General features: G+C 40.9%; 3 protein-coding genes across 6 annotated transcripts; 2 read left to right on the top strand and 1 right to left on the bottom strand.

The window, feature by feature from the left end:
* The first annotated feature begins 79,766 nt into the window (after positions 1 to 79,766).
* Positions 79,767 to 91,574, top strand: E2F8 (E2F transcription factor 8). Of its 2 annotated transcripts, none has more exons than XM_040560480.1 (13): positions 79,767 to 79,975; positions 80,109 to 80,384; positions 80,713 to 80,869; positions 81,955 to 82,260; positions 82,916 to 83,077; positions 84,533 to 84,670; positions 85,046 to 85,207; positions 85,944 to 86,031; positions 86,311 to 86,830; positions 87,775 to 87,993; positions 88,821 to 88,953; positions 89,091 to 89,410; positions 90,102 to 91,574. In XM_040560480.1, the coding sequence occupies exons 1-13, from the start codon at positions 79,934 to 79,936 to the stop codon at positions 90,273 to 90,275; spliced, it is 2,697 nt and encodes an 898-aa protein (XP_040416414.1). In that variant the 5' UTR covers positions 79,767 to 79,933; the 3' UTR covers positions 90,276 to 91,574. The 2 variants fall into 2 exon arrangements, with proteins under 2 accessions (XP_040416414.1, XP_040416413.1); XM_040560479.1 differs by having other exon boundaries at positions 84,998 to 85,207; positions 90,102 to 91,573.
* Positions 91,575 to 94,433: 2,859 nt separating this feature from the next.
* Positions 94,434 to 110,212, top strand: CSRP3 (cysteine and glycine rich protein 3). The gene is made up of 6 exons (XM_040560482.1): positions 94,434 to 94,552; positions 101,183 to 101,314; positions 105,901 to 106,069; positions 107,511 to 107,646; positions 108,394 to 108,487; positions 109,562 to 110,212. Exons 2-6 carry the CDS (start codon positions 101,203 to 101,205, stop codon positions 109,639 to 109,641), a joined length of 591 nt encoding a protein of 196 aa, XP_040416416.1. The 5' UTR covers positions 94,434 to 94,552; positions 101,183 to 101,202; the 3' UTR covers positions 109,642 to 110,212.
* A 14,048-nt stretch (positions 110,213 to 124,260) lies between these two features.
* On the bottom strand, positions 124,261 to 142,875 carry FADS1 (fatty acid desaturase 1). 3 transcript variants are annotated; one of them, XM_040558276.1, is made up of 13 exons: positions 142,746 to 142,875; positions 137,859 to 137,951; positions 133,943 to 134,053; positions 133,200 to 133,397; positions 132,262 to 132,363; positions 131,960 to 132,088; positions 130,094 to 130,154; positions 129,889 to 129,965; positions 128,965 to 129,062; positions 128,552 to 128,648; positions 127,872 to 127,951; positions 127,313 to 127,438; positions 124,261 to 126,363 (listed from the first exon to the last, which is right to left on the bottom strand). In XM_040558276.1, exons 3-13 carry the CDS (start codon positions 134,003 to 134,005, stop codon positions 126,312 to 126,314), a joined length of 1,083 nt encoding a protein of 360 aa, XP_040414210.1. In that variant the 5' UTR covers positions 134,006 to 134,053; positions 137,859 to 137,951; positions 142,746 to 142,875; the 3' UTR covers positions 124,261 to 126,311. The 3 variants fall into 3 exon arrangements, with proteins under 3 accessions (XP_040414210.1, XP_040414208.1, XP_040414209.1); XM_040558274.1 differs by lacking the exons at positions 137,859 to 137,951; positions 142,746 to 142,875 and adding an exon at positions 136,920 to 137,197; XM_040558275.1 differs by lacking the exons at positions 131,960 to 132,088; positions 137,859 to 137,951; positions 142,746 to 142,875 and adding an exon at positions 136,920 to 137,200.
* Positions 142,876 to 144,179: the final 1,304 nt, after the last annotated feature.

Below are 144,179 nucleotides of genomic sequence, written 5' to 3'. Positions count from 1 at the left end.
CTTTGCATCATATACTTCAGGCTATGATTTGATGGTGTTTTTTGCAGCAACGACAGCTCAAAGAATTCTGAAGCCGTGCAATTTGTTTTCAGTGCCCACCACACCAAATCACCTCCCCAGTTTTGTAGATACCATTGCTTGAAAGTCATGCAGTGAATCAGAAGTGGGAACCACCTGGATTAACAACTCACACAGACTCCTGAATTTGGCATTGCAGCTGGAGCTCCTATGCTAAGAAAGGCCTAGCAGAAATGAAATGTTCACGCCGCCCCAAAAACATCCACAGGGTGGAACCTGGGATTTGGATCCAGACATGTTTAGAACCATTTTCAGATCCTCATTTGTTTTCCTCTCAGAGAATTCCTCATAAGCTCAACCGAGTCAGCAGAACAAGGTTAACACAAAGCTGGAAGCGTCCCCTGTGTGAAAGCCTCCAGCTACTTTTTTTTCCTGATTTCAGGATGTTCAGCTGGTAAGAACTTGTTTAGGTCCCAAAGTCTTGAGGCCAAGTTTTTCCACCCACTAACATGATGTGTCCCACCTCCAGAGCATCATTTATTATACCCCAGTTTTATAAAATTTTATTATACCGCAGTCGCTACTGTTGTTTTCATTGTGGTATCGCAAACTTTCACCTGCTTCCTCATCATGATTAGATACGGAGGGGTTTTTTCCTACCTGATTTTACTTCACTGATCTTAGGACTTCTATTCAGTAAAAACAGGGTTTGGTTGGTTTGTCTTTTAATATATTTTGTGTCCCTCACTCATCATATGCTACAGAACCACAGCTTCTACAGCATCCAAGGATATCCTCACCCTAGGTAATTCCTTATCTAAAGGAGAGCAAAAACAAAACCACACGGTAAATAACACTACAGCACGGAGTAAAATTAGCAAAAGCCAGAATAGTGACTCAAGTTTGTGTGATGTTTAGTGCTGTACCAAACTTAACACCCAAGTATAAACCCATCTGCAACTTAAACACTGCATCCTTCCTTACATACTCCGTCACGTAAGCATCACCAAAGGAAACTAGGCTTATCTACTCAAGTCGTTCCTCTCCCTTGTAATACCTTTCCTAACAACAGCATATGGTACCCGCCGATAGTGACACCCCGCTCCCAGCGATAGCACTGCCCCTGCCCCTTGAAGCTGCCCTCAGCTGGTGAATCAGCCTCTGCCAGCCACGTTACTGCTGCTCCCTTGGCAGCCAGCGTGCTCCTGTGCTGCATGCTGCCAAGCGAGGATGCCAGTCTTTGGACACCAGCCTTTGGGATGGAGCCAGATGGATGCTTTCTGCTGCTCCTCTGCTATATGAACTTGAATAACAAGAAAGTACAGACTGTAAGAAAACAATATTGTTTTTAACTGAACAAACATCGGCCTGCCATACAGCAGTAAAACAGCCTCAGACGAGAAATTAGAGATTTGAGAAAAGAGACACACGAGAGAAAAGTGAATTCACCAACAGGAAATCAAATTATAAAACTAACATGGAGAAATAAACATCCAATAAAGTTTGGAGACATTACCACCCAATACGTACACTTGCAGCAAATGAAGACAGCATGCTGCAGCATTTTAAAGAACACAAGTTATTGCTTCTGCCTCACATTTGAGGGACTCGTAGTTGGAGCAGCTCTTCCAGCAGCTGGGAAGTTGCTGCCCACAACCTGGAGAAGCGGTGACATCTGTAGTTCCAGCCTTTCCAAAGGTGGCCACAGAAGCAGCTGTCCCTCCCGAACCGAAACGTCTCCCCCTGCTTCCTGTACGCACACACAGTCAGGGCTGGGAGCGCTCCCCCAGACCCACCTCACCCGTCTGGATGCTGTTACTCGGCTTCACGGAGCACTGACCTAGGGCAAAGCAGGCAGCCCGAGGGGGATCCCCTCGCTTCCCAGGGAAGGCAGGCACGGAAACAAAGGGAACGGTAACCCCCAGGGACAAGCAACGCATCAACCGTCGTACAGCCTGCCGGCCTGCGATGCTATCCCGTGTGCAAATAACAACAGTCTGTGCGTGTCTGACACGTTTACCCAGAGAAATCTGGCATATGTTTTACTGTGAATAATTAGGACCAACATCCCAAACTCTGTTAGTTCAAGGTAGCTCTTATTAGGGCTCCATTGCTCCAGGCTTTGAAAGCTAGAGTAAAACGACAAGACGCAAGGCTTTCCAAACATAATACTGCCCTGCACTGGGGAAATAGATCATCAGGTAGGACTTGGAATAAAGACAGCCTCCACACAAGCTTAAAAACAAGAAACGAACCTGCACTTTGGAAAGCTGCTCATCAGTGGAACAATTACCATTTCACGGTTTCTCCCTGCCTTCTTCCAAAGTGAAAACAAAAGCTCTGTAATGCAACCTGAATCCAGTTTAGATATTACCTATGTAAAGACCTGATTTTTGAGATCTGTATCAATTTTCTTTTTTAACAACACGTTTTTAATTATAGGAGGAAGTATGTGTCAGTGCATCAACTCTCCTGGCTTTAAATACAAGTCCTGCCACAGTTAGAGGTTTCACAAGCTCCCGGCTCTACAAATCCTGAAAACACATGAGAATCCAAACAATGGCAGAGCTGGGAACTGGGCATATGGGCTCCTGGCACCGGCTCCATCCTTCAAGTCACAACCCATGCTCCCGCGATCCAGAAATCAGAAGGTAATTAGGAAGGCCTTTGCACACTTCTTTTATTTTTATTTTTGAAACAGAAACATTTCAGTACCATGTGGCAGCCCAGAAAATAATGAGATGTATCACATGCTGCGAGCTGTCATTTCCCACAAACCTGGCACCGGCGGTACTTTTTTTGGCACGAGGTACCCAGAGGGCACAGAAAGAAGCCAGAAGAAGTCACAGAAGCCCTCAGCTGCTCTTTCGTGCTCCTGCGGACAGGCAGAGAACAAAGACTGGTTCTCCATATGTCCCCAAAGGATGGCTTTGCCTGCACAAGGGAGATGGCAGCCAGCCCAGCCTCCAACAGGAATGGCCCAGAAGCAGGACGCAGCAGCAGGGCTTCCCCCTGCTCGGAAATTTAGGATCATTTTCAAGAAGGACGTTACATGGCCTCACGTTGAAAAATACCTCCATGCAGAGGCCAGGCAAAAAAAAATATCCTATTTGCCCAAGAGGGCTTGCAAGTGTCATTCTTGTACTGAGTTTCAAAACCAACTTAAGGCAACAAATATCAAAAACTGACCACGATGAATCACCATAACTAAACAGGTAAGAAGAAAAGGGTTGATTTAACTGGTCTACTGGTCTACCCAAGAAAAGCAGTCGTATGAGAGGCACAACACTCTGGAAAAGGAAATACAGGGGACTCTTGCATGCTATGGCTTTCCACCCTGAAAATACAGTGCTCCAGGCAGCTCTCAACGCAGATCCTGCAGCACTGGAGTTACTCCCGCAGCTTGTTCCAGCTGGGTCTGGAGCGGGTTTAATCATCCCGTTCCGGACAGCTATGATGGAAGTGATGAGTTACGTGAGTCAGGGCTGGTGTCTAATCAGCATAATTCATCTAATTCGATGATTAACCTAAGAGGGAAAAGTTCCTTTAGGCACAGGTAAAATAGCGCATGAATCACTTCTTGGCAATGATAGTAATTAATCTGAAAAGGGAAGTTGTGGCTTGTCGGAAGGCACGGACCAAGTTTAAAAAGGAAATACACCAAAAATTAGGGGCTAGGACACAAACTGCAGGCAGTCTTATCTCTGCCCACCACAAACCGCAACATTACTGTCACCAAAAATACGTGTTCGTGTGCCAAACACTAAGAAATGCACTGGGACACAATACCTACGTTACAACCGTGCACCAGACACTGCTCTTGTGTAGCAGGGCAATTCTGCTGCAAGTAGCAACGGTGAAGCCTCTGCAGACAGTGTTTTACACATTTTGTAACATTTCAAACCTTTTTAGCATTGCCTCCCCTTCCCATCCTCCTCATAGCGCTCCCCATAGCACCCACACGACAGACACAGCTTCCACAGCACAGGATGCATTTTGCAAGGGGCTGATGCCCAACACCTCCTAAGCGGTGCTTCCAGTTTCTTCCTGCAGCTTTGAAGATTGAACAATTTCCAGAATTTCCTTATGTATCTCCTACAGTCCAATGTCAGCACAAAACAACAAGCTGTTTGGGTACTGTCACGCGTTCCTGTAAGTTTAAGGCAGCAAAAGCCAGCACAGCCAGAGGAGGCAGCCTGCCTGGGCTCAGTTGCTGCTACCCTCACGCCATTTCCTCGGCCATGTCATTAAGAATTTACACGACTCAACAGAAAATTGGATGGGTGAACTCACCAAGGGATAAAAAATAAATCAATAAGTAAACCAAACCAAACAAAAACTTTTCCAGGGTAAGGAAGGTTATTTTTAAGTTCATCCAAGTTTAGACTGCAGAGCTACCTCTCTCTCTATATGAAATGTCACAGTTCCTTTCAGAAGCATAAGAAGAAACCAAGTAATGTCACATCTGACTACTGAAAGTTGTCCAGCCCTGATTTCAAGTGACTGTTTGCCAAGTAAGCCAATTGCTGCAGCACTGGAAATGCACATTAGCTAGTGAAAGGTTTCCAGCATATCCTAGCAGTGTGACTACACAGATTTTGCAGCCTGCCTGTACACTTAACAGCCATGAAAATAATTGCTGCAGAAGTGATTTATCCCCTTCAACCTGATCTAAAGCCAACGGAGATCAGTGAACTCTGAATAAAAGTATTTACAGCTATCCCAAGCTTGTGTTATTGCCAATAGAAAAAATATCTTTTGCTTCATATTCAGACAGCTAATGTGCAGCACATTTCATTTTTATTTCTTAGCTTCCAGTAGGAAAGATGCAAATGTTGAAACTCTTCAATAATCTGCCATCACATAACATACAGCTAAGGAGGAAACTGTCTCCATTTTATTAAAATCTAAACCAATTACTGCTCCTGTTACGAAATAAATCGCTGCTTATGTTTTTATCAACTACTAATTCAGGAATGCAGTTACTAAGTTGTTAGGACTTCTCTACAGAGGTGGAGAATCACAACTGCTCAAAGCGGTATTGAGAGAAGGAAGGAAGGAAAAGGATCTATTGAAGGGTTGTGTTGGCCATTACCATAGGTCATGACAGCTGTAGAGACCCCTGTTAGATATCTCACAACACATCATTAAGAACAGATGCAGATGTAGGCACACCTTCCCCCTCTACGCACACAAACCCCAAGATGGTCAGATTTTCAGTGCAAGTTTTTATACATCTAACAGTTTTCCTGTAAGGTCACACAAAAGTTCTTAGCACATCTCTAAGAACAAACTCATCCTAGAGCCACAGCAACACACATCTCAAGTAAGTGCTCTGCGGCACAACTGGGCCTATTACTCAGAGGAATATATATTAACTGTAAGATAACCTATGCTCAAAATGACATTTTGGAAGCATTTGTCTTTTAAGCAGCACGATCACTCCCAGCAGCTGACATCCCTGCCAACACCACCCGTCCTGCTGTGCCTGCCCCTGCAAGGGATCTCGGCTGGAGCTGGACCACGACGACAGCCTCACGAGTGCTCAAAATGTAACCGGGAACGACAACTTGAATGAACCTACAGCTTGCAAACCCTCAAGAGGATTTTTAAAACAACAGCCAAGGGAGAAGCAAAGCAGCAGGACCAGCTGTGGGGGACAAGTGTGAAGGAAGATGATTATTCCAGCTTGAATAACAACTAACTGTCAAAGAGGTAAAAATAGTTTGCCAGTAACAACCCACGCAAGGCCGTGTCAGAGCATACAAAGTCATTTAAGGTGCTCCCAGCTTCAGCTGACAGACCCCAGCCAAACCAGGCACCATGATATAGCCAGGCTCCAAAGCTGAAGGGCTGATGATGGTGAAATTATCAATGCTCAGCCACCCCAGTGCAGCTTTTTCTTTTTTTAATAGAGCCTTGTCTTTCATTGCAGCACAAGACCCCACCAAACGCAACCTGACTGCCACTTGTTTTTGCAATTATATCAAAAAATAAAATAAACCCACAAAGGTACAACTCAGGTCAGCTAATGAGAATGCCTGTGATGTTCTGGAAATGCTGCCTCTAAGTCCTGAAAAGTTATTTTAAATTGAATTGAGCAATTAGCTTATGAATGGGTGCCTCACAACAAGTACAAGCAATAACAGTAACAGCAATTACCGCTGTGAGATGAAGCACATGAATGCCAGAAAAATGCATTTTAATTTGTCATAGCTAATATTTACCCAAAGTAACTGCCAATTTACTGTGCTGATTGCAAACTTCTGGTCAGGTTAAATCCATTTGTTCCATAAAGCTCCCATCAAGTGAATCTTTGGTGGCAACCAAGGAACAAGAGGCAATTCAGAAGTGGACGAAAGGGTCTGAGCAAGAAAGTTAAACAGTTGTTCTGCATCACACACATACTACAGGGCTTTGTTCCTCCTCCATACCAATTCTGAGTGCTCTCTACAGTTATCAGAACAATTAAAAAATAAATAAATCAACAAGCCTTTCTTCTAAGCAGATACAAGTTTCTGATTAAGTTTGACCATAAGCAATCAAGAGACTATCGATACTGAATTCAGCTTGCACTGCTGAGAGCATTTGCACACAAACCCCACTTCTGGTTGCTGTTTCACGGGCACAACGCTTTGGCTAGTACTTCAAATAAATCCAGACATGAAAATCCCAAGGTTCTATCACTGATTCTTAAAATCATATCATTTGCCTTTTCTAGTGGACATTTACTCATCTATAAAATACGTATTACGCATATACCTTCTTTTTAGAGCAAGAATATTACAACAGTTACTTATTTTTCTATAACTACCCCTGACTTCTCTAGGCTCACTGAATGCCGTTACCTGATGCATTTGTGTAGAACACGACTGAGTTCTGTCATCGAAACACCAACCAAATAGCTGCGGCCACGATAACAAGGGCTTAAACCCCTCAGTGCCAATTTTCCCCTTCGCTGCATTCGATACCACAAGCCAGCAACAACCCTCCAAAGGCCACATTGAGTAAAACAGGCAGAAGGCACACAAGTTGTCTGATTCCTTTTCAATTTGAGCACAAGCTCTTCTGCTACTCCTTGTCCATAATTTTTAAAAGTGGATACCTTTGATTGCTGCCAAGTCTTGAACAATTTCAATTCAGAATAAGCACATCTAAGCAAATGCTTAACTTAAGCATGCCTTTAGAGGCATTAAAAGAGGCATATCGTAGTTTGAAGACAACATCATATGCAGCATGTGTGTTACAGGCATGTACAGATACCACGTCCTATTGCATTTGCTTCACAAGAAGCTTAATCATGCAGTACATCTTCTCAGGTCCAATTGTTGACTTTACCGCAATCACTACGTCCTCAAAACAAAACAGCTCGTATGAAAATTCCCCTTCCCTCCCTTTAAAGTTGCATTCAGGTCATTATCCTGATATTGAAACAGGTGTATCAAGTTAGGCTTTTTTTTTTTTTTCCAAATGTATTCAAATGACAACCTTTACAAGTCTATGAAATACAATTTTTCAGGTATCTTCAGGTTGTCTTAAAAACCCATCTTATAAAGCAATTTCATAAAGAAAAATCCCTACTCACACTTGCACCACAAAATGTCACGGGTTCAGTAGTTCAACTGATTTCTTCGGTGTCTGCTTGGTTTTAAGACTGTTACACGCACATGCACACCATATAATTGTAGGTACAATACTTCCCCTTATTATTTAATCCCCTGGAGCTATAACTGAAAAATGCTAATATTACCTTGCATGCTTGAAGCAGCTTGTTAAAGAAAGGCAATTTTCTCATGTGTCAAAAGATTCCAGTCTCATGAGATCCTCTGGTTAATTCATAAAGTAATGTAATCATAATTAAAGCAAAATCGCATCTTACCCAACCATGTTTTGCAAGACAGATTTAGCTAAAACCCAAAAATCCACGCTGCCAGCAGTAACTGAGTAAAATCGCATTGCAGGTGAAGGAAAAGGGGGAACGGGAGGCTCGAGGCTGGAGGTGATGCAGGGCTCGGGCAGCCCCAGGCTCTCAGCAAATGCAGGGTGGACGGGCCATACACCTCTCTACCAGACAGGTTACTCTTTTTTTTTTTTTTTTTTTTTAAATGTTTTTCCTCCTGAAAATTGTTACTGCAACAAGTCCCTCACTCTGTAACCACTCAGGGCAATACAGAAGCGCAGCTTTTGCTGTTTGCCCCCACAGAACCGCGCTTTCGCAGAAACCCCAGAGCAGACGACATGGACATTTTGTTTCCTCCTGGGTTATACGCAGCCACAGAAGGAACCACATTCACAATAACAACAGCAAAATCAAGACAACCAGAATCATACCCTGCACCTAATATTGGTTTCCTTGACAGGCTGAATTAACAATAAATACAGCATGCAGTGCAGCAAAGATCTGCCTCTGAGTTAGACTACGTAACTCTGGGAAGGAAAACAGAACAACTCTCTTGACTTTTTTTTTTATTATTGAAAACAGATGTATAATCAAATACAATAACAAGCTGTAATCTAGCTTTTAGAAGTTACTAAGAGTCAGCAAAACCGCATACAAAACACTATGTTACTCAAAACGATGACATGTTCCTTGCCAGTAGCTACACAAAAATTTAAGGCATCAAGACCACGTTAGACTCCAATAAAAGTAGGTTCAGTCCACGTGCTCGAGAAAATAAGGGATAGATAGGAAAGCTCTGCCTACTTCTGCCAAATATGTTGCAGGTTGGGGGGGGAACCAACAGGAAAACACACTTGAAAAAAAATCACTATCTTACTGCAGGAGAAGGCAGCGTGCCTGAAAAACCTCAGTTTGGTAACCACTCTTACTGCACTTTGTCAGTAAGTTGATGGGTTTGTAAGGGCATGGAAAGTGCCTCGGCCAGCAACAGGAGAGCTGAATAGTGAAAACGTCAAGGAAAGGAGTATAACAAACACACAACACTCCACAGCTCTGAGTAAACCATAAAGACAGATAACCAGCTTGTATTTAAGACTTTCCGACCCATCAAGAACATCCAAAGTGAACACGTAGCTACAGGGTGACAGGCAGACTAGGACACAAGACCAACCCTGCTTGCTTGATCTCTCCTACTAAGGGCACAAGGCTGCTGATCAGACACCTTGACTGCTGTTCCTGGCTTTGCTAAAGCCTTTTTAAACAAAGGTTTCCCCTTTTTAGTGCTTCAGCCTCCTTCCTCTTACTCATTTCAATGCTGTTGTGTTACAAAGAGAGTGGGGAGTATCTAACAACTCCCACCAGAGGACCCTACTCTCAGCTGAAGCTCCTAACCCCCCCAGTGAATTAAGCATATGATTTATAAAAGGGGGTACTGCAGGGCGCAGAGATAAGACACCAGTAATCCAACTGGGAGTGCAGATAGGGAAATCATTAGACATACACTCACGTTGTACTCTACAATACACAGTGCATGTGTGTGTGTAAAGGACATGTTTAACTCCATTTCATGTTTCTTCTCCCTCTTGAGGAATGCTGATGTCCTATCTTTATTCCTCACTTGTTATTTGTAAGGAGTTATCAAGTTTAAGTGCTGTCTTTTTCTCTCTTGTAAGAAGAGAGTGCTTGAGCCTGTCAATTAAACACATCCCTTGCTTTTCCCTGTTCAGGCACAAATTTCCAGACTCAGGCTCTGAATGTAATTTCTGTTCCTCCCACACCATGAGCGTGTTGCAGAATTTTACCGTCATGTTCCAAACATGCAGCAAAAATTTTTCCAAGTTATTAATAGTCATGATGGGTACTTCAAAAGGCTAAAGCAGTCAAAACTGAATTGGCCTGTTTTGTTTTTGTTGGCGTTGTTTTCTTTTAGAGATCTTAACCCTTGGAGACCTGGAGAAAAACGGGTTGAGGCACGACCGTATGGAGCAGCCTTTCTTTCTGGCAAGCCAAATGACACAGGGGAGCCAGCCCCAGACAAGGGGACCTCAGCCCCCCCAACTCTCCTCCTTGTCCGTGTGAGGCCGTCTTCCAGCCCGCTCCCAACACAGCTGCCTTTGGCCACCTGTGGGCCACAAGAGAGGCTTGCTGAGGTCACAGTGGCCACCACTGCCCCGCCTGTTCTGCGGGCCCTATAAAACAGGACCCCTGCAGCTGGCCTGCCACTCGCTGAGCTTCAAGGCCCTCTGACAGCCAGCTTGTGCGGCAGGAGGTAGAGCAGAAGCAGGGAGGTGAGAGGCAGCCCTTCTTGGTGTGCGAGGACAGCAATGCAGTCCAAGGAAGCACCAAGGAAGGCAGCTAACGATAAGGAGAAGTGTCACGGGCAGAGGGGTAGCGCTGGTGGCACAAGAAACACCTGTGCCTGAGAGACCTCTGGCACGCAGCCCACAGACACTTACCGGCAGTACCACTGGCACCGCAACAACACGGGAAACGGGCCGCCCCCTCAGCCATACAGCGACAGGGGGCCTGGGCCTTCCCCGTGTCACAGTGGTGGCCTGGAGCGAAAGCAGGAGCACCAGGCAGACAGCCGTGTGGAGCAGAGGCATGCCTGTCGTCCAGAATACAGCGTGGGACCCAGCCATGGCTGTAAAACAGACGGCAGCATCGAAACCATGCATGGAAATGAAACAGACAGTGGCATGGGACCTAGGCACGGAACTGGACAACCCCCTGGTTCGGCACCCTGGCCTGAAAACATTCCTGATGGAAGGCATCCCGTTTGGGCAGTCCTGGGCAAGGACTGGCTTGTCCTTCTGCCAAACACCGTGGAGCCCATGGAGCTCGGTTCACCAGAAGAGGCAGAGGAACCAATGGAAGTGGATCCACCTGGGCCAGATCAGACCTGGGACTACCCCGGCATGTCTTCGCTCTCTGCCATCAGATCACACCAACAGTGTCACAGGAGTGCCCGGCGAGCTCCCTACTCGTTGCTCAGGCCCCATCCCAAGCATTAGCTTGGAGCCACCAAACACCATGGACATCCCGCAGGCTCACCTGCGAGATGTCCCGGCAATAAACAACTCTGTTGCCGATCCTCAGGGGTTGTGTGAGTGCTTCTTTCCCATCCCCCAGCCCTTGTGCGAGAGGTGGCATCTCCTGCGCAGTGCCTTGGGGAAGAGCACAAGAGAAGACCCAGCTTCCTTCAGGCTGCTGCACTGGAGTTACAGGAGGAATCCCCGTGGGCCACTATGCACCTTTAACACTTGTGAAAATAGACTGAGGGGTGAAAATATTAGTGTGTAAGCGATTATAGGTGGTTCATTTCTTATATTAGGAGTGAGTTTCTATATCTGAGTAATTGGAGAAGGCTGAGGTACTCAGCAACTTCTTTACCTCCGTCTGCACTGGTAGACGGGCTTCCCAAGTCTTTCATTTCCCTGGACCCGTAGATGGAGGCTGGGGGAGCAAAGTCCCACCCACTGTAAGTGAAGAGCAGGTTCAAGACCACCTGATGAATCTAAGCAGGTACAAGTCTATGGGACATGAATCTCAGGGTCCTGAGGGAACTGGCTGATGTAGTTGCCTAGCCTTTCTCCATCGTAGCTGAAAAGCCCTGGCATTTGGGCGATGTCCCTGGTGAGTGGAAAAATGGAAACTTCACGCCCCTACTCTTCAACAATTAAAACAAAGAATTGAACAAAGAGCACTACACTTCAACAATTAAAACAATTAGGAGACATTTCTTCTCAGAATGAGCGGTCAGGCATTGGGATGGGTTGCCCAGGGAAGTGGTGAAGTCACCATCCCTGGGGGTGTTCAAGAAAAAGTTGGACCTGGCGCATAGGGACATGGGTTAGTGGGTGATATTGGTGGTAGGGGGATGGTTAGACAAGATGATCTTGAAGGTCTTTTCCAACCTTAATTTTTCTATGATTCTATGATTCTATAACTCGAGAAGGCCTTTTCCTAGTCCAACATATCACACTATATGCAACCAACATAACAGACCTGTTGAGTATTTCTGGACAAAGACACATACACAGAAATGTGATCGTAGTATGCCTCCAGCCACTACAATTAGCATAGGATTCAATTTTTTTTTTTCCAAATTTCAAGAAAAAACAATGCCTACTTTTCAAGCTTTGTAAAATCCAAATTACTCTAAACTCCTCCTTGAAAACAATTTTGACAAAGTTTCTGCTGTCATCTGTTCTAACAGAAGAACTGAAAGTTTTAAATTCGTGCTTGGAGTATCGTGGAAAATTAAGATGGCCCAGGAAATTCATTTTTCATACAGTAAGCCTCATCATCAGAAAACTGTAACTCTGGACTGAGAAACAGGTACATTATTAATATAGTAAAGTACATAATAAAATCATTCCATGGGATTTTTGTTTTTATCAAATTCAACACTAATGCTAGTTACTCTCTTTCAAACTACAAAAGGGTCCTGCTGATATCAAGAAAAGTCAAGGATTTGGGGGCAGGTTGGATGAGATGATCTATAGAGGTCCCGTCCAACTTCAACCATTTTGTGACTCTGTGATATGAAGAATATATCGTGGCTTCTTCAGGAATGGTCCATACTTCTCACCCTGCTTCTGACAGCCCAAAAGTTGCATTCCATAGACTCCAAGATCCTGAAAGGTTTACTCCATGAAGATGCAGCTACCATGGAAAACTAACACCCAAACAGACTCTTGTGCTTATGCAGACTTGTGTTTATGACATGGAACATTGTGAAAACACACCTCTTTTTTTTTCCCTTAAAAAAATAATAACAGTTAATATTTAATAACAAAACAAAGATCTGTCACAGTTATCGTTTTGAAGCATTATTACCATCCAAACCACATCTCCTCCTCTTTAAGGATTTCCGTATAAATCATGACTTGTAAGTTCTTAAAGAACATGGCAGTAAGAATTAATGTGAACGCACCGTGTAGATGTTAAAATTCCAATTCGCCTCATTTTTATTGTGTGCTTCAGAGCACGCTTTAAGCATCCTTTAGATCTCTTCAAGACACAGATGTACTGTGGTTAGCACCTGCGGCACCTGCAGGGCCACTTTCCCTTGGATTACAACATTTATGAACAAATAGCTAAAACATTTCGTATTATTGCCACACTTAACACCAAGACAATGCGCATAGCAAGGGCACACTGGAGGCAGACACAAAGAATGTGAGGTCCCCAGCATGTCTGCTGCTGCTCTCTATATATACGCACATATATAAATAGATACTACCAGCAAGCCTAATTTTGACCTAATTTTTGACCATGGCATGCTTTACAGGGCTCCTGTAACTCTTATTTCTCACATTTTATTTTGTAGAGAACACAGGGCTTAAGTCCTGCACTCATCCCCGTTCCTTTGAAGGTATTTTAGCTGAACTTTGTTTTCTGTATCACTGAGCGAGGGCAGAAGCAAGCTCCGTTTACCTTAGGGAAAAGGAAAAGCATAGCCTTCGTCTGGTAGACACAAAAATGTTTTATTTTAATTTAAATGGTCTCTTTGAGATAAAGGCCACTAATTAGAAGTTAGAGATCCTGATTTGCCTGACCAATAGATGCGTCAAATCAATTGATAATTTATTAACATGGATTTTTGGCCCTGGCATGCTTTCCAGGGCACTGAGCAACCCTTACTTCTCACGATGCATCCCAGCACCGAAATCCACACACACCACAGACCTACCTAGCTGTGTGCCTGCAGAGGAGAAATTTAATGCAAAATCCCGGGAATAGCTCGGGGTTTTCTCAGTGATATACTGCATGAAAAGGCGAGATGTCAGTTCCATTCTGACATGCTGTTCAGCCTATAGATACAGCATTCTTATTTCCAGGTCATAGTAGGATAGCATAATTCATCTTCATTTACTCGAGGGCAAGTTCCAGATTTTCACCTGCTTCCAGTCCGTAGGACAGTTGCCTCTTTCCCTTCAGGAGAGGAAACTTCTAAGTTTAACCATGACTTTATAATACCGTGTTAACACGATAGCCCCTTCTCACTTCACGTACCAATCCCACCACATTCAATAGCAAAGCCACCAGGTTATTATTGCTGTAATAACAGGTTATAACAATAAACTGGGATCATCTCAGTCACAATCAAGCTCAGCAAATGAAATTATGGCTCAGCGGTGGCCTCCTCACAGCCTCCGATACAGCCAGGGCTGAGCCGGCTCTTTCCCCGCTGCAGAGGGAACCTGGGGGCAGCCAGCAGGTGATGACCAGAGCTCATATTCAGCAACTCCCTCAGAAATAACAACGCACCTTTGCCTGAACTTAATGCCAGATCAACTCCTAAAGGACAAAGCTATGTTAAGTATCTTTATTCTTCTAGCCACAGATATGTGGTTTCAGAAGTAGAGATGTTCTTCTGCCTTTACCCTCGACACAACTTAATTGTAAGGCTCTGCTTTCCTGACACGGAGGCTCTTCTATTGCTGTACCGATCTCATTATTTCTCTGGGTGGCAGGAGCAAACACCAAAACCTTTGGCCCACTGTGCTTCTCGGGAGCTGCAGTAACAACTACTAAAAGGACCAAACAACAGCTAAAAATTGATGCGAGTGCCAGCAGTAGATAACAGCCGACCTAGATGGGCTTTCAAATTAAGGCTGTTCAATATGTTAATCTGGAAATCTACCACCAAACACATACGAGATCGCTATTACCAAGCGGATACTCCGAAAAAGCAATGTTCAACTTTCTCTTCTACATTACGAGCCAGAACTGTGTCAAAACCCAAAGACAGATTGTGTTATCAGCATCAAACGGGTAAAAGCAATGGTGAAAAAAAATGCATCTTTTCATTTGGAAACAGATGTGATGAGTAACAAACTACTTCACAGATAGAGCACATAAGCATCAGGAACAGCCAACCCTGAGCATTTTGGACACTGCTGAAAAGCAGCTGAAGATTTCAAATCTGTGGTGTTGTTGTTATGTTTCCTACTCCTGGTTGGAGTGATATAGTTGTCATGTTTAATTTGCTATGAGGCAATGTTAAACGCCGTTAGGTGTACTTTCTGCTTTAAGTTGTGGTCGCTAAAATCCCAAGCAGCAGTGCTTGGCACGGCCAGCTCGGCCAAACGGGAACTCAGGGCTCAGGATACGTTAAAAAACCTGCATCACTTCACATCCTGAAACTTATGCTGCCATTAAAGGCTCATTACAGTATGCCCGCAGAAATGTGATTTTCCTGTTAGAAAAAAAAATATGACAAATGGTACAGGAATCCTATAAACAACTCCTGAGTGCCTGAGACATCACTGTGATTCCTGAGCATCAGGGTCAGCCACCGCAGGCTCAAGAAGCAGCCTGTATTACTCTCATTTACAAAAACGCCTTTTCTGATCAAAAATATTACAGGAAGGAGGTCAGCTATTAGCACTGTAATGGTTCATGAACACCACATCTCGTAAATGAGAACATTTGGGATGCATTTAGGACACGTGTGGCGGCACGGTGCTGGACAGCCCCCTCAGCACCACCACGGGCAGCTCTTGAAACTGTTGTGTCGTGGTGAGAGGTGAGCCAGTGCTTCTCAAAATGACCTTTCCACAGGAATTGGGAAGATGTGACTTCTGGGAATCAAGATTTAGAGGAGTCACAGCAACGTTGTGTCTTGATTAACCCCTATCTAGACTCCTGTGACCAAGGCTGGCCTTTGGTCAGTCCTCTACATTTGCGAAGCATCAGCATGTCCTGGGGGGGATAGCAGCCACAGGGACTGAATATCCTGGGACAACTCCTGTGACTTGGGTCTTCACACAGCACGGCTAAGATTAATCTTCATGTTCACACATACAGGAAACCGATGGCATCTGGATAATAAATCAGTACCTACCACTGACTTCAGCATTTCGGCTGCCAAAGCACTTCATCCAAATTAAAGCATACAAGCAGGAGCCTGCAGAACAAGCGAGTGGCTGAGCCTCCAATTTATAATTGGAACAAGCAAGAGAGATACAGAACACGGGCTTGCAAAAAGCCAGAGATCAACATCTCCTTCTGATCAGCTTCAGGATACAAGGCCATGAAGTACTGCAGCCCAAAATGCCTATGCTACAAAGACAGTTGACCTCGGGGACAGAATTAAGACCCCAAAATTCTATCATCAAATTTCCTTGAATGTTGCACCCTCTTGCACACAGAACTACTTTTGCAATCTAGGCCCAAATCACTGCTCGATGGTACAAACGGCTTCTTAAGCGCACGCCCCTTCCTGCAAGTAAAAGGCTATTTCTCCAGGTTCTCATCCTAAATGCTTTTATTATTAGTTTTATGTAACAGTACATCCGTACAACAATTATTTCCCAGCTCTCATTATTTCTGCTCAAACCTGCAGACACTTATATCTCCATTAGTAGTTATTCAGGCAAGCAAAATTGATAAGTTAATAACTGCTGCTATAATGCAATCCAGTATTTATTCCTGCACCGAGACATTTCCTTCCTAACCAAGTAAAACATTGCTGATCTCAGCCTGCCACTGAGAAATCCTGGTGCTGGTATCTACAGCTCCCAGCCTTCCCCAGATAGCAGCACAAAAATTTGTGGGATTGAACTTCCGTTCCTGACAAAAAAAAAACGCACAAACAAAAGCACCAATAAGAAAATATGCATTTGCATGAGCATGCAGTTCTCCAGAGCTGATTTATACTTTAAAAACATTAAGTCATTTCTTTAAGACAACACCTGGAGATTTAAAAATCCTTTTCTTTACTGCTTGCAGTATACCGAGAGGCATAGATTACATTTTGGGGGGTAAAATTCTTCACAAGAAATACTCCTGTACCAGTTGAAACTTTTCCAAGTGATTCTGTAATTATCCCTGCACTAACCTTTGCTGCAATCTTATTTTCTGTAGGTTGGCTCGCGCTGGTGCTGCTGCTGACAATAGAAAAGCAATTGAGTTTTCAGAAGTGAAACAGAGAACCTAATTTAGCCCCAAAGACTTTTATTACTGGTTACGATGTGCAAAAATGAGAAAACGCAGCTTGACTTTCAGAACATATTGCAGTTTTGCTCAACTGGCAGGATTTGAAACAGGGTTTTTTTTCTCTCATTTGCAACCACAGATGTCCTCTTCAGTAGAATTCCAGTGGTATTTTTCTAAATAAGTTCCAATTATTACTAAAATAATTGTCCTCTGTAAAGGGCTTTCTTCAAAAACCCCCTGATAGCCAGCTTTTGCCTGGTCTCCGTGTACAAAGGAGCCATAATACCAGTGACACAGAACAGAGGTCACCGAGACCAGCTCCAAATTCAGAATTATTCCAAATTCTCCAGATGGAAACCAGGCTAGGCTAAGTAGAATGGTAGAAAATACAATAACTAGCACTTCTCGCTTACCTTTTAAACATACGATAATGGCTTTTCTTTAAAATAAAAGAAAGACGGACTCTTACAAAAATATTTCTTAGATTTAATTTTGAGCGCACAGCCAAAAATAGCTTATCAAAGCATGGCCATGTTACTGCAGGGATACAAACCCCAGCGTAGCCACACGCCTTTGGGCTCAGTGGCCCAAAGCAGTTTTGGGAGCCCTCATCCCTCACAGCTGCTTATTTCAGCTGAGCAGCACACAAGGATGGGGGCACTGAGCATCCCTGGCCGTGTGGTTAAGTGGATCAGGACCTGCTCTGGGTAACAGGCAAGCAAGTCCCTACTCCCAAGGAAAGGTTTTTAAACAAATGAAGGAGCGGGCTCCTTTTCAGCTGGTGTTTTCCAACATTTCCTTCCAACATTTCCCAATATAGATTCTCCAAACAGCTGCAAGAACGCATCTGCTGCTGGTGGAGGAGGCTGGGAGGGAGCGAGATGGGCGGCTGCAGGCTGAGCTCCAGCTCGTGCCCCACTGCCACAAATGTCAGAGCACAGCCTGAAACAGAAGCCAGGACTCCTGTTTTCCATGACTTCTCCAGGATGTCTCCTACTGACATTCACAGACGTTTCTTCCAAGCGCAATAAGCCATCCAGCTGGTAGCTGTGGATGCCCAGGTAATGTTTTCACCTGAAAACGATCCATGTGAGCATGTTTCATTTCAAAAGCTATCCCTCGCTATTTGGATGAGACGTGCTTGCAGCAAAAAGGTGCCGAAATGATCCTTTTTAGTATGCTGCTGAGTATTTTGTTACGGACCACACCATCTGTCCAAGCTAGGGAATGCAAATGAATCTATCAATTTTTAAAATATAAACTTAAAATGATGCATGTGATATTAAAAAACCCCATTCAAGCACCTTTGGCTGCATGCTTATTATTTGAAATCTGCTATTGAAAAAGCAGGATTATTCTTACTGCCTGTTCCAATTTCATAAAAGAGCTCCCCATTATTTATAGCTTCACTGGTCTTTGTATGAAAACAATACTTCCGCCTTTATCTTCTGAGTATTAACAGATACAATACGAAGTATTTTGTTGATATTAATGTGCTTACAGCTTATTACACAGAGTTAATTAAAATTTGAATAAGGCAAAATCTGGAAATTCTGCATGTCTAATTTGTCCACGAAAGCAGCTTGCCATACAAATAGCTCTGTAAGAGCATTACGCTATCGCAAGGCAGCACACGATTCCGCTCCGGCTCCATTCGTTTCCAGGAGAGCTAGGAAAAACCGCACGGCTCTGCGGACAAGCCATTAGCTTGTCATCTCCAGGGAAATGGGTCGGCATTTAAGCCCCAGCCAGATGAGATCTCAGCCTATTTCTCCTTGAGCAGTACCTGCTGCCACACAACAGGACTGTGGCACAGCTCAGGTGGGACGGCTGCAGCCACCCCACAGCCCGAGCCTGAATTTTTGAGGCACTGCAAACCGAAGACCTTGGAATACCTCCTCTGGGGCTGCACAGGCTGAAACTGCCAGGCTTCACGCCTCGCACACGTGTGTGCATGAACACACCGAGCCATACTTCTCCTCTGAAGGTTTTACAGCCACAAGGCCGCATCGTCAGCTGGGTACAGCCTGACATCCCTCACTTGCACTAATGAAGCTGTGGTAATTCGTACCAGCTGAGGATTTATCCCCTGGGAACATATATTGGCATAAGTTATGTCAGCTGCCTGCCTACTCTTATGTGCTGCTCTGTCATCCAGCACAAGCTCTAGCTGCTTCCACACCAGCCTCAGACAGGGATTTTGCTGAAAACGTGTGAATAAAGCAAAAGGAAAGATTCAAATCAACATCGAGATCATGCTCATTTGCACTGGTACAGTGGTCACCTGAAAACAAGTTCTGTGGCATTTCGTACACAACTTCTCCCCAAAGTCCATAGTTTTATTTAAGAAGTACTTGACCTCTCTCTCAAAATTCATTTCTAATCTCCTACAACTATGAGAAAGTTTTAAAATTTCACTTCAAGCACAACAGAAGAAAATAAGTCTTCACATTGACTGTCATAACTGGAGGAAAAGAATATTTCACCAGGGCTCCAAAATCCAAAGTTCAATAAAATTAATTAAAAAAATACTAGGGATTATTAATGATCGAATCGTAGTTTTGATTTATGAAAACGTGGAGGAGAAAAAGTCAAGTAATCAAAAAAAGGAGAAAAAGGTTAAAGAGACTACGATTAAATGGCGTCTAAGCTGAAGCACACTTACTGCATTTAATGCATTTTATTTTCCTCCAAATTTCACTCCAGAACACTCCTGGAGAAATAATTCTGCTGGATCATTTTGGGAAATCTGGGTGAGAGCTGTTCAGGATTATTCAGAAGAGCGTCCACAACAATAGCAGGTACCTTTGCCATCAGAAAGGATCGCCAACAGCTCTGCCGCTTTCTGCCAAGTCTCCAGTCTGTCAAAACCTTTTTTTTTTTTTTTTTTTTATAAACATTGGTGAAATCCCAAAAATGTAAAATAAGTAATGCAAGTAAGGGGCTACAAGACAGAAGCATAAACACTCACACACACTGGTATTTAGTTTCCCACCTCCCCTATTTCTTGCACCAGCTTAGGACAGCAAGTCCTGATATGACAGCTCTAGAGAGTTACGGTACACGGTTTTTCAAATGTGTATTCCACTACGCATAAAAATGATGAGAAAAAGCTTATTCTAGTATTGGCTTCTAGAAAGTGTATATATCTCAGCGAGACAGAACTTGACGGATTGCTCTTTAAGAAAGCTGCACTGGACTTTTTAAACACCAGCCAACCCACAGCCTCAGTGGAGAGCAACCTAGGATCCATAAGGTGCTTTTTGTTTACATTATTATCATGTTCACACTGTTTTTAACTTATTAGCTTTAACGAATTTAAGCATTCCCTTACATTAAAAAAATAATCCACGGATTCAGTCTACCAAAAGACATAGTAAAGTAGGCATACAAGAATAGAACGGATGTCCACAAGGCTTTAAGAGTCCCAAGTTAGCATCAGAAAAATTGAGCAACATTCCACGGGGAAATAAATGAAGGTCCAACAGCAAGTGTGCAAACACTGCAGTGACTTTTACAGTTTGAGAATAATGAATGATGTTCATATTCATACCATTTAACAGACTGCAAGATTAAGATTGTAACAGTGCCATTTTTCACTTTCATTCATTTATAATACATTTTCCATGGATATACCATCATAAATATATGCCCAGCAAAACGCAGTACACCTTCCCCAGAAGTTCATATATTTAGGCTCAAGAGTGCAACATGAAGTGTGCTAGGGAAGGCATCACTAGGTTACTCACCCAAAGCATGGGACAAAATCTCCCCTCGCCAAGAACAGGAGCACCTTAACAGCTTCACCAGAGACTGAGCATTTGGGATTCGTTCTCTAGCTACAATTCAAAGTGAGAAGTGAAGTCACCACAAATGAACAGCACAGAAAGAGAAATCAAGGATCAGCTTGTACATTATCTGTTTGTTCTCAGGGCAATTTCTGCTAGCATCCAGATTTTATCTTCTGTGTAGGGCGGCATGAAGAACTCTGACAGACTAAGGAGTATAGCCCTCCTCTGCAGCCACGTTTCAGTTCTTCACCAGAGGAACCAGGAAAGCACCCAAAGAGAAATAAGGAGACTGATATTGCAAGTTTCCCGTGTCATTCGGCAAGTTGCCCATTGCCTAGCTCACCAGTCCTACTGCCCACTCTTGCCTTTGGCAATTAAAGCTTTGAGGATCCTTCAGACTCAGAGTCCCGAACCGTTTTTTGATGGGAACGCTGCAGTGAGGGCAGAGCAGTGAAATCCATGGGAGCCTCCTGCTGGTAACTCAGGGCCTCCTGTCACCTCGTCCCACAGCCAGCACGCTGCTAAGAGCCTTCTCCTTTGGACGCATAAGCTGCAGGTGTGCGTCTGAAGAAAGCTACATCGGTGAATACTTGGCTGTTCCTTTCTCCCTGAATCGTATCCAACCTTTCCGATACAACCTCACAGTCATGGAAGCAAGGACAAGACGTGCTGAATGCATTTTGTTGATACATAAATCAATAACAGGCCTGAAGGACATCAAAGAAGCCCTGCAGAGCCTCTTTTTTTTTTTAACCAGTACAAATATTTCTACCTAGAGTTTCTATTTTAAAAAATCATTATTATTATTTTTTTTAAAAGCTCCCTTTAAAGGAGATTATATAAAAACCTTTTAGGCTAACAGGATACTGAAAGATTCCTGGAGTGCCTTAAACTGGTATTTGCTGAAATATTTATATCCAGCTGAGACATTATGCTTCTGGTTGGCCATGGTACAAAATACTGGCTTGATATGCTATTAAACCTAAATCTTGAGCACCCCTAGTTTAACAACAAGCACTGCAAAGCCAGTTGTCATCTGAGTAGTAAATAAAGTAAAGAAACCCCCAACTCAAGGTGGTATACTCGAGCCTCCTTCAGGTGTCTTTAGCTGCAATTATGGTCCTTTTGCATTTTGGAACTGACTGCCAACATGTATATTGCATTTCTATAAGAGATGCAGGCTTTTGCTACAAGCATTTCTAACTCACCATTTGAATATCTAATCAGACACAGGAGAGGTAGGTAGAACATATAGAATATGACATTCACACTTTGTCACTGTATCTGTATTATGATCATACCCCGCAATCAATAACATATTGTAAACCTAATGGTGCACGACGCAGAGCAAGGAAAATGCAGGTACAAAAAATGAACCACCTTATTTTCTCAGTATATGATCTGTCACGTCTTCTATCCTAGTGTTGAGAGGGGGTGCTGATCCCATATTACTTGCAAAATGAAGCAGAAAGCCCTAACAATGCTTTTTGGAAGCCAGGATAAGCGACACGCTCACAGGGCAAGCTTTGGCACCCAGGGGTGAGCCCAGCTGTGTGCTCAAGTGCCCTCTCTGCTGCCCAACGGGGTCAGCAGCACAGCATCCCTGGACTCTTCTGAGATAAGATTTCACCAGTTACAAGCCGGAGCTCCAGCTGCTCAGCTTGGACATTTATTTAAAGCTGGGAAAGCTAAAGCATAAGTGACGAGCGTGGTTGGTTGATGCATATTGTTTAGCTGAAGCCATTTCAGCCTGGGAACGGGGAGGAAATTCTGCATCAACCTAGCCCAGGTAGGAATTGATGCATGGTGACAGTAATCCTTTCAGACACAATTAATTAGGAGTGATGACCTGGACTTGAGAAGAACAAGCAGAAGCTGTCTAGGCGGTACACAGTATCACGGCAGTTCTTAGTCGCATCCATCCTTGCCTGTGTACATGATGACCGGCTGCAAGCTGTCCATCACAGCAGACAGAAAGGACATTTTCTCTCGCTGCAGGTATTTTCCACAGGGACCTATCTTTCACAGGCTCTGTCTCACTGCTTCCAAGCAATCAAGGCAAATTCGGGGCCCCTGTTCCTTACGTGGTGTTACAGGGGTGAGGAAATCATTTTATGTTCAAGATACAGCACACGTTTATCTCACAACACAAAGAATTCATGTGACTTCTCTGCTTAGGTAAGGATAGCTAGGTAAAGGTGAGGAAAAATAAGCAGTAAACTAAACTAAAGATTCTGCAGTTTATTAATGCCTACTTCTTCTTTGTACAGAGACTATTTTTTTTCCTCCCCTATTTGCACTATAGTACTTCCTAAGATTAACCTTTATGGCCAAGCTGACTTCTGACATTTAAGAAGATGTGGTGTTATTTATTTTGACATCAAGTTCACACCGGGTAAAATTAAAATTACCAACACAATCCAAATGCATAGGAATAAACAAAACCAAAGCAGGACTTTAACATTCATACCGTGCTCCCCACAATTAGGTTTGTTTTCCGTCAGTGTAGTCTATTTATATTCCGTGTCTTCTCTGTGCTATTCCAATTTAAACAACATTTTAACTACCCTTTTTCCATGGGGATGTCTGGTTTAAATTCTATTCACAACAGCTATTTCTCTAAATTGCACCGATGTACGGTTGTACCAATCTTATCAGGATCACTGGACTAGCATCACATTTAATACGAGATTTTTTCATCGCTTTTACTGTGACATGACTTACATCAAGCCTATTTACAAACACTAAAGCGGTCTGAAGGAAATTCTCATCAGCCAGACAGGCTAGCAGAAAGATTTGACAGCAGAGCTGAGACTCAAGCAACTGCCTATATATCTGCCTTAGAAAATACACCAAGAAAAGCAGTGTAAGTGAAATATACAGCACTATCGAGAAAAGCTAAAGTGGTCAAAAAAATACACGAAGAATGGACAATTGGGTACGTACAGTTACATTCATCTAAACCACAGGATTTAAATACTAAGTATTTAAGTAAGACAGAAAAGCCAAGCATTTTGCATGGACCCTCCTAAGAGGCAGGGTTTTGCCAGCAGAACAGATAAGTCCTCCACTGAATGTTACTTAACATCCTTACAGGTATACACAGGCAAATGACAATTTAGCAGCAAGAACAGCTACGAAGGAAGAAATCTCCTAAAATAGGAGGCAAAGGGATCCATTTTGTAATTTTCATAGAAGCGCTGCTCTTGGCACAAGCAAAACGGATTGCAGCGCTTCCTCCTGCCTCCCAAAAATGATGCTTTCGCTGCATGTCAGTCAGAAACTAATACACAAGAAAGGACATCTCTTAGAGGCTTTATTTGATCTACTTCTCTCCTGTAACATACAGGACTGCTTTTTTGCCTTGTTAAGGGCTGAGGGTGGTGAGAGAGGACAAGCAAGCAGGAACTGACTGAAAAAGTCTCCTAGGAGCAATTGCTCAGGAGCAACCTTGCCTAAATACTGCTGCACAGCCACACGATGATGATTTAAAACATCACGCTACCATTCAAAATCCACCACCCTCAAAAGATGGATGGGACAGCCTCTTAGCTCCCCTACCCCATTCTTCCCATCCAAGTGAAATTCAACATAAATAATATTATGGGATTGCTAAAGAGGAAAAATAAGTTAAGCTTTAAAGGTGTATCAGACATCAGTACAAATCTACCGCTAAAAAAAACAATTCGACCTGTGTGCAGGTGACATTTGAAAGACAGGTGCTCACTAGATATGCAAGTTAGAGCTTTCTTCCAAAATTTCTATTTTTGGCAGACACTGACTTATGCCATCTGACCATTTCTATGCTTAAGACATCCAGATCAGCATCGTTTTCATATCATGTGCTCCAAGCTAAGGTCTTACAGTACTCCAGCAGTCAAGCCATCACTGGTGGGAGCTATGCATTTATCTCATGTTTCCAAATCACCAGTTCCACCTTGAAAGCACTTGAATATCAATGAAACCAAAATATCATAATCACTTTCATTTACTGGGCTTGAGGATGAAGATTGAGAAGCCGTTAAATAAAAACTGCCGGTGAGACCCAAATAGTTGCTGTAGCAGTGCAGCAAGCTGACCAGATAGCAACACCTGGCTCTCTCAATCAATAGCAATTTCCTCTTGAATCTTTATCCGTGTAGGAAAGAAAAAAAGGAAAGAAAAAGCCTGCTTCTTTAAGATTTCGGTCTCCACTAGAGACAATGAAGACTGTTCTACTTCAGCATGGTGTGGACAGCCTCGTTTATTAGACACGGGGTGCTAAAAGGCAATTTGAAACTGTTTGTGGTTATGGTAGTAAGATCTAAGAGTCCAGCCCGATCCCTTGGCTCTGCAAGAAATCAAGGGAAAATGCACACACACCCCTCACAACCCCAAGTCCTCACTTTCTGTGCACAAGAAGCCCCTGTTTGCCTTCCCCAAAGGCACAGCAAACACAGACCTGTTTGGGCTGCTGGCAGCAGCTGCTGGCACCTGCTCACCCTCGTATTTGAAGGCCTTAGTCTAACAAAGCCCCTACCAGTTACCTTTTCAATAAGGGAAGAAAAAAAAAAACTGCTGATAGACAGAAAAGTTTAAAGCAAGGAGCTTATTGACTATTTTTTATTGTGCTTAGAAACTTAATACCAGCTTAAGATTCAATCAAGAATAGGATTTTATAAGTGTATTACTCTCCAGGGAGAGGGCCAACAAAAGCATAAAAGCTATTCTTTTGAAAATAATGCTTTTCATACAGCTCTGCAGTGCTGATGTCAACACTTTGTCATAGAACCAAAGCCACCTAGTTAAAATAAAGGCTCTGCTATTCCTAGGCCCGCAGCCTCCTCTCCTCCAACTTGGCTGCCCTTGCTCTGCTGCAGCCCAAAGAGAATTTGTCCCAGGGCTACCCATGCGCAGCGTTTTTCTGAAGGACAGGAACTTACAACAATAAAATTAGGAGAGTCCTAAGTGGAAGGAAAAGGAAGAACACAGGCTACAAAGGACAGCAAATTTACTATTCCCAATAGCTGTAACCAAGAAGCAGCAAAGGCAGGCTTGGTCAGCTGCCCGCCAGCAGTAAATTCCTGCAAGGGCACCAAGGTCCTACAACGCAGCCATCGCTTTTCCTGGCATCAACAGGGTAGGCACAGCCTCCCTTCAAATTCCTGCTTCTACTGAAACGCTTGATAGCTGAAACACGGCATTAATTCAGAGCTGCTGGGGGATTTCGGAAGCGTACCCTGACATCCGTCAACCTACCTTCTGGCTGATGCCCCTCTTCCTGCCCAGCTCTCGGTGCCTCAACCAGCTCCCAGAGGGCATGCGCCTCACTCCTGCCCCCAGATCAAACAAAACCGAGTTGCACAGATGCTGTTCCATGAACATGTCCAGTAAGTGTGCTCGAGACATTTTTAGGAGAGAAATATTATGTAGCTTAAAATATAAGAACTCAAGGAAAATGCCATTTTTTTTTTCCAAGATGTACTTTGCCACCCTGCAGGAAAATGAGCCTGTCAGCAAATCACAGTCTACAGCAAGCTTCAAAGTAACTATGTACTTCAACAGAATGGAAATAGCATTTATTTGCATCAATACATAAAACAAACATCTTGTACTTGTTGTAAGCATCTTAACATCATTTAATAGAAGCACTTTGCAAACTTAGCACTTTACAATGTGTTAACAATCTGAGTAGATCCTTAAAAGACAAATATAAACTATGAATATTTCATGTACAAAGATCTTCAGAAGTCTTTGGGACTATTGATTACTTAAACCCATTAAGCGCTATTTTGATCTTAAATAGCTGGAGATGTCTGCCAAGAGATTCAAGCCAAGTGGTAATAGTTATTTTGAGAGCAAGCAATTTTCAGCAGTTATCATTACTGATAATGAAGTTTGCATTTTAGATGCAACTACTCAGTAAACATGAGCTGCTAGGAGTTTTGTCCAAAATAGTTTATCTTATATTTCCTTTTTCCCCTGATTGAAGCATGCTTGAGCATCCAGTTCTTACCAGGAATAAGAACCAGAAGACAACTACAAAATTCATGGCATGAGTTTTCTTACCACATTATTTCTGCTTGCTTTCATTCAGAAATTGCTGAAGAGAGGCTTTCAAGTATACTTGAAAATACACAGAAGTGGAAACTGATCATAGCATTAACTGTGATCAACAAACTGGCAGTAGCTCGCTTGTCTATATACTTTTCTCCCAATTCTCCAATATTTACTTTCAATACAATAACTGTATTTGTACCTAATGAACAAAGAATTATAAACATCCAAGTTCTTCCAAAAAGTAAAGTGCCATTCTTTAATGAAAAATAGTGCCGAGTATCTGTCATCTACATCCTCTCCTTTATATTCACCGCAATGTTCAAATCAAGAAGCTATATTATATACGTAAACTCATCCTTTGAAATACCCTGAAAGCAAAAACAACTTGTCTGAGTTCCGTGCCTTGGCAAAAATGAAGGCAGCAATTGCTGTCCATGTTTTGATGTTGAGAGTGCTTAGTCCTACAAGTCACACGAAAAAACTTTACATGGCTAAAACTAAGTGCTTGAAGAGTGAATGGAGATTCATATGTTTTGTTCTTAAATGGCACATGAAAAACAAATAAACATAGGAGTGCAAACAAAATCATTCTGAAAGAACAGGAAGTTTGCCACCTGCCTTATGGAAAGTCAAATGAAGTGCGTTTACCACCAGTGCTTAGCTCCATCTAGCCTTCAGGGTGGGCACCTCTGTAACTAATGCCTTTGAAGGTCCTGCCTTATTTATGGAATCATAGAATGACTTGGCTTGGAAGGGACCTTAAAGATCTGCTGGTTCCAACCCCCCTTCCATACAGTGTTTCTCTTTAATGCCTTGTAAAGAGAAATGTTAATTATTAATGTTTCTCTTTATAAGGCATGAAAGTAGCCACATTTATCTGAGGAGCTAGGTATTTTCTGTATACAGACTTTTCTTCTTATCCATGAAAGGTTGTATATTTTACATGGAACTACATCAAAACAGTATATTTCCCAAAATAATGGTTCAAAGGGAAAAAAAAAAATCTAATGCCAATATACTGATTTCAAATATATTGCAGTTAAAAAATACAACAAAATAAAAAATATACCCTTTCTTACAGTGACATAACGTTATTCTGGAGGTAAAGGACTGCTACAAAGCAACCGGAAAAAAGTACAATCCAATTCCTCTGAGCAGGACAGTTGGTGTGCCCTTACTGCCACGTATCTGAGCCACAGCTACATGGCTGCTGGTTATTACTACAGAGCACCTGCAATCTCCTGCTTTTACCAACATGGAGAACGGGGATCAGCGATCTCACTACAAATAGACAGCCTGAAAAAAAAAAATCATTTAACGAAATCAGCCTAGGACAGGAAAAAAGCCAAGATACATCAACAACCTAAGAAATATTTTGATCTGAAGGATCTCACCTAGAGATGCCCTGATTGTCTCATTGTCTCACTGAAATCAGAGGAAGTGCTAAGCAAGAGGAAGGAGACAAGTTTGGGTTTTATTTTTCTTAAAAGCATGCATATCATTATTAATAATAAATGAGGATTTATATTTAAACACACACGTAGAAGATTAAATTAAGCAGTCAAGGCTTACAAACCACAGGCACGTTCATCATTGGTCTAACCTCCATCCCCATGTAAACTCAGATATAATTGGTACTTCTTCAAACCACCAGACTTGCCCAGCTCTTCATTCATTTCTTCCTCCAGAAGGACAAGGTGCTGTTTTTGCACTAGCGCGTATGAGGGAAGCTTGAGACAACTGAAATATTATGGGAAACTATGAAGGTGACATAGTCACTTCATAGGTGACTACGAAGCGTTCTGAAAGTGCAAAGCGTTATTTTCTACAGAATAGCTGAAAGAGGGGGGGAAAAAATCATAAATTCATTCCAAACATTAGCAAGAGCCACACACTTTTCATCAGATCAGTAAGCACCTAGGGAGAAATATGAGAACGGAACCAGGGAAGGGAACCACTTCTTGGTCAAAGCCAGGATTAGCTGCTTCGGTTGACCCACAGGAAGCAGGGAGCGTAGAGAGCACTTAGTAAGCCAACAGGAGAGGGAAAATATCCTTGAAGCCAGGTAGCATTGCCATTTCCATTTCTATTAACACAGCAGCCATAAATTTGAGATGTAGTGAATCACGAGACGTGAGAAAGGAGGCAGGATACTGCTTCCCCGGAGCTTGTGCCAAGCTGTTAGGGAGCAGTGAATGTAAGTGCTTTATAAATATTTCTGCAGGGCTGTAAATACCAGTTCAGTGGGGAATACCTGCAACACATCTGAATACAGAAGCTAACACAGCCGTAAATAGGAGGAAGAGCTCTTTGTGTCACCCAGAAGCACCACTGCCTCAAATGCTAGCTGAGGTGTCCATTAGGCACCTACTGTGAACAGTAAGCTGCTAGCTCCAGGTAGAAGCTAGCACTAACAATTCACACAGAGGATGCCAGTGTAAAGTCCAGCTTCTGGCCGCATAAAAAACATGGCATCAATTTCAAATGCCTCCGCTTCTTACTTATTTAAATGCTGAGATGTTCTAGGATCCCATCTTTGCCAACTGCCAGGCAAGAACGAGGGGCCAGGATAGGGAGGCTTGTGGTAAAGGCCAGGGAGAAGCATTAGCATTTGGGGAACTCACACCCAACCCTTTACCTGCCTCATCAAAGCCAAGACAGGACCGAGCAGAACACAAAAAAGGTGTTAAGAAACGTGCTTCCTTACGTGATTTTTTTTTTTTAATGTCTTTTCTAAAACACGTGTTCTAAGGTTATTTGGAAAGAGGCAAGAGGAAAGACAGAAAAGAGATAGGTAAAAGCTGTCCCATGTTAGGAAAGGAGTCCTTTCGTTCAGATTTTTCACCTTGCAAGACCACGTCCCCTTGAACGCCATCTCACAACCACGACTAGCTACCCCCCTCCTTGACTGCTACAGTGCCCCATTAGCCTCTTTAGTCATAAGCTGTTGCTAACATCTTCGACTTTCTTCCGCTTTAATCTGTCATTCTGGATTTCAGATGCAACTCACTAAATGAAAATAGCTGTAGTAAGTGATAAAATTTTATCTGTTTGTGTTTACACAAAGGATTATTCATTTCACATTCAGGATCTAACATACAGATAAGCATTACTGCACAGGCATAACTGGGAAAGCTAGCTAAATAAAAGACCTCAGGGTGCCAAACCAATTATATTGCTCTTGCTCACAGTTTTTTCTACCAGCAAAGCTATTTTAAACTCCTGTGAGGAGAAATAATTATTTTAACTCGACAGCTGGAGCGACTACAGTTGCAAAGTTTAAGAGCAACTGCAGAGGTTTTGTGAATTTATGCATTTGATCTTCAAGTCCACAGTTATGCCAAACAGAAGCACACTTTGTCATAAATAAGGATAAAAAGACAAAAGTAAGTAGGGCGCTTACCCTACTTAAAATCACTGTTGTGCAGAGGCAAACACTCGAAGTGTTTCAAATTCACAATTCAGCCTTTGTTAGAATGAGGAAGAAGGAAAAAAATGCACAAATGCACCCATCCAGTTCTGACAGCCTCTCTCTCTCTCAGATGAAACATATCAGTAGATAAAACTTGGTTCTTTTAATTACCTTCAAGGCCCAGCCCTGTTCCACAATCAGATTAATAGGGTTTGTTACCAAAGGAGTGGAAGTTTCATCTGAAGAGCCACCCAGGAAGGAATGGATGCGTTATTTTCCCCATTAAGAACAGGAAATTCTTCGCAGGGGAAAGGAAGTCTTACTCCTTGAAGTGGGGTGAAATAAGTGTAAGTTACTATAGGATTTTATGACAAACCATTAAAAAGAAAGAGCAAATCAACAATCACAATCAACAGAACAAAATGGAATGTGAAAGTTACGTACCGTTCTTATTTCTGCTTCAGCTGACAGCATGGACACATTCATTATGTGCTTGACGTGATGCTTTCTTAATGAGAAGAAAAGCCTACTGCCAGCAAATAGTGGCTGGATCAGGCCGACTCTGGCCCTGGACAAGGGCTCCTCAAAGCCCCAGGCCGTAGCAGCTGGAGACGTGACATTGTGATCAAGGACAAGGTCAACACCAACCATCAACGTCATCATACGGCAAGGCACTCACAAATACGCTTCACGTGAAGTTAGTTCTAGCTGTTATCAGGAACCAACTAGACAACTGTAACACATTACATAAACACCAGCAATGACATAGCCTTTTTTGTTTGTTTGTTAAACACCACTGCTTTCTTTCTGCAGCTAATAAATTTGCATGCAGCAGTTCACAGGCTCACGCTGAAAATGGAAGACCAAGGGATCCAGCCAGCCCTCATACTTCCATTAATACAAGCAAGGAAAATACTAGGGAAAAGAACAACCCAGAGAACTCTCAACACCAGCAACAAAAACCAGTATCAGCAGGAGGACACACATAATTACTTGAAAATAAGAAGTTACTGAAATAGTATTCTTTACCTTGAATTGCCTATACCAAGACAGACCTACTGTAGAGAGACTTCTCCAGCTTGGTCACTTAAACTAAGCACATTTATATAAACCAACTTCACAATTTGATTATATATCTACGAATACTGTAATGAGACTCATTTTAACCTTTTAAGCTTAGAGTTTTCTTGGTCACTGAGAACATGACTGAACTTCATTTGAAGCTTGGAAAAGTGAGTATTAACCCTATGCTTCCAATTATGCTCATCATGTTCTCAAATGAATACTAGTACAGCTGGGGCTAACATTTAAAATAAAGAGTTAATTTAGTATGGAAGGAAGTTTCAAAAAGCCACAAACACGCAGGAAACCACAACCAAAACACCATATTCTCTAAATTACAAGTACGAATCAAGAAGAGGTCATAGCACACCAGCGCTGCATTTCATCACAAAAGTGGGCTCTGTTGTACGTTCTCTTTTAGGATCAATCCTTAAATTTTAAATAAAATTAATGGAAACACACAGCCTCAAGAAATGGACTGCACAGCAGAAACTTATGAAAGCTATCATTAACAACACTAGATTTTATAATTTTTGGGGTGAGAGTGGCTATCTGAGCATTTTTCTACTTCTAAACATATTATTTGCCTTACCTGTAAATGGGGTTTACATGACCGGAGATAACTGTCTCTGCTCAACAAGAGAGAGGAGACAGACTCTGACGTAGTAGCTAAAGTGGCAAACGCATTATATTCGCTGCAGCTATAACCTTTCAAATAAGTAGGCAGCTAATTACAGAGCAACTGTCCAAATCTTTCAGTGGCATTCAAGTGAGGAAACAGGCTATGATTTTATTTATTTTAAATGTAAAGCTCTTTCAGTAGTGGGAACAGCTGGTAAAAGTAATCACTTGGCAAGGTCTGCCAAGGTCTAAAAACATATTCGCCGTGGTAGATTACATAGTTTAAACCAAAATGATAGGCTGAAACATACAAATATTTATAGAAGAATAGGGCGCTTTATACACACGTATTGCACAATTTGGAAGTGTATGCATTTATACACACACCAGTTTAGTGTGCTCTAAACATAACCTCTTCATCTCATACTTCACTATTTAATTCTTTTCACTGATCCATCCTCATGAATCATGCATGTTTCCGTTGATATGCACAGAAATAGATGCATTTCAGCATACAGATTGCCAGCCACATCTGCAGGTAATTGCACTGACCACACAGCTCTGCATTCACTCAGCATAGCACCAAGGCTAACTTGGAGGTTTATGAGAATTATTATGCCTTAGATATGACAATGCATTTCTGTGAAATATACATGTTGGTTGATTATTATTTTCCTGTGTCAACAGAGCACACATTACCACTTAGAAGATCTCAGTAAGTAACATATCAATCTCATGTGTATGAGCCAGCCCTGATATACACATCACATACCACCTGCTTACATTGTCATGCTCATATGTTCAGGCAGATACACACAGCCTTCAAGGTTTTTGTTTGTTTGTTTTGAAATGCTTTGTGCATAAATAAATGTAAATAATGTAAAAATACAGTTTGTTTTGTTTTTCCTTCTAGAAAGCTACCATTTTAATCTGGGAAATCAATTTATGTAGGCCAAACAACTTATGGTGCACTGGTGTAATACACTGCTATGTAATAAGAGGGAAAAGATAACAGAAGTTTTACCAGAAGTCATTAATAGCTACGGAAGACAGTTTAAGCCACATGCAGAAGGAATTAACTGGTGGTACAACCGCACTAGGAGACACAGATGAAACAGGCCCCTCGGAGCTAAGCATCACCAACATATTAGCACGGTGATCACCACATTGAGTTTTCCTCAGCTTCCTCAAGCCGTGACTGAGCAATGGAGACTCTTGCTGGAGCCAGCATCAGAAAAACATCACCCAAGGCTGACAGTTGTTTGGTGAAGACCTCTACGCAGTCAGGCAGGGAAGCTGAGTTTAGTCGTGCTGGTACCACCCCATTCGGCCTTACGCCATAGCCGTGATAGTCACCCGTTCAGCTCCTGAACTATGCCCAACGTCAAAAACGCTGAAAGGCGTCTGGGAATGCTGAAGCCTTCAGTTCTTGGTGACATTGTTCCAGAGAAGCATTTTCAATCACCTCCAACCAGGATGGAAAAGGGGCCGCATCTCACATTGAGAATGAGGAGTTCCAGCTCAGAATCAATTTTTCTGTCTAGACATCTGTTACCATCCTCTAAAAATCAGCACAATTAAAGCCTTCACACCACACCAAAGTTTTAACTCAAGCTTCTGTTTTTCATCTTGTTCCGCACAAGTGAACATGGGACACAGCATACACGAACTCTGAACTCCAGGCCTTATGTTCAGCTACACGCTAATACTATTTTGCATTGAGCAACCTTTCTTCCATGGACGACCTGGAGTCTGGAAATCCAGACCATGTGCCTGCCAACTCTAGCTCTGGATTCACGTCATGAATAATAAAAAATAAATAAATAAAGGGAGATTTGGTAGCAATCACAGGACAGAAAGTCTTTGTACTCTTAACATATTGCTCTTGGAGAACATGAAGAGATTTACAGAGTACAACTCTTCAAAATATTTAGTCAGATGTTTTCTTTACCATCAAAGGCCTAGAATGGGGATCCAACAAAAATAACACACACTCTACACAGAATTTGAAAATAAGCTGCTTGATGCAAAACTCAGATGGCCCAGAAACAACTTTTGCTGGCTATCTGCTAGCAGCCCGCAACGCCTTGCCTGTTGTCTGGCCCTACTTCAATGCCAGACCTTCTCAATAAACAACGGAGGTACAAGGACTGTATGTTAAAGCCAGAGAGCGTAGCCACAAGAATCTGGTGGGAAACCTGATGACAACACATGACCAAAGCATGCATTTATTAATTGATTCAGTTTTGAGTCTAAATTTCAAGATGCGCATTCAAGGACAAGTCACACAGGTTGTTCTTGCCTAAGACAGGTATTTCAGCTACCAAACATACAAGTCAAGCAAGCAGAGAACACTTATAACAAGATTTCTTCCTCTCCAGCTACTGTCTTGTCCATTACTCTCTTACCAGTGTGCATTTCAAATGAACTCACAGTACTAAAAAGGGATTTCTTGATGTGGTGCCATAATACAAACAACACCACACATAATTATGAGTAAAGTTGCCTCTAGCGCAACACAGTGAATGGTCAAATTAGTGATAGGCAGTGCTCATTGATAATTCGCTAAACATATAGAATATATATTTTATTTTTTTTTTAAACTGTGAGAATCAGTATCACAAATTGGCAGTTCCTTATCAGATAAGGAATCCTTTCAACTGAATGTGAGTTTTGGTATTTGCCTCGTAAATTGGTACCAAACTTGCTAAGTTTCGGTAATTTGAGGAGGAACTGCAAGCCTCATCGTATTCAAAGCAGCATGACCATAGAGCTATCTGCTTCCACAGTATGCTAGGCCAGTTCTGGTTTCTAAATCACTTCCAGATTTGTTCCTGTACACATCTCTAAGCAATGTCATGAAAATCTGAACATTCCTGATGGAAAAGCATTGTGGTGTATTGTGGCTGAGAATCATAGGACTTTTCACATCATGCTGAGCCTCAGTCCTTGCCTCTAAGCTCTTAATTGCAAGTGACTATACTGCTGAGGAAGGACATCTTTAGAAACACAGTACTGGAAAACCCTCGTGCTCTCCGACAAGTATTTTTCTTCTTTGCTTACACGCAAGTCTTCAGCAACCATGTGCACAGACCACTGCACATCGCTCTTCTGAGTATCATCTACATACATCATAGGATCTTAAAAAGGGTCTGGAGTGGCAAGGATACTTCAAGTCTGGAAGAAAAAAGGGGCAAAATCAAGCCCCTTATGCAAGGCCTCTAATGAGATAACCTAGTTTTTCTTCAGAGTTTATCAACATAATCACAAGAGCTTAAACTGAAAATTATTCAATGGATCACAAACTGAAATTCACAGCAGAAAAGGACCGGCCTAACTCATACCTGTGAATTCCAAGTACTTGGGAAAATAACACAGGCTTTAAAGCACCACTGGTAGTCTCCAGCAAAATACAAGCTAGATTGTGAAAAAAAGACTATAAATCCCTCCCCCCCACAGAAAACCAACTATGAAAGCAATTCTTCAGCTTTTTCCATTTCTTCCTCTAGTTACTGTGCTTCATTTCTCAGTCTTGGATGGACCACGGAGGTAATGCAGTATGAACACATCCAGAAAGATGGAAAGAGTACACCCAGAAACAGCGTAAACCATCACAGAGGTGTTCCATGCCTAGTTTCTTGCTTCTCCATTTTCATCACCTCACTGGAGAAGGAAGGATTGAGACAGTTACAGTTATAAAAACATGAGTGCATCTTTATGGAAAGACCCTGGCAAAAAACGCTGCCTCTTATTTATGGTACAAGTTTGTCGCATGCCTTTCCACAGAGAGATGATGGAGTTCTCATCCCAGAGATCTTGCAAACTATTTAGGCAAAACAGAAGGATGAAGGCTGGGGATAAACCAGCATGCAAAGATGCAAGCTGTGTGTTTGACTGTTCAGCGGTTTAATACAGCTCGTCATTCTCCTTGTGTGAATGCACTTGAAATACAGGTCACAGCCAAATCCTTGATGTAATAGTAAATAATACTTTGTATTATTTTTAATGAGACACACATATTACTTCTCTGCCAAACTAACTTGTTACAACTGTGTTTCTTCTCCACACAACACAAGATTTGTTATTTAAGAACCTTTCCTTTAAGGCTGCAGTGAGCAAAGGGAGCAAATTTGCACCACTCTCCTTTGCTCTTTGCACAAAGATTTCCAACCTGGTGTGAATTTTGTTTAAACTCATTTTCAAAAAACATGTTCCTGTTCTCGTAGCTTTACTTGAGGATATATCCTAGCAAACTGCTAGGACAGCATTTAGAAAATGTCAGCTTAGTACAGTTTTCCAAGTAGGCTCAAAATTCTTGAGAGGAAGGTGCAAAGTAGTCTTGACTGTCTTCTGCTCAGCCACAGTCCTGTTTCATTGCACTTACATCTCTTCCATCTTCATCCCCCATCCTTCAGCTTTACTGAAATACTCTTGTATTTTCTCTGTTGGTCCCTGCTCTAATCCAGAGATTTTCTGGGTAGAAAAATCTCCCGTTCAGAAGTGAACGCATATCCCCCTTTCACCTAACCAGCATATCACCAAAGGAATCATCCCCTTGATTGCCCCAACAGTACATTAGCAGATACATATGGAATATATACACACACATTTTCTACCACTTAAGTTTGCCTGCCTGAAATCACAGCTGATGCCCACTCAAGCAGCTTTCAACACTCAGAACCCCTACCAATTTTAATGCAAATTCCCCGCTGAGAACTACAAGGTCTGGGGTCCTGCAAACATTTACAGCATAATGAAGTAACCATGACACAAACCAGAAAGAATATCAGTTAAATACATCAGACATTAGCCACGTGAATAGAAATTAATATATACATATTTTCTAATCCATGAAACAACTACAGGTTCTGCATTAGTAAATAGTGCAAATGTAACAGCACTAAAAACCCCTTGAATCCTTTACAGCCTTCTGTAAAGAAGCTTAACAATTACACCAACAGTAGAAAAGCTAACGGTAACAATTTCAGGAAAAATCTGGTGTGGAAATCCATCACAGATGACCTCTCTTACAGCTCAGTTCGTTTACATCCTAGATATTGCTTATCTTGCTGGGATATCCTGAGGTGCAATCTGCTTCAGTACCTTCAGAAAGGAAAAGAATTAAGCTTCAGGTTACGTGACATCAATAGAAGAAATACTATAGCAACTGAATGAGGTGTAATTACATGAAAGGTACCCAACTATGAGAACACTATGCATCTCAACTTCCAATCATCAGTTTTACATTTTCTACACAATGCCTAGAAGATAAGCATCTGGTATCGTGTGCTTATCAGCACACACTACCAATTTCATGCAGTTTTGCCTACACAAACAAGATTTCTGAATTGTAGTCGTCTTGTTTTTACAAGCATTTGCTATCTATCATTACGATTTATCATTTAAAAGGGTATACAAAGCATCTAGTGATTTAAAAGATTTTCTTCCTCAGAGTATTTTTTCAGATATGCTTGTGTTCATACGATCCCGTTTCAGTCACTATAATAGGAAGCTGATATCAACCAAATTAACAACCTAGTACTCCTGTAACTACATCATAAAATCATACTGCACACTACTCATTACTCTTTTCCAAAAGCAATACCCAAATTACAGTGTGTGAAATGAATTACATTAGTTCCCTAATTAGATATTCTTTTCCTATTACCAAAAAATTGGTATTTGATGCAACGCAAGCGTGCGCAACACATTAATAACCACAGTCAACAATGTGAAAGGTCGCAAAGATAACTACTCATCACTGTAAAATCTGGGCAGGTAGCCAAAAACAACAAAAACATGGATATTAAGCTACCATCAGTAGTTATGAATAGTTGTTGGCTTCCCAAGTTCAACACTAGGCAGCATGTCAGATGTTTGAGGTCTGCCTCATGAAAGCCTTCATTTCCAAAGGGTTTGTAGCTGTACGAAGTTCTGGGTTAACGTAGCATATGCTGTGGTGCAATATGACTGACAACGTGCATAAGTTGTAGACACACAATAGTTAAGATACTCAAGTCTAAAACTTAATACCGAGCAATTTGCTGAAGGGCACAGACATGTTTTCCTCTCAAGTGATAAGGATGAAAAGTACCCTAATTCAACAGTCATTATTTTATTTTACCTTTGACACTGTCTGCGTAAAAAGATACCATAGTACAAAAAAAAAAAAGTCTTCCTCCAATCATTAAATAGAAATCAAAACAGACTGTTTTCATTACTTAAATGGCACTAAAATCCTACCTGGGAACCCACACTCTATGAAGAATGGCTGTGATGATAGAAATCAATGTAATGATGTAGAAAGCATTCTAGATTATTAATCTGAATTGGCAACAAAAGGTGTCGTTGAATTTCATCACAGGAATTGACTTGCAACAAAAAATTCAGCACGCTATTATCTTACAGAAGAAAGTCCGTCGTTCCAAATTCCCAAAAGAATTTGAACACGATATCCAGGCATCTTTAAATTTTGCTGAAAACCCAGGCAAGCTGTAAGGACGCATAATGCCATCCTGTTGTATCCTCCAAGGACCACGCTAATGGTCTCTGTATCACCACCCCCAGCTGGTCGGCTAGCGCAGCACTTACGGGGCACTCCGGAGCGAGCACTCCGTCCGGTATGAGGTTGGTAATAGCACGCCTCGAGGTTCATTGGGGACCAGGGAGGTCTGGGAATTCTGCATGTGTTGTGGCACAAAGACAGGGACTGTCCTCTCTTGTCCTCTGTGTAGGGAAATTGTTGAATCTAGACCAGTTTCCCAGGACTCCAGGAATAGATGCAAGCAAATGAATTAATTATCAGAGTTATAACTGTGGAGCACACAGGCCTTGTGAGGGCTGAGAGAGAAGAGGCCCCGACCTCCTCTAACCATCCTGCTAGCTTAGACTCTCCCACTCAGACAAGGTTTCCTGAAAAAAAAAAAATAATAATAATTTTGCTCTGCTTTGAATATTTGAAGTACACCTACCGAAAAGGCTTACTATGTGAATTGCAATCTTAACCACTAGTGTAGATCATAGAAGCGGGATGCATGAGACCTTTACACTACTGTCCCCACCCATCCAAAATCATAGTACTTGTGAAATAAATTAGAAGTTTACTTTGAGGACACAGTGTAAAAGTTAATCAGCATGTTCAATTGGTTTCTACATGCACCTCGATCGTAAAGAAGTCATCCTGCACCGTGCAGCCACCAGCCTTTATTGAACAGCATATGCAGTCATCATACGTCACCTTAAGGCAGAAGAAATGAAAACAGGCAGAGGGAGAGGGGAGAAGCCTCTATTTCATCATCTCTGGCAACACGTACAACTGATGCAGGTTATATGGAGCTACTTGGCTGTCTTTACACCCTAGCAGCATGAGGAATGGCTCGCTGCCACTTCCACACACTCCTCTGATGCCACAGCCCATTTATGAATGCATACGTCTTCTGGTCACTATCTGCAGAACACATCAGAATTTTGTACAGGTAGGAACTGCCTGTACTTCAATAGAAAAATGAGAAGCCACACCTATGGAACAGCCACTTACAGAACGTATATTTGTGTTAGCATGTATAGCAATAAGGACAAGCATATGTTTTAACATTTAAGATGATTTCCTTATATGAGGTGAACACCTGCATTATTTTTGCCTTCATGTTGCCCGCTTTGTGTTTTAGCTGTGGCAGACTAGAACAAGTATTTCTTGTCATTCATAAAGACTACCCACTACAATTTCCATTTTTTTTATTTGTGGCAACAAATAAACACACAGAAAAAACAGAACTGCAAGAACTTGCAGGAGCAGGAGGAAAAGCACGAGCCAGCCACAGCTCTCCTCCACCACCCTCCCACTCCCCCTGATCCGGAGATCAGCCAAGGATCTCGGACCCACATTGCCTAAACGCCACCAAGGGCTATGCTACCAGCCAGATTCATTTGATCTACCAGAACTAATATTCTGCTCTTTACAGAGGTGCTCATATGCACAAAAAAACTGAATAGCTACCACTAGGAGCTGAAGATATCTGTAGGTCAAATAAAGACAGAACAGTTCCACAAGACCATCATAAAGATATTGCATTTATGCTGTTATTGGCTACAATGCATGTTAGGAAACCTGGATTTTTTTTGCTAGCATCACTCAGCCCTGTCATTTGGAGGTTCCAAGATGCTTTGCAAACTGAATTTTATCCCATGTTACAGATAGAAGAGCCCAGCAGGCAGATACCTTTTACACCATCTTATGAACTTTCCCATAAAAAGATGTTGTGGGCCAGGAAATCCAGGAGAACCCTGCAGGATTTGTAGTTTATACCTTATCAATCAACAGTATAGCCTCCTAAATCACACAGTCAACAGTTAGGACACTGTCACAATGCAGTATGTATATTCAGGCTCATTTTGATTCTGTCACAGCATTAAACATCTTCACTTCAGATTCAGCTACTGCAGATGATACTAGGCCACCCACTATCAAGATTTAATGTTCCAGGCTCATCCTAAAGCTGCGGTCTATCTGCACAGACCCTAGTCTGTACACTCATCCACCCATTTCAGCGTTTCAACATGCTGAACTACACCCAAAGTTCATATGGAGACTCTGCAAAGTGAAAAATGTCCCCTATGCTCAACTTTGATCCTCTGCCAGCTGATTATTATGACACATTATTTGACTTTAAAAAGCATGCATCCATGTATTTGCTTTCCCACTTGATAAATATTTATGAAGATTTTATTCCAGTCCTAAAACATACATAGTATAACTAATCTTCCTTTTATTTAGTCAAGGTAAAGAGGTTAAAGGAAAACGAGTTTAAAGACAGGCTGCTCCTATTGCTGAGCACAAGCTCCAGAAGTCAGCATTTTGAATGAAACGATGAAGGTTTGGAACGCAAATTCAAAGGCAAAAAAATAATTTCAAAGAAACCAAACATTCCAGGATTCAAGCACCTAGGTCATGTCACAAACAGCTTTGCAGCACTGAGACAGCATGCAAGATTAACATGAGTTTCACAACAATGAAGCGTAGTAGGAACCTAAAATTACAAAAACTAAGTATGTTTGAAAGAAAGATTTCTTCTGGTGTTTAGCGATGATTTTCTCCATTTACTAGCACATGAGCTGTAAGCCTAGGTAACATTAAAGCACTATTTTAAGCAACTAACATAAACTGATGCAACTTCTACTTACTTTAATATTTTATATTGACTTTGATCAAGTCATCAGTTCTGGCCGATATGGAAAGAACACACTTCTTTCAATAATTCAACTATTACCATCTCATTTTTATGCTGTGGACCAATGGAAAAAAAAAGGAAGTGAAGCCCAGTTCCTGTCAGTCTTGCAGCAAATTAACTACAATCCAAGTTATCTTATCCAAAATCTAGCCGTTTATCCAAAATCTAGCCGTTTTGTGCACCAGTTTCTAACCTCTCTTATTTCTGTGTTCACAAGCTGTGCTTAGAAATTTTGAATACCACAGCACTAAATCCAAGACATTTAAAAAATCATTACCTTGTTTGACGTGATACAGCAAAACCACTGATGAAAACAGTAGATGCTTGAATTGGAAAATTTCAGAGAAATACACACAAATAACACAGGCAATTCCATCTGCCTTGTTACATTTTTGGAGTAGTCATATCAGATGTATGTTGTTTATTCAAAACAAATCCTCCGAGTCACTGAAGATCTGATAGTCGCTGCTGTCATCACAAGGAAGATCTGAAGACTTCAGAAAATAAACACAGTGCAAGCTAAATGTTTATAGCGCACAGATTTCTAGTTTTCCACCTATAAATGAGTGTTTTTTTCTCTGTAACAAGCTTACCTCGTCTCTATTGATTTCTCAACTTACTCTATCATCAAATCTTGGAAGCTACTCCCCTACCCCTCAGCTCCCTTGAACGCATCTCCTTTTTCAAGAGCAGAACACTGAAAAAACAGCTAGACAAGTCTGAGTACATATTTATTACCATCAATGTGTGATAGCCTCAAGAGACATCCATGCATCATATTCAGTTAGCAAGAAAAGGAATCACAGTCTTCGATACCATGCTATTTTTTCCCTAATGGTGTAACGACAGGCTAATTTGTAAGGCAGTTGATTCCTTTCTAATGGATGAATGACAGCCTTCTGCAAAATGAAGAAGAAAGGCTGTTCTCTCACCAAGTTTTACTGCCATTGGAATGTGCCAGGAGCCTCTTCCTGCCAGCCTCAGACTCCCAAAGACAGGTCTGCTTCCTATCAGAAGCTGCAGCAAGCTTCTGAGGAATACCAGGAAGGTCTAGATATCTCCACTGGCTCGGTCTCTCCTATAATACTACACATTTGCCATTTCCACCTAAGACCGTGGCTTGCTGTCTTGTCCTACCTCTGAGTCACTTTGCATCACCAGAAAAAAAGAGAATGAACTGGTCAAGGGGAAAAGTGCCACAGAAACAGAAAAAAAAGCCTCATAGATATACTATTCCTTCCAGTTTTCATCTGCAAAGAAAAAGGAAATTTTGACTTATCTGGAAAACTTGAAGACCAGTAAGATACCGCTCTGAAAGCAGGTTGCAGGTGAGAAGTTCAGATAACTTAGTCTAGCAGTTTACTACCAGTTACTTTCAAGTTAGGCCAATGTAACTTTGAACAATGTTAGAAAAAAGAAATATCAGCTTTCACCTCTAATACAGCTATTTTACTACTAGGTTGTATTATGTTCTAGATACTTCTTTCAGCAGTCCTTTGAAAATTATACATGAACTTAAATTCAGACACAGACATACAATGCTTTCCAAAGAGAAATGCATAGCCAAGAAATGCATCTGTCTCACACTTGCAAAAAAAATCTCCTTCATCTGCACTAACACAGAGTCACAAACACACATCAATATGTTTTAAGATGTAGATACAGTACGACAACCCAAATTTAATTTCTTTGTCAAAGAATACATTATAGCTTTATTGCTACTTGAAGTCATTACTAATATTTTTCTTAAATATCTGAGAACTGCTGCAATATGCAAGCATAAATAACCTTATGCCACATCTGTCAAACTAGACTATAAGCCATCAGAAAACAAACAACAAAACAATAACAAAACCCTAACATTCAGTGCCTGAAAACAAATACTGAGCAAATGCATGTGTCTCTCTCTCTAATGCCTGCCTTTCCGACAGACCCCTGAGGTAAGCTTAGCCTTGTGATAAGGCCTGAAATTAGTAAATAAGTCAGTATTATCACAGAGTCTATTCCCTTTGCACTCCTGCCTCTCCTTCTTCCCACTGTCTTTGCCTTTCTTACCACTCTCTTCACCAGGGATATCAAAAAAGATAGCTGAGCTTTGGTGTATCAGACTCGCTTCCAGGCACAGACACTGTGACAGGCAATATCTGGCCACTATGAGGTTCCCAGCTATTTAGGTTTTAAAGAATTTAATATCACGGCCCACACATTATTCCCTACAACAATTACTGTAAAGCCAGAGGCTACCCATTTGCATAATAATGAACATTTTTCTAAAGAGGTGTGTGGCAAACTACACACTAATGAGTTCTAGTGCATGTTATCTAAAAGTCACACTTGCTGTATAAAAATACTTTAATTAAAAACACAACCTCTAATTTTTACCTACTCGTACCTTTTAAATAACAGACTGAGACAGACACCTGCTCTATTAAACAAACAAAAACATAGGGCTCACTTTCACAACACTGACTAACCTGAAGAAATGCACTAATTTATTTACATTGCACTACTCACATGTGTAAGGACTGCAGGAGCAGGCTGGCTACGTACGCTGTGCATCAGTAGAAAGGCATCCTGTAGCACAGAAGAGATGGTTTTGCTACATTTCAAACAGAAAAAACATGGGTAACACAGACATTTCTGCTAAATCTCAGCAGCAGATTCATCAGCACTGTAAAAGAAGGGAGGAACAGATGAGCGCATTTCGCTGCTGGAGAAACACTTCCAAGGACACTCTGGAACCTGATCATTCCAGAATAAGTTTTGACAATCTAACCAAAACCAGAAGTTTTATTAGGCAGCAAGTTCTCTGTAGAATCCTATAATCCATGCTTGATACGAGTGCAGCAGGCTTTCCCTTTTCAGCATTAGATATGTATTTTATTTTGAAATGAGTGCTCTTTATGCTATAATATATATCTATAATGTATTCTTTGTACTATAAAGACTACTTAGACTACATAGTACTTACATTTACTGCTAAAACATTTGGCTTCGATATCTTTGAAATTAGACTGATGGAGCTGTTAGGGTCCTAGCAATCAAATCCTCGTTTCTACAGCAGGACGTGCAGAGTTAGAGCAACAGGGTCGCTCACACTTAGCACCTTGGGCAGCACAGACCAGGATGGCACTGTGAAAAGCCCCAATGCAAAAGCTGCATGGCATGCGCAAAAAAACGAGAAAACAAAAAATCGAACACCTCAAAAGCTTGGGGAGGGCTGCACCGAGAGCTGCACCACTGAGTCCAACTTCAGAGCTTTGGCTCTGGAGCTGTCCCCTCCATTCCCCAGGCCCCAACCAGGAGCTGGGCAGATGGAGAAGACAGCACTCAGCACTGAGTACAGCCCACCTGCACAGCCCACCGCTGACTGGAGACGCCCCCCGAACCAAGCTGCCTGGCTGAATTTTAAAATGTCCTGGCTAATTAATGCCCATTAGAGCCCGTGGCCATTCGAGATCAGGCGAATGGCGTCTCACGCCTCAGGGTGTGAAGACCCTGTCAGCGGGGGCCTGAGGCCGGCCTGGCTCGCCCCGCCAGCCTGACACAGCAGCTATCGATCAGTGCCGTGGGCGCACGGCTCACCGCACAGGCCGCTATGGATCTGTCCCCACAGATCACACCAGTGTACTCCTAATCTGTCATCACCAAAGAGGAAAAAAGGCCAGTGTAAAACGAGATGCTACAGAGATGCATACACATGCAAGCGGGGACATTCTTGCAGGTGAAGGCAGCAGCTTGGGTGTCTTGTCAGCATCAGCCCTCACCCCTTTGGGAGTGGAAATTATCAGCACTCCTGTGTGGCTCAGTGCAGAGTTTCAGCACACAGAGATCTCTACCTAATTTTGTGTGGTTCCATTTAAATGGCCCTGTGTAAATGCTCTTCCATACAATCATTTCCAGAGGCTTTCCAGAATTTGGGAATAAAACCACTTGCTTTGGCAGAGAGGCAGGCTCAGCTCCGATGAACATCATCTAATCTATCCCCCTGCTGTACCCTGGGTTAAGATGAAGACCCAGAGCTGGGCATTCCACTAGAACAGCGCCATCAGGAAGTTTGCAAAAGGCACTGTAAACATTTTTAACAGATTTCCAGAGTCCTCTCCTCAGCAGCGTAACGTTTCACACAACCGGTCCATCAGTACAGAGCCACAACAAGCAGCAGCTCTTTGTCAGTCTTGTCTCTCAGCTGGCTTCATCTCCTCATCAACTTTACTCTCTCTAACAGAGGCTTTAAGATGCATTAACGTGGAAAGCCAATACTGCCCTTCGTCACTTAACCCATCCATAAAATCAGGATATTCAAAGCACACCCAAATGATTGAGAAAGGTAAAATACACTGTTGTGCAACAACGCTGTGCTTATAATTGGATGCTTTTCATATCCTTAGAACTTCAGATGAACTCCTAAGTCAAGGCAAAGTTATTTTAAGCTAATAAGCTTCACTTGAGGTGAGGAAAAGAAGGGTCCCAGTGAGCACAGGATTTTTTGTTCATTATTTTATTCTCGCTCAATGTAAGAAGTATCCTTTTGCATCAAGCAAATGCCTTTGAGAATTTAATTTAGCATTGTCAGGCAAGAAGAGCATGGAAGCATGCCAATGCACATACCCCAAAACACTCCAACACACAGGGATTCCTTAAAGACAGATTTAATCTGATGCACTTGTCTCTTAACACAAACTGCATAATGTAGCAACACGAACAGCTTGGCAGATACGAGATAGCCATTGCACGTCAGGCAGAAGTCATTATTTGGATTTAGTTATCTATTCTTGAGGTATCCCCTTTCCTCTTTACAATATCACAGAATTAACATCTCGAATACCTTGGGAGGGACCCCTTCAGGGATAATTGTTTGGAAGGAGGCTCCAGAACATTAACAACTGAAAATGAAAATCATGCCTAATATAGAAGACTGAAGTGGTTCTGACACTGTCACAACTATAGCTTCATTCTTGGGGAGAGAAAGACCAATTTGATACAAGGTACTTACCAAGAAACTTAATTTCAATCAGAGAGAAAAAAAAAAAGTTGACATGAAAGAGGTTTGTGTGCCATGTTAGCAACTAAATCATTAGGACATAAATGGGAATTGCTGTTGTTCTCTTCTCTCCAGTTTTGCCGTAGTTGTAAACTTTTTTTCATTTTCAGGCTCTGCATGCCAACATTAGTCCTTGAATGTGAACAGATCTGCTTCAGTTCAACCTAAAACGAAGGTGGATTTTGATCTTTCACTTGGATCACTGAACACCACATAAAACGCTACCCGCATAGCCACAGAAACACTGAACTTCTTACGAGTCTCAATAGTAAGGTGATCACCAAGAGGAACAGAAATAAATAACCCAGCACACCTCCCTTACAGAGCCCACCCGTACATGCTCCATCTGTTTTAGGAGCTGTCTGTACCTGTGTTAACACCTTACAGCATACGTACATATGTTGCATATCGTTCACTCACTTTCACACAACAAAACAGAGGTAAAGACCTGTAATTTGCACAAGTATTGGTAAGACCTCAAGAAATCACACGTGAGCTTTTTTCATTTTACAGGAACACAGAAGACTTGGGGGAAGAGGACAGTGCAAAGAGACTACCAGCCGCCGGCACCACACCTGAGCCAGCTCTGGATGAGACGAGATTCCACCGCCCTCTCAAGTGCAAGCAGCTCACTGCTCGCAGTCTTATCTTTGACAGGTCTAAATCAGCACAGCTCCTTTGGGCCACATCTTAATGTAAACTGACACATGTTGGAAAAAGTCACCCTCAATTTTAAAAAACTTGCGCAAGTGCAATTCCTTTTACCAGCCAGATATTACAACAGGCATCAGCTCAACAGACAAGATTCACTGTTTACCTTATATAAATACATTTGACAGTCATAGTTGGCACTGTTTCTTCATCCAAGAAATTTCGTTAAGACTCTAGCCTGATTAGGAAAGGACTTGCAATAAGGAAATCACACTTACTCCTACAGCTTCCTCATTAAAATCACTATAGAAACAACTACGAGGAAAAAAAAAAGAGAAGAAAAATAAGAGCAGAGTACCCTGTAACAATCATGAAGATTCAATTTTACATCACCAATATGAGCAGAACCACCTACTTCTTTGAGCCAATTTGTTAAGAAAGAGTAGCTTGAAATAGTCACACACAGCACATCCACAAAATGTGTTTCAGGAACATCTTAAATACATCAAACTCATGACCTGCATGCAGAAGCTGAGAACGAGACAGATCACCAAGATTTATCCATGCAACCAAGTCCCAAATCGGACTTATCGATATTAAGTTTAAAGTAGATATTTCAATTATCTTAATTACAAGAAAAAACATACATACTCCACAATTAAGAAATAAAATCTTACATAGATTGTTGTGCTTATAGAAGGCTTTCAGCATTTGTTAGATGAAGGCATAACCATGACTTTTTCCTCAGTTCTTTCACTCAGTGAATTTTTATTGCATTTCTTTTTCCAAAGGAGCCCAATTAGCGACGTTCTCTAAGCACCACACAGCAGCTTGCTGTTAACTCCATAAGCTAAGGCTTGCTGCAGTTTATAGGGGTTATACTTGAGTACTTTCACACTGGCTTGACATCTCAGTAGCAATCAACCGCTTTAATGTCTCGGCACAAACACCCACCAACAAAACGGTACTCAGCCTACGTTACCCCACCTTAAACACTACTTGTTCTTTGTAACAGAAGGTCAATACACGCGAGACCACTTATGCTCTTTAAGATGACTTTGATAGAAGGGAGCAGCAAAGTACCCTGAAGCAACTCCAAAGTACATCAATATAACCTAAGGAAACGCAACATAAACCGAAGAGAAAAATACGGCATATGGCTTCAGTCATACCCATCATGAAGATAGTTTCAACAAAAACCAAACAGAAGACCCACCCTATGAAAAAGCTTTAGCCAGGTACAGTGTCAGACCTCGCACGCATCTGTGGCAGCATCTCTGGGCAATTTGGACTGGCGCTTCCAAGTGCCGGGTGACCCCTTCTTGCTGATGATACTGCCACCCGTGGGTGCCTACAACACCCGCCCACGAGCTGTGATCCCTGCATGCTGCCTTCTGTGCCACAGGCCTGAGGATGGACCTGTCTAAAAACTGCCAGTCCAGGAAAGCAGATTTAAATCTTTGCTTATATTGCCTTTTTTTGTTCATTTTTACATTAGATCCCAAGGTGTAGTTGGACAACAGAACACAAACATAAACACAAGCGTATAAAATGCACATTTAGGTCATTCCTAAGCACAAGTTCATTTCACAATTATACTTTCCCCATTGTTCAATCACAGAGTGTTCACCAAATGACAGCAGAAGACACTTCAGTCACCACTACATGAACAGATTTCTTTACTGTGTCCCGCTAACCTAACACGAGTGTAGCAGAGCTACTAATCCAAACAGGCAATCAGAAAGGCTGGGAATGAAGGCTGGAAGTCAACTGAAGAAATATTTCCTCTTGTTCCTCAACAGAAAGTGCATTTAAATCAGAACACAGGGAAGAAAAGTCTTCCATGATCTAGGACAGCTGAAATATGACAAGATTACTGTAGCCATGTCTTTCACCTGCTTTACAGTGATGCCCTCAAGTCTCTTCTGCAAAGAAAAACCTAACTGTCAAGTTACTGACTGTCCGTTTTTGCTAACATTAAATAACGTACACACAAATTCAACAAGCCTCTAGTATCAGCTATGTCATCTCTTGCATTGAAAGACTTTGTTGCCAAGGTCACATATTGGCGTAAAAACCGCTTGCTTCATTCACATTAGTAATCCGACTACCTTCAGTTGGACCACTTACACGGTTGTTTAACCCGATCATATTTTTTAGGGCTATATTACAAGTTCCAAGCAATCTGGCTTTGTAGTTCTCACTATAGCCAACCTAAGTTGCGCTGCTAGATGCCATGCTACCCTGAACATCATAGTAGAGTACTTTTAAAGTCTGGCTGGAAAGCTAATACAGAGAGAAGTGAAAAGAACCTGCCTCTACTGATTTCTGTGGTGCCATACCAGCTCTATTTCTAGTTCTTGCAGACCAGCCAAACTGCAAAAAGCCAAGCCTCGTACCACTAAACAATAAACACAAATACTAAACCTTGCCTCGCTTTGATCAATAGAGGTATGAAGTAGATACCTAGAAATATGTTTACAGGAAGAAAAAAGCAAATCAAGCAATGCCTTTCTTTCTATACCATAAATGCAAATCTAGCACTTTACTTGGGGAAGATATGACAGATGCATCATTGATTGGCATATATACACACACTGATTGCTTACCGCTTCAGAAACACTGAAGAAAGGCTGACTTTATAGCCATAAAATACACCATTAATAAAAAAAAAAAATATGCATTTGTCTGATTTAAAATGAGCTTGGTCTTATTTCTTCCAGTACTAGTCTCATTTTTCAGTAACAGAATTCATCATCAGTAGACACTTCTAATGGCCCTGGATCACATACGCATTTTTTTCCAATAAGAAATCAAAGAATTTTAAGCTTAAGAACATCACAGTTTATATTATTATTCAACTTCACCATAACAACTGCGTCATGTCAACACTTTTATTCCAAAATTATTTTTCCCAGTAAACACAAGTCTAAGTGAAGCTCTCTTCAGTAACCTTTCCCTGGAAAATTCAATAGGAAATGAAATGTAATACTCTATTAAGACTTGTTTTGCAAACAGAAGTGAGAGAGATCACCCAAGCATGAAGAGTCATTAAAATGGATCTTACATATATCATTATAAATTTAATAATCTCCATGACGGCTAGAGTTCAAGTTAAAATGAATGTCAGCAAAGCATGACCAATTGATGTTATCCCAGCTGCCACTGAGCCTCACTTGGGGTTATATTATACTTTCAGAGACCCCATACTACATGTGCACCAAATACCCTGAGCCAGGAGCAGATGGGAGATGTAGGCTTCTATACCTATCAGCAAGGAGAGGCAGACATCACGGCATATTAATTTTGGTGCATCCAAACAGTCAGAGTCTACTTTGGTGTCTCAGGTCCCAAATGTTTTTCCCATCTACTTGATAAACAGTACGCTACTGTATGCCTGAAGAAAAAATAAAATATGAGTGGCCTCCAGAAATAAAGTCAATAGAAGGATTTTATTGCTGCCCTTATTGATTTTCTTCAGCTTCAAAAGGCTTCCTTGAAAAAGCAGAAGGAAGACCATGTCAGCTTATCAGGTAACAGATCGTGCTTGATGCAATTAAAATATCTATTTTGGACTTCTAGTTGGTTGCCCAAATAAGTATTCCCTAAACGTTATTCTTCTGAGGAAACAGCTATGTTTTATCTGATTTCTGAAAGTTTTCCAAGCTGCTTTGATTTCTAATGGGGTGACAGAGAATCCACTCTGACTCTTCAGTAGACTCGATGAATTTGTGACACATGCCTTCTCCTCTCCAAAATTAGAGAGCACTGTTGAACAGCAAAATAATATTTGTTGGTCCCTCTTACCCCCCACCCCAACTTATTTCAAGTGAAATACAAATCACGTACAAAAGCTACAGGAAAAGGGAGCTCTTCACACAAAGCCAAGTAACAGCGCTGGTTTCTGTTGTTGTTCTTTTCATTGTTTTAAACCAACAAACAAATCCGCATGGAAAACAATACAAATGATACACATACAGTAGAAGCATGTCAAGTATTACAGTCTGTTTGACTGACTGGTGCCAAGAAAACAACTTTGAAGCCCCAGTTGTTTGCAAGCTACCGTTTTTCCGAGATGGCAACTTCATTTAGGTCAACTTAATACACAGAACCAATCAATTATCATTAAATAATACAATGCCACCTTGACACACCAGGCTTCCACAAAGCACTTCCGCAAAATGGGATCTGTCAGCTGACATTAAGTATGTTCCACTGTGCATTTTGTGTTGTTTCAAGTTGGTCACGTCTGGAAACTACACAAAAATGATACCATTATCATCAAGACAATGAGGACGCCGACAACTATGCCACATTTTCAGCAAATTTACTGGCCAAATCCCAAGAAAGCAATTTTTTAGTCTCTCTAGTGATACCAGTAAGAGTTAAAGCTACAAGAAATCAACAATCTAAGCAGACTTAGCAAGAGTCAATGTACATCATTTACACCACAGTTCTCTTCATCAGCAACTATCCAACATTCTGGAGATATCTCCCTCACTTTACTCATATTGCCATTTCCATTCCCCTCAGCTCCTTGCTCCATACATTGCAAAAAGTCTGAACAGAAAGACAACTTTTTTTTTTTTTTAAATATATAATGAGAAGAGATCTGCTGCGGGCTAGGCATAGTGAACAGCAACTGCAGTTGACAGAAGAGTTATAAGGAGCTCTTCCGCCACTTGCATCTCATCCAACAATTTAAGCAGAAAGGCCTTTTGTCACTTACCCTTTTTTGATCTTCCAGTCCATGTGTCACGGGCTTTCTTTTCTGATGTTGGCTGGATTCAGAGCCAGGTTCCATTTCCCAGCTACACATACTCCTCCGGCCTCTCTCAGCTTTCCCTAAAAATCCATAGCATGAACAACAACAAAAATCTAAAAGTAACTAAAAAAAAAATAGCAAGCGGACTCCTTCAGACCTCGTCCATGCTTTTTGTCATCCTTCTCAGCTCCTGTTTGCCATCAGTGCTCATTATCTGACCGGGCAGCCCCCCTGCGAGCCTCTATCTTCTATTTCAGCTCAGACATGGGGTTCCATTTCCATGCCTTACAGAAGGATGACGGAGCTGAATCCGAACCCAGTACTTTGTGCCACATTATTGCTCCATCAGCAGCCTTTTCAGTGCATTGCTGGCACGGATAATTTATACGTCAATAAAGGTGTAAATGTGCATTTAATCCACTGCGTTGAGATTATCAGCATCCCTCTCCTGGGCCGCCTTCCTCCCATAAATCAATGTAAACACTTCCCGGCGATAATTGCCTTTTGCCAATCTAGCAGGTGCTAATTATGTAAAACCAGCCGCGCACGCCTGTCATCCTCTTCTCGTACGCATCCAAACCAACACCTAAGAGGAGGGGGAAAGAAAAAAAACAAATAAATAAGCGGTTTGTGAGCAGGCTGATCGGGCACGTAGCGGCTGATACTCCCTGCCCACCCATCCAAGCCCCCCAAACGTCCCTCAGCGCCTCCCTCGGGGCTCTTCACAGACCGCCCGCGGGGCTCCTGCACCCCCCGGTACCCCCCGCTCCCCCCCGGTACCCCGGAGCCCCGCGGCCGCCGGGACAAAGTTTCGCTCCGGTGCCGGTACCTGGGGCTGGGGCTGGGCGGTGCCGGCGCGGGGCAGCGCAGGGCGAGGGCCGCCCGGCTCCGCTCGGCTCGGCTGGGCTCCGCCGCCCGGCGCTGCCGCTGCCGCCGCCGCTACTCGCCCTGCCGTTACCCGGGCAACCGGCCTCCCGCCCCTTCGCCCCCCACGTGGGGCCGCCGGGCCAATGGCAGGCGGGGGCTGCGGCCGCACGAGTCAATGAGAGCCGCGCTACGGGCGGGAGGCGCGCACCGGGCGAGGTGGCTCCGCCCCCGCGCCGAGGAGGCCCCGCCCCCGCCCCGCAGCGCCGCCCTGCGGCACAAAATGGCGCTGTAGGGCTGGGCCGGGGTGGGAGCGCAGCACGTCTGTGAGGGGTCACCCACCGAGCACTTGTTCCTGTGGAGGCCCCAGGAACAAGAAATTAAGCCAAATCATGAAATTCCGGTGGCGTTTTAGTACAGGAGATGTTTTATAACGCATTAGGAACTCCACTTCTGCACAAGATTGCTGCTTTTAGAACATATTTTAACATATGTGGAGAAAAGGAGATTGTAGTAGGCTAGTCCATGATAAAGGAAAATTTCACTTCAGCAGGACTTCTGTAAAGGCCCTTATTTATTTTTCTCGGCAGTTTTATTTTGCCTTTCGCTTGCTTGCCTGCAGCTTTGGTTGCTGCGGAGGGTTTCTTCTGTGAATTCTTCAAAGTGATGGATTTTCTCTTTGAAAGAATCCTTGAGTGTCGAGAACTACAGAAGTATAACCCTCTTTATTTTCTTCCTCTGCACGCATGATGTGTTGAGCGCTGAAAAGGCAGGTGTGCCACCACCTCGTCTGTCGATTTGCATGCCAAGAAACTGAACATTTGCATTACTGGTTTTGTACTCCTCAACTGAAAAGCAAGTACAGTGATCTTCCATGCTTTCCAGTTAAAGGTCATCTGCAAATATATGTTCCTTTCTGGCTCAGATTAGTGAGACATTCAGCGTTTTATGAATCAAAGGAGCACAAGGCATGTTTGTATTGATTAAATGTTGCAGCTGCACAAGAAGCAGTAACACACAAGATGTTGCACATATGTACTCTCACCAACGCTTACAACCTAGACAGGCAAAGACAAGAGGAAAAAGAAAAAACACATTTTAATCTCTATTTTAGAAGCAGAAAGCTGTGGCGCAGAACTGATGAAAGGAGTTTGCCAAAATCGGCTCTCTAAACTAACATCAGCATCTTAACCACAGGCTATTCCCCTTCTTGTTGGTGCTTACCCTTCTGATGTGTTGCAGCCTGCTAGATAGGTGAAAGTAATCTTGTTAAATTACAGACTTGGACTCTAAAAAGATAGTGATCAAAGCCCAAGTTCTCATGTCAGGGATGAGAACTGAAACCCGGAGCAATTTCATGACTTCACTGGGCATTAACAAAGTAGTCATTTCCTTATTTAAGAATCCTTATAAAACAACAGCTAACAGTCATTGTCCTGTATAAATCAGTAACAACACTTTTTAAATGCACACCTTTGGTTCAGACAGAGTGCCATTCAAATCCCAATTGCCGTTAAGAAGCCAACTAGTATGTTCACAGAAATGAAATGTTGCTGTGGTAGGAGTGCCAGCCTGAGACTTGGGGCTCCCAAGTCTGTCAGATTTCTGTCTCCTAAACCCACACCAGTTACTGGTGAAGAACACTGGGTCCCACAGGATAAAGCTAAATGCCTATCATGGGGATTTGCACTGTAAATGCAGTAAATCAAAGATTGTCTTTTACCACAAACTCCATATGAATTCTAACAAAATAAGCCCTTGGTCTTCGCTGAAACTTCCAAGTCCACAATAATTAAGAGCAAACTAATAACACTGAACATGCTTTGGGGTTGTGGGCTCCGCAAGGACAGTAGGATCTGGCCCAGTGCATTTTTAATTACCACTGCGATACAACACTAATTTAAATTAGATGAAAACTACGATGCCGTAATTGCACTGCTCACCATACATGTGTGAAATATGAGGCTTCCTTTGTAAGTGCATATTTTCTGACACTACAAAATGTCACTGAAAGTTCAGTTATAAAACAGTAAAAGATGCCTAAAAATGCTGAGTAGTATTCATACTCTTAAAAGACTAGCATTTTAGAATAAGTAAAAAGTAAGTTTCCTAATTAGAAAACAAAACATTCATAAACAGCTACATGCAATTCATCATCTAAGGAATTTAAATAATTTAACTTTAGATAATTCAGCTTTGATCCTTAGACTGTAAGAGTCAACTTTTCCTGAGGTGTTTTCACAGACTTTTCAGAACAATTTTGAGTTCATTTGTCTGTACGTCTGCTTCAAGGTCTGGTAAAACATCATTATGAAACTGATGGCTGCAATGGTAGGGGTGTTTAGAGAGCAAAAAAACAGGGATGTTAAACTAAAATAGCAAGGCTTTCATTAATTTTCAGGCTCTGTTACATATCTTTTAGCTTTTGGCTATAGCTAATCAAATTGAATGTTCATATCATTTCCGATTTACAGCAATTAATTCTTAAAAATGTCTTATTTTGCATTTTTAAAATGGTATTGTATAATGCATGTACATTAAGAAGAGTTGTTGCTTTTGAGAATCTATTTACCTCTGTGAAATCCAATATTATTAGGTTTAGTCTTTGAAAGATTAACTCTTTAGATAGCTAATAGATTTACTCTGTGACAGCCAGATGCTGTCATTCTTTGTTGTATTCTTTTCTTTTTTCTTTTCTCCAGAAGTGTGTTTTTTTTTTAACTAATAAAGATTTATTTATACAAAATGAAGTCAACTGCTCATTTATTAACGGAGCAAGATCGGTATCTAACATCTTAGAAGCTGCTTCACCAATTTACTGCTTCTGTGATCTGAAAACCATCAGACAGAAGAGAAAGTTCAAATGCTAAAATTAAATGGGAGATTTGAAAGAGAAGGGGCAGCTGTTCACTAAGACTTATGGCCACCCTACACTCATTAGAAAGCGGGTACCCTGACCTCCTTGGGAAGAAGTACTTATGTAGATTCCCCAGTATAGCTCATAAGGACAGATGCTTAGATGTCATAACATACCATAAAACCATGCTTCTACAGTATTTTTTTTCTGAACTGAGACTGTGTTTCACAGTGCCTTGTATTTACATTGGAAACATTTTAAGACAACCCTCTTGATCAATTACTGCATTGCTAGCCAGCATTTTTTGTTATTGTCAGAGTTGTCACTTGACTTCCATGACTACAAAACATCTCCTTAAAGTAAATAATGTGATGCATGGCTTGTATGCATGGGCAGTTGGCATTTTTTGTGGTCTGTCATTATTACAATCTTTGCAAGGATTTGTTAGGATCACTGTGAGCCACTGCCCTAAGATTTACCACAACTCCCATACTGCAGAAGCAACTTGCTTGTTCCTTTAACCAGCAAATATGTTCTTTCAGGATATCAGAATTTCCTAGTAAGTGGCATCTCGCTACGCTGTAATTCCATCGGTATCGATGGCATTATTCTCAGAATAAGCAAGTACTTACTGTGCCTAAGGACTTCAAAATCTTGATATTGGCCAGTGTGCTTTGGAATAAAACAAAGGTGAGATTATGCAATTTGCTCACATTTGTTTAATCCTTACTTTGGCAAGTGAGGCTAAAAGCAGGCATCAGTTTTTTGCCTGTGCTCTCAAGGTCTTCCCTGAGCATCTGCCAGATGTGGTGGCATTCTTAAAATTCTCTCTGCTGTTAATACGTCCTTGGCCTCTGAAGCCTGGCCCAGCCGCCTAATTGGAAACAAACCCTTTCTCAGGCTGTCAAAGGAAGTGGGATGCACAAACCTCACACCACGCCAGCCTGGGCCCATGACTGCATTGTTACCGGAGGATTCGTGCTTGGCTGTAGGGGCACCTTTAACCATGGACAACTTCACAGTGCAAAAAGCTTATTAATTGTTATTCCCTGGAAAGGGAAACCAGCCAGCTTCAGTCCATCTCTGAGAAGCCAGCCTGACCTGGCATACACCTCATGGTTTCCGTGACAGAAATCTTTATTTTGCTTGAACAGGGAACCCTGAGAGTGCCTAGGGAGATCTACATCCAAACAACTTGTCCAAAGCACATTTTCCGTGTCTTCTTCTATTTGAACTGAATCTGTCTTACAAGTTAGTCATTCAGCCTGTTACACTGTAAAAGGTTACAAACTGCATACAAACATGTTTAATGAAGCTGAATACTGCAAGCATAAGCAGCAAAAATACTTTGTTTATTTAACATTTACACACACTCAAGTAAAAGCTTGTTAAGTTTGGTTGGCTAAGCTTGTTTTCAAAAGGGACCTAGGAGGCTGAAAAATTTAAACAAATCAGCATATGCATAACAAGACAATCATTCTTGTTAGCATTCTAGTTTAGTAAATGATTAATTTTCCTTTGAGGAAGAAGTGGTGCTAAAACAACGCTAGTCTAATATCTAGTAGCAATATTACAAGAACTCAGAACTCCAGATTATATCAACACCGTGCATATGTAATACAGGAGAAACTTTCAGAGTCTGAACTTTAAAGAGAAATCTGAATAAACATACGCTTATTTGAGTATTTGAATACAGATTCAAACTAGCTACTCTCCACAATTGGCTTGTAGATATCTGCTCTGTCTGCATAATAAACAGGTTACCAGAGTTTTCTACACACATTAAATGGCTGAACTGGAAGAGCAGAATAATGGCACGACAGCAGCACAAAGGAATTATTCTGAAATAAATCAGCTATGGTTGGAAAAGTTCATATAAACTCCAGTGGGATGATGACAGGTGCTGCGATATCTTTTTAAAAATATGACTAGCTACTCTGCTCTGGACAACTGGAATCAGGTCATCGTGAATGCTTTAACTGAGCTCTGAATACAGGTTTGGTGGTAATGTGGGGGTCTGCACCGAGAGAGTTTTCTCTTTTCGACTTGTCAATAAAGATTGCAATAACACAAAGCCTTACCCAGCTGGGAGCTGTAAGACCAGCACTGGAGAGAAAACTGAAACCTTCTGCAGAAGGTCGGTCTTTTCACACTGGCTCAGAAGACAGGAAACTGATCCCTTCCTCTTGGGGACAGTGAAAGCCAGTCAGTATGAGGATGCCTGGTATGGGTTAGGAGGGCACTCATGAATGCCTGAGAAAAACAACTTTCTGCAGATTTTAATTTATGGCTACAGGAGAGAGGAAAGTTCTTATCTAAGCAGCATAAGAGAGGAGGACTTTCAGTATCCAAAACAAGAAGCTGAGAAGGCAGCCCTTATTTCCTTACCCTAACTCTGTCCTGAAATGCGCAGTACTGCAATGTCTTGAAAAGGCTGCTGGCTTGTTTCCCACAGGCTCATTAACAGTTTGTACCCTCTACCTGATTTTCCTTGCAGGGAAAAAGAAGTTACTGGGAAGGTCCCTGGACAATCTTGTGGTTACAGAAAGAAATTAAGATGAAAAAAAAATCCTTGTGTCCCAGTAGTAACATCTGCACCAGTTTTTGAGAAGATTGTTATGGGGTGTTGGATTTGGGGATATTAATTCTGCTTAAAATGACTAGAGGCTTCTACAGGTTTTAGATTGTAATGGAAACAGAAGCAGCTGAGTTCATGGATGATCTAGTGGCTCCATACAGAAGCTGGCAGGATAAGAAAATCTCCAACTGGATAAAGCCCTGAGAAACTTGGTCTGATCTTACAAGCTAACCTTGCTTTGAGCAGGGGGTTGGACCAGAGATCTGAGGTCATTCTAACCTGAATTGTCCCACAAACCTATAAAAGCAGAGAATATGCTTTACAGAAATGAATGCTGATGTTAGGATAGAAAAGATGGTTCCCACCCAGAAAACAAATTATGCATTTTGGAAAGACTATGTTATGCCAGTTATTTTACAGTCTAAAATTACACAAATCTGATAGTTTTCCTAATCTAAGCCTATGGAGAGTAGTATGAATCTTTCAGCACTGGTGCAGTCCAAGAAGATTCAGCTGGATTTAACCATTTTAATTGGGGAAGCAGTGAGACTATGAAAAGAAGATTTAAACCATTGCTAAGAATTTTTTACATTAACTATGCTAATAAGAAAAAGTCTTTAAAAAAATAGGCATTTACAACCTTACATTATCTGTACATCAAAGGACAAAGTATTTGCCTTGATCCTAAGGTAAGTTTATATCACTACAAAAGTCACGGAACAGGTGAGCTAAGGGACAGAAGGAGAGCAGTTGTGGATTCACATTTTTGCTTTTATATTAATATTTTGCACTTCTATAATCCCTTTCATCTAAGGATTTCAAAGCACTTTACAGACATTAATGAATTAAGCCTCACAGCAGTCCTGAGAGAAAAGGTAATGATTGAAAGATTGTAACTCAAAGAGATTAATGGATAGAAGTGGGAAATAGCATTCCTAAAATTTCATATAGCACTTAGAGCATATGGAAAACCCACTATTTTCCTCTATTTATATCCTATGCACCTTCAAGGCAATTCACCATACTGCCAAAAATTTTTCAGAAATGTTTACAACTGCTTATATACAGACAAAATCTGTTTGGATACAATGACAGAAGCAGAAATAGACAAGAAATAGATTAGTTTGAGAAAAAAAAAAAGGTTGTTTTGAACATATTAAATTTACAGAAATGACAGATTTTACAGAGTACATTTGTGCTGAAAGGGATTTGCTTTACAAATTACAAAGTTTGGGACTGCACCTTCCTCTGGAATTCTGTTACTTGTTTTGATGCTATTGATAGGCATTTTGATTCGCAAACTAGGATGCTTGACATCCCCCTCCATCTAGCCATGAATCAAAACAGGCAGACGCAGATTGAAAAAGCTCCTGACTTAAGTTTCCCACCATTACAATACTATAACAAAAAGGCAAAATCCCTGCTTATTTTCAAGTCTTCATCACAGTGACTGAAAATTGTTAACTATTTTGGACTGGTCAATAAGAGGAAGATGAGCCTGGACAGACTATAGTTTGATGAAAATATGAAATAACTTAAAAAAGGCCAGTGGAGTTAGAGAGATGTTCACAGAGACCACAGCACATGGAAGGAGTCTTGGCACTCACCGGAATGGAGGCAGGGAAAATGCACAGTATACAATACATTAAGATGCACATACACCTTTCATGCCCAAATTCCTCTGCCTTTGCTAACCTGGTATGTTTCATATATAAATAATTACCTTGATAGTTAGCAGAATTTGTCCCAAAGGATGAAAAATCCTGAGAAATGATAAAAACAGTATTTTTCAGAAAGCATGCAAAGCCTTTGATGCATGGGGTCCTGGAATTTGAGGAGGAGAGCAGGTATTCTATGAAGCCTTGCATCTTTTCTTCCCCTTTTATGTTTTCATTGGTCACAGATACACTTTTCCTCTCAAGCATTATTTAGTTCTCCAAGACGTAAAAAAGGCATAAGTAGAACCCAAACAGAAAGTGCTGTATATCTTCTAAGAAGAATTTGTGCTGTAATCATTTAATGAGAGATCTCTCGATGTACAGCTTTCATTAAATGAAAGAGTCAACAATCATGTTAAGGACATGTAATTTCCTAGCTCAGAAGTTCTTGCTGTCCTGGGGCATTAGGAAATGAACCTCTTCAATATTTTCTTTTTTTTAAGGGCTTTTTTTTTTTTCTTTTTTGTAATTGATTATTCATACTCTGAGCAGAACTAGAAACTACGAAGTATCTGCTTACAGAGAAAATAGGTTCACATCAATCAAGAATACCCGTACTTAACAAGTGGAAGCTCATTTCACACTAACTGTAAAGAGCAAACAAGACCTGAATTCTAATACATGGATACTACCTTTTATTTACAATTGTGGTAATCATGCTTCAAGATTAACATCTATAAGCTAAACACCCAACCCTCAAAGCAAAATCACTGTGCAGACTAACCAGGAATAACAGTATTATAGCAAAGCCAACAGCATCTGTCCCTCTAAAATTACCCCGAAGTATTAAAACGTAAAAACAGATATATTGAGTCATGCCAAGTTTGTTTTGTTCAGTATCATCTAATATTGGTCAATAACCAAAGACTGCGAAAAGATGTAAGAACAAGCTGAGCACAGTTATATTGCTCTACTGTCCATTCCCTGCTCCAGCAGCTCATGGCTTACAGCCTAAGCCAGATGAAGCCCTCTAGCTCTTGTATGAGGCAAGAAAGTAAATGAATACTCGCAAGTCTTCCTCTGAAGACAAACAGATGGCCAAGCATAGGCACCCATGCGTTTCACATGATTTTATCATCTGTTTGTATTAAAACTGGTGAAAATGCGTATGAATTCTTACTGGGTGGGGGGAGAAGACAAAGCGAGCCCCTTCTCGGTGGTGCCCTGTAAAAGGATGAGAAGAACTGGACTCAAGTTGAAGTACAAGAAATTCTGTTTCAATACTTTGTAAGTCTTTTTAGTTTAAGGGTGATAAATACTGGAACAGGTTGCTGACAGAAGTCGTGCAGTCTCCAGCCTTGGGCACAATCCTGGACAACCTCCTGTAGCTGACCCTGAGTGAATAAAGTGTTAAACTATGAGATCTCCAGCACTGCTTTCCAACCTCAGTTACTCCATGATTCTGTGAAATACCCTTGATTAGCCACCACTAGGATGTGGCAAAAGATCCACATCTAAAGGATTTCGGTTCTTCCTGGTTTGATGCAAGACTTGGAGCTTCATCTTCTGTAGCCCAAACTCCTGTATTCTGTATGTTGTTTGTTATCAGGCCAGTAACATGCACTTGGTCATTCTCCTTAGCTTAGGTTTAGACATTTTCTTGATATATGGATAAGACAATTATTCAATACATTTATCCTTAAATTGCCAGGTTTGAGTAAGCTCTCATATACTTCAACAGCAAAAGTGCCACCAACTTTAAAATAAAGACTATCCCAGCAAAAATATATATTTTTTAAGAAATACCTTTTGAGTCACAGATGCTTATGCACTAACAGCTCATCATCAACAGAACCTGATTTTTTCAGCTCCAAAGTATGAGTTAAAACTTGAATTAACAGTTTTAACAACTAGCAACAAATAAAAGGTTTTGGTCAAGACACTGCTTATCCCAGGTTAAGAGCAAATACTACCACTAAGCCCTCACATCAGCTCAGGCAGTCTCTCTAATCCACACCTGAAAATCATTAAAGGTAGAAAATTGTAGATCTCAGCTGTAGTTTCTTTGTTCTGATGTGTAGAAATACCTTTGGACTGCTGTAAGTGATGCATTTTTACCTTCTAACAAGCTGTTCCCTTACCTTTGTTTTTTACTTCTAAAATCTCTCCTTTAGAGCACAGAAGCAAGGGTGTTTAAACTCCACATCTAAACTGAATAATGCTCATTCAAAAAGGAATGTAAGGAATCCTAAGGATGGCTGTTTCTGTCTTCAGACAGAAGCTTCAGACAGAAGCTACTAAAACCCAAGAAATCAGTGTTTCCTTTGTCAGAATGCAACATGCTCTTCCTGTATTGCTGTTTATTAAAAAAGAATGTATACCAAATTCATAAATCCAAACATTGAGACACTAAGAAGAGCAGATTTACAGCTTAAAAGCTGTAAATAACACCTTTCCTTCTTTTTGTGTCACACATTCAAAATCGAACTAACTCCACAGTTTGTGCATCTGTTCATTTACTACTAAGATTGGCTTCGCTGTTATCCCAGACTTTTAGGGAGACAGTGAACATGGATTGTATTTGCTTGTATTAGTCACTCAGAGAGCTAATGCTCAATTATAATTTAATTATTTCCATGACACTAGCACTACCAAGTTCAAACACTTGTTCTAAAATACAACTGATACTAGAAGTTCTGCTCTCTCAGGTGCCACAGATTGGCCAGGCAAACTCAAGAAAGGAATAAGGTAAAGATGAAAATGCAGGTGTTCTTAGTCTTAAGTGAGGCATTCAGCATCCCAGTGAGGTGTGCAGCTTGGCCGCTGCCTAGGTGCATGATCCTGAAGAGACATGTATAAATAACAGCAATGTTAGATGCACATCAACCAGCTTCACAACCAGCTTCACATCAGGGGAAACATGCACCTGAGGTGAACACCTTTCTGCCTTTTTATAAACTGTGAAAATAAAGCTGAAGGAGAGTAGAAATGAGATCTAAAGACTGAAGAACTGATATCCAAGATAACCACAACCAGATCACATTTATTTTGGCTACTGCCTTCTTTACATTCAATGTCTTACAGACTTCTTGGAGCAAGTAATCTTTTTTCTCAAAGATTGTAGTAAAGTTAGTGTCGATAAAATATCCCTCTATTTTTCTGTGTTTTCACCTGAGAACCAGTTGCTACTGCTCACACCTCGCAGGAGAAAATTCTTTACAGGAATTGCATGTGGAGAATGGGTACTTGTAAAGAAAAAGAAGGTTCTCTACCAAAAATACTCTAAATCAATCAGGTAAATGAAAATATGCTTCCCTTCTCACTTCCTCATTTATTTATTTATTTATTTCCTGTCTGGGTTGGGGAAAGAGTTGAGCAAAGAATGTTATGACTATTGACCTGAGACAGTCTCCTGGAAATAATCTAACAGCAGGGAGCAGCAAGTCCTTTTCAAAACCACTGAAGCAAGAAAATGCTGTTGACCGAGCTATTGTGAGAGATTTGAAGGAGGGGAGAGGGAAAAGAAGATGGAGAAGAAGGAAGAGAAAGGATGAAACTACACTTTCATCTCATACCTAGCATTTCTTTAAAAGTAAACCACGTATTTTCAAGGCCATCACTTTTATGCCATCTCTGCCGTAACTACCCCTCATTTCAAAACAGACACTTGTTTTTCACAGCGGTCAGCTGGCTTTCTTAGGCTTATGGTTGCAGGATTTTTGCTCAGAGCATACAGTGCTACATAGCTACGGATTTTCCCTGATCTGTGTCTCCTTATAATGCCCTATGGTGGCTTTGAAGACCAAGACTATTTCTGTGAATTTATCAGTTTATGTTCCTCTCCTGGGGATGCATCTTTTCAGTAAAAGGCCGCTGTCTTTGACATAGATCTTTTGAGATCTCTGTGTGTTTTGAAAAAGCTAAACGAAAAACATATTCCCAGTCCTGATGAGATCATCATTAGCCACCGTTGCCAGGACCACTTCCACTGTAAAATTATGGCTTTGTAGGAACCCTGAGGGTGAGGAGGACCATGCTGGGATACATTTTGTGTGTATTACTTCAAGATGCTACTACCAGTACCATTTGGGTCAAGCACAAACTTGGCCCTAGGGAAACAGATAACAAAAATACTGTTTGCTTTATACAGGTGCTTTTTCTCTGCTAAAACCTTTTTTCAGAATTAAAATGGGCAATATTGATACACTGTTGAATCTGTACCTAACTGCAATAAAAAAAAAAAAATGTAATAATGAGCCTCTGCACTCTCTTAAATAAACAACATTCACCATCTTAAATAACTTAAGAATGACTGTAGACCAGACATGGTCATGATAGAGAAAGTTCCCACTCAGGATTTGGGTTTTGTTTGTTTTTAATGATCTTTGGTTCTTTTTGCTGACCTTCCATTCCTTTTGTGCGTGTGCACATGCACACAGTAGTTTCTCACTGAAATACAAAACCCTCAATGTTAATTCATCTTTTGAGTTAATCTATTTACACTGAAAGCCAAGAGACTGAAATTTTTATTGTTGTGGGCCGACAGTTAGGAGCTCCATTGGGAAGCCGTAGCAGTGGATTTGACCTTCCCTGTTCCTCATCATTTTCCCACATTGTCTGCTAATCTAAACTGTACAGAAACAAAGAGGGGTTCATTAGCGAAACTGAAGCTGTAAATGAACTCTAGCTTTTATTTATGGCATTTTTTGGTGAAACAGAGGCTTTTTTTCCCACCACATCATAAAGGAGAGTGGATTCATTAGACACATGCTCTAAAACATCAAAAATCATCTATTATTATTACTCAGATATGCATAGCCACTATTCACACAAGGCAATTTCATGAATAAGTTAGTACACATTTACACTTTTAACCATGATATCACATTACAGGATTTTTATTTTTGTTTTTTTTTTAGAATTTCTCAGTTATTTTAAGAGTAAAAGCCAGAACAAAGCAGGTGGGTTCTAAGAACTTTGAACAGTTATCTATACAAGAGTTTTCCTATACTGTACCAAAGGCAGATGTTCTACAGAAGCACCGATATCAAGGTACAGAAAACAAAATCTAATCGATTGATGAAAAAATGAAGATACCTTTCCACATATTTAGGTATCAAACAAATAGCCAAGAAAATGTAATAAAAGAATAAAGAAAACAAACTAAACAAAAATGTCACAAACCACCTTTGGGATGAAAGCAAGCGTGTGTAAAGGGAGCCCAAAGGGTAATATATTCATAAAGCTGTAAGTGCCTGAAAATGAAGGCTTAGAATGAAAGCGCTTCTTCAGCCATAACTCCAGTGTCTCTAATGTAAAGCTATAATCTTTTTTCCTGTGTTCTGATGATAATCCAAGCACTAAGTGTCAGTTAAGAAGATGTAACAGAGCAAGAATTTTCAGTGGGCTGGAAATTTTCTTTTGTTGCCTGTTTTTGTATATGTAGGAATGTTAAGAACAAAATTACTATTGTCACTGCATTTAACTCATCTTTGGTTCACTACTGCTGTGACAACCTTTTAAGGAGATAGACTGAAATGAAATGATACTTAATGATACTTTAGCACTCTAATTGACTGAAAGTCTTTTTTCTTTTTAAACCAGAAATTAACACCAGAAAGGTTAAAGCCCAGATCTATGACAGAAGTGTGAAAGAAGGAAATTTGTTAGCAAGCATGAAGGGATACTGGTTCAAGCTTCTGATACCTTTCTTGTATTTTGAGGGCTGGTAGATCAAATGCAACTGTTTAGAGTCAAAGTGTTCCTTTGCTTTACAGTTTTTCGCCCTTTTTTTATTATTAATACCAGGAAAAATATTGTACATTTACCTATTTTACAGAACATAGAAGTATTGCAAAAGGAAATAATTTATTCAAAAGGTCCTCCCCATCCACAGTCTAGTATTCTTTCATGACAGAGCTCCTAGAAGAATATTCACGATAGTGCTTGCAGCACTCTTTAGAGATGGAAATGCTAACATGAGCAAGCAAAGAAGGAACACAGAATGTATCCATAAGTTACCTGTCATGCTAAACCTACTGATCGGGTTACTTCGTAACTGGATATTTACAAGGTTTCAGACTTAAGGTAGACTAGGGATTGGAGTGGAATACCCAAATTTTGAACTGGCTCACTCTCCGAAGAAGGAGCAGAAGGAATCTGGATTTGGATTTACTGTATTCAAGACTTCCTCTTAAAGTGAGAAGACACTGGCTGCAATTCCTGACATGTATACAACATTTTATTGTCTTAAAAAAAGTATTGATGCAAGCGATAAATATATACACTTGTCAATATATTGAGGTACCTTGATTTAAATAACATTTGTTAACTGCTCATATGCGACAAATGTAGCTGACCAGATGGGAAAAATAGCCATGCCAATCCTACAAGGATACAAAGATGGGTTTATGCAAAGGTTAGTAAATCCAAATATACCATAGTCTGCTTGTTCAAACAAGCAAGCTATCAATTGTCATTTGGGGGGGGGTGACTTCTTGTCAAGTAACTACACTCAGGGTCTTCTACCTTGAGTAACTGAAAGATCAGATGCAACTCCACTATGCTATGCCCTCTCTTCATACTCTCCCTTTACTCACATGTGGATATCTAATCTGCTGAAGATGAGTTTCCTGAATAACAAGGGCTCTGCACACTGAATCACACTCAGGAAAACACTTCCATTTTTCAAGCTGTTATACAAACACTTCATTAAGTGTTTGTATCCAAAACCATCTATTACCTTTTTCTACAGTTACTAGATTTGCCATCCAATATTTAAGAACCTAGTGCACAAGAACTAATATCTCATTTATAGGAACTCCGATTATTGAGCAAACTTATTTAATGCCACTTTAAATGGCTTTTAAAGGAACAAGTTAGCCTACTCTTGCTTCTTCATCCCTCTTCCTACAACTGGAGGGATGATTAATACAGGAGATAACCTTCAATGTGGGAGAAAATCTTCAGCCACTGTTTAGTGCAAGCTGGAGGACAAAACAGACCAGTCCTCATTTAAACACAAACATTTTCTTTGGGAATTGTCCAGATCACTGTATTTGAGTTTTTAATCCATATATGTGATCACTTGTATATGTAGATACACTACATCCCTTCCAGAGAAAGCAATTTAAAAATATGAGTAGAGTTTCAACTACACTAACGAGAAGACCTAACTGCTTGTTATACCGTTCACCTGCCTTACACGGGGCTTCTGTGTTTGTTATATTTTGCTAAAAGTAAAACAAGGAAGTGAAGCTTAGGACCCAAAGTGTTCTTGTCCCAAGGTATTTCTGTACTCTCTACTCTGCGGTAACTAGACAATAAAACGCTTCAGTCACCCACAAGGAAAGCACTCCAACTGCAGTCATGCATCCATGCATTTGGGTATTGTCTTCTGATTCCTCAATTTCACACTTTGCTAGAAAGCACACAGTAGCAGCAAGTTTCAATTACTCACATCTAAAACACTTACCAATGCGAATGAGCCTGAACTGTGACATTTGAATCCCCCACTTCTGATACTGAGGCAGTATCTTTTTAAATTTTCTAACGCTGTCTGGTTATCATTATTTTGAACATACCTTTCTGCATCCTAAAGAGACATATTGAAGCAGGAATATGGCAAATGACACATCATTTATTACAAAGCACGTAACCGGTAGCTTTTCTCAGTGAAGAAAAAAACATTTCTTCCTTTAAACTTAAAAGAAATGAAATGCATCCCCTGCTGCCATAAGTGATGACAGAAAGCATCCTTTCAAAATACTAAGTGGCTGCTCTATTTATTCATACCCACAGAAATTACACGTTAGCTTGCCATGTGCAAAAATGGATTAACATCTATAAATTGCAAGTAACTCAGTAAAGTTTAATTCTATATAGTGAACTCATTTTTCGGCTTGTCAGCTCTCTTAGCATCACTCACTAACTGATAGCATTTTTTTCTAAATTTGAGGACTCTTCCCTTACATTTTATAACAAAAATTGGTAATAAGATTTTAAGGTACAAACAAAATCTTTTTCAGCATTTACTTTGAGGTTCTTGCTGGTTTCATTTCACTAGCACACTGGCTGAACAAATGTTGGGGTAACTGGATATTGATAAATTTCAGGCGAAATCAGGACAGGATCAATCAGAAAACTAGCCAAAGGCAGAAGTTTATTTGTGCCTATGTTTCTAGTCAGGCATGAGGAAGAACAAGTGATATGCCTCTTTGTCATTGTGGGTTGTATGCTGAAGTTGAGGGTGCAACATGCTGCGGGCATGGAGACCATGGCAAAATTGGAGGAAAAGGGAAGAGGAATGTAGCAAGCACTGACTCACATTGCCTCAGAAGAAGACGGGAGATCACCTAAGGATGCATAGTCATATAAGGTATTACTACAGCAGCATCTCAGCTGTTGTAGCAGCAGCTAACTAGTACAGACTTCAGCCCTGGAGCCATTTCTATATCAGTACGTGCAGTTATAGTCAGAGTTAATCTCAGTCTTCTATTTCACCCAGAAAAAAAAAAAACAAAAAAACAAAAACAAACAAACAAAAAAAAAAAAAAAACACAAAAACTAGCGACCAGGAAGTTTTGGGTCCAGAGCTGGCATTTCTCTTATTTCACGTTCAAGAAAAATAAATCATTCTCTATTTTAATGGTCACCTATTTCCCCCGTTTACACTCTTAGTCTGAGAAAACAAAGAAATGTTGAAACACATGCTGCTGGAGTTCACTCAACATTTCCTATAATTATCCCTGCTGAAAAACTCATTTTAGAGAGTTCTTTTTTTGTTGTTGTTTTTGTTTTTTTGTTCCCAGAGAAGGGAAAACAGATTAATTCCCTGGCAACAAAATTCTAATTAATCAAAAATGTGGCTCTATTCATTCTCAGCTTCTTCATTACAATAAAATATCAGATGTTTACTGCTGAAATTATAGTCTCTATTCAATGCAAAATCAAGTGGCTCTTAAGATTTAATTATAAAAATAAGAATTATGTTTATTGACTCTGCACAAGTGTTTATCTTGATCTGTGATTCACTGATTACAGAAATAAATGATTTAACATGAGGCAGGACTTTCTGCAAACAACTGGAGCAACATGCTTCTCCCTAACCCAGCAGACTGCCAATCATCCCAGCAAACAGTCCCCGTGTCAGCAGCAAAGAACTGGCTTTGTACCACCTCAGCCTCATTCAGGCAATTATGTGAAGGAAAACAAAACTTTTGAGACTGATCTGCCCCATGTATAAAGGCCACTTAGGGCACCACTCATGCTGTCACTACGGTCACTGTAAAAAGGCTTGCTTTTTGGTACATACAAGCTTTCATCGTGCCTGTTCCAACACAAACAGCAGCTTTCCGTGCTAAGACCCCATCGACCGTATGACTCAGTTTTCTTTGCCAGCCACATCTCTGTTCTGCTGAAGACACATTGAATTGTTCTATTGAAGACCACATTGGCCAATATTCCCAGAACTGGGAGCTTTTGTCTTTTCATAATTGAGTGAACCTGACCCTGCATTCTGAGTCAACCCACATCTCCCATTCAAATGAAAACATAACCCTGGTTTTGATTAAGGTATTTAATTTGCTTAAAACATGTCACTCAATGTTAGTTTGCAGATACTGCAATTTTAAAAGGAAAAATATTGAACCTTACCCACCTGATAGTGTCTATCTTTCATCATGTTTGAATACGAAATCCGTCTGTTTAGAAGTGAAATCAAAACCAGCAGCAGTGCTTTCTTTTTCAAACTTTCTCTAGATTTCTTGAATCTGGTAATTTGGAAAGTAGCAAGACAGATGTGCCTGAATCTTACACTCCCCCTCTATGTCCCTCCTCCCCCCCCCCAAAAAAAAAAAAAAATCCCACATTTTGACTTCTCTTAAGCAAATTTAAGTAATCTTAAGTAATTTGGATAGACTAAAAGCTATGCGTACAGGGTACACATTCTTGTATCTACAAACTCAAGAGTCAGTGAAAACCTAGGCATTTAACATATTATTTCAAATCATTTTATGCTCCTGCAACTTTTGCCACAGTTTCTATAAATACTTATGGATATGGGCTAGAGTTAAAAAGCACGTGCCTAGCACTTTGTGACATTGAGGAAGGTTAGATCTGGATCTAAGTCTGAACTTTGCATTGGAATGTCCTGTTCTCATGAGAAAGCCTACATCTCAAAATCAAAGACTTACATCCATTTTTACCCCCTAAATTTGACCCTAAATTAGGAAAATTTGGACAAAAATTCAGGTCTAAATCCTTCCTAAGTGATATAAGTGAGGTGTATTCAGGCTAGTGCCGATATGCCTGGTACTGAGGAGCCACGACTTACTCTCATGGTTTCTGCTATTTCCAGAATTCACCACTATTCAAGTTTATGCCTTGATCAGACTTGGTCAGTCCCCATGGAAAGACATTTCTTCTATGCTACTTTCCATTAACAAAAGCATATAAAAATGATCACACAAACAGAAGAGAGAGTATAACTCAATACCCTTCCACATATTGCTGGGAGAATCTTTTAAGTATCTTGAAACTAAGTAACTTTTTCCCCCATTCTTTCACTCTAATGTGAAAAATGATTTTCGCTAACATATATTGTCAGCAAAGACCACAAGATTGTGGATATGATCACATTAATTGTCTTCTTGTAGTCACTACTACTACTAAACACAAAAAATGACCCAAATTATTAACTTTCAATAGCACATACAGTCTTGTGAATATCATATGCTAGCGTAGCTACTAATTGTGATTGGTATTCTCACCATAGACAACAGACCTTTAATGATTGTCTCTGTTTATTAGCTTGTGGCACTTTACCAGAACACATAAGCTCATTTAAAATCTTTTCTTTCCAGATCACTGCGTTGTTTCCTTTGCTTTCCTTTTAAATTCACTGTATGTGCCAGCAGAAAACAGACATTACTATTCACAGATAATAGTTTCATCAAATAATTAAATATTTAATAACTATAAGCTACTTCTAAACAAATGACTTCAAGTTTCTACACCATTTAGCAAGGTAAGTCTTGAGAGTGAAAATATCAGTAGATAGATTTCATAAAGGAAACTGTAATAATTACAGTCCCCCCCCCCAAGTGATTTGAACAGAAGTTATCATATTCTCTGTCAGCATAACATCTAATATTCACATTCTACTGGCAATCAGATGAAAAGGAGTCTTTTCTATATCTGCAGTCTGACTGTACTTTCGTACACTGTATATTTGCAACATACTTTTAAAGGCAGGCAGGTTTAGATGTAATGATGTTGAATTATGTTTATTTCGGTACTCCTATCGTATTATCTCAGAAAGAAGTTTGATGAAAAGCAGTGAGGACATACATACACTCAAATTTTTATTATCACTAGCTGCAGGGCAAGGAGAAGTAGCATAAAGTGTCTCAGTATTCCGAATGTAACATGCTACTTCATATAGGAATAGGCACAGATTCCTTCTGTACATCTACTTTATTTAAATTGTTCAAAAGGTCAGAGGCTGTCTTTTGTTATTGAAATATGTACACGGACCACATTGACACTGTAGTTGAGTGACCTAAAATCTTCAGTTTGTTAGCTGTCTTTATATTCCTATGCATTGCTACTATTCTCATTTTACAGACAGAGAACAGAGACTTATTAAGCATTAAACTGACAACAGAAGCAAGATCTGATCCTAAGGCAACACTTGTAACTACCTCAGGCTTACTGAGTAGCATGCCTCCTCAGCACAGGATTGGGTGTAGGCAGTGAGTTCCACCTAACACGTGCAAAGAAGGGAGGTGGGGAGCTTCACCTCCACCCCTCTCTGGCCTCTGTAATTTTGATGAGTAGCGCTGCTTTCTCCTCAGGATTTTTCAGTCTATACCATATTCTCGACTTAAGTAGTTAGGACTGCTGTTTCCCACAAAACACAGCTAGAAATCCTCCCTGCTAAGATGCTTCAAAAGTTCTCTGCACAATGAGACTTGAACATCCCTGTCCTATCTCCTCGGCGTGACCTTAACCACCAGGAGAACATACTCACTTCTTCCATTGAAGCTCTTTCATTTGTTCAGCACAACAGACTTTTTATCATGTCAGAGAAGGAAAGCCCTTCCAACTGAAAAGTGAGGCCACAGACATGCTATTCTTACCCCACACCAAAAAATACACACACAGTTTGAGTTAAATATTCACTGGAGTTGGTACCAGACCCCAGGAGTACCTTCTCACAACTGAATGTGCTAGGGCATAGCCTTGTTCTTTCTCACTCTTTGGCTTAACATTTCCTTACCTATAACATCAGGTTGACACATCATCACACAAGATTTAAAACAATCCCAGACATAACGAGGCAGCTATTTGGACGCCTCAGTGACTCGGAGCCTCAAGCCCACAGACAACTAAGTTAAGCAAGGGTTTTAGAAAATCTAAACCCAGTTTTCAAATAAGCTGCCTAATTACTGGAAGACCTTCCTCGTCTATTTAGTGGTTGTGAACAGAATACCAAAGTAGAGTCTTCAATGCAGCTGACGCTTCCGGGTGCTACTGAATTCAGCCAAGAAATAATAACAGCAAATAGGTGTAAGAACAGCTGGTGACAGTCCCAGCCCACTGACAGCCCTTCACGCAGCGGTGGAGGAGCTGAGCCCGTCAGGTGCATGCACACGCTGCCGAGCATCATTTCACACTACGCTGTGCTACAAAGAGAAGGCTTCCCTTTCTCAACCGAACAATGCAAAAGTGCCCTTTACTCGAGAGGATGCACAGCAAGCTTTCTTCAGGATAAACGGCCCTTGAAAAAGGTGCCTACATGACTGTTAACAGTCTATTATGCTTCATCTCATGAGTGTGGCATGCCAAGCATCTTTCCAGGCCCCTGTCATTTTAATGGACAACTCTCCATTGTGGCTAAACACCGTATCGGTCCCTTCAGGGGAAAAAGGAGCAGACTCTGCAGAATCCTGTACACCTGACTGACAGGCCAGGATTTGGAATACCGCCAGGAGGGAATTCACAGTGAAAACCCGAGTTAATCATAATCTTCACTGGATGCAAAATTTCCCTGTGCCAGATTATTCAGAAGAAAAAGGGCTCTTTGTTAGAGCACCACACATTTCCCTGCATTCTCCGCGGAATTCAAAACAAAACAGAACAAGATAGCTACAAAATGAATATTCAAATGCATCTAAGTTTTTTTTTTCTCTCTTTGTATCTTCACAAGAAAATATCCTCAGAGAATTATTGCTTCTGTGAAGAATTGATGAGGCTGCCAAATGAAACAAACTGGATTTCATTTTGATGAGCATGCAGCAATGTGTATTTACCATCCCCTGTGCCTTCTTGGAGCATGGGTATACAGTACTGCATAGTACTATCTATGCCAATGACCTCATCTGCAGTATTATAATGTCCAGAGAGCACCCTAAATGTATTTGTCTAGTTATTAGCCTTAATTGCTAGGCTCTCAGAAGGAATACAGTGAAAAGGTAATAAACTCAAGTTTCCTTTCAATAAAAGACTAATTTCTCATACAGTTCTAGATTAATTTATATTTGACCAAATATTTTCCTTAAACAGTTTTCAAAAGAAATGAAAGATGGCTTTCATCTTTTTGAAAAAATACTCTTAAAACTTGACATTAATAATTTCCATTTATTTCACCTTCTGTGATATTTTAATCAAAATCTTCATCAGCTTTGGTAAATGACGTTTTACTGTCCCCATAGTGACAAAAATGTTGATTAATAGCAACATGAAATGATACCTATTTTAAACAATATTAAAAACAGTGCTTGAAATATTGTCTACAAAATATTATTCAATTATATAAACTGAAACATACAGGGCCTAAGAGACTATTGCTGGATGGTAGTTTCTTTGAAAAGTCTATAAAACTTTAACTGATTTAGTCATTCTTCTTCCTCGCTCTTTTTTCTTCTTTCCTCATCTCCACCATTTCTTATAGTTAAAGTACAGCTTGACTCATTGGAATTTATAGCACTAAGTATTTTCTACAAATAACAAAACTCAGTCCTCTCATAGGTTACATATATATATATATATTTTTTTTTTTTTTAATGGAAGCCTAACAATTATCCAAGCAGAGCATAAGCTCAGCTGGGATTTTAACAAGAACAACATGGGCTAGAATTTATGATCAAGTACCCCCTGACCATCTTCTGTTTGCAAGAGTGGACACACGTTTCTGCTCTTACTATGCCAGCAAATTATACCTTGATAGATTTATGCAGCAAGAGATTTAGTGAGGAAGTCATAATGAACCTCTGAGTACAGTTAAACAACTGTCAGAATAAGGCAAAGATAATTACTGTTGACATGTTTAATCCCTTCATGGCAGATGAAATAATTCAGCTTGGTTAAGATGCTATACCCAGAATATAGAGAAGTGTTTCAATGGAGATGGCATTTGGAACAGAAGATGGCAGGTGCAAGTAAAGTTTATTTCAGATATTACAGGCTTTGTGGTGGATTTACTGCACTCAATCAGCATTCTCTCAGGGGAAAAAGAAAAAGGTTATCTTTGTAGCACTGAATAATTCCCTCCACACAGAGAAGATACAGGAAAATTAGCTAATGGACAGAAAAGTGTTTTTAACTCAACGAAATCAAGTTTAATTGTACACAGAAGAAACTCCAAATACTCTACTTCCTTTATGCCATTATAATACATGTCGTTTCCAAGATATAAGGAATTTTATTACCCTTTCCACAGTGTGGAATCCACAACACAAATTGGTGGTCTTTCAGACATATTTACTATGAGGCACAGTGAACACAGGGCATATGGTGCTGAGTACCTTTGAAAAATCCAGACTTCTCAAGTTTCAGTATCATTCAGTAAGTAATCCTTTCAACTAGAAAGATGGAATGCTGACTCCCTGCTCAATGCATTCACCAGTATATCTCAAACTTCGAATTAATGCACACTCATGCCCCCATGCAGGTACCTATCATGTGCCCATCAGTGTGCTGACAGACTGCAAGAACACACCTCTCGCAGCTGGGTTTTTCCAAGAACAGGCTTAAAAGAAAATCAGTGTGAAGCGAACGAGCCATCAAAAGTTAAAGCAAGAAGCACTTCATGATGAAAAGGTGAAAAGCAAAGCTGGCCAGAAGGTTTAAAGCAAGACATGTGAAGAGCAAACTCAAAGAAGCAAGCCTCAAATATAACATGGTACAAAAACTCTGGGGAAGAATTTCATTGAAATGGATACAAATTTTGAACAGAAAATACTATTAACACGCTTGAAACAAATTCATTCTTAATGTAAATCCTCTGAAACAAGTCAATTTGCCCTAGAAGAAAATACCTTCCTTGGTGTGAATGCAACATTATTCCAACAGATGAGTTAAACCAAACAATTCAGTGCAACAATATTGTAAATGTAGTCATTTGAACCACAGGTGTAAAGAATGTCTGTACAATGTCAGTATGGACTGTTTTGTTAATCTTAACAGTACAAAGTATTCTGCCAATGATATGCCATTTAACATTATGTATCATTTCTCAGCAAAGCGCTGAGGGGTTGCGATATGTCTAGGAAGCTGTTTGAAAGAATATTTACTTTTGGGTATGTTTATGCAGTAAGAAACCTTTTGAATAAACCTAGACACTACTTGTTTTTTTGGTAAGAACCTAGTAAAAATCAGGTCTTTAGAAAAAAAAATACTTTGTAGACTGCTATAAGAATCCATTCTTGATTACACTAACTACATGAAATTAAATGGAAGTGATTTCAGTAGCACAATCGCTTAGGGAAATCAGGTCTTCCAAAGGCTCCTGCAAACAATATAATAAACAAGCTCTATTTATTTTTGCTCTACCACATACAATATTTTGGCAGGGAATTACCTTTTAATGGCATAGACATTCCAAATTTCTGCTGGAACCGCAAAGTCAGACACTAATAACATCACAGGGGCTTGACCTGTATGTAACAATAACCTTCAGGGTAGCACAACAAAGCTTGTAACATCATCTATAACAATGTTCCCTTGTGCTATCTACCTAGCACTGAAAGAACACCTCTTTTCAACATATCACAGCTGGAAATGAGTACCATCACAGCCCCTCATAACTTCTTTGTTTGTATACAAACGATAGACATTTTTCACTTTTTACACAATTCTCAGCCCCTTTTTATTGTTCCTCTCCTCCTGAGCACTCTCTCAATCACCAGTGCTGAGAGGATACCTAACGTGCAGAAGCTTGGGCTGATGAACACGGAAGCCTTCAGGATAGATCCTTGTACGACCGATACATGAAACGTGCAATGGATCTGCAGGTTTTGTAGAAGTGCTGTGGGTTCTGACACCATTAGAACAATTTATTTTCAGAAGAGCGATGAGCCTGTATTTTGGCTGACCTATGAACTTCTGACTTCAGTAAGTTAGGTGGAAACCACACAATGTAGTTTTCCCTTTAAAAATATACATCTAAATGTAATTCTCTAGTTGAAGGACATGAAGTAAACAGGCCTTTGCTCAAATTTGTGCTTTAAATTTGGATCAAGAAGTAACATTTACAGTGAAAGATCTGTCTGTATGTTTCTTTTTGGCAAGTAGCAATCTGCTCCACTCTTAAAAACACCAGTTCACTTAACTGGCCATAAATCTCACTTAGACAGCTCATCTCTCAAACGTAGAAATAACAAAATTTATGTTAAATACACTAAAATAATTCAGATGTGATTACTGTAAGATGTTTGACTACAAAGAGTAGAAGGCATTTGAAGTAGAAACATGTTTTGTACCTTGAGTACTCTGAACTCTTTGCTCTGTATGCCCTGTAACAATGCTAACAGCTCAGTGCGCTGTTGCACCTCAGGTGCATTTGGTTCTGTGCTGTTATATTCTTTTCCTGATAAACCATCACAACAGAAAAAACATACCTGCAGAAGTGAAGCACCTAAGCACTACATTTCTTTGTACCATCTTATTAATATTCTTCCAGTGTAATTTCTGGTGCATGCATTAAGCTTTAATTAGCACTGCCTGAAATTAGCATGCTTAAAAAAACGTTTGTTTTTAAGGAATTCCAGTTTCTGCAATGTTTGTTTCCTTTCTAGCTTTCATCTAAGATTTCGACCAACTGATTTAATTTCCCTTGTTTCAGAAGATAATGTAACAAGTGATAGCAAATAAACTGAAGTAAAATTGAATCAAGTCATGCAATAACATGCCTTAAATGATTTAATTTCATACAGATTAATGAATACAAAATTAGGTAAGGCTAGAGAGCAGCATGCCGCAGCACTTTCTGGATCAGCCACTGCCACCTACCGCCCCCGGGTGCTGCAACCTGCACCCAGCTGCTTCCATGCTGCTGCAGCAGTCAGATTGGAGCTGCCAGGCATTAGTCTCATTTTCCCTCCTCAAGGGCACCAGTTCCAGGGCAGGAAAGCGTCAGCAGTGACTCCTCTGGGTACCTATACACAACTCAATTTGCATATGTCTCTTGCACAGCTGATCTTACTGACTGCCCAGGCTGTGTGGGCTGTATGCCCCTGCCTATAGACATACAGGGTGGAGAGAATACACGAGATCACTTTTAGACATTATGGCTGACTAAAAACCCACCTATCACATTACTTGCCATTGATTCTCTACTGCAAATATTTCATCTTTGAAAGTCACTTTTAATAATTTAAGTATTTTGTGTTATGTGCTGTATGAAATTAATCGTGTAATTTTTCTGGGTAGTATGACATGTAACAGCACCTCAAGCACAACTATGTGATATATCAGCCGTCTCTTAGTAGACACAAAGGAGTAAAAGAAGTCTGACCTCTAGCAAGCCCAAGTGATGATGCCATTCCTGAGGGAGACAGTCCTAAGTTATCCTAACACGCTGGAAAACTTTATCGGTAGTTCTGAAACAAATATATATTTTTGTTACAACATAACCCAAGCAAAGATGAGAACAACAGAGTATAAAAATTATAATCCTAGTTACTACAGAGTTTTGAAGTGACTGAAGAAATTAACATTACAGAAACATCTGAATAAGGAAAATACAGTGGTTTTTCAATCACTACATTTTAATTTAGAATCTACTCTTCCTTTTTTCATTATTTTGAATAAATGAATTTTCTTATCCATACTTAAAATACCAAATACTTGTTTCAACTCTGGGAGACTTTTGCGGTATTTCGAGGTATACTTATGTCATGAACTTGACTAGGAATTCATACCTGCAGAAGATTGTAGGTTCACCTAGGTGCCCGTCAGGCACATATTAAGGCATAATTTAAGACTGTTACGTATTGCCTTTAAAATTCACTTGACTAAGAAAATGAAGTACTACAAGAAAACAATTGTGAGATACATGTAATCACAGCATCACTTGCAAGGATTCCCACAAGCTGTATTTCATCAACGGAATTGGATGCTTAATTTCAGGCACTTTTCCTGCTTCCAGAGGTGGCTGCTGTTTGCAAATTCACAATCACAGCCCTAGAAAGGGTAATTGTGAAACAGTTCCTTGAGGAAAGCAGCCTGAAAGAACAACCATGCAGTGGGCAGGAAAGCCCACTGGGTCGTACAAACCACGAAATCTTTTAAATTCACATAACATCAGTGCTGTCTTTTTCACTTTTCCAGCGGAGACACACACTCAGCAATACTGATGATTACAGGTCTCAGAATGGCTGAGGTGAGAAGGCACCTCCATGTCCATCTGTCCTCATCTCCTGGCTCAAGCAGGGACAGCCAGAGAAGAGCAGGGTACCCAGGACCATGTCCAGCGGTTCGCGAACAACCTCAGGGAGGACAGTCTGCAGCACAGACGCACTCCCTGACGTTCAGGGGGAGCCTCCTTGCCTGTCAGTCTCTGCCCATTGCCTCTTCTTGTCACCAGGCACCACTGGGAAGAGCCTGGCTCTGCCTTGCTTGCACTTTCCCTTCAGGCATCTACAGACATGGATAGGATAATGGAATGATGTGTAAGAATTATTATTTTTTTTTTTCTGTAATGAGTTCAAATTCTGGCATTTTGCCTGTAGAATAGATTAAAAGAGTTGCATTAATCAGAATAAAGAGATAACATGCATTAATTGACTGGCTGCCTCTTCATGCAGCGTTGGGGAGCTCGCAGTAAGATCTTATACACAGAATTACCTGGTAAGAGTTATTTCAGTACAACTCTTCATGCATTTCGTTAGGTAAGCCAGTAGTTACAATTCAACCTGACAGGAGTACAGCATCACATCCAGAAAGTACACAACTATAAAATGATGGACTTTGCCTTGTGACCACACTCAAACCAAGCCGTTGACAAGGTGTTTGTACAAGAAGTACAACTATAAGCGGGGCACGCAAAGCAGATTAGTGCTTTCCTTAGCATAGTGCATAGCTATGCTGTTGAAGAAAAAACTTATCTGTGGAGAAGATAAGAATGCGTGTTGACCTAGAGTTCAGGCAGCAGAAGCACTGCAATTTAGGCACTCTTGACTCATTTACCGACTCCCCTATAATCCCGGTTTATCGTTCCCTGGACTGGGTTAAACCGCCAAGGCACACCACACGCAATCTTTAACCCCCATGACGATGCTCCGACTAACTCTTCGGCTCAACCAGCGCAGATAAGGCTGTATATTCACGGTGGGACACTGACGTGTGGCAGCAGGGGCTTGGAGCTGGCAAACACACGCAGAACCCCCTCAGGAGAACTACCGTGCGAGGACTTTCAGGGCGAGGCGTCGGGGAACCCGCCTGTTAACCGGGCACTGGTGCCAACCCCGACGCTTTTCTAGTTAAAAAACAGACGTGGTGGGGGCAGCCAGCGCCGGCAGGAGCCGACAGGACGGCTGGCTGCGGGGGACAGCCTTCAGGGGCAGGAGGCGGCCCCACGATCGCTGCCCCAGCTGAGGGGAGCTGAGGGGAGCTGAGGGGAGGCCCCGCCCCGCCCCGCGCGCCACGGCCGTTGGGGAGCGCCGCGCGCTCATCCCCCCCCCCCGGGCTCCCGCCTCGCCGCCGCCCCGCGCGCCCCGGTTCCCGCGCCGCCAGCCCGCCAACCCCCAGCCTAGCCGCGGCGGGAGGGAGGAGGGAAGGAGGGCGCGCGCCGATTGGCCGGGCGGGCCGCGGTGCCGCGCGCCCATTGGCTGGCCCGCCCCGCCCTGCTCCGGCGGCTTCAGCGCCTTCGATTCAAATCGGCGGCGGTGCCGCCGCGGGTGGGTGCCGGCCCCTGGTGCTCCGCGCAGCGGCGCTCCTGGCGCGGGGCTGAGCGCGGGCGCGGCGCCCGGTGTTTAAAGCGGCTCCCGCGAGGCCCCGCCCGCCGGCGGCGGCCAATGGGCGGGGCGGGGCCGGGCCGGGCCGTTGGGCGGCGGGCGCGGGCCGGGCCCAGAGGCGGGAGGCGCCGGTGGGTCGCGGAGGGGGGGCGCCGCCGCCTCACGGCCCTCTCCTCCCTCCCTCCCTCCCTCCTTCCCTCCCTCCCTCCTTCCCTCCCTCCCTCCCGCCCCGCAGGCCGGAGCGTGGTCCCCCCGCGAGGATGCAGGCGGCCCGCGGCGCCGAGCCGGGCGCCGACGACAAGGTACGGGGCTGGGGGCGGCGGGGTGAGCGCGGGCAGGGCTCGGCCGGCCCCCGGGGGCTGCCCGCCCCGGGGCTGAGGGAGGCCGGGAGCCCCGGGGCTCGTCGCCTCACCGCGCTCCGCTCCCGTGGCGCAGGAGAACCGGCCCGCCGAGCCGCGCGGGGCCGTGCCGGGCACCCCGCTGAAGCAAGCGGCCGCCTCGCCGTCCGTGCTGGCGGAGATGCAGCCCGGCTGTCAGCCCCTGGCCACACCCCCGAAGCCCAAGGAAAGCCTGCCCGCGGACCCCTGGACGCCGACCTCCAACCTTAAGATGCTGATCAGCGCCGCCAGCCCCGAGATCCGCAGCAGGGAGCAGAGGAAGGAGCTGTCAAACGCCACGGGTGAGGTCCTGCAGCCCAAACACTGCTCGCAGGTATGCTCTGAAGGTCTCCTCTCTACCTCTTTTTCTTTTCTTTTTTTTTTAAAAAAAAAAAAAAACTTAGCTGAAGGCTGTTCAATCAGTATTAAAACTTCCAGGCTAACATACCGCAACTTTTCCTTTCCAGCTCTGATTTTGTAGCGTTTACAAATGTAACTGACAACATCACATTGTTACACACAACTGGCAAAATTCTTCTTCCACAGCTGTTGAGGACCAAGGGGGAACGTTGAGCTTTGACTGTGCCCACAACAAAGCTGTTAAATGTATATATTTACGCATTTGTTGTAAAAATGTTTCAAGTTCTCTTACTTCTGCTTAGGAGCACTTATCGGGAGATGAATATGAAAAATCGCAACCAAGTCGCAAGGAGAAAAGCCTAGGATTACTGTGTCATAAATTCTTAGCTCGATATCCTGATTACCCCAGCACTGCAGAGAATACTTATATTTGCCTTGACGAAGTAGCTGAAGAGCTTAGTAAGTTGCTGTATATGCCATTATACGTCCTCGTGCAAATGTGCCAATAAACCACCCTTCTGTGTTCAGTACTTTTTAGCTCCATAAAACTATAAATGCTTTCTGTATGCTCTCATGTTTACCTAAATGCAGCTTTAAAGTCTTCGTTCTTACCACGGTTCTTTTAAGAAGCTAAAGTTTGCTCAGTGAACTGAATTAAGAAACTCTGGATGATGTTTGAGATTAAACGTCTTCATTACTACAGATACTGCAAATAACCAGTTGCATTTTTTTGAACCTAGAAACGATGGCTAAGATTCGTGGCTGATTTTTTTCTGTCAGGAGCTAGCATTTCTGAGGCTGAGCCCACGGTTTCCTGTCCAATCATAACATCAAAGCAAGAAACTACTTTCTGCTATCTTGTATCGCACCAATGATCTATTGAGAGTCCAAGTTGCTAGCAGCTGAAGCTTTTTTTCTGTAAGAGCTATGAGAATACAGTATTCTGCAGATTGGATGAACTGCAAATTCTATTGATACATTTTTGTACAAAATATCATCTGTTAGAAAACACCTACTCAAAAATGATGATTGAATAGACAACAGAGAAAAGGCTAGTATGTTAATAGAATAGCATTGAAAGCAAGTTACAAAACAGTTGTTTACCGTGCGTTTCCAAGAGTAATTAACAAGGCAATCTAAAATTGATGCAGTGAATAATTAAAAATGCTTTTTTTTAAAGCTGTATTGAGACCCATCTAATGGCATTACTCGTAATAGTAAGTTTTAGTTCTTAGTCTATACTGTAGACCAAGAATAACTTGGTCTACAGTACAAGACATACAAGAACAACTTGGTCTGGAAGAGCAAGTCCTTGCCATGTCTGAAGCATGAATTGTTTTCTTGCCCGCAAGATCTGTAAGAGTTATTTTCAGTAAAGTTGGTACTTAGGAATTGGTGAAAATGTCTTAGAATTATATTAAGAGGGGGAAGTATGGGAAACTGTTCCTTTTTCTGTGCAAGCCACGTATCAGGTAAATGAATGAAAAAAGTATTTTATGTAGTAAAGATACCATGTTGATCTTCCTTTTTTTTCTTTATTTTAGATGTTGAACGTAGACGAATATATGATATCGTGAACGTGCTAGAGAGCCTACACATGGTGAGACGCCTTGCCAAAAACAGATATGCTTGGCATGGGCGACATAATCTCACCAAAACCTTGCAGACCTTGAAAAAAGTTGGAGAAGAGAACAAATACACACAACAAATTCAGATGATCAAGAAAAGAGAGTATGAGCATGAATTTGATTTAGATGGTGAAAGAAATGAAGAAATGGCGAGGTCTTCTGTCTCAAATGAGCATTCAGAAATGTGTTTTGTCGAGCTCCCAGGAATGGAATTTCGTGCCGGTAATATTTCTCTACAATGCCAAGAAGAATAAATACAAATATATTATAAATATCTATGCCCATGGAAAAAACACTTATTGGTCTTTTTTTTTTTCTAAAATACTACTGCCTGAAAAGCACCATATCTGTTCATGGTTGGAGGAAGTGCTCTACCTTCTTCTAGTTGTCCTATTCAATTCTTACACATGTATTTTACTTTTAGGGGGCAAGAACAAGGAGGGGACTACAGGTGAAACTAACAAACATACTCAACATATAATCAAACTGCAGGATGTTATAGAAGCCAAAAGTATACATGACACCATTAATTATTTTTTTTTAAATTTAGGTTTGATTCATGGAAGAAATGCTCACTAACGATTGTTAAATATGTTATACAATCTACAGTTAAACATCTTTGAGAGTACAAGTCAGATGATAGGAAAGGTATACCAAGGGAGACACCACACTCTTTGCTGTGTAGTTAGACATGGTATCCACCTAATTACCTGATTCTTGCCACGTAGAGACTCAATTCTGGAGTCCATGTTGGCCCTGCCTAGTTGCCGTATTGTTTGTTCTCAGCATTGTTACTGACAAATTTCTTCAGCGTTTTTAAGTGTTTGTAGGTGCCACATCACTTAATGCTTTAATCCTTTTTTCCTGTCTGCTGCAGCATCAGTAAATAGCAGGAAAGACAAGTCTTTACGAGTGATGAGTCAGAAATTTGTGATGCTGTTTCTTGTATCAACTCCTCAAATAGTAAGCCTTGAAGTTGCTGCTAAAATCTTGATTGGAGAAGATCAGTTAGAAGACTTAGATAAAAGCAAGTTTAAAAGTAAGTAAAATGCTGCTGTTCCTGTTTGGTTTTTGATCATGCTTTAAATAGAAACACCCAGTGTAAGCTAAATGAGCTATATCTAGTACAAGATTATGTAGTATAAAACGTTATCATCTTCTTCCTGCCATTTGTATTTGAACTTCCAAAAACCCAATAAGCTCCATGCACAGTTTTTATTAGGGATCCACCTGTACATTGTCATTCATACACACCATGTAAGAAAAGTCCATAGAATCCTTTCACGGTGAAGTAATGTCTGCTTATTGGTAACTATTTCTCAAGTCTCAAGCAATCTGTGACAGATATTGGCATCATTTCAGCAAACATGTCTTAGCATCATGCAAATCCACGTTCTGGTCATATAACTTACTCGATGGAAATCTAAAGAAATGCTTTAAAAGTCTTGTTAATAGCTTAAATGTATGAGGAAGCGAAACCCCATGTTGTAACTGCCAATTATTTCTTTATTCTTTTACCCTGCTTTCAGTTCCCTGCACATTTCCTCCTCTTGCTCTCCATTCAAATGTAAAGGTACTTCTAGGTCCAGGCCAGTATAACTATATTAATTGAAAATGTGCCTGCTCTTGAGGCATTAAGAATTAATTTCACATTTCATTGAAAACTACAGCCTTCCTTGCTTCTCAGACAATTATTTTTTTTGGTGAAACTATGCAACAGACTGATCCTCGCTGGTTTCAGTTCATAATTTCCTTTCCATTGCATCTTGGCAAAACAGTGTGTGTGGGTAGGGTTGTTTGTTAGTTTTCATTTTTTTTCTTCTTCCTCCATAACATCTATGTCTCACTAAAAGCATTTTTATGGTGTGCCATCCAAGTGTTAATACTTACGGTATCACATATTTTACCATCTTCTTGGTTAAGAAGCACAGTCTGAAGTTCTGTGACTTGCTAGACTTTAAATTTTCAGTAGCAGAAGCTTTGGATTAAGCACCCTCACTGTGTGGTTAAAGAATTCACTTGTAGTTTTACTGCTGCCTAAAACTTTCATAATGGTTCAACCTGAACACAGTCAAAAAACATGCACAATGTTCATCCTGTTGGAGTTCAGTGTGTCTCTTCTCCATACTTTCCACGTTCTTCCTTGCATCTGTACACCTACCTTAGAAGTTGCTTGTTTTCACTATAGAATTTGTGTAGGTTTGGCCTGTGTACAGAGCCTAACTTGTTTTGAAAATGTTTTTCTACATTTAGCATACTATCCTTACCGTTATATAGATTTATAGATCTGTATGTCATTCCACTATACATTTAAATTTTATGATACGATACGTTATTTCATAGTACAAATGCCTGTTCCACAAAATCTTTCTCTCAAAGAAATTAAGAAGGTTTTTCCTTTCAGCTGCTAACAGGACATCATCAGATTTTTAATCTGATCTACGGTAACTAGTTAGTAAGAATTGCTACAGCTTACATTTTTCTTTTATTTCAGCCAAAATTAGAAGACTTTATGACATAGCAAATGTTCTCAGTAGCCTTGAGCTTATCAAGAAAGTTCACGTTACAGAGGAGAGAGGTAGAAAACCAGCATTCAAATGGACGGGACCCGAGGTCTTGCCAAGTATTCAGGGTAGGTTGTGTGTCATTTTCTTTTGTTCTGCTGATGTTTGTGCTTCCTTCTTCATTTTGAATATCTTTTACCGAAAGACAGAGTAAACTAGGCAGAAAGTCTTTGACAGTCACATTGTACTTGGTCCTCAACAACATAGCACACTAGTATTTCTTGGAATGTCCAATATATTTCCACATAGTACATACTCTTATATTGTGACTCTTGCATTTCCATTTTTGCTGCTGCTAGTATTTCAGTATTTATAAGCCAGGTTCAAATAATTGCTTTTCATTACTGGCTCTGCATATGATACATACTTACTCTTCTGTTTCTTCTGCTTTTTAGACACAAAACTTGAAGCAACTTCTGCGACCTACATTCCACATACTTCAGAATGCATCACTTCCAGAGAACAGTGTTCAAAAAATCTTTTTCCTTCAAGCGTCAAGCAGAACTTCACTCGGCATCCATCCCTAATAAAGTTAGTTAAAAATATAGAAAATGATAGAAGGAAGATCCAATCTGCTCCAGCCAGTCCAGTTAAAATAAGCACAAGTATGTAGCTGAAAACTATATATTTTTTTTTCTATGTATGTTTTTGAATTGGATGTAGAGTTTTGCATTAAATATCCAGGCTTGCCATCATCTCATAGGAGATGTGGATGCGTGAGTGTGCCTGCTTACAACAAAACCATGTTTGAAAAAGTCCGAAATAGACAAGATGGCAGAAATACATATTGCCTGTAAAACTGATACGTTAGAATATTGATAGTGAAAACAAATCTAAAATAAACCATGTTCAGTGAATAAGCTCTGCGATTAGTAGAACTCTTTCTAGTTTTAATGGATGAAATACTGTCACAGCCTGTGCTGTGCTGTTGCAGTTGCAACGTAAATATTACTGGTTACGAACTTTGTGTAGTATAGTCTATTCTCCGGATGTTTTATCTTTCTCTGTGAACTGCTTCTAGTCGTGGCTTATTGCAGAAGCTACATTTTGTATCTTGCTATCTAAGCAGTTCTGTCTTCCATAAAATTGCCGGAAAATTACCTATCCATGTTTGTGTTCTTGTTAGGTGTCGTCTTTGGAGGGAAAAAAAAAAGCTGAGCTTTTAATTTTTTTTGGTATGTTACCATCCAATTGATCAAATCAAGTCTGGGTTGGAGATTATAGATAGCATGGAGCTTTAGTGTCTTCTCATTAAACATGTATGCCACATTAAATAATGCAGTCTCAAGGTAGAAAACTTACATGTTTGATACGTCATTCGTTTTCTTTCCCCCCTTGCAGCAGGTACTGATCAAAACCTATCAGCTTACACATGTAAAATGTCTCAGCTTGCAGCGATCGCTCAACATCAGCTGGAAGGACCATCAAAGTAAGTTTGCACAAGTGTTATATTGACATTGACCATTAAGTTTAAACTATGCTTCTTTTGAGTCAGGACATAGTCTGCAAAAACCAATAAGCCCTGATGGTGCAGGCTATTTTTTCACTTACTATTTTCTGTTCAGTGGATTGAGACACACAAGTTCATGTTAAGCCTTAGTATTACAGAAAAACATTAGTCAAGGCATTTCTGCATGAAGGTATTAAAATACGTGTTTGGGGATTTTTGTTTGTTTCGTTTGTGTTGTGTTTTTTTTTTTTTTTTAAGGAAAGCAAAAGAGATGAAAATGAAATTGCCAAGATCTACTTTGGAAAATAATCTGTCCTCACCTGAGGTAGCCCCCAAGCCCGAAACTCACACTGCAGCACCCTCTCAGAAGTCAGTTCTCACTCAGCCACTAGGTGTCTTACCTCCGAGCCACAGTTCGGTGTCACCAGTAATACTACCTCAGACTCATTCGGGTGTTTCATATGCAATATATCTGCATCCTTCCCAAGCCCACACTGTGACAACATACAGCCCAAGTTTCATGTTGCAGCCTCTACCACGTGCTAATGTGACAGGAATTAAAAGTATTAATTCAAAAGTCTTAAATGAAATAACCACTGAGGAAGGGGACAATCACATAGCTGCAGATGATCCACGAAAGTCCTTGACAGCTAAAGAAAGACCAGATATACAATCTGAATCTTCATCACAGAGGTGCCTTAAAAGATCACAGGCATTACAAGAGAATAATTCGATTAAAAAGTATAGAAGTGATGAGGAAAGCCTTGATACTTCTGTGGTAAGTTATTTTTTTTAACCTGTTCTGTAGCCTAAAGATGGTGCCACGTTCTCATTTCAAAGTGATTTAGGAGCCTGCCCGATGTCTAATTTGCAAATTAATCGTAAAGAAGCCAGACGAGGGAGTAACCTTATAAATACATAATCCTTTAGCTGACTACAGAAGCGTTTGTGCTACAGATTTGCATAACTCTTGCAGTATAAATATTTTGTGCTGGAATTTCAAAATACCTGTTCCTTTACCTTTGAGGAATAATTTTGGAGGGCGTGCAAACAGTTAAAAGACTAAGTTATAATTGTCTGCTGTTTCTGAGAAGGTGTCAAAGTGTACAGATATCTTCAGAAAACCAAAAACATTGTTTCAAGACTTACCTATTATACAGTGATTCTGGGGTAGTTCAGGTTACTCATCTTTGTAGAAGGGCTGACATTCATTCTTGGCTTTGAAGGTGTTGGGAGGGAAAGTGGACACACAAGAGTTGCTGGACAGGTAACATCCCCCACATCCTGACACCTTCTAAATATTTCTATCCAGTGTCGTACTTCATTAATGTTTTAGACGTAATGATACAGCACAGGAAGAGAATAAGAGGTTCAGAGAGACTTGATGTGGCTGTAGAAACTAGGTCTGGATCATTTTCCACTCCTCAGTTGCTGAATGTTTTAGGGTCTGTAAATTATCAGTCTGCTTTAAATTGTGCTTGTCAAAACAGCTGTGAAATGTTACCAGACTGGTGTGGCTGTGTGGCATTAACTATCCGCCAGCTGTGAAGGAACAAGAGGGGATAACATGGAACTATTTCTCTTATTGACTACAAGTTTTTGCAGCACAAACTTTCTTTTCTAACTTATGAAATGTATGAATGTTGTCAGAGACTTGTAATTAGGAATGTCAAGTCCTTCCCTATGTCTACCCTTGTTTTCATATATACTTCCTTTTAAAAGGGAGAGTCCGTTAAAAATGAAAGACCACCTTCCCGTGGCTCACAAATGAATCACGAAATGGACAATTTCCAGGAAGAGAAACAGAACAAATCTGAAACATTAGACCTAAGCGTGGCAAGTTGCTCTGACCAATGTAAAAGAGCAGATACTCCAGAAGATGACAACAGAACCAAACCTAAACAAGACATTCCTGTGGCATTTGCCATTCCTGCTCATGAGGTAAGCTTTGTCAGACACCGTAACAAATATTGTCGTTACCTAGAAAAATTCCACTTGGAACAATTTGCAAAAGAAACAGAACTGTAATGGACTACATCTATATAGATTGCCTTGAGTTGGATTATCTTTAGTGTGCTTTAAGAAAAAAAACAATGTAGGACCGTTCTATTTCTGAGTTAAGTACACAAATAAGTAGTAGTAAAATGAGTTTCAGGCTTTGATTGGGATGAAGATAACTAAGCCTAAGCAGACAGAGGCAATACTAAGATATTATACCTTCCTAGACCGTTGTTTGTGTACCGTTTGTTTCAAATACTTCCATTTACAGTGGAATCGATATAAAATTCTGTGTTCTGCACTTAAGACTTCCCGCTACAGAGAACTTGAATATCAAGAACGGTTCTGTTGACGAAAACAGAACTTGTAAATGCAAAAGGATTGCATAACAATGTCATAAGAAAAACACAATCCTAGAATGACATGACATGATGACTACAGAGTCCAGGTGTTTCTTCTGTCCAAAAGAAGTATTCCACATAAGGATTTCTTTTGTCAAGTCTAATTGTACTGTGTGGACTGACAGTTCCTCTCCCAGGATATCATCCGGGAATTGAGCCAGTTGAGTTCTGTGGACTAGAACAGTCTTGTTTTGCAATGTGTGGCTGAGGCTAGCTTCAGACAGAAGCTAGTACAGGCATGGAATATAGGATCCTGGTCATATGGAGGATAAAGAATAAGGCAGTGGCAAAGGGAATACAACTTGGTAGAAATACTTCCTTGTTTGTTGCGTCTTTGGGGTAAAGGTGTGTTGTTGTTTTCTCTTTCAGACCTTTTTTCCATCTGGCTACCTTATTCCTCTTACTCAGTGCACCCACCATGGCAACAAGGCGTGCCTTTCTAATAGAGAGAAAACTGGGATATGTTCATTACAGCACAGTTCCTTCAGCTCACCCCCTGCTGGTGAGTACTAAACAAGATAGGTACACAGTTGTCTGGTTCGAAGGACTGCGAGCCAGATTCGTCTTACTCAGCTCAAGAAAACACAGTGCAAGAGTCTCAGTTTTTAATTCCTTCAACACTTGATTTTTCTGTTTCAGGTGTCATTCCAGTGACTGCATCTGAATTGAAAGCAGTTAACATTCCTGCTTTTCATATAACATCCTTGAATATAATGCTGTCACCAACTTCTATAGCTGCTGCTGCACCTGTACTAAGCAACTCCTGTCTCAATTCAAGCAACACCAGTTCTGCCCAAACTCCAAATTCTTCAGTTCTGAACTTTACGCTGCAACATGTAGGACTAATACCTGCTGGTATGCAAGTTCCTGCAAATCCTGTTCTTCAGCATATACCACTCTCTCCAAAAGCAGAAAATAGTAACCACAGCTCAGAAAACATGAACTTACAAGAAGAAAAGGTAAGTAAAACATTACAACTTCTTTGACCATGTACCCAGTGGGAAATAATAGTGCAGTAATTCCATTCAGCAGGTAAATTTTTTAAACCAATATTTTTTCAATCTTGATTTATAAATCAGTAGTGACCACAAAAAGCAGTGAAGGCTAGCATAAGTACAATATAATTTGAGAGGTTAGAAAGGAAGAACACGTATCCTAATTGTTGAGGATGTGGAGCCAGCTGGAGTATGACAAGATATAAAGAGACAACTGTCTTAGAAGATTTTGGATGAACCTGAGATAACATATCCTTAAAGTAACAAATAGAAAATTTGTTACTTTATCTTTCCTTGTCAATACTTTCCTAATTTACTCTCAACTTCTTATACTTAATGGTACCCTTTTTCCACAAGATTTTAACAGAATCTTATTTCCCATGAAGTTTTCTCTGTGTAATATATATAATACTGTATTGGCTAAGGTCTGTTTGATCTAAAAATAGAAGATAGATTTGAGAAACAAGTTTATCTTTATTTAATCCATTTTATATAGATATACATATTTCAAGGAAAATAAGTAGTTTTATTTCTCTCTGTAAAGAGTTGTTAGATTTTTTAAATTTCAGGAATCTATTTGCTAACATCCTGCAGAAACCTAAAACTATAACTCACTTTTTTTTTCTTAAATGAAAGTAAACTTTCTTCTCTTTAGCCTAGCGTTCCAAAGGAACCAGAAGAGCCCCAGACAACGACAGACATGTTTTTCCGCACACCAGGAGGGCCAAACACAGTATCTTCACTGTCTGCAAATTCAGACGGTACTGATAGAACCTCTCAAGGAACCCTATATATTCCTCAACGAAAACTTGAAGTGTCAGAAGACTAGTTTGGGGATATCAAATTGCTGACTGTGTTAACAGGCATAATTACTGATAACACATTGCACACACAATGAATTGTCTGATGGACAAAGTGTGTTTTAGGCATGTATTGGCAAGACTGCAATACTGGAATAGCCTTAATGCTTTAGAATTCAAACTGGCTCTTAATGAGAAAGTTACTGTCTAATATTTTTTCCAAAAGGCTTACCTAAAGTATTATAGCAACAACGTTATGTATCTAGTGTTTTCTGTGTTGCTTTTCTGCTATGCAAAGTAACTGAAATTGCCTTTGTACAGAAAGGTACAGTCTATCAGTCAGTACATATTTTGCACAAAGAAAATACTGTGAGTGTGTACATATTGTTTTAACAAAAAGGCCATAGTTAAAATTTCTTTTGCTCCTACGTTCAATAATGCTCTTTTGTAAAGTTAGTAAAAAAAAATCTTAATCAAGTTTTATATAAGTTAAGAATTATTTATACTGTATTGTAAAATCAATTTGTTCAGATTCAACTTACATCAAACTGTCAAATTTTGACAGTTGTTTTGTTTAATAAAATTAAATGACTGGAGTTGAGTAATACTGTACTGGACTCTTTTTGGTTTTGGTCAGATAGGGGTGTGTGTATTCTGAAGAAAGGCAAAATGGTATTTCTTTAAAAAGGTGCATGTAAGTACCTCAGTCTCCCTTTTTGAACTCTCACTGGAGTTTTGAACTCTCATTAGAGATTCCTAATAACAAAAAGGAAAATGCTTATGATATTTGGGATTAAAAGTACCTAGAATATTCTGTAAAGTGCAGTTGAGGTGTTAGGGAAGTGAGACGTTAACGTGGTTTGGGCCTCATGCTAACAGCCAATTTCAGTAAGACTAGATGATGAACATGCTACCTTGTCTCTATTCTTAGAATTTGAGCCTGGTGCTTGCTATGCTACATGCAGCAAATAAGCTTGAAGCCTGTCTGCTACCAAGAGAACCTAAGATTAGGCTCCTTCAGTATTTGCCCAAAGGTTTGGTGTTTATCTGAAACTGCTTGTGACAGAAATCACACAGACAGTTACTGTAGCACTAGCTAACCAGTATTGCAGTGTGAAGTCTGGCTTCTAGAAGGAGGGAGTTCCACCTCTCTTGAACATCCCCAAGCCACTCCTGGTACAGAAGAAAGGTGGTAGAATAAACTGTAGCGTGAAAAGAAAAAAAAGTTTGAACCCCAGAAAAGCCATTCACAATTATAGAGATGAGCTAAGTTATTTCAAGTTCAGTAATATTCTATCTTCTCTTGCCCCCAAAATAACAAGTGACAAAGCAGAAACTATCTTGTGCTGCAAATACTTGAACAGAAAAAAGTTACTAGTTTCATACAGAATTACATAATTCAAGGACTTGTCTCCCTAAATTCCTTCATTTGTTAAAACTAATTTTTTTTTCCCCGATAGAGAATTCTTAAGGCAGAACTTTGGTTAAATCTTCACTACCTTTACCTTCAGTCCACCTTAAGTTTTAAACACTGCTATTGCTTACCCTAGTAGCGGATCAATGTATAACACTATCCTATTAATCTTTCATAAAAGCCTGCCACAGCAGAAACTGTAATACTTCTGCTCCATGAAATGTTTACCTTGTCCTTAGCCCTAATCTGTCTGGATCAGCTGTGAAGCAGGAGCTGTAGTAACGCTATGCGCATGTAGTACGTGTATGGCATTTTTTTCCTTTACTGTGCTGTATGGGGACATAGTGAACATTTTAACTTAAACCATCAACAAGGAAGGGAAGAGAAGCCTCACAGAACAGAGGTCTTGCCTCAGCCAAGAGGCAGCACAGTTCGTTTCCACTTTCTAGCTGAGATCAATGTCAGCTTCTGAGTGTTGCTTCTCCCCACTGCAATTTTAAACAGTTTAAGTTAAGCCACGTGCATTTAAATACATACGGTGGAGCCTCTTCAATGCTGAAGGACGAAAGGTAAAGCCTCGCATTCATCTTAGATAACAAGGAATAAATTAAATTAAATTTAAGCAAAGTCCAGTGTATGTGCCTTCCCCTGTGAAACGTGCCTGTCTGCCCAAATTAGGGCAGGAGAAAGGCTCTCTAAACTACTACAGTAAAGCCCAAGATTCAGGATTGGACTGGCAATGAAATACAGTTAAAACAGCTAACAGTAAAACTGACTGGCTTGCTTTTTAATCGCATGAAGTTATTTTATCATACAAAATACACCTGATGGGATAACTATGGAAATACTCCTACGTAAGGGGGAGAGAAGAATACAAGCTGGAAAACTGAGCAATTCTCACTGCAGCAGCGAATAGAGTTCTTTTTCTTCTCCAGCATGATCACTGATCAGACCACTCTTCCACACACCAAATTCTATCAATGTAATTGTAGAAGTATAAAAGGTGAAGGTTTATAGAAACTTGTATTACTTGAAAGTACAGAATTTTTGGCTTTGGATAGCACAGCTGTCAGAACAAGAAACTGCAGTAATTAGGGTTGAAAAAAGGTCTTGTCACAAACAGTGCCCTATTGTGAAAAGCTGGATGTATATTCCGACTTGCTGCCCAGTGTCCTTTGACTCCTATCAAAATGCAGTTGCTTACTTTTTCACGCAGGCTTTGTAATACCTTGCACTCCATTCTTGTTCACTTTGCAGGCTGAAAAGCTACCATTTCCCTGTTCAAAGTACGCTATTCCCCAGAAGACCTGCATTTCACTCTGACTAGTCGAGTTCGCTGCTCTTTTTACCTGTCTAACCTATCCTTAGATGTGAGCTGACTACCTCATTTACTGTTGCCAAGCTCTAGCAAAGTCCCTCTTTTATGACACGGTGCCAATCCATCCAAACACGCGATCTACCTGAAGACAAGACTGAAGGTTAACGAACACTCAACCCTTTCAAATGTCAAGGATCCCAATTTATGAAGCACCAAGGGTGCAAACACTAGGTTCTCATGGAGAGCTTTAGTGCTTGCCACACATTAACAGTGAGCTCAATCACGCACCAGACCCTCCTTGCTACTGGCTTACAAGAAACGCTCACTGCTTGTACACTGCAGCGTCACCTCTGCATTCAGCCTTATTTGATATAGGCAAAAGAGTTCAAGAATTGCCCAGGAAGAATGACCAAGAAGAGGTCAAGTTCTGGTCTCCTGCTCAAGAAAAAACAGGTCCCTAACTCTGCATGAAGGACCTGTCTCTGCATTACAAAATCTTTGCCAGACTCAGCAGTCAAGGGATCCTACAGGCTCCTAAGAGCTTTCAAAGTAGTCTCAGTGAACAGGTACCTTAAAATCCTAAGGTCTGACATGGATTTGGCATCGCAGCTCCCTGCATTTCCCTGACCGTCCCAGAGTTGGGACCCTCAGCATCAGTCTGTTCAGTTTTCAACCCCTAAGCTGCAAGGGCTTGGTCCTTTCACACACCACAAAATCCACAACACTGAAGAAAGTTTCTCAATTTAAAAGCCCATTTAGCAAACAAGAATTAGCTTCTAGATCTTCAAAGCTCTTAAAATAAACACCTGTCAAAAAGGAACTTTAAGTGCTTCATACTTGGGTTTTTGCATTTCTCATACAGCTGTGGCATCATCCGTTTCCTAGGGGCTCATTGAGGCACAGCAAATATACGCAACCAGTGATAAGACATGCTAAGCATCACGCATATTAACTAGCTATCTTAGTGCCTAAAAAAAAGTAAAAATTAAAAAATGACAGAAAAACATCCCTGAACTCTAAAAGCTTAATCAGACAAACTATTTGTAGATATCAAGTTATGAACTGCTCAGCAGAAGGAAATTTTCTTTGGTTTAAAGCTGCTGAATTCCAGAGGGGTTCCTACAAACAGTTTTACATGTGAATAGCTATAGTTATTTTGGCAAATTATTTTTTGCAATGTGACCATTCATGACTAAATCCTCGTTTTCAGGAAACACTATCTTATGTTTCACATTTAAACAATGCAATAGCGACTACAAAACTTTAATCTTTATTTATGATCTATTAGACTGCATTTAGGAATGCCCTCTAGGTGTCATCTGAGGGGCTGCATTGTTGTCCACCTACTCACAAGTGGACATAAGGGAACAAAATGCCAGGCTTTTGTCACAAGTTATTTTCAGCTCGATGATAGCAATGGCATTGCTCAGATCCCTGAAGCCCTCTCTCATTCCCCTCCCCTCCCAGCCTATAGGGCCAGCAGTGGTGGCCACTGCATTTAAAGAGTGCAGGAATCCTTCCAGTTCACATCCTTGGAGGCATAAGAAAACAGGGAAAAACATCAAGCTACTCTGGTAAGTACGTTATATGGGGTTCTGCTGGTAAGGGTTTGGGTTTTTTTCCCCAACAGGTAGTAGAACTTGCTTATTGCTTAAGAAAACGTATAGCGAGCCCTACAGAGCTGACAGCAGTATTTTAGGTTTGTAGTAGTCAACTGATAAGAGATTCGTCTGGGCTTCTCAGCCTACTTAGTAGCTACTGGTGTTACAAGAACAGGGCCGTGGAGATCCTTGTTAATGAGGCGCGTGTTGACTACATGCAGGACCAGATAACAGAAGTTTCAGAAACTTTAAAAATGTTCCAAAACTACAGAATTGTGTTTTCCACTGGTAGTCCACGTACATATGCTTCCTAAAGCATAAAAATTTACCTGCTCTCAGACAGAAGTATTCTAGAAAAAAAAAAAAAAACTCAGCATATTTAACATCAGTCACTAATCGGTTTTATATCAAACAAGAAATTTTCTATCCAAACTGGCTAAAAAGAAAAAGGCAAAAAAAAAAAGTGTGGAATGAAAGAATTCAGACACTGATCACACAAGCATTAAATGGCAGCATGATCAGCAAGGTACTCAGAATAGCCACAATAGTTAAAAAACAAAACAAAACATTACTTACTTTGAAAAGCTATCCATCTAAAGATCAAATTATCTCAAAGAATAAAGCCTTACATTTATATAAAATAATTGTGCCCAATCTCAATTATCATGGCAATGTTTTACAGCCTGTAACAGTTTTGCTTGCCACAAAAAGACTTAGTGCATGACTATGGGCATAGTGAAGGAAAGAAAGGAAAAGTGAAAGCTGATAGCAGAGGATTAGCTCTGGAAAAATGAACATCTCATTAGTACAACGGTATGCAGCTTTCTACATGAATCCACATGAATCAATGTGAAATGGTGAGCACGCGTGCAGGGGGCAGGAAGGGTTGGGTTTTAGGTTCCTTTTTAAAGTCACAACTAAGTACCTGGTTCTAGTGTCGGGGGTAACATTTTTTTTTTTTTGGAGGTGTCAGCTTAAATTTCTCTGCAAGTGTGCATCGAGAAATTTTTAACAGCAATACAGCATTAATATGAGAGAAAATAGTAGATACTTAGGAAGGACACAGAGATTAAAGCAGAAGTTTCAGGCACAGGACTTTGTATTTTTCTATCAGCTTTGCCCATCGTGTGCTTCATGTCATGTCACTTAAATTTCTTTGTTTCAAAAGCACTCAGAGTGACCAGTGTCAATGAAAAAACCATGTCCATCTTCCCATTTCAGTGTGGAAGATGCCATCCCTTCCTCTCTACACGTTGGTTTACCACAGAAATAAAGGAAGAAATGCTAGCCATCATGAGATCATGGTGGAGGCTGAATATATTACACTAACTGACCTAAAATTTATGTGTATCCATAGTCCACTGAATGCATCAGAATGTAAGAAATATGATTGCCAATATATAACAATATCACATCTTTTATTAAATGAGCTCACTCCTCAAATACAAACATTTTCTCTATTGTAGGTCTAGTCTGCTAAGACATACAATGCTTTCCACAATGGATTAGATTTTGACCAAAACACCTTTGGGCATTTCGGGATGCTGTGGCAAGAATTGTGCTTTACACTGCATACACATCAAGATAAAACAGAATATTTTGAGCACTAGTTACAGAGAAAGAGAAAACCTGTAGTGGCATTTTATCGCTACTTTCAAACAGAATTGAAACACTTAAATTATTTTTAAAGCAAACAAACCTTTTGCCAATAAGGAATGCCACACAAAATAACAGTAAAACTGACAGAGAAAAAAAAATCAACTAGAAACATCAAAAGAGATTACTTCCCCTTCAGAAGAGACACTATAGATAGAATTCAGTTGCCCTCGGTGCCATTTTAGATGTCCAGAAATACTCAAAACGTTCCTATGAGGCCAACAGATACAAGACATGGCTGGTGAGGGAACCGGGTTCGCTGGGGCGGCAGCCGGAGGCCCGGCAGGAACAGCACGCGATGTGCTGCGAGATCCCCGAGTACACATAACGGGATCCAGCTCTACTTTTTCTATCAAGGCTATTCAAAGGTCTTCACAAAGGAAGCCGTGTATTTTTATCCCCATGGGGCTGGTGAGGTGAGTAGCACTAAGGAGGGCTGAATGAGTCACTGGCGGTCACAGGACAGGGCAGCAGCAGCGCTGTGATTAGATACCAGACCCAAGTCCTGCCTGCACTGACATTTCCCACAGACTTCCACAGGGCAAAGAATTTCCAGCATAGCCTCAATACTTGCATTTCAGCGTAGACAGCGATTTAATCTGATATTATTATTCTTTGTTTCTTATAAAAGAAATCAGAATTCTTATGCTCCTAACCAAGTCTGGGCCAAACAGCTCTAGCTAGGACTAAACCAGAGATGCAAGGCACATCGCTCCTGCCAGCCGTGGTTCAGCTCCACACCAGGATCAATGAAGTGATCGTGAAGACCTACGTTTCCCATTCTGTTTATCTGCTTAAAAGGCATCCTGTAGCACGTGGCACCCTGAGATAATCCTCCCAGCCACATGATAAATGATTTCTGCCATTCACACAGAAATTACTTGAGCTCTAGACTATCAAACACAGCAGCATTTAGGAGGGAAAACCTACTATTTTGCAAACAAACACCAAAATTACGCGCAACATCTTTTTTCACCTACACTGCACTGTCTATCGCTATCTTCTGCTCCTCTAGGAAACTTCTAGGGCCACTACTTCATCCACTTCCTATTTAGATCAATGGATCTAAATATATTTTTGGATTATACTCTTATCAATAGTACTCTGATCAGTGACACACTCTGTGACAGTTATGTTACATCCAGATTTGTACAGCATGCCTAATAGCCCAAGAGAAGACAACTCACATTTTTTTCATGCTTGTGAAGAGCACAGAAACACTTCAAAGGCTCCTTCGGTCTGAGGCAAGCCTATGTAGTGGTGTTACTATCTAAATAAAGTGAAGCACGCATCCTTGGCTGCACATCCAATGTGTAATAAATTCTACTCCATGTAGTAGCTGCATTTTGAAATGGAATGATACAAGCTGCTGAATACTATTACAGCAAGACCAAGCACTCTCCTCCAGCTTAACAGTACCAGAAGTGCCTGCCAACAAGGGGTAACACTAGTATAGATAACCAAAATGTAAAAAAACAAAAAAAAAATTAAAAATACCATGTGGCTAGTAGTCCCTGTAAATTAACCAGACTAAGATGACAAAATTCAGGTGACTTCAAATGAGTTTAGATACTGGCACCAAATGAAATTAAGTGGAATTAAGACTTTGGGTATAATTTTTGTATGGCAAATAGGAGGCCGAGTTCTATTTGCAGGTAATGCAGACAGAGAGAGAATTTAATGGCTCGCAGTAATCCTGCTGCACAGGCAGCATCTGCAGGGAGGGCCACCGCAGTTCTGCATTCAGGGAGATGAACAAAGCAAGAACACAAAGACTGTGGAGTTGCCCTGGTCCCTCACCCAGCTATTAAGCCAGCCAGTGCAGACATCATGCCATCCACTGCCATTCTTATGCCAGAATCCTTACGGGAACATTTTTACCATGACTTCTTTCTCCTACAGCTTCCCATCAGGTGATGCCAAAAAAGCATGGAAAATGTGTATGCATGCCCAGTCATGGAACTATAATTAGCCTCAGGAGCAATGGTTCTTTTAAGAGCTCTAACCACAGCCTGTAACTATCAAGCATTATCAGACTTTCAGAGATTATTTTTTTCTTTCAGCTAATGATGTAATCAGAATTAGTTTCCAACAAGTCTCCTGTTGCCACAGTTTGAAATACTGTCTCTCTCTCTCTGAAGGGAACTAAAACAGCAGAAGCAGTTTTACTCTGTTGGTAGCTAGAGGTGCAAACCACACTCTCCCCAGGCAGCTACCAATGCTGCTCCAGCGGGTACAGGATTCAACTGGCAACTTGAATCAAAGAAGACGCTGTGAATGCAAAAATCTTGTCTTAATTTTCAATCACAACACTGAATTTTCTGTCACTGCTCTTCCTTCTCTTAAAATCTTTGACAAGTATTACTTTAATTTTAAAAGAAAAAATAACACTGATACAAAAATACTTGAAAAAAAGGGAGAACATAAAGTGGCAGAGAAAAGATTTTACCGAAGTGAAATATTTCTCCCTATTCCCTCTTCTCCCATTTAAAAGAAATGGGAAAAAGATTTAAACAGCACTATTTCGTTAAAGCATTCCTGAGTAAGAGGGAAACAAATTTATAATCCATTCCTTGCATACAGTTATTCTTATTTATTTCAACTACATCAGATCTCTACATCGTATTTCTGCTTCTTTCTTGTTACATTACAAATAAAACACAGAGGCAAGCTGAGCTTTCCTCTCTCTTATGCATCATTAGTGTTTTCTTCCTGCCAGAGCAGCAGGAGAACTGACAGGGTCTGAAATAATTTAATAGAGTAGTTGCTTTATGGCAGCTGAGGACTAGGCTGATCAAGCTAAGAAGCTGGTTCCACTAAGCCTAAATCAGCATCCCAAAGGAGAGACTGGGTCTTGCAGTAGGATGTCAAATATGCTGTCTACCGCAGGTAACAGTCACAACAGCGAATGGGGGATTAAATGGGGTTAGGGATATACTAATAACCGGAGTACTACAGTGGATACGTTAGGATACGCTAATATCTGGATTGTTATCAAACATTGATAGTTAAAATATGCCTACACTGCTGTTGCAGTGTTGCAGTGCTGTTGCTTCAGCATGAGCACACGCTCCTATGCTACAGTCCTATCTTGGTTTTGCCTGATACTGTTGCCTTTTACTTAAGTTGCATGATTTTTAGCATTAGTAGCCAGAAAGAACTCCCTTCAGCTTCAGATTAAGTTTGTAGAGCTGGCAGGTAGAAAATATTAATTTCATTCTGAAATTTAGCAGATATGGTACAGAAGTCACTGAGATTATGAGTAAATGGGATGTTAGAGTCATATGTACAGACACTATAAAATGTTAGGGTATAATGCAAGCTGTTTAAAGTAACAGCTACATTACATCACTGCTATGATAATTTCCCCTCTCTTACATGACATCAGAAGAAAAGTCTCAGGTGGCAGACTTGATTCAGTAGTGAAAATCCTTTTCTTATTTAAGAATATCTGACAGTGGATTTAATCAAATACAACTGGGACAAGCAGGCTTTGAAAGAACTATAATAAGAAAATGACTGGCTTTCCAAGAAGGACAAAGGAGGCCTGAGCCAGGAGCCTGGAACAACCTGATAATACGACGTGCAGATGACAAGATGACGTTCCAGTCTTTCCAGAAACGATGACTCAAACAAGAAAACAGAAGGGCAAACCGTAGGCTGTGGTCATTTCAGATGGGTGATAGCACAATCGTCAGGAAGGGCACTTACTGTGCCTGCAGTCAGGTGGTGTACGTTCAGCTCCAGGCTCTGTCACTGCCCTCCTACATGACCTTGGGCAAGGCACTTCAATAGTAACTGCAACAGTAAGCACTACTGTCTTTCTCTCCCACCTTTAGATTTTAGCAACAATTGACAAAGGAAAGCACAGCTGTTATTACTTTATAACAACTGTGCAGCAATAATCTTGCTGCACAGTGACAATGTTTTATAAGGAACTCAGAAAAGAACAAAGAACTTGTCTCTACTCCAGCGTCTTCTGAAATAACATCATACAGTTGTTCAACTTCAAGGTGGAATTTATCCAGCTATGCATTGGAGAACGTGACATCATACTGACAGAGAAAATTGCCTTTATATATATATATATATATATATATATAAAAATTACTGAGGAAGGTCATGCTTTGGAAATGCATAAATAGCACAATACAGCGTCTCTTCACAGAACCTACAGACAATATTGTTCTGTAGAGAGTTTAAGGTCAAATTCTGTCCACAGTTTTGCTTTTCAACTCCCATAAAGCTTCAAAGTGTTTATTAGCCTCCACTAAAATTTGCCTCACAAAACCGTATCAGCACAGATGAAAAGAAAGCAAGAACTGAAGGGAAAAGGCTGTGCTAGGATAGAGGGGAGGGCGGGACTGAAATTAAATGACTATTTGTTGTAAATACATCCTAGATTCACTTCTCCAGAAGAGGTAAGAATGACCCTATCATCTTTTTACTGAAACACCTCACAATCATTTAACATATTTACCATGTATCGTATTTACATGATTCCAAGCTAAAGAACAACCTTATTTACAACAGTGTGTCATGCAGAGGACCGAGGCTGCTCCCCCAAAGCACCAGGCTAGTGTCCTCACCCCGCGATCAGTCTGCTGTGACATTCCTCCTACAGCACAGATACGCAGCGTGTCTCCTCCAAGAGCCATTACACCAGCCACGCACGGAAGGTCTCCCTAGGTCTGCCTTCCTACGCAGGACCTGGCACGCAGATCTGTGCTGACCCTCAGCTGCCATCTCACCTCTCTGCTACCCGATAATTTACGAGTGCTGTGGTACAATTCACCCAAGCAGATCCTGGCTTGGGGCCACCCTGCAATAGCAGTTCACTGGTGATGGTGTTGGGAACAATAAGGGGGAAAAAAATTAAATCAAGCTGTTCTGTTCAAAATAACTCACTTTTTCCATTGCATTTACTTATGCAATTTGATTTTCTAGGTTGCCCTTCGCATACAAGGATGCCAAACTGGGGAGGTGGAGCCAAATGCGGTGCCTGCGAGAAGACAGTGTACCACGCTGAGGAAATTCAGTGCAATGGAAGGAGTTTTCACAAGACATGCTTCCTCTGCAGTAAGCTGGGCTACACCATTTTAACTTCACACTATTTCCATAGCTCTGTAGGGATTGTCACTTAAAGCTAGTAATTTATTTTGTATTAACTTGCATCCAAGCAGAAACACAATAAAGAAGCTTCATATTTGGCCTAACTCAACATGTTTGCCCATGGGACACCTACAGCAGGTCATAAACAGCCCAACCCACATACAGGACAGTAGCCACAACCAGTGTCAGACCCAATTCCACACAGGGAAAGTTTTGTAAGGCTTATACATCTTCTGAGAAAACAAAGGAGAGAGCAGTCACGCGCTAATCCTCCTACTTCAAGCACAGCACAGCAAGGCTGACTCTGGAACGACTCTCTTGAAACCTTAAGGATCCCATGGGGCCAAAGAAAATATTCCTACCATAAGCAGCCACACGTTGCACATACTGCCTGCAACACTGGGGAGGGGAACGAGAGGAGGGAGCGAAGACTTGAGTGAGTTTGTTCAACTGCAGTGTGTTTTAACTAAATCTCTGTAGAAAGTCAGTTTTGAGTCGAAGGATCCTCGTCTGTAAGGATGATTAATTAGTTTACTCCCAAAGACAATAATCCACTAAAGATGAAAACTGGTTCCCCCACCACCACTTTTTTTTGTTTGTTTGTTTGGTTATTTTTTTTAAGTAACAGAAGGATAGAAAATGATCGCAACTTCTCAGAAACAGCAGTCAACTTTCTGAAAGACCAGTTTGCCACTCCACATCAGCTCTTAATCATCAAATTTCAGTTTTCTAAGCTTTTACCCCTGAGCAATGTCTCTCTCAGGATCTTGACTTCTCTTTTGTCAAGCATGATGGTTTTTGTTAGGGTTGTTAGAGTGCTGCAGAAATACGGTATCTAGGTAAATCTTGAAGAAATCCTAGTCTGTCCCACAATGTAGCATACTACAGGTTTCAAGTTAAACAGTCTAGAGGAACTACACAAACAGTGCTCTTGAGACAGAGGTATGTCTTATTAGGATATTACAGGAGATGAATACTTTTATGATTAACCCTAAAAAATACACACGGAAAAGCTGAAAGATTATCTCTGGCATCAAAATCTCCCACCAACACCCTGCAAGTACCTCAGTCTTCTCCTTCCCCATATTTCCTACAGTCCCATTTCGCTTACTGTTTTCCCCAAGCGTCTTCAATGTTCAGACAGTACTCTCTGCAGATGAGTTAACACCTGAAAAATGAGAGAGAAGGTATCAATTCACCTCTGTTTGTCCTTTGCGAAGGGAGAAAACAATTTGATAAGAACTATAGATTGCTAAATAATGTATTTTGCAGACAACTGAGATTTAGGACCTTTGCACTACGAAGTTCAGCACAATTGATACTACTGAATTTAATTTTTTTTACCCTCCTTTCCTGGATAGGTTGAAAATTTTCCTTTTCAGAAGTGAGAAAGTTTTTACACACTTAGATGACAATACAGCACTGTACAGAACCAGTTCAAAGGACATACACGAGTCTTGTTTGCCCTTCTCCCTGTCCCCTGCAAGTGATGCCTTTGAATTCCCTCAAAAAAATGTTGTAGTTAATTGACAGCCTTCAGCCAATTCTTACAGATGGTTAAAATCTTAGTTTGGTAAAAACTAGAGACTGCTTATTGCTTCCATGTGCTGCCTATAACAATTAGTATTATAGATCAGAGAAGCTACAGGGAGAGAAGCATGGATGTGTTAATTATGATAAAAGATTTAATTGACACTTATGCTTTATTCAACGATAGAATTGATATGTGAAATATCAATGTCAAATGAATAGACTCTCCAGTGTCTAATAAAAATAAAAAGCTATCATTAACTATGACCCAACAGGACATTTTTCTTGTATGTGCATTCTCAGACATCTAATATCGAAACAAGTTTAAGCTTCATTCTTAGCACAGCTGATTTTTTTTAAATGACTCACGATAAACAACAAGCATTCATTAGGTCTGCTGTTTTTATTTTTTTGCCTATTGTACTCATGTGTGAACTAAATTATAGATAGGTTAGATACTAAAAAAAGTATTCCCAGCAGAAGTATGTCTAAGGTCAAAAATTAAAGATGCAGCTAAGCCCAGCTGGCATGTGAGAGGTATGTTAATTGGCTTTATGTTTCCCATGATTCACATACACTAGCTTTGGACCGGATAATTCAGTATCGTGTATCATGTTCATGGACTTTTCAATGAATCGGTTAAAGGATTTTGTTTCTCAAGACAAGAAAAACAGTCCTCTCTGTACCCACTCTTGGGTACAAAAAACAATTTAAATCAATGTAGTTGAACATGTATTATATTTGACCTGACACATGAAAAACACTAGTATTTTTGGACCACAGAGTTAAATTTGGGCAAAATTACACGCAATTCAAACCAACCTGTTAAGACAGTAAAAATGAGATAAGCGGAACTGTAAAATCATGGTATCTGTACTCCATAGTTTTTCCCCTACAGACAGTTTTTAAAACTTCTTTCCAACAAACCTTTCTCCTTGCCCAGATTGCTGTTTACGTACCTTGTTTCCCTGTCAGCTTTTGCTTAAAACACAGCTGTGACGGACATTTGGCAGGATCTCTCGCCATAAACCTGAAACTTCTTAGTGCCAGCTTGCAAACAGTATCTGTTAGCAGATGACAGGTCTCAAAGTTATTTCAACAATAGCACTTCAAGGGCTTTTGCTCCATCTGTTGTGGTGAGTTGATACTCTGTCCCTACAGAGCCAGAAATAGAAACACTTTATCTACTGCTAGAGTTTCCATCATCCCTTAACTCCGGCAGCAAACATAATTATAATCCCAAAGCAGAAGAGACTGCAGCACAAAGCGATCAAGTTCACACATTTACAGAAGCCCCTCATTTTATTTCTGTTAATTAAACAAGTCCTTGCAAATTATATTCCCCTCTACACACTACAGTGATGGAAACAAAGCTCCAATATCACCTTAAATCCTTAAATTCTGACTTGAATGAATTTGAGAAAAACCTCACAGCAGGACAGTTAAACGTAGGGGGAAAAAAAAGGACTAATCAAACACTCAGATAGCTTTACTAGAGGCTTAATCTTCCATCTAGTTTCAGTACTTGTGCAATTCATGGATTTGTGTTACTTACATGAGCTAAGCAGCTGTTTTCCAAGCTATCTACAGGACACGCATGACTGGAGAGCCCTTTGCGGTATGTGCACTTGGTCAAAGGAAGTTGAAGAGAACATTATTTCCCCGCACTACCCCACTCTCCTCCCCCAGTAACTACTGTTGACACACTAAACAATTTGTAAGAAGTCTTTTTTTTTTTTTTTAAAGTATACTACAAAATCTGTTTTTTTTTTTTTTTTTTTTTTTTTTTAAATAGCCATTCATAACTTAAAGCTTCATCCTCTCTTGATGGGGTGGGGACTGTCTCACACTGAGTTTCCAAATCAGTGTGGCATACACAGTCACCAAGCACATGAAGACTGCCACTACTATTTTTTCCTTTCATTATTGTCCAAGTTTCTATGCATATACAGCAAGGAGATACGCTGGCCTGGTAACAGGATTTGGTCATAAAAAGATGATCAGATTTCAGATCAGCAAAGCACCCCAGAGAACTCAGATTTATCTGCCTTACCTTCCATGCACATTTGCTAAGAGTAAGCATGCACAAGACTGAACTTAGCTATGTTTGTTAGCTCGAGGTGTGTTTCTCAAAACATAGATACTTGTCTACTGAGACCTCAAATAAGCAGCTGTTAGCACTCATTAACTTTTGATCCCTTCAGCTAAAGACTAGATTTAAAGTAGTGACATAGAGAGTATAACTTGCATTCAATTATGCATGTGGTGCTCCTATGGCATCTTCTGTCCAAAAGTCTCTGAGACCTTTTCTGGTGAGCTAAGCCACGCAGTATTTCTCTATAACAAATACAACTAGCAGGAGGTCCTTTTGGTCTTCGAATCTGCATCATCATATTCTTGTCATCCTGGAGGAAGTTGAAAAAAATCAGGTATTTGGAGTCACTGCTTCCTCTGGCTCTACAGCCCCCAAAAATGCAATGATTGATATATATATATATATATATATATATATATATATATATATGTATATATTTATATATCCTGCTTGATTCTGACTGGACACTGCAAGTATGTTACATTCTCTTTTTAAAACCTGCCAGCTTAAAATATGGTGGGCTGACATGAGAAAGCCGCTACAGACTCAGAGGAACTATTCCGAAAGGTGCAGACGCACAGTAGAATCGACGCCCCTGCAACCTCTCCCTTGTTTTTAGGGTTTGGGACTTTGAGATGATTACCTCAGATCCATCTCTGGCCTCACAGATCTAGAAAAATTGTCTTGACAAGCCCAAGATTCTTCTGGGGTTAGAGTGTTAACCGGAGAGCACAAACATTGTGTGCATGAACAATTATGTTAGCAACAGCCCAGTGAAACTTTATACTGACTATGCACTAACACCCCTCTTTTTGTGTATTTTTTGAAGACGAACAAAAATAAACACTAATTGTAATTATTCTGAACCACAGTAATTCAACTTTGAATATGCAAATGTTTATCTGTGCCTCTCTTTTCCTATTTTTAGTGGCTTGCAGAAAAGCTCTGGACAGCACCACAGTAGCAGCTCACGAATCTGAAATCTACTGCAAAACTTGCTATGGAAGAAAATATGGTCCCAAAGGTGTTGGCTTTGGACAAGGGGCAGGATGTCTCAGCACTGACACTGGGGATCATCTAGGCTTGAATCTGCAACAGTGAGTTAAATCCCACTGAGAGCACTGCCTGTTTTTCTGATACCACTTGTCACTTATTGGGGTATATATGGTACAGGGAGATATTTTATTCTGTTCCTAAAACAACACATGGTATGAGTGGCTGAACAGAACTTCCTACAACCTTTTCTTCAGTGGACACAGCAATGTACCGTTTTTTAATAATTTTCAGTCTCTGTAAGCTCTCTTCATGAATTTTCTCCTCCTTCAATAGGCAGCAGCAGCCTTTTTATGCCAAGACGAACCTATGCTGCAATCACTGCAATTGTAATTTGCCATGAGTAACACTGTGATAAAATCACATTCACCGTAGAACATGAGAATTTTCTTCATCTTCTCAGAGGCTAAGATACAGTTAAGTTTTACTGTTACAGAAATAATCACAATACCACACACTGTTACTCCTCTCAATACAGAAATAATGTTTCTAAATCCTCCCTGTGGCTTGAACAATACTTGCAAGCACACCAAGAACATGACTGAGCAAAGGGATTCCCATGGGATAGCATCTTCAAAAAGCCTCAGCTCCACGAAATTATGTCTGACAGTAGGTTTTTATAGTATTTTCCCATGATTCTCAAAACTGCACATTTCAAAATAAAAAGTTTTCTTCTGTTATTACTATAAGGGAACTCATCAACAAATATGCTAGGCAGGTAATAAAAGCTCAAATACCATATTTAACTGTACCCCCATGTAAGATATGTATCCATTGTGGGCAGAGTTCTGTATCCAAAACTGTTATGTCCTGTAGACTTAATGACCTGTTGCAGTCCAACAATCTGATAATTCACAAGTAGTTCTGTCAATGACTTTAAGCAAGCACAAGGACATAGAGCACAAAGTCCAGAAATATAAAGCAAAGCTATTAGAAATAGCAAAGCTATTTTTCTGATGCTTTTGACCCCGGGCCACCTAAGAACCCTGGTTCCTTGTCAAAACGTTGCAGTGAATAAAAATAAAACAACAAAAAAGAGCATGCAAAATTGAGTTTTTTTTTTCCTCCCTTTCAAGATCTGCTCACTACTGAGTACTAGCAGTCAGCCAGTTACAAGAAGTGGGGGTCTTTTGCTTCTTTTTCTCTTTTTGCCTCTCAACAAAAACAAAATTTATTTTTTACTTTCACTTTTCATTAAAAGTGGCTAGCATTAACTCCTTGTGCTCAGGCCAATACAGGAAATATCAGTGACTACAGTATCAGCTTTTCAACTATGCAATACAACAAAAGGTCTTTACCAACCTAAATACTTCTGTGATTCTGTAACAATTCTGGTTTCTTTTTTTTTTCCCCCCTTTTGCATGTCCTAGACCAGTAATTTAGTATTTTTCTCCCTTACAAAAACAAACACCATGACCTCAAATTTCTAAAATGAAGATAGCATTTAATGCAATATTTTAAAAACACTGAAAACTTCTGTTTTAGGGGATCACCAAAGCCTGCTCGCCCTTCTACACCAACTAACCCTTCAAAGTTTGCCAAAAAGATTGTCGATGTGGATAAATGTCCCCGCTGTGGCAAGTCAGTGTACGCTGCAGAGAAGATAATGGGGGGAGGAAAAGTAAGTAGTTACTAAAACACTAGGAAAAAAGTTTTTCAAATGCAGATAAACTATAGCTAATCATTCCTTGAAGTTTTTACTCAGTCTTGATGAAGAAAATATGAAGACGAATTAACAATTTGGTAAAGTCTGATGTAAGGCCTATCAGGTTTAAAGTCATGTACTGTTACATAAGCCTGGACTTTCTGCATCTTGTTGATGTCTGTGGAACAACCCTTCCTTTTTGGCTACTGTACAGGCTGCCTCCTCTGCCACCATCATCCTACTAACATCTTTTGGAATAGTTATAATTTAAACATTTGTTTTTAGCGGCAAATGCAGCTAAAATTAAAGATTAAATTAATTAAAGATTAAAGATTAAATTAAAGATTAAATTATTCTAAAGATTATATTAAAAAGATTATATTATTATCTTTGACTAAAAAAAGAAAAGCCAGCATCCCGTGACATGCTGGCCCTCTGCTCTAAACTCTCACTAGAATATTACCTCTGCACACGAAGGGAGAGGCCACTATCTAAAGCTCTCTGCTTTTTACCAGACCTCTATTAACAAGCAAGTTGCTAGGTAAGATGTTAAATAATAATGGTATAATAAAGTGGGATAATAAAAAAAAAAATCTAGAAGGACAAAAAGTGGAAGCCTTAAGAGCAAGACGACAGTTTTAGGCTAAAGCAACAGTTATTTGTTTCTTGCATCTTCTAGCTGTGCATTTGCTGTAACACAATGAATTGTCTTCATTTCCTCAGCCTTGGCATAAGACATGCTTCCGCTGTGCTATTTGTGGAAAGAGTTTAGAATCTACCAATGTTACAGACAAAGATGGAGAGCTCTACTGTAAAGGTAAGGATTGCAATGACCTCAACTGGGTTATCGAATCAGCGTAAGATTATTCCTTTTAGACCTAGTATTGCCATCAAGATTTACTGCTGCATGTTTAACAACTACATGAATTTTCATTTTATTTTTTTTAACAACTTTCCAAAAACAAAGGAAGAACTGTGGCAATATTGCAATTGCATCTTCTGCTATGAATATTTAAATTTTAAATCTGTAATTTTTCTACAAAAACACCCTCTCTGACCTATCCTCAGACCTCCTAACAGGAACACTGGCCATACCTGCTGGGCAAATTTTTGTACCTACACAATCTCAATTGCTCATAAATAAAATAAAATAAAATAAAAAAACTAAATCACAAATATACAGATAGATCTTTGAAGGTCATGATCCCAACTGGAATTCTTGCCAGGAAGAATTAAAAGATACTTCTGCTATATTGGTTGTAGAGAAGATAATGCGTTCATGCTAAATTATACATCCAGATATTCTTCTCAGATCAACGAAGCTTGCAGATTTCACTTAACTATGTGAAACAGCTTAAGGAGCAAAGTATGCCAAGTTTTCATATCCTAGGCTAAACTCTATAGAGAGTCCTAAAAAATACTTAAGTTGGGCACAGTCTGACAACAGGGTGTAGTCAAATAGGCATATTTTGAGAAATATGCTGACCATTATTACTTAAACCGAATTGTGATAAATAAACATGCATACACTTAGCAATACACAGTTAACACAGCATTGCTTAAACTACCATCAAAAGCTGTTTGGACTACGTTCTAGTTCTTTTAACCTCCTTTGAAAATAGTCTGTATGGATGGGAAAGCAGTCTTAAAGAAAACATTACTTAAACCTTGAATACATACTGTTTCTGACTTTTTTGGAGAATCTCAGATATGACACTTCCGTTTAAGTCAAATATGTTTCACTGTTAGACTCTGTTGACACTATCAAGAAAGACATTCACATTTCCTTCTTTTTATTAACTTATATTTGGAAGTAGTATTAAAGACACAAGTCCTTTACCTCGACATGAAAACATTCCTAATATTATTTACCCTCTTCCTTCTTTTGCAGTTTGCTATGCAAAAAATTTTGGTCCCAAAGGAATTGGTTTTGGTGGCCTCACTCAAGCGGAAAAGAAAGAATGCGAATGAGAAGTGGATGCAACAGAGTCTGCTGTTGATGTTAGCAGATAACAGTTGACAAGGAAAACAAAAACATCACATATCGCTAATAAACTAGGGCATTTGTTTAATATTCTCCACCTTGCAGAAAAAGCTTGCAAACTTGTATCTTAAGAAATTCTTAGAATAGCCTAAAAAAAGTTACAATGATAAAGTTAGATTTACGTTTAGAGCAAATAAAGACAAAAACTTCTGTTCAAGGAACATTATTGTTTCTTAAACTACTATTTACCACATTTTAGTCTGAATTTTCAAAGACTCAGCATACTGTCCCATTAAGACAGAGATATCTTACGGATCACAGAGCGGTAAAGGTCAGCGTGTTCTGACTTAGGCCAGTTTCCTAGTGGTGTTTTGAACATTTTGATGTTATTTGTATTATAGCAAAATAGATGTTACTCACTTTGAGACAATTAAAAAGTATCTGAAATTCTCTTTCAAAGGGAGCTATTTCTGAAGAAATAGCAAGTTTTCTTAGAATACAGTGCTGTCAGTTTTGTTATTGTATGTTTTCAAGCTACAATAAAGTACTCATATTGCTTCACATTTTTGTTTATTTCAATTTGCTTGTGCTTTATGTTCCAAAATATCACAGATCAATGCATTTCACTGAGATGAATTAAACCCTCCATTTCATAACTGCAAGAATTCTGTCTTGTTACTTTGCTTTACTCTACATTGTCAGTTCTAGACAGCATTTACCTTTCATTTTCTGATCTTGATCTGTTTCTCTGCTAGTTTTCATTACTGTTTTGACCTCTATTCAAACACACTCGAAGAAAGCAGAAATACTCACAGATGAAATATTTATGCTGATAATTTTAAATCATGAACTTTTTTTTTCCAAGCTGGGAGAAAAAAAAGACATTGTAATGGGCTAGTTGGAGAACTGAGATACTTCATGAGATATTCCTTATTCCTGTATAACGAACTTACTTAACTTACCTCTTAAATCTGTCTAATCCTACCTCTCTTCTTGAAAAGCAGGTACTGAACTCCCAAAGCAGTGGAGAGAAACAGATTTCATTTGAGCCTCTACATCCAGATATCAATATATGCAGATGTCAGAACACAGCAATTTTTAGGAAGAGTTCCAGAACTCATGATAGGATAGAAAAACACTCAAAAATAACAAAAATGCTCAGAAGGCATTTGAATTTTTGCAGTGGAAGTTTTCAGTTATGGTGATGAACATCCCAGGTTTTTGAGGGGTAAAGAAGATAGTGGTCAGAAAATACCTAAGAATTTCGATGTTATCCTATAATGACTGTAAAAACGTTTCTACAAGGTCCGAGTAGTAAATACTCGATAAAGGCCTTTTTGACAAATACTTTAACTTCATGAAACAGCAGAGATTTAATATTTTTATAGCATAAGTACTTTTATTGCTTCACAGTCTGTTTTTTTTCCGCTATTCACACAAAAGGATCCATGGTATCATCTGCAAATTTTGTGCTCCTGATTCTTTGAAAGACAAAATCATGAGGTAGAGAAAACTATTTTCATAGCTACCCTGTTACTGTGAAAAACCTCAAAAATATTTACGCTGGATCCAACCAAGTGAAACTAACCAATCAAATTGAACTAAATTAAACCACTGAAATCCATTTTGCCCATCCACAATGTGCCTGACTCACTTCTGTTAAAAGCAGAAAGAGATGAGAACTAATTTCCTACACTTCCTCCTAGATACTGCATGTTAATTCTAATTTACAACCATGAGAGTTCTTTCAGAAGATAACTGGCTAAATTCTTCCAGGTTTCAGCTAACAGTTTTCTATGAATAAATACTTTGTATAAGCTCTCTTCCCAGAAGTCTTTCTGAGACAGTGAAGCTGGGATTTTCTACATGCATTGGAGAACTGCAATTTCTTTGCCTATTACTAGCTGAAGGAGAAAGACAATTTAAACAGAATGCCTTAGCTAACCAAGAGGCCCTTTCTTCACTCTGTGAGTAAACAGAATTGCTGGAGAAAGAAAAGGTAAAGAGACCTTACTTAGTCTAATGATATCTCAAATCACAGGAATGAGGGAGAGCTGTGTTCATGGTTTTAATTTTTATGAAAGTAAAAAATTTATGATTAAGAAATAATTTGCTATGCTTGTGCTATAGTGGTGCTAGATTTAGCTGCAAAGCAGCTCCCACAACCAAAAAGACCACAAGGGAACATCTGACTCACTATCTGCAATATCACTAACATCTAACACTAATCAAGTGGACTGACTCATTCTTTGGAAGGGTTTCAAGGTGCTTACCGTGCTCTTCTAGCAACTTAGAGAACTTAAGTACTGACTTTACTTCCCAGGACCTAGCGCCTAGGCATCATGATAAACAGGTCTGAGGTAGGTGCTTAAGTTAGATACATCAGACTGGAACCTTGGCATGAATGACAGATCATGAGACTGTCAGACCTTCAAACATCTTGGAAATTATCACAGGTTTAGGCAGAAAGTGACAATCCATGTTTTTATACTTCAGTTTATAGCTTTCTGTCTTTAAAATCTTTTATGGCATAATCTTTTTATGACTATTTGCTTCTACAGGCTACATCTTAGCATTGTCCAGATGCCCCCACACTCACCTCCACTGACAGCATCTTTCCCAAGCTGAACAAGAGAGGGTGCACACTGAGTTCAGGGTCTTTGCAGAATCAGTTGGGTTTAGCATGGTGCTGGTTGCGCAGATGATTCCACCAGCTAGCAGTTAATCCCTGCAGGAAAGGTCAAAGACCAGGGACTCAAATTCGAACAATATCAGCGATTCCATCACTATTTATTCACCTGTTATTGAATGCTGCACTGCACTTTCCTCACAAGTAGTGCTGCCTGAAAGTAGTGACACTCCCATTCATTGCTTCAACCAGATTAGCCCCAGAGAACATTCCCACAGTGAGGCAATTACCTTCAGAACATTTATCACAATGATCTGCAGCAGATGATTCCATTTAGGCTTCCTGAAGACAGAGCAACATCCCAGATCATGTTGGAACCAGTCCATCTGGATCTAGAAGACAAAAGGATCACCAGAGAAACTGAATCACAGCAGCGTTGTATTAATTTGCTCCTGAGAGCCTCTGTAACTCCACAGCATTAGCTCATTTCCCTTCTGCTTTGAGGAAGGGACACTACTCAGCACTGAGCAGGTAGGACTGCAAGAACTTCCTTCCTGGCTGCTGTCCATCAAAGCTGCTCAATGCCAGATATGGATTTTATTGTAGCAGCAAAGTGTCATTACAATTAATATGACTGTTTTTGGTGGTTTTACTCAGGTGGGCAGCCAAGTTACTCCACGGGCTGCAGGGGGACAGCCTGCTTCACCATGGGCCCCATCACAGGCCCCAGGGGACTTCTGCTCCAACACCTGGAGCACCTCTCCCCCTCCTTCTTCACTGACCTTGGCGCCTGCAAGGCTGTTCCTTACTCCTCTCTCTCTTCCAGCTGCTGTGTAGCAGCGTTTTTTTTTTCCCTGTCTTAAATATGCTCTCACAGAAGCGTGAACAACATCGCTTATTGGCTCGGCTCTGGTCAGCAGCAGGGCCCTTGTCTAACATGGGGCAGCTTCTAGACTCTTCTCACAGAGACACCCCTATGGCCCCCTGCTACCAAAACCTTGCCACATAAACCCACCACATTCCACCCCTCCCCTCTGTGAACAGCATATTTAAGAATAATCACAATATACTCTTACTTTACAATCATCACAATCGTCACAAACTTCAGTTATACCAAAAAGAAAAAGAATTCCTGCACCAAAATAAGCGTAACATCATCACAACACTGATGAAGTGGACAATTTACACACACTCCACCCCTTGTCCCTTCACCACACTACCATGAAACATATTCCTCACAAGTACTGCTTTCTTAAATTCCTCACAACTATTACATTTATAAAAACCATGTTTTGCCTGTTACTTCTCTCAACTATAATCCTTATCTCAAATTCCTCGAGCCCCACTTTGGGCACCAAAAAGGACTGTGGTGGTTTTACTTGGGTGGGTGGCCGAGTTTCACCACAGCCGCTCTCTCACTCCCCCTCCTCAAAGGGAAAGGGAAGAAAATATGATGCAAAGGGCTCAAGGGTTGAGATAAGGACAGGGAGATCACTCAACAATTACCATAACAGGCAAAACAGACTCAGTGTAGGGAGACAGTAAGATTTATTGTGTATTACTAACAAGCTAGAGAAGTGAGAAATAAAGGAAAGAAATCAAAAACGCCTTCCCCCCTTCTGCCCTCTTCCAGCTCCTCCCCCCAAGCAACGCAGGGGAACGGGCAATGGGGGCTGCGGTCAGTCCCTTACGCTTCGTCTCCGCTGCTCCTTCTCGGTCACTCTCATCCCCTGTGCTGTGGGGTCCCTCCCACGGGATGCCGTCCTTCCCAAACTGATCCTGCTGGGGCTGCCCACAGGCAGCAGCTCTTCAAGAACTGCTCCAGATATGGGTCCGTACCACAGGGTCCAACCCCAGGGGCAAACTGCTCCAACCTGGATCCCCCACGGGCAGCAGCTCCTGCCAGGTCACCTGCTCCTGCGTGGGCTCCTCTCCACGGGCAGCAGCTCCAGCCCGGGGCCTGCTCCAGCAGGGGTCCTCCACAGGCCGCAGCCTCCGTCAGTGCAGGTCCACTTGCCCCACCGTGGTACTCCATGGGCTGCAGAGGGACAGCCTGCTTCACCATGGTCCTCACCACAGGCCCCAGGGGACTTGTGCTCCGGTGCCTGGAGCACCTCTCCCCCTCCTTCTTCACTGACCTTGGCGCCTGCAAGGCTGTTTCTCACTCCTCTCACTCTCTCCCAGCTGCTGCATAGCAGCATTTTTTTTCCCTGTCTTAAATATGCTCTCACAGAAGCGCAAACAACATCGCTTATTGGCTCGGCTCTGGTCAGCAGTGGGGCCGTTATCTAACATGGGGCAGCTTCTGGACTCTTCTCACAGAAGCCACCCCTATGGCCCTCTGCTACCAAAACCTTGCCACATAAACCCACTACACTGTTACGGCGTATGTCTATGACTGCCACAGTAAATATAATTTCCATGTAACCATCTAGAAAGTGTAAGGCTTTCTAAACCCAGAGCTTCCACTCATTTCATGAATGGCTGGGCAAACGTGGGATTTCAGCACTACTAAGAAAGACTTGCTTAGAAGCAAGACTTTCCTTAGAAGGCTTCAGCCAGCAGCCCTGCCCTATGGATAGGACTCAGGAACAGGAAAACACTTCAGTGAATGACATGTCTCTTTGCCGTGCTTAGAATACAATGATGTTTTTGAAATCCTGTCTTTATTACACTATGGCCAAAGAAAATGTATGTTGAAGTTCCATACACAGCAGGAATAACTGGTTCTCTCTTACAGTTCCCTGTTTTCAGAATAATTGGTATTCTGGGCAACTGAATTACACCAGTGACACAAACTGATCTGTTCAAGAACCATTCACAGTACCAGTTTCAAAATGAAATACAAAATATGGAATAATAAGAATAATGATAAAAAAACACAGGAAACTCCAGATAAGCCACAGCTCTTCTTTAACTCATCTCCTCAATGAATGTTCCAGAAGAAAAGTGAAGACACTGACCGTACTCCTTTATCTTCCAGAAAGAGTAGATACAGCTAAACCCTCAGTGTCTGACCACCCACGCTCATGCTTATTTTAGCTCTGATAATAAATGGTGATGAACTGTTAGTCAGGACAAAAACAAATCTGCACACTTCTGGAAAGGAATAGAATTTTCCTTGTGCAGTCTGTCACTCCTCTTGACTCTCTGTTCAGATAAGGCCCATCTTTGAGCTCTTTAGTCTAGAAGTCAGAGAAAGGTGCAATTTTGAACACGTAAGCTTTCTACAGACACCTAGTGGCCATTTGTCACGGTGAATAATCAGAAACCCTGTCATGACTCAGAGGTCTAGGGAAATCTTTCTGTTACGTTTCTGTGCTTCTTATCCCATAGTTTTTTGTACATTTTTATGTAGGTTCGTCTTCCCAGGAACTCTAAAACCGAATAAAGCACTAAGTATACAGTAGCTTAAAAAAGGAGCAAGAAGCCTTTTATGCGTAAGTTCATATACACAATTTCAGTATTATAGACCTGTATCTGAGAAATGAAAGTTTTTCCATCCTGCAACATGTTGATTATCCTCTCTGCTCTTAGGTTCTGATTAACATCTTATGAGAGATTAACTTTTAGGAAATCACCTGCAATGCCCCTGACCCCCAACATCTGACATCAGTGTAATGCTCTGCAAAGCATATTGTCTATATTTGCAAAGTAATGCATATAGAGGAAGATAACTTGCACCATATATATACAATTATGAACTGTATTGACCAAGAGTACTTGGCAAAAAAAAAAAAAAAAAAAGGACTTTAGGCCAAGTCATGTACCAGATGAAATTTTGAGACATCTTCCAGTCCTGCTTTTATGGAAAAGTATGTATTTCTCAGAATATATGAACAATGGATTTAGCAGCATTTTAAAAGCAAAGAGAATAATAAGGATTAGCTGAATTAAAAAAAAAAAAAAAAAAAATCAAAAATAAGACAATGTCATCAAGATGAAATAAATCCATAGTGCTGAATGACTGCATGTAGTTCTGGTCCTTCTGTCTTCAAAAGAATGTAGTATAACTATACAAAGGAAATAAAGATGGTGAAAGTTCTGAAACAGCTGTCTTACTAGAAGACTACCTTGGAAAAGGGGTAACAGGTAAAACAGTTTTGAAATTCATGAGTAGCATTGAGAAAAGGATGGAATTATATTCACAATTTCATAACACAAGAATAAAATGATCAGGAATAGGGTTTAAAATGTACAAAAGTAATAGCGAGGCATAATGAGGACAAAACAGATTGTACTATTATTGTAGCAGGGAATACCACAAGATCAAAGGTCATTCTTTGAACCCATTCATACCAGCCAAATTCACTGTTAATAACACCTATGTGTGTATATAAAGCATGATAATCTAAACACAGTCTTGAGCTAGAGTTCCCTAGCAGTGGTGGTTGTAGATGCTGGGAGGGTACAGCCTGGGGGGGGAACATTCTAAATGTTCTGTATTCCTACAATCATTCTGCAGAAGTCCAGTAATGGAAACTGCAGGAGACAGCAACACAGATCAGCAAAATGGCTTGGTTTGTCTGGACTTATGTTGTTAGGCTGGACAGCCTCAATGTTTGTCCCTATTGCTGCAGCAAGCTCATTACAGCATGGCACAAAACATCAGCTGAAAGGGTTGCATACATTTAAAATTGGCACATTAATCTTTAACAACACAGTTTTCATGGAAAGAATTTTAGCATGGGTAGCATGCTTAACTCTTTTTAGAGAAGACTGCAGTGAGCTGGTATACACAAGTTTTGCTTGAAAAGAATGACAGGGGAGATTACGGGCTGGTGAGAGAGGTGACAGAGGCTGGTGGGCAAGAATGGTGCCCCTTCTTCAGTCAACTCTTGATGCAGCACTGTTTGCAATCTCACATCATCCTATACAGATTCTGCACAGTGGAAAAACAACCTTCACTTTAGATCAGTGCTTTATCTGCCAGCCTGTGAACCTACCAGAGAGCTACAGAAGAAAACAAAGGAGACCCATAAATTTTTCTTCATTTGAGAACACTAGGTATTTTTCTGCCTCCATTTCAACTAGGGTGAAAAAAATGATTTGTGAGTAATATCTGCTCTGATCCATTTTGGTCTATGAGTTAGGAAATGCTATCCTATTTTACAAACTGAAAACTGAGGAATAACCAACTTTCTTGAAGTTAGAAAGTCTTTCATAACAAGAAATAAATCTGTGTTTCTGTACTATAAGTTTATGTCCTAATCCTGGTCATGCATTTACTACACACATGACAATTCAGAAATTCAGTATCAACTCTTACCAAATAGTCTAATTAAAATTTATTATTTCTGTCAGTGACAAACAAATTAGAGAAATCCTGTAAATCAAAGGCTTTTTGCAGATAATTCTGGAAAATCTACTTTCAGATAATTATTTGTGGAATTTTTCCTCATCTTACGCAGCCAAATGTCATTCTATTGAGTTCTTCGTCATTTTTCCTGTATTTTCCTTCTTTTTCTCCATCCTTTGAAATAGACATTTCGTCAAGACTCTGTTTTCCATCACCCACTTGTACAAAAAAAAAAAAAAGTCCTTTCCTGTGCCAGGAAAATATTGGAGTCAACAAATATGGAATGTCTCTGCCTATACACAGTCAGTAATCATAGTTTTCACTGTCAACACACTGCGGGTGCAGTATCCAGCAAACCACTGTTGTTACTTAGACAAATTAAGTTTGGGAACTTTAAGATAATTGTCCTTTATATTAACAATGTATATAGTACTACATCTCTGAATTTGTTTAGATTCAGATCCCATCCGGAGGGTCCTGTAATGTCTGTCTATATTGCATAACAAAAAAAAAAAAAAAAAAAAAAAAAAAGACTGAAACACATCCTTTCCTAATTTGAAAGCAGAAGCTTTCTCTGCCTATATTACCCAGGCCACCAAACAAATTTTGGAGTTCTCTGGAAAAGCCCAGATAGCTAGCAAAAGCCACAACAGGCATGTTTACCCAGAGACAGTATTGAGAAATCAATTAAAGTGAATTTGAAGCATACTCAGCATTCTGCAACAATTTCCCACACACCTGCCAAAATCTATGCCGTACTCATCTGGAAGCTCATATGCAACAGACAACACACCATGATTTCTATGTCTTTTTCTTTAAAGACATGGACGGTATCACCTATCTCCAGACAGTAATATAGATCCATCTTTCCTATATGTGAAATTTTATGTTTGGCTGTGCCAAGGCATTTCTTTTGCTTGTAGTCAGCTTCCTGGATAATCCAAGTTGCACCGTATCTGTGATATGCCCTTCTTATTTACAGTGTCCCAAACTTTACTAATAAAAATAACTAACAGTACTTACTGGTACTAATAAATAGTATGGGTCTAAGAAGCAACCCTGATGGAGCTCATTAAGCTCTGTGGAAATGAGGACAATTTCTGGTGCCAATTACATCATGGAAAATTTTCACCCTACTGTTCTGGAATATTTAATGGATTTCGTAATTATATTGTACCATTGTAGTAACCAAGGACACATCTATAAAATGCACTGAAACACCGCACATGTATTTAAAATAGATAAAAATCAGTAGCAAAAAGAGTTTTACCTTGGTGAAGCACCAGAGTAACACAGTCACACCATTCTTGTGTTGAATTGAGTGGCTATGACACTCTGCCTGGAATTAGGGCAGGCCTCTGCCCTGACCTCTGCTGCGTAAGCTAGGTATGCCATCGTACTGCTGCCCTGTGCTGGCTGGGGCTGCGGTGTAGCCCATCTAGTTCCAAAAACTTCTTCCATGGGCAGGAACATATTGCCTCAGATCAGGCTGCCCAAAGCCCCACTCTTGAACACTTCCAGGGAAGGAGCATCCACAGCTTCTCAGGGCAACCTGTTCCAACATCTCACCACCCTCCAAGTGAAGAATTTCTTCCTGATGTCTAATCTAAATCTACCTCTATTTAGTTTAAAACCATTATCCCTTGTCCTGTTATTACCTGCCCTGATAAAGAGTCTCCATCTTTCTTATAAGCCCCTTTACTTACTGAAAGGCTACAGTAAGGTCTCCCTGGAACTCCCTCTTCTCCAGGCTAAACAAACCCAGTTCTCTCAGCCTTTTTTTGTAGGACAGGTGCTCCAGCCCTCTCATCATTTCTGGGGCCCTCCTCTGCAGGGCTGCTCTCAATCCATTCATTCATCCCCAAGTCTATACTGATGCTTGGGAATGCCCCAGCCCAGGTGCGGCAGCTTGTTCTTGGTCTTGAACTTCATGAGCTTCACGTGGACCCACTTTTCAAGCCTGACCAAGCCACTTTGGACGGTATCCCTTCCTTCTGTCCTGTCAACTGCACCTCTCAGCTTGGTGTCATCTGCGAACTTGCTGAGGGTGCACTTGATCCTCCTGTCTGCGTCATTAATAAAGATATTGATGTTGGAGTAACATGAGATATGCATGGAAACATATATGTGATAAATTTGATACAGAAGCAGATGTTAAACCTAGATAAAATTAGAGTGGTTAGTTACTTATTAGTTGATTTTGGACAGCTATAGAGTTAAATATTTGACAGAAAGCAAAATTACTTACCATGTTTCCGGCTTAATGAGAAAAGCTAATTAGATTAGAACAGACAAGCTGTTCCATGGCTCGTATTTTTTTTTGCTGTTAGGAAAAAAGCGTGGCTCACACTCTGTAAGAGAGAAGATATCCTGAGTAAAAAGAGCCCCTCTTTTTTCTTGTCCTTCACTTCACTTCCTGCTAATGTTCACAGTGCTGTTGATAACCATGGAAGGACCCAAGGAGTGGTTTCTGGAATGAGGACAGGAAGTCTTCAGAAGAAAAGAAAAAAAAACTGTATTGAAGTTGCTCTGCTTTCTCTCTTCATTAGTCTTACACCTGTCTTCCTTTCGCATCATTCTGGGACTACTGTTCTCTCTTACTTGCCTTATATCAGTGTTGCACTGTATTAAAGACAGCAGTCACCATTTCTTACGAAACCACAACCAGAGCTCATAGGCATTAAGGAGTCAATATTTTCTGCTAAGGCATTAAGGAGTCTGATATTTTCTCTTGTTTTTTGACTGCCCCTTTACCTTATGGACACTTCACTTACCTGATGCTGTGACTTGTTCTCAGTGCAGACATGAGCTTAAATAAGAGAGATAATTAGGAAGGATCAGAAAAGCAAAATGGATTGCGTTTCTCACCAGTGGCTGATTCTCCTCAAACTGAGTTTAAGATATCCATTGGAAAGGTTTTGTGGTTTAACCTGGCAGGCAGCTAAGCACCATGCAGCCATTAACTCAGTTCTTCACAGTGGGATGGGAGAAAGAATCAGGAAAGAAAAATAACTAACTAAATAAAAAGGTAAAACTCTTAGGCTGAAATAAAGACAGTTTTTAGACAGTTTAATAGAACTGAAAAGGAAGGAAAAACAATAATTACTAAAGAATATACAAAGCAAATGATGCACAGTGCAGTTGCTCACCACCCACTGACCAGCCTGTCCCATGAGCAGCAGCTGCGCCCCTCCCCAGCCAACTCCCCCAGTTTTATTGTTCAGCATGATGCTGTATGGTATGGGATATCCCTGCGGCCAGTTTGGGGTCAGCTGTCCTGGTTCTGTCCCCTCCCAGCTTCTTGTGCACCCCTAGACACCTCGCTGGCAGCAGAGCACAAGAAGCTGAAAAGTCATTGACTTAGTGTAAGCACAGTTCGACAGCAGCTAAAGCATGTTATCAGAATTATTCTCAACCTAATCCATACCATGCCACCTACTACAAAGTAAATTAACTCTATTCCAACTGCAACCAGGACAAAGGGTGGTGTTCTTTTTATCTTTTAGGAGAAATAGGGTTCTGTATTACAGCAACGAGCCATGCAGACACGATTCTGCATGGGAGCACTCCAAGGAAGTAGCCAGGATTACTCTGTTTACCTCCATGTGCTTTTTACCAGAGCCTGTGTCCACCACTGAGGGCTCCTTTTTCTATGGCTGCGTAGGATTTTGAGTAGTGTGAGGAAAGAAGCAGGTACTACACTGAAACAAGGGAGGTCCTGACAGAAGTTTTCACATTGCCCACAAAGCCTGCTGAGTCTGCCCCTGCAGGTTTCCCAGCCCCCTCTGAACAAAGCACTAAGCAACCTTGCCTGAACTCAGCGATGACACTGTTTTGGGAAGGAGGTCAGACTAGAAGACTTCCCAATGTCCATTTTAACAAGAATGATTCTATGATTCGGAATGACCCTGAGCCCCTGTTGTCCACACGGAATAGAAAAATACTGCCTTTGGCATCCATACAGGATATGTTTGGACTGTCCACAGAGATCACCTTCGGCAGAAGTTAGCAACACCTCTTATATGTCAAGAAACGTGTATCAGTAAAAACAATCTTCTTCCCACAGAACTGAGTTCTGACAGTAATAGTCACCTAACCTTAGCAGTAAAAAACAGCTGCATTTAGTCTGACCTAGTTGTATACATTCTTCCTACAGAGCCTGAAGAGCAGCAAGCATCTCCAGAAGTAATTCATTGTATTTCTCTTAGGTTTTTCATCTGAAAGGGCCCCCTTTACCTCCAATGGCTGTAGTGGGAGCCAAAATGCTTCATTTTTAGGTAGTTTTTAAGGTTAAAGAGGTGTATTCTAACCTAAAGCAGAGAACAACTTTACACCACTCCTAGAAGGCTGCTAGACTAGCCTTGCGTGATTCCTCCTGTGTCTCCCAAAGCTGTAGCGGAGGGGAAAGGAAGGATAAGGAGTAAAATACAGTCCTGGAAGTAGATAAAAAATAGTAAGATTTATGAGAATGGCTGAGGGAGCTGAATTTGTTTAGGCTGGAGAAAAGGAGGCTGAGAGGAGATCTCATTGCTCTCTACAACTACCTGACAAGAGGTTGCAGCAGGAAGGATGCCAGCCTTTTTTCTCAGGTGGCAAATGATTTTTTTTCTCCCTCAGGTGGCAAGTTTCCTTGCAAAATGCAAGGAAACTCTCTCAGGTTGCAGCCGGGAGGTTTAGACTGGATTAGTATGAATTTCTTCATGAAGAGGGTGAGCAAGAATTGGAACATGCTGCCTGGTATAGTGGTGGAGCCCCCATCCCTGGAGGTATTTAAGAGACGTGCATGTGGCACTAAAGGACGTGGTTTAGTGATGTGACTTGGTAGGTCAGGTTAAGAAAACTTGATGATCTTTAATGTCTTTTCCAAACTAAATGATTCTTTGAGTCTATAATTAATTTCATAGTTACTTCCTTTAAGTGGTCAATAGAATAACAGCAATACTGGAGCCTTTAAACACTCAAACTTCAGTTCTCTGTGAGGCTGCGATGCCCCGTGTCCCTTTCAATGCCTTACTGCCATCAAGTGGCTGTTTTGCAGTGCTTAGGTTCTGTGTTTCATGTATGAATTGAAAGGGATTCCACTAAATGGCAAATTTGTGTCCCTAAAATGTGTATTCCAGTGCATGGTCTGAGAAACTGAAAGGGGTTTGGGACTTGCACTTTGATATTGTAAAACTTCAATATCAAATGTCTCAGAGTAATCTGCCACTGCGGAATTTAAACAGCCAAGACTGATCACAAAAATTGAAGAGTTGTCACAGACCTTATTTATCCACTTAAGCTGTCTTGGATTGTTTCTAGCCAATTCAGTGTATGCAGAACTGCTTATCTTGATTCAGCTTCCCTTTTGGTCTTACCCTTTTGGATGTGAATCAGTTCATCATGTTATTTTCCCTGGTTAGTTGGGCAATTGATTTACTGTATCGTGGATGTTTCCTCTTTACAGAGACAGAGAAGACAAAAGAGCCTCCGAAGTCTTAGGCACTAAATGGAACTTAGGCATATTGCTGTCGTCAAAGCTGTTAATTCTTAGGTCATCCTAGCCCTGGGAGTAGCTTAAATTTATTTGAATTTTCAAAATTAAACATCCAAATAATAATGTTCTGACTCTGGGCATTCAAGATAAAAAACCATGTGCTGGGCAACACCAGCACTTCAACATTGGTGAATACTTAACAGCTTACTTGACATACAAGCACATTTTTTTTCCTACTTACCTCTCTTGTCACAATCCATTTGATAAGTACTTTCAAAGCTTCATGTACTGAGCTGAAGCCTCCAAAACATGCTGGAAGTACTCACATCCTTATAAAGTATATATTTGACTAGAACACTCTATCCAGCAATGAGAGAAACGTAAGGTCAGTTCCCTCTTTTGTCAAAGATCAAAAATTTGTCCTGACAAAAAAGGAAAAGTTCCTTTCTTGCCTCTTGAAACCATTCTACTTACATATCTGAATTAAAGATTCACTGGTCCTCAGAAAAAAGCAGAAGTGAACTTTACTTCCAAACCTGTTAATTACAGCCAAAATACAAGACATAGCATTCTAGCTCCACTTGCTACCAGGATTATCTGTGTGGTTCATCCAGTAGTCAAAATTCAGTGGTGTGAAACTTGAGTTAGGGAGATGCAGTCCCTCTAGAGGATCTTCAGAAAACATCCTTGTCCAACTTCTTCCATGTGCATGAAGAGCCTAGCCCGGGATATTCCATTATAGAGCTGAGACATTAAACAATAGCTATCCTAACATAACAAGACTTTTGTCTTTTGTGGCCTATGGCCAACATTCCAAGGTCAGAGAAAACTTTTGGCAGTGCTCAGTAACACAGATCTTTAAAAATGACTTCTTATGCGCCGAAATGATTTAAAATGCAGTCAAACATCAGTATTTCACCCACTCTCCATTCCACAACTGGGTGATCCTGCCCAGGAAATAAAGAACAGCCAAAGCCATGAGGCTTGCTCCTGCTGCTGAGATAAACAGAGCCACTCTGAAGTTTCACCTGAGAGCTAACAGCCTGTTGAAGGAAAGTCCTTAGAACAGCTCTTGATTTCGTAAAACACGTACATTGCTACATATATAGTAGTGCAACTTCTAGGAGTCAGGAATCATTTTTACCTCCCATCATCCTGGTGGAAAAACTGGTATATGTTTTTTTTTGTTGTTGTTTTTTTTAATAAGATTCATTTTGGTTTATTATTTGTACTGCATACTTCACACAAGTTACAAAGGACGAAGCTAATTAAGTGTTCCCTTCCTCTGAAATACAAACGCTGAGTTTTATGACAGTTCTCTTTCTGCAGCTGTGGACATTTATTCTACATTTTAAAGAGTGATGAATCTTGCACAAACATATTTTACGGTGATGGCAGAAGTAATTAGTAAGATAAGGAATTTTATTATTTCCTCCATCAATAGTTCTAATAAGAAGAGGGAGAAAAACACACAAGGAAAAACAAGGTAAAAGAGTTGTGGGGCCTCAGTTGGGCCTTTGTTGGCCCTTTTTTTTTTTTTATAGTTTTTTAATCAACCTTTATCAATGATTTAATGATATTTTTATTTTTCCATTACAATTTTATTCTGCATTTAACAATAACCTTGGCCTGAAGAGATGCATTTCTTCTATTCCCTCACAAGTCATATTCCTTTTTGACACTGACCAGGGAAGGCACCATTACCTTCCTCAGAATCAACCCCTTTTGGGCACTAACCCACTGTTACTGAGGTAACAGGTCATGGAAAGCTGTCAGGCACACTGTATTAACAGTTAGTAGATTGGCAAAGAAGAGAACACCAAACAGGTGGAAAACTACCTTGTTTATCTACATGAGAGACAATAGGAAAAAAAAGGATTGGTCCCAGAACACAGAAAAAAGCTAAAAGCTTAAAGACAAAAAGGTAATGAAGACATCTTCATTACTGGTATGCTAAGAGCTATATCCCATTTGGTGTAGTAAAGGAAAAGACACCAGGGAAGGCACTAAGGCTAGTTACAACAGATCACATAGTGCATGTCTTTGTGAGGTGTATTTTGAATGCGCATCATCCAACAGAGAAAGTTCAGTAATATTTTGGCTGATGTGTGCCTAAGGGTATGCAGCCTGCTGACTTTTGCTGGTTGAAAAGTTAAAAATAATTTAAACAGTATCCTAAACACTAACATTTTTACAACTCAATTAAATTTGTCTGCAGGTAAGACAGAAACACCTCATACTCCCTGGGCCAGAAGTTCCGAGTTCTCTCTACTTAACAAGTCATCCATTTGACCAGAGTTTCAAATATAAGTGAAGCTTCAGGTGGCCCACAGACTGATTATCCTTTTGCTTCCTTAGGGATCCCTACATGGGTTGAGTTGTGAGCATGGACGTTCCATATTTCTGTTGTCTCTTCTCACTTTTAGTAATTGGTTCAGTAACACGAAAGTATGGCACTGTGAAGGACACTTGCAGAGACTCCATGGGAAATTACACATGGGCAAATAACTCAGAGGCCTTCAGCACAGAAGAGATGTGCAGGGGAGCATTCCCACAGACAAGGGCATGCCCAGCTCTCACATTTACAGGCCTGGGGAATAACCTGTTCTTTCCTGTTTCTCTGCCTCAGTTAGGTCTCTAATTTCTTCATGCTTATTCCTACAGAACTGCTGCCTGCACCTTTTTTTCCTCCTCACCCGTACACATACATATTGGCATGAGCTCTCATACGCTCTGTACTGTCCCCTTGGTTTGGGTACTTCCATTGCCATTGCTAATTGCACGTGGGTTTTTGAAAGTGTAGCACCTACACAATTTTTCCTTTTTGCCTCCACATTTCAGTAACTCCCATCGCATGCTGTCTCAACTTTCTTACTACATTCATAATGAAAGCCACCTCACTGTTACTTAAGAGACTTCCCTCCTATATACTCAGTAAATGCAGTATTAGCAGATAGAAGGCAATAGGTTCCCAGTCCCAAAGAAGCCTCTCCGGCTTGATGGAAGATAAGCTCCTCCGTTCTACTTTTCCTTGTAACTCAACCCCAGAGAAGAGAAATCAAAAAAGCACAAGAAGAATTAAGAACACACCTTTTAAAAAAGTCCATTAAATCACATTCATCACTAGAATTAAGCTGTGTCACCTCCCCACCTCTGGCTTAGCCAGCTCTCTCTCCTTTGTGCAGTATCATCCAGGTGATCACCACAGGAGGCACCAAGGGTGGGGAATTCCTCTGTAAGGATCCTCTGCTTCTTATTTATGTAGATAGGCATCTAGCCAGAGCTCCCCTGAATCTTTCAAAGAGCTGCCAAGAGAGAACCACATTTCCTTAGAAACAAGATAATGAAATACAGCATCCAGGGAACATAACCTTGTGGGACGAATTCCCATCTATAAATTAAGTAAAAGAAATCCTTAGAGACAAGGCAACGTAGTCTACAGCTCCTTGGAAAACATGAAGAAACAAACCACATGGTCTGCATCAGACAAAGACTGGAAGGTTAAAGCAAACAACTTAAGTAGAATTAAGACTAAAGGAGCAAGCATGGCAGAAGAGAAACACATGCTATTGAAGGACAGGGGAAAGGAGGAGGGTTCCCCTCTTCAGGCTTTGTTGTCCACCAGCTTGGCCTCAGAATGTTTTTCTTTGCTGAGAGGGTGGTCAGGCACTGGAACAGCCTCCCCAAGGAAGAGGTCACAGCACTGAGCCTCCGAGTTCAGTAAGCGTTTGGACAATGCTCTCAGACAAATGGTCTGATTTTTGAGTGGTCCTGTGCAGAGCCACTAGTTGTCTTCTATGATCCTTGTGGGTCTCTTCCAACTCAGGATATTCTATTATTCTATGACTTTTCAAGTGAAAAAGAAATATCTGGGAGGATGAGGGAGGGAAAGAAAGGGTAATAAAAGAGTATGAATGACAGTTGAAACTCATCTCTCTGAAAACATCTCTTTTCCTGGAGTATACTCTGAGACAGAGGCACTAGATCTGGCATCCTACTGACTGAAAGCAGAAGTGAAGAAAAGGGACTCTCCGTTAGGTCATTCATACTGATACCTTCTCCTGCTGCTACTGAAACCAATGCCATGACTGAACAGTTTTCCAGTCCCTTTCACAGCCAGCCATACTATCTACAGCTATTCACAGGACTTCTGTGACTCAAGTTGGCTGCCTCTCCACTTCCCATGTCTCGTTTGTTCACTCTGTAATAATTGGACAGCCCTTCACCTAGGGAATGCATTGGGTTGATACATACTGCACTATATCTGCAAAGGCGGTGAGCAGTGGCTTGCAGTGGTACTCAATGCCATGTTTGGCACACAGGGACTTCACCAAAGGGGCCACCTTCCAGTAATTGTGTCGAGGCATTGTAGGAAAAAGGCTGTGGAAGAGAATATGGTGATTTCAGTGGCATCCATTGCCCCACAGAATTCCTACACCTCTTCTGTACCTAAGCTTAGGATGCACACTCAACCTCCCTCTGTGCCTATAGCCATTAGTACTCTGTAGCAGTCCCTCTCACACCACTTCACTCAATATCAGCACTAACCAGGAAGCTGGCAATTCTCAATCACTCCTGTGCCATGCTACTCATATTCAAAGTGGTGTTGGTACTCCCCAGTGCTCCAAAAAGTTTATGACCATCATTTGGATTTCCCATTTCCTCCCCATATGAAGAGCACAAAATTTACCCCCATTTTCCTTTGTTCTTGTCTTAGCTGATAGAGAGAGATGGACCTTGTAGGCTCTTTAGATCTATTATAACTAGCACTCCCCCAAATTCTCTCACATCCCCAACCCCTGCTTCAACTCACTGGTGCTCAATTTGGAAATTCAGATGTCCACTAAACCAGTCGTTGAATAAGGACTGATGAACATTACAGGTTGCCTGGAGCTGAGAGAAAAAAAAAAGATAACATTTAAGTGTTGTTTTAGGAACGCGCCTTCTCTTATGTTTGTCAGACAACAGTAAGCAGGCACAAGTTCCTTATCATCACATGCCTCCTGATTGAATATAGCAAGTCTAAGAGCCATCTCTAGTCAACATAGATGGTCATGATGTGGTATATGATTATTAGGGACATAATTTAGGAGAACAGATGACTTCCCCAGTAAGATAAGCAACCAGAACTCACTGTACAGGTCCCTTCACATCTCTCACTTTAAAAAACTGTGTAATGCCTTCAGAGCTGATATGAGACAGAGCACAGAGAAAGAGAGATCCATCCTTCACACATGGGAAGATCTCCATTTGAAGACCACTGTAGCGTCTCTGGTTCTTTTCCTCCAGAGATCTGTTTAGCATCTGAAGCTTCCATCCCACTTCCGCCTACTTTCTTTGAACATATCACTCACTTCACACAGTGAGAAGAAAACATGAGCAGCTTGTCTATCAGCTCTCATTGCTGCTATGATCAACTCTCTTGGGCATTACATACCCCAATCAATAACCTCTGTCATTCAAAGTCACAGCTCCCTGGAAAGAAGGTCTTACCTGGGTAGAGAACCAGTCTACGTTCTTATCATAATCAATATGCATTGGGATGTGATTCATTTGTGTGATCCAGACAAACCAGTTACTCTCTATGAACCTGTGCACACAAAACACACATAAAAAACATCACTAATCTCACACCTGTGCCGTAACAAGTCAGTACAAAACACTTATTTGTTTAAGATGGTCATCGTTTGATCAGGTTAACACCAGGAACCCCAAACATCTTATCAGTAGATGAGGCCTATGCAGACCTTCTACAGGCACACACCAAACCAACCACCTCTGTCTTGCTGAAAGGAGTAAGGGGGCAGAAGAATAGAGAACAGATGGAAAAGATAACCAGGAGGCTGAAGAGCTGACATGAAGGGAACCGAGTAGAAGAAATGAAGGAATTTGAAGTTGAATGATACCTGACTAACAGATGAAGCCCCAGGATACCCTTCACACCCAGCAAGGGCAGGTAGGTCAGAAAGAATCGGACATAGAAGGTCAGCATCCAGGCCAGGTCCTGTAATAAAGGAAACAGATAAAACTTTATTAATAAAGATATTAAATAGTACTGGTCCCAGTATGGACCCCAGAGGGACAGCACTCATCACTGATCTCCCCCTGGAGGTTTAGCCTTTGACTGCACCTCTCTGGATGCAGCCATCCAGCCAACTCCTTATCCACCAAATACCCCACCCTTCAAAGCCATATCTCTCCAATTTAGGGACAAGACTGTTGTATGGGACCATGTCAAAGAAGTCCAGGTAGATGACATCAGTTGTTCTTCCCTTGTCCACTGATGCAGTCAGTCCATCACAGAAGGCCACTACATTGGTCAGAAACTATTTGCCCTTGGGGAAACCATGTTGACTGTCTCAAATCACCTCCCTGTCTTCCATATGCCTCAACACAGCTTCATGGAGGATCTGTTCCATGATCTTTTCAGGCTCAGAGGCGTGGCTGACCAGTCTATAGTTCCCAGGGTCCTCCTTTCCACCCTTTTTAAAAATGGGAGTGATGTTTCCCCTTTTCCAGTCAGCAGGGACTTTACGTGGCTGCCAGGACTTTTCAAATATGATGGAGAGAGGTTTGGCAGCTACATCAGTCAGTTCCCTCTGGGAACACCTTTTGTTACCCAGCTATGAATGGATCTTTATAGAAGAGAAAGGCTGCATGGGAGGTAGGCTCTCTCCCCCAGCAAACATTATTTCCCTGATCACATACCCCACCTCCTTGACACAGAGACAAACAGCTCAGAGTTGCTCCCAGTAATGCCTCATTTCCTACACTGAAATGTATGCACAAAACTAGAAAAAGTCACCGCTGGCAAAGTGGAGCTAACTTACCACCCACTGTTTCCTCTGTACCACAAAGTAGAATATGTACCACTGGAAGTAAAGAGGCACCAGAGCCGGGGGACCAACTATAATGAAGAAAGAGATTGCAGAGACATTAACCATGCCAGTGTGATAAAAACATTGAGATGAACTGGAAAATTAAGGGCTTGAGCGAACGTTGTCCATAGAACTGCATAACGGTAGGGTTACTCACTGATGAAGAAGTACTTGTGCTGGTGGTTATAAGGCATGAATTTCTTCTTTTGGACACCAAGCTGTTAAAACAAGTAAACTATTCAGGCCACAAGGACATCTAAAGACATTTGTGTATACACTCCTATCTACTTTTTCAAAGAAATGTATGCTTAGATACCTCCTAACCTTTAAAACAGGTATCCTACCAAATTGTACCAGCATCCACCATGCCACTGGCTTCATTTTTCACTGGTACTTCAGTCTATGACTATGATATGTTTTCCAAAAAGAACCTCCTCACCACGCGTTGAATGCACAATAGGTTGGGTAGTCCCTTGCACCACAAACAGCAAAGTGCATTGGAAGCTCTTTCCCTACAGAGGGCACAGTTGCTTAACAACATTCACATCAAAAACCACACAAGGCACAGAGAACAGTTTGCTGCCAGGACAGAGCTCCATTAAAAAGAAGAACCTATGATACTATTAACAAAGACAGCGTGTAGAACTCCCACCTACTTACAATTAGTCTCCAAAGCAGAGAAATTCGCATCTAGACATTAAACTGCGTCTACAGGAACGTGGGTGAACAGATTATCCTCCCTCTAAGACTGCTAATTTTTCAGTGTTCACTGTATAAACGTAACAGATCACATCACTGACTTCCCCGAGGGACTCCAGTACACCCCTGCACATGTCCAAACTCATTCTGAGCAGCAGCCCTCTCTTCAACATTTGCGTAGCTGCTACCAGCAGCCACATGTTCCTGCCTCTTCTTTTGTGATGGTTCTAGTGATCACTTTGATTATGATCCCAATTTGAATTAATCATGAAGACAGGAGGGTTAGGTTCTGATTCAGAAAGCATTTTTACAGCTCTGTTGTCAGGAATATATATCACTGTGCTGGCTTTAATGTACTTAACTTAGAGTGTGTAAGGATTCATCTAAAGTTATACACATGCCTGAAGTATTTATCCACATAATGCAAAGCTAAGAACTAAAATGTGATACACATCTTATTTTTAGACCCTTAATTTCAATACAAATCAGAGAATTTAAGCCAGGTGACAATATGCATTTAAATAACCCCTTTTTTTTTTTAAAGAAAAATAAAAGAAAAAAAAGGACCAGCGAATGCTAAAACCATTCAACTGATTTTAGAGTTGCACTAGAAATAGAGTTGGACTCCAGGTCGGACCCAGTCTGACACTCACTGACAGACTGAAACAGCTTCTTTGATCAGTAAGTGTAAAAGTTCCAAATAATCCTTGGTTGTGAACTGGTGCTTCATTTCCCAAAAAAGCTACAATTAGTCAATTTGATCTTGTTAAAGAGAAAAACTTGCAACTTTATCTCCATGCAATTGCAGGCCTCTCATCAGAGATGTATGAATTTGTCATTATGACAAATATTTCACCTCATTTTAAAACAGTTACTTTTACTGAAATTTTAAGACTAAAAATCTCAGAAGGATTACTAAGGAATATTAGGGACTAGTGGAAGGCAAAGTAGTACTATATAAAAAAGCAGGTCAACTCTAACAGTGTTAATTATATTACAAAAGCCATTTTCTGGATGTACTCATTTTACAGAAGCATGTGGTTTTTTAAAACCTTCAGAGAAAATTTGGAAGATTTCAGCCCACAGTAATAATGTATTAAGGGAAAAAAAAAACATAGAAAACTGCTGCAGCATTAAGTATATGGAAGTTACTGATGCATCAGAATTTTGTTTCTTCTTGTTTTTCAAAGACCACTAAAGCCAAGACGCACTCTGAACAAATTCCTGAAATACTGAGACCAAACCAACGGGTCACTAGTCTCCCAGCTCTCTGCAGCTTTCCAGAGCTGCATGCTGCAACCTCGCAGACACCGCCATGTCTCACCTCTACAGAGAGTGTTTTTCCCAAAGCAAAAAATAAGGGGTGCATGTTAACATCAGGGTCCTTTCGGAAGCAGTTGGGTTTAGCATGGTGCTGGAAGTGGAGGTGATTCCACCAGCTGGCTGGTGCTCCCTGCAGGAAGGGATGAGAATATAATACCATTTAAAAAAAAATGTATCTTCTGCCCTTAGCCCGCCCTCCCAAGTAGTTCCTTGCATCTCCTTCCTTCTTGTACTGAGATTGTTTTTGACTGTAGAGACTCCTTGGCTAGTCTCTGGCAGTCACTCTCAGCACTGGCTGCTCACCTTCAGATGGCCAATCACAAATTTATGCACCAAGTGGTTCCATCTGGATTCGCTGAAGACGGAAAGATGTCCAAAATCATGCTGGAGCCAGCCAGCCTGGGCCTGGAAGGGGAGGAAAAAAAAGAAAGGAGAAAGAAACAAACAAAAAAAACCATCAGTGCTGCTGGGAGAAAAAGAAGAGGTGGGAACTTCTGAAAAGGTGGTTCTCTTCACTCTCTCCTCATGACTTTATCACTGGTTAACAAGAGCACACTGTCACAAAGAAGCATTTCCATTACTAATACCCCATCCAAACAATTATCAATTACTGTACACCAGTGCAGTCCAGACTCTGCCTAATGACTTTTGCTCACAGACAGTTGTTTTCATGAGGAAAGAAAAATCCCGAAAAATGTAACGCAGCTAAAAAACAGCTTTTATTCTCTTACAAAACTGCACTGGAATTGGCAACGAAGTTTCCTTTAAGGAACAGCTTGCTGCTGCCTCCTCTAAGTAGTTGTAATTCCAAGAGGATCAGCTGGCCACAGAAGAAATAGCTGGGGCTTTCAGAGCTGTTCTGCTCTCTCTCTAATTCAGTGTAGGTTCCCATGGGAACACAGCAACTTGGCTCATGCACAGTTCCTTCGAGTTCTGACACAAGGGACCTCAGAAGTGTAGCATGGCTTACACAGAATGAAGAAGGCTGGGAATAAGGAGGGCTTTGACAGACTACAGAAAGCAAAAAGCAGTGGGAAGCCCACTCTACCTGAAAATCACGTCATGGTACTGTAACTTAGCACCCTCCGTGGAACTCAGGGAGAAGCAGAATTTTGAGAAGTCCACACAGATCAAGATTTTCCCTGTGCTTATGGCAACGTGGACCTCATTCTCAAAGACTAGCTTTTGGTATTTCTGGGGCTGTTTTTTTTTCCCCTTCATTTCAGTGCCTAGCTGCTTACCTGGACAGTGCCTAGAAGCACTGCAGAGATGAGGAAAGGCACTGTGGATGATCCAAAATACCAGATGGTGAGCCAAGCTGCAACATCCAACAACAAGATGTGACAGAGATGCAGCATGAAAAAGGTGCGGTTGGGTTTGAGAAGTCCCATCTTCTCAACAGTTGCACGGAGTTCACGGAAATCTTCTACCAGCTTTTTCTGTAGGGAGAGCCAAGAGTGAGCGTGTGCTGGCCTGAAAATGCCTCAGGAACCGTAAGAGGAGTTCTGTTTCCCCTCTCAAGGAGCAATGTGGCAATGGGTTAAAGCTGAGAGTCAGTCACTTAAGAGACAAACCTTCAGTAGCTATTTTATGACCCCTGAGTATGCAAGTACCTCTGTGACAATGAAGAGTTTCTTTAGCTGACTGCATTTACCCTCTCAGTTCCTACCGACAGATGACAGATGCTGCAATAATAAAGGAAATACTCTGCCAGTCTGATTTTCCTTTACATACCTGTGATTCTGAGCACAGCTCCTCTGCCACCCTACAACAGGAAAGCTGCCTAAGAGGCCCCAAAACTCTAGGCCACTAATAATGACATTAAGTCAAGGGGAAGCCTCAAACTGACAATGATTCTACAAGACGCTATCATTATTACTAGTGATGAAGTATCACTATTTTATGTACAGGTATCTCAGGCTGCCAGTAAGAGAAAGTAAACAGCAGAGTTTCGACACAAGTAACAGGGTTTTAAGATACTTACATTCTTGCTGGGCTCAAAGCTGGGTTGATCTGGTGCCAACTCCCCAATCAAGAGGGGGCTCATGTACTTTCTCACCAGTGCCTTGTCAGGATGAAATGCTATGAAAGGATCCTGAAATACAGATATAGGAAGAGGATGAGAAAAACAACACTGCAGGTGATAGCAAAAGAAAGGTATTTCATGACATTTAGTAGAAAGCAACCCAACTAATGGATCTGGCTGGACCAGATATTTCTGCCACAAATCTTACTGCTTTCTTCACACTATAAATGATCACTTGTAGCTGAATTCTCTGTATCAGTTTCTATGTGGATGCTGTGATTATGGATGACAGGGCCCCCAGCACAAGACATGGACATATTAGAACAAGTCCAGAGGAGGACCATGAAAATGACCAAAGGGCTGGAGCACCACTCCTTATGAAGACAGGCTGAGGGAGCTGGGGTTGTTCAGCCTGGAGAAGAAAAGGCTCCGGGGAGACCTTATAGCAGTCTTCCAGTACCTAAAGGGGACTACAGGAAGGTTGAGGAGGAACTTTGTCAGGAAATGCAGTGATAGGACAAGGGGGAATGGCTTTAAACTAAAAGAGGGTAGGTTTAGATCAGATATTAGGAAGAACTTCTTTACATTGTGTGTGGTGAGGCACTGGCACAGGCTGCCCAGAGAAGCTGTGTTTGCCCCATCCCTGGCAGTGTTTGATGACAGGCTAGATGGGGCTTTGGGCAACCTGGTCTGGTGGGAGGTGTCCCTACCCATGGCACAAGGTTGGAGTTAGATAGTCTTTAAGGTCCCTTCCAACCCAAACCATCTGTGCACAGCTCACCAAGAAACATCGGATCACTTTCATCTAACTTCTGAATCTTAAAATTTCATGTCCCGTTGAATCTCAAGATCATCTCAACCACATACTCCTGTCTCTCTTTTGCCTTAAGTGTCTGTCTTATTTGTCCTCACACTACATACCATGAAAAAAAGATCAGATCACAGAGAAGGGGAAAATATTAGCACAAAAACTCAAGTAGCTAGCTGAACTGGGAAGAATAATGGAACAAGCAGGGCACAGATGGTCCTGATAACCCACAACAGTCTCTCAGAAGCCCCACATTGCCAAGAAAGCACGTCTGGAGCAATCTCCAACGCCTATCCTTCCTTTAAAAGATCTCTAGTTAAGAAATGGGTTCAAAAGGAGGCTGATGCGGCTAGCTCCAGGTCAGCTCTGTTGCACTTCAGATGTACCATCACATATGCAAATAACAGAGGAAAAGAAATGAATAAAGAAGAAAATGTGAATAAAGGAGGGAAAGAAGTGAGAGGAATGTTCATTTGCATTTTCTCACTGAAAGAAAAAAAAAAGGGAGGTGTATGTGGGCCGGCCAGAGAAGGATGGTACCACACATTTAGACCAATCATTACAATCAATGCAGACTGTAAAACCTGGCAGAGCAGTCTCAATGGGAGGCTGAGAAACGGACGACTACATTCTAGAAATCAGAGCACTGTAGTAGCACTTGGCAAACTAGAAGGAAAAGTGTTCTTTCTTTACTTGTTTTTGGGTGTGTTTTTTTTTTTAAGGGGAGAGATAGCTTTTTGTGTGTTTTTTTTTTTAATGGAATTTACTTGGCTCAGGTTCCTGAGAGGTCAGCAGTTCAATTGCACCCAGCAGCGACACAGATCATAATGCCTAAAGAATGCAGTCGGCTACAATCATACCACCCGGCTGCGTTCAGCCCTACATGCTGGCAGCCACGACGAGCAACGCGCTTCTGATCACACAACGGCAACGGAGCTTACAAAATGCATGTGCACGTCCTGACCTCGTGAAGTATGTGCAAATTCACATATTATCTTTGGCTTTACGCTACATAGATATTAAGGAGTGAAGGAAAGCACTAGGTCTCAAGTGCCATCCTTTTCTGCTCAGTGCCTAGCGTTAAAAGGGACAAAAAGGAATTGAAATGTAGTCCAGAAAAGCACTCGAGATGGAGCTTCACATCCCATACCTGCCCTAGGGTCCAGTTACTTACACCTGGAGAAATGCACGCTTCTTTTATTCTGGGGGGAAAGACACAAGCGGACAAACAGAGGAACCACAAAGACAATCTACCACACGCCCCGCTTTCAACTCTAACAATGATTACTCACCTTTGGCATTCAGACAAAAACGATTTTTAAAAAAGATTTCGCCCACTTGTAATCTCGTGGAAACGCTGTGCTGGCTTTTTGAAGTTAGGGGCTTACCTTGCTCCTACAGTTACAAGGAATAATTCTTCGAGAAGCTAGGTCTTAGACTTGCAAGGAATAATTCTTCAAAAGCTAAGTCTTACAGCTGCAAAGAATCATTCTTCCTATGCACATAACAGCAAGCTCAGGTGTTTCTTTTCAGATCTGGTCTATGGCTAGGTGTGCATAAAGTGGGAGCATTTCTACCATCTGTCTGTGTCCTAAAACTGACTGTTTCTCCCTGGATTTACACAGCCAGCCACAGACACCGTACCTGCACACATCTCAGTTACTCCTTCAGAAGGGAAGGAGCGATGCCAGCCCTTCCACAGCCCCAGCAGCACCCTGCACCCTCGGTGCCTCCAGAGAGGAATCACAGAGTCATTAAGGTTGGGAAAGCCCTCCAAGATCATCTGGTCCAACTGTACCCTTTCCACCAATATCCCCCACTGACCCATGTCCCTAAGCACCACGTCTGACCTCTCCTTGAACACCCCCAGGGACGGTGACTCCACCACCTCCCTGGGCAACCCGTCCCAACGCCTGACTGCTCTCTCTGAGAAGAAATGTCTCCTCGTTTCCAACCTGAACCTCCCCCGGCACAGCTTGAGGCCATTCCCTCTGGTCCTATCACCGGATACCTGTGAGCAGCGGCCGACCCCAGCTCCCCACACTCCCTTCAGGCAGCTGCAGAGAGCACTAAGGTCCCCCTGAGCCTCCCCGTCCCCAGACCAAGCACCCTCAGGACGCCCCTCACCGTGGCGTCCTGCCCGGCGTAGTGGCTGATGACCCGCGAGCCGCCGGGGTGCCGCCGGTGGAAGCGGCTGATGTCGTACACCTTCCTGTCGATCACCAGCCACCGCTCCTGGGGCGGCGGCCCGCGGGCCGAGCGCTGCGCGATCTCCTCCCAGGTGAAGCGGCGGGGCGGCGGGACCGGCCCGGGGGCCTCCATCTTGGGGCGCGATCGCGGCTCCGGCTCCGGGCCCGCCTGGGCTCGGCCACCTCCGCGCCCCTCGCCCCGTCCCGCTAGCCCGCCCCCCATTGGCTGCCTACGCGCCGAAGCCCCGCCTCCTCCACGCTCATTGGTCTGCTCTCGCGGTGTGCCCGCCCCTTTTCGCACCCCGCCCCGCCCCGCGGCCGTTCTGCCCCCTCAGGCACAGGGGGCAGCGCCCTGGGGGCTGCTTTGGGGAACCCGGGAACTGGGGAAAATGGGCCCAAAACTGCTGCCAGCCCGGAGCTTAAAACTACCTCAGGGCTATAGCGTGCTGCTGCTGCGCTGCAGCTGAGGAAGAAATAATTCGGAATATTATATGTAACATAAAGTATAATGTTAACATTGGTGTTGGTTATCGATATAATTGATAATTAATATAAATTATAACCAATTATATCGATAATTATTAATATTAATTACCGATTATAATTGTTGATATAATATATCAATATATGATTATAATAGAATGTATTGCACGGTTATATATCATATAATATATGTGTAATAATATACTATGTAATAATATAGTTTATGATATTGATAATAGTAATTATTATATAGTAAATGCTATATTGTACTGTGTATTGTTTTATATGATTTTATATATTATTTTATATATTACATGGTGTATTACATTATATAATGTATTGCATAATTATATAATTGTATATATATATATAATATTCAGGATATATTATTTACCTAATAATTTTGGCTTGCCTAAGGACTGGTTGGCTGCAAGTCGCATTCCTTGAGGTGTCGGTACTGGCGCGAGTGCTGTTCATCTGCCTCTGCCTACAACCAGGAAAATGGGAGAGATGCAGCTTGATCAAATTTGCTGGTTGTGTCGCATCATATCGAGGTGATACAGGGGGTAGGAAAGGGCCCTCCGCAAGCCACAAGGGCAGGCTGGCAAGAACATCAGGTAGTTTCACACGAGCAAGTGCAGAGTTCTGCACTGCGAGGTAAAAAGCATGGGGAAAGGATCAAAATAGGATCAAAGTCCTACGCTGCTTACTAGTTGGAAAGGACAGAGGCTGGGTGGTCAACGTTATATGCCAGGTAAAGACACAGAAACTGATATTATTTGCTCATTTGAGAAAATACCACGGATAGGATTCGGAGAAAGCAGAAAAGACCAAGGAGCCACGCCAGATGCACAGACTGTGCGGCGCTACCTACACCCAAGTCGCTGCCTTTTAGGACAATTTTTTAACCTGTTTCTCCTCACTTCTGGACTGAGGACACCTCATCACTCCTGCTCCTGCTTGGTTTTGTTTCCCCTTCCCAGCACATCTGTCTCTCTCTTCAGTCTCTCCTGCCTCCCCCTTCAGCCCTTCTCGTCTCCATGGCTAGATGTGCCACGTATCACATTATATCATATAATATCCCTGCTTGCACAGCTGAGAATGAGTCTTCAAACAAACAGCCCTAGCAGCAGACTATTGAATAATCGTGGGAATTCATACATATACATTGCATATACATTGAAATGACTGCCTCCACGTTCAGCTCCCTTATTGCCTTCCCTCGCAAGCCTTCTCTCTGAACTCTCATTGCTGACTCCAAATTTCTTTGTTTTCACTCACACCTTCCCATCTGACCTAGATAGAGCAGTTACTGTTGTCTGTAACCATAGAAACAAGGGATCACTAGACTGCATCCCCTCATTCTGAACATCACCCTGTTACTACACCAAGTCTTTCCAGCTTGGAATTCTGTGCCTGCACAAAACACTAGATCAAATATCTGTTTTTTCTTCTTTTTTTTCCTTCCTTTAGCAGTGCCACAGCTAATACCTCAAGTTAGGCATCTCTGTTTATACACATCTGCACTGTTGTCCTTGAAGGAAAAGGTTCTCTCCTAATCTCAGCAAAAAATAAATGTCGTTTTCTAATATGTTGACTGCTGACTGTCTTGCAAACATAACCATAAAAGCATTGATAAATGATGTTTAGCATCTTCTTAAATTCAACCATTATATTCAAAATAGCGCAGGAATAATTTCTACTTCTTCCTGATTATCTATTGCACAAATGAATAATTGTCACAAATTTAGTTAATATTTTCAGTGTGGCTTCTCATTACGAATATGGGTGGCACAGTTTTCTTTTCCTTATATACCACAACTGAAAAGAAAAAAAAAATGAAAAAAAAAAAGATTGTTCTTCTTATACAAGTCAAGCCTTGGGAAATTTGTTTTAAGGGATCTTAACAGTTATCAAAAAAATACGACTGAGTTTGATAAACTGCACTCTTGTTCCCCTTACAGGGCTCCTCTGATTTCAGCAGGACCAGAAGCTAATAGTGATGTTAACAACTTATTTACAGATTTTCCCAGACAAATTATGTAATGGAATTAACATTAAAGCTTTTTCTGATATAAAATCCGTGGCTTTGTTTGTTCCCGCAGTAAATGATTCAGTCCAAGACATCTTGCAGGCTACTTGAACCATCCAAGTCTAAGCAGCGAGGGGTTCAATGTCCTGCTACAAGCTGCCATTTGTCAGCAGTGGCTGGTTCTCTTACACTTGCCATACCCAGGATCTCAATGGGCCTCACATAGGCAAGAATGAAGTCTTTGTAATAAAGAGTGCAAGGAAAAAACAGCTGCCATTATATACTTACTAACATCCTACATCCAGCTGTGACTACCTGCATTAACAGTCAGTCTTATATTTAATTTAATTGCCTTTCACCTAGGTAAAAACAGACCTGGCTGCTCCGTTCTTCCAGCAGCATTCCCTCTTTTCAGTGCTCTAACTTGTTTTACCTCCACTACTCCCATCTTCATTTCTCCTTATTGTCATGTTCTAGCCATGACCCAGCTTCCCAGACTATCAGGGACCACTGAAAACCCGTGGGAAGATAGATGATCTTTGTTTCAGTCTTCTGACCTGGGTGCAATTCATTCCTAACAGCCTAGATGGCTGGGGATCACCACAAGTCAGAGAGATATTAAAACTCCTCGTGTCCCTACAATCATGTGGCTGTAGCAGTTTCAGATACCCAAGTGACCTCGGTGATAAGGGATCACTAAGTACATGCATGTGCGCTGTGGCGTCAGCAAAGAGGCTGAGAACAGGATCAAGGTGTTAAAGGAGAAAATGTTAGGATCAGGAGCAGCTCCTGTTTGAACAGAATGAAAAGCTGAAGATTTACATGATGCAGACCATAACCAATGCAATTAAAACAGTTACTCTGATGAAGCAAATGCAGGAGGAAAGCATCAATTTTAGCATCGTTTTCCTTGCAGGGGAGAGCTTGAAACTCAGGAGTTTCAGATCACTCTGTTACAGCTGACTGTAGCACCCCTCTGCCACCAGGCTTAGAATCCACAGGAACATTGGAAGGATTAGCATAACCCCAGAAAACGGGGTAGATACTAGAAAGATTTCCTTTTTCATTGTCAACTGTACCATTATTGGAAATGAGCTGTAATAGTAGAATAATTTGGGCTAGAAAAAATAATATAGGACCTGGAACTACTTGTTTGGCTTGCTAAGACTTTAATTATACTGACAATAAATCCTTGGTTTTGCATGTAAACAGGGTTTATATGTCCATGTTAATTGCATGGAATATTGCTCTGGTACTCTGCCCTAGGACCTATTAAAATTTAAATGCAACAATTATACATGACAGAGGGAAATAATGGATATATTACAGCAGGGACTATTGGAGGAAAGCAGTGATTTGGGAGAAGTTTATATCTTGCCAGAAAAATCATCCAGAAATAAGTATTTATAAGGATGGAAGAGCCAAGATAAAAGTGTGCTTTTGTCCTTCAAAATATGTAAATTATGATTAGTAACTGAGGGAGTAAGACAGTAATTGTTTAGTTTTTCACATTTCAAAGCAAAATCTGAGGAAAGAGAAAATGAAAGAATCCAGTGCTGCTAGCAGGAGAACATCAGTAGGACGGCCTCTTCATTATAAATTATTACAAATTAATTTATACTGATAAGGCAGCACTAAAAACAGAACGTTTATTTCCTTTTTCTCATCCTGATGGATATTTGCAATGCCTGGTGCTTCCCATACCAATTAAGGGTGACTATGTAGACTGCTTCCTTGGCATGCGGACCAGCTTGTGCCCTGACCTGACAGTCCCACATGGCCAATCCAAGATCCACTGCAGAAGGTGAAATTGATGCCAGTGCTGGCAGTATAATGGGAGCTTCTGGATTTTTTTGTTTGTTTGCCTTGTAAAGTTAGACAGCTCTCAGCCAAGACAAGAAAAAGCGTCACCAACTCTCTTCAAAATGCTAGCATATGTCAATGGAAATACTAATCATTTTTCTTTTTGTATCCTAAAAATTGCAGACAGACTGCATATTATGCAACAGTGGAAATCTTTCAGGGTGGTGGTGTTCCTTGCTCTTCAGCACTGTGTATCCTATGCCCATGCTTCATTCTGAAGCTCACACATCCCCAGTCTTTATTCAGCTATAACCAAACATCCTCTGTGCCCTTCAAACGCCTGCTCCACGTTCCTCCCACGCGCCCTTCACTCACTGCTCTCTCCTGTCTGCTCCATTTCCCACCAGTTGTTGTGGAGCCTACCAGACTTAATAAATGGCCAATGATGGATCTCATGCTCTTTGTGTTGGGGGAAAGGAGTTTTCCCAACATCTCTGAGGGCCACTGCACAACTGCAGTGCACTGGTGTGCACTCATGCCGGGTTGGGTGCTGCTATGTGCCACTGCCAGCCACTCTCAGTGCCAGAAAAATACTAGTAGGGCACTACCAAAGCCATCCTCCAGGTACCCTAATCCTTTCTAAAAGGCATATTAAAAATATATTATTTAACTTCTCCACTGAACTCTGTAAAGGGACAAGACAACCAACACAAAACATGTATTTTCTAATATTTTAATTCCTCAGAATCTCAGTTTCTTTCCTTTACACCAGCAAATCAATGCACAACACAGAGCAGATACCTAAACTACCATTCTCTTTCCCCTTTCCATGCTAGCTCAGCAAGATGGCCTTCACTTACTCGTTAGCTTATATATTTCTATATTACTCTGAAGAACAGATGTACCCCATCTATGTGTTTCTTCTACAAAAACTTTGCACTCCTCCATATCCCAATTTCCATGCTTTATTGCCTGTTGTGTTTCTCACCATCTTTTCCCTCTTTTCTGACTACTCTCATCAAACTCAGGGCCTTTGTGCCCATTGCACAAATTCTCCGTGCTGTTAAAGCTGCACCACACAACAAATGCAGCCTTTCACCCAGTTGGCCACAGAACAACCCATTCTCTCATTGCCTTGGCTGGTTTTGTGCCCCATGAGCCAAACAAACCCTAGAGCAAGTGCCACATAAAGCCTTGCCAACGTTACAGGCTGTGCTACAGACAGATGACAGCACTGGGTTTTTTTGTTTGTTTGGTGGTGGTTTTCTTGGTTAGTTGGTGGTTGTTTGTTTTGGTTTTTTGATAGGAACCTTTCAGTGATTTGCCATTAAGTTATTACACAATTATCTGTGAAGTATCCAGGGCATCAAATGAAGAGATCAGTATGCAGACTTTGTATCAATGTCCATCTCACAGATACAACAGCCAATTCCAAAATGTACCTACCTTCTTATCAATTTATTTCTCCCAATGGAGGACATGCTTAGGTAAATCTACACTTCAAGCCCAGAGTTTCCATCTGTAGCCAGCCCTGCTTCGATCATCCACTGCTTAAAGTCTTCAGCTCTGACATATGAACTTCCATGGACTAACTGGAAAAGCTTTACATAAACAGAATAATGACTAATAATAAATAGCCACCAAAATACTCTAATACCTTTCTTTTATTGACTAGTCATCTGATGGACTATGACCATCAGTTCATGCTGTGAGCTACAAATAATCCATATCTTTATCTCTACAAGGTCAAAAGAAACCGTGACTTTGAAACCACTTTTGGATACAGAGGACATAACCTTTAATTAGGACACGGAACGAGCAAAAATATTTCATGAGTCTGCAAATTTAAATTCCTTTTAAAAAATCTGGCTTTGTAGTGGATTTCCCCACACACACTTTCTTTCTAACAATAAAATAACCTTAGGGAAGTCTGAAGAAATGTATCCTAAGATAATTAATCATAGTGTGTTTTCTTATTTCTTTTTCTGTGTTGCCCAATGGCCCTCTTATTCTTGTTTGACATCACTATCTTCTTCAGCTTTGCAATTTTCTATATAGAATTATAAAATAATATAGGTTAGAGAGGAGCTCTGGAGGGCTGCAGTCCAACCTCCTGGCTCAAAGGAGAGCTACTGTCCCTCTCAGCAGAGTCAAAGAATCTACAAAATCAGATCTTGAGTTGGTATTAACAGGAAAATCATTTGGATTCATCAATTTAAAGCTGTGCAAAATCTCATTCTGCAGAAGCAGCAGGGCAAGAGGTGCTGCAGATCTCTGTTCTGAACTGCTACCTCAAGTGGAAGTGTTAAAGTAATTCAAATGACCCCACAGATACGCTATAAATTACAGATGAAAACCAGAAATAAATCTTCATATGCACTAAAAAGGTCATTTCATGGTGTGGGGGCTGTACTACCATATTTCTTAGCAAACAACACTTATAACAACCTGACTTTTACAATTAGCGCCCTGTTTCAGAGCTATAGCCTGAAAATTCAAATAATCCATAGAGAAATTACATTATACTCCCAAGCAGAAACTCAGAATATCAGTAGATACATCACACAACAGCATCAAAGTAAAAAGAGAATAGAGGTGTCTTAGAGTTGCTCCCAAATAAAACATTCAGACATGTTACCTACCCCTACCTCTTTCTATTCGCCTTCCGTGGTGGAGCTCTCTTGTAAAAAGATCAGCAGAATGCAAAAGGTAAAAAAGTGTTGACCTGAAAAAAAAAAAAAGCAGGAATATATATTAATGAAAAAAAGTATGTGACTCTCACTGCTGATAAAAGCTTATGTTTCTTTAGACATAATTTCTCATTTCATTACATTTGGAGTTCTTTAAGCGCAACTTCAACACTAAATTCCTCTATACTCT

This window comes from Cygnus olor, chromosome 5, assembly GCF_009769625.2.
Source record: "Cygnus olor isolate bCygOlo1 chromosome 5, bCygOlo1.pri.v2, whole genome shotgun sequence".
NCBI lineage: Eukaryota > Metazoa > Chordata > Aves > Anseriformes > Anatidae > Cygnus > Cygnus olor.
Note: the sequence above shows the minus strand (reverse complement) of the source record. Positions and strands in the feature narration are given on the sequence as shown.

What these genes read in the sequence shown, in the direction of transcription:
- FADS1 (XM_040558274.1), bottom strand. Translation starts at nt 137,114, where the DNA reads ATGGAGGCCCCCGGGCCGGTCCCGCCGCCCCGCCGCTTCACCTGGGAG. An exon ending in GAAAAACACTCTCTGTAGAG is followed by an intron (nt 130,155 to 131,959) that starts GTGAGACATGGC and finishes TTGTTTTAACAG; the next exon opens with CTTGGTGTCCAAAAGAAGAA. An exon ending in TAGACTGGTTCTCTACCCAG is followed by an intron (nt 127,952 to 128,551) that starts GTAAGACCTTCT and finishes TTTTTCTCTCAG; the next exon opens with CTCCAGGCAACCTGTAATGT.
- CSRP3 (XM_040560482.1), top strand. Translation starts at nt 101,203, where the DNA reads ATGCCAAACTGGGGAGGTGGAGCCAAATGCGGTGCCTGCGAGAAGACA. An exon ending in CAAGACATGCTTCCTCTGCA is followed by an intron (nt 101,315 to 105,900) that starts GTAAGCTGGGCT and finishes TCCTATTTTTAG; the next exon opens with TGGCTTGCAGAAAAGCTCTG. An exon ending in AGATAATGGGGGGAGGAAAA is followed by an intron (nt 107,647 to 108,393) that starts GTAAGTAGTTAC and finishes TCATTTCCTCAG; the next exon opens with CCTTGGCATAAGACATGCTT.
- E2F8 (XM_040560479.1), top strand. Translation starts at nt 79,934, where the DNA reads ATGCAGGCGGCCCGCGGCGCCGAGCCGGGCGCCGACGACAAG. An exon ending in AGATAAAAGCAAGTTTAAAA is followed by an intron (nt 83,078 to 84,532) that starts GTAAGTAAAATG and finishes CTTTTATTTCAG; the next exon opens with CCAAAATTAGAAGACTTTAT. An exon ending in GGTCTTGCCAAGTATTCAGG is followed by an intron (nt 84,671 to 84,997) that starts GTAGGTTGTGTG and finishes TCTGCTTTTTAG; the next exon opens with ACACAAAACTTGAAGCAACT.